The sequence below is a fragment of the Lygodium microphyllum genome, chromosome 19 (genome assembly GCF_053477565.2).
Source record: "Lygodium microphyllum isolate KBCC chromosome 19, Lygodium_microphyllum_v1.1.10, whole genome shotgun sequence".
Classification (NCBI taxonomy): Eukaryota; Viridiplantae; Streptophyta; class Polypodiopsida; order Schizaeales; family Lygodiaceae; genus Lygodium; species Lygodium microphyllum.
In genome coordinates this window covers 78980520-79124698 of record NC_141153.1, presented here as the reverse complement: position 1 = coordinate 79124698, position 144179 = coordinate 78980520, and the positions used below count along the sequence as shown (strand labels likewise).

Sequence of the window (144179 nt, the reverse complement as noted above, 5' to 3'; positions counted from 1 at the left end):
ACCTTTGAACAGATGATTGGATCCTGCGTCTGCCCCCTAGGCCTCTACCTCATCCTCTTCCTAACGCCATTACTGGTACTGGTCGATAGTCCATGAGGATGGCGTTGCCCTCTTCATCGTGAGAGACGTAAGGGTATAAGTAAGTCTCTTCCTCATTTGGCTCTTCCACATAGTGGATTGGAGCGTTACTCAGTGGATGGGTCACATAGGGACCGGGCGGCCTAGGTATACCTGTAGGGTTTATGTCCATCCTGGGGACAGCCAGCTTCTTGTCATTAGGCGTAGGAAGGGCCAATGGGGCTATCCTTCCAAAAAGTGGTTGCGGTCTATTTGCTAGGTAAGGCTGACCATATGGTTGGGAGTACGGAAGTCTCCTGGGCAATCTGCAGTGCATAGTGTCGTAACCAAACCTGCCGCAATTAGCGCAAGGTCTTGATCGAGGGTCTTGACACTCGGCTGGCAAATGATTTCCACCACAGTACACACATTGGATGTGTGGCCGCGTTGGTCGTCTCCACAGGTCTTGCAGCTTGACTATCTCCATCTTGACATCAGCCAAGTCGTGGTTTTGTCTCGGTGGCCTTGCCCTTATCTTGGGATGATGATGCTGGTCGCTCACCAGGGGTTGGTGCTCTGTCCAAACCTCGCGAGATGGTTTCTTTTGAGTTGGAGTTCCTGGAGCTCCTCTCTTTTAGTTGATCGTCAACTCTGATAGCTTCCTCAAAAACCCTGGCTAGCATATCTCGTTGCAAGCTCGAGTTGGCTGCCAAAGCCTTATACAGTTTCTCGTTTCGAATTCCGCTGATGAACACAGTCAAAACTGCTCTTTCAATCGGTCGTTCACCTGTAGGGATTCTCTTGAAGAGGCTCCTTATGTGGGTTACATAATCGCGAATGTCCTCCTTCTCTTTCTGCTTGACATTCATCAATCACACCAGTAGATTGTCGGAGTATCCAGGCTCAGAAAATCTCTTAATGAAGAGATTCTTGAGGCTATTGAAGTTTGCCCACTCTGTAGCGTCTAAGCTTGTATACCAGGTCCTGCCCTTGTCACCTAAGCAGAGTCCGAACACTTGAGAACGCTGATTCAGGTCATTGAGGTCATTGGCTTCGCAGACTTGCTCGAACTGCTCTACAAAACTGTATGGGTCATCATGGGGTTGGTACTTCTCGAGCTGCTTTGCGACTATTGGGATTTTAGACTGGCTCTTAGAGCCTTGGGTTGCTCCTAACCCTGCCAGCAGTGAGGTTGCTAATGCTGCAACACTTTGCTCTGCTATGGTGTTGTCTAACAATCGCTTCATAAGAAGTTTGCTCAGTGTTAAGTCTCCTTCTAGGGCTCTCTCGTGATCCGTACTGGCTAAGTTCAGCACTCGATGTACCTCACGCAACTCCGTGCTTTGCCTTTGACTCTGACCTCTAGTCTCTATTGTATGCGGCTATGCCTTGCAACGCCTTATGGGTTAGCTTTCTCTCTTCTTCTAAGTCTGCGATGATAGCATCTGCTATCCAACCGCGGTGCTTGTATCGGGCGTGCGCATCGTAGCTACTGACCAATTGCTGAATAGCCTCTGGGAAGACGCCCAAGTCGAGTTCCTCGTTAGACCTGAGGTCCGAGCTTTCCTCTACCATAGTCGAGTTCTCGTGCTTTGCCAAGCTATCAATCGGAATGAGTGGGTTTGTCAAATCCCCTTCGCTTGCGCCGCTTGCTTGGTCCTACTTTGCGTGTTGATGGTTTGTCTCCGTCTGTGGGTTCTCTCCTATTTGTGGGTTCCTTGAGTGGCTTATCTGAGTGAGTTCCTTGACTTATTAAATGCAGTTCTCAAGTTATCTTCCCTCCATGCGTGTGTTCTTTCCGGTGCACGTGTGTTCAATCATGCTTTCATTTTTTCTAAAGTGCACTTCAAGTGCGGAAATTCAAGGTGAGTGCGACAAACAGCCTCTAAGCGTCTCATGTACCCTTGGGCCTGATAGGCTTGGTAGATCAATTCTATGGCCATCTAGATGGGATTTAGGGCCTCTCGGCTACGTTGCCTTGCCGTTTCTTTTGGGCTCGATCAGGATTTTATGGCTCGGTGGGTTACCTCTAGGTCTCTAGGTTTCTAGGTATCGCAACAGCCCACTCAAACTGTTAAGCGGCCATGCCTTATGATTTTGTCTACTCGGTGCGCCAGAATCAGGCTTTAAATGTTAGAAAGGCTTACGACAGGTTGCACCACTGAGCTCCAGTTGGGTCAAGTCAAATGTCTGAGACTGAGTCACTCGGCCCAATTGTTTCAAATTGCAGGGGCCGAGAGAGTGACTTGGACGGGCCGAATCTTGCCTTCTGTCCAAATGCAAAAAGTTTTTTTTGTAGGCCGAGGTCCGAGTGGAGTAACTCAGAAGGGGCCGAGCCAGATGGTGGACCAAGGGCCGAGTATTGTGTCCTGGGCCGAGTCGACACTCGGTCCGAGTGGACTTCGAGCCGAGTGTTAGTTTGGTCAAAGGGCTGAGTCGAGTAACTCCGACAGGCCGAATCGAGTATCGGGTCTGAGAGCTGAGTAGGGTTTTCGGGTTGAGGTCCAAATGGGGCGGGTTTGAGGGCCGAGTCTGGGACTCGGCCTAACAAGAGCCGTTCAAACGGGCCGAACGCGGCGGGATAAAGGCCCGCAATGACGATTTCGATCAAATCTCCCTAATCAGGCAATCATCCCCTGCACAAACTTCCAGATCCTGGCTAAGGCACCAAGGGAAGTGATTGGTATACCTGGGGTGAGCGGTAAGCTCTCCGACGACGCGATCGAATCGAATCTTTGCAGGGGCTCTCTCTCTCTCTCTCTCTCTCTCTCTCTCTCTCTCTCTCTCTCTCTCTCTCTCTCTCTCTCTCTCTCTCTCTCTCTCTCTCTCTCTCTCTCTCTCTCTCTCTCTCTCTCTCTCTCTCTCTCTCACTGCAATGGTTGCAAATGAGATCTCCCTTGGCCTTCTAGCCCTTAAACCCCTTCTCGGGTAGGGCTTTGACACTCTCAATCACTCACTTGCCGACATTAAGCATCCCAAGCTATCTTTTTGCCATTTTTTGCATGTTTTATGCCCTGTTTTGCTCTGTTTGCAACAGTAAACTCTACCCTTTCCCGATTCGATTTCCTAATGCTATCCTACACTAAATGCAACGAGAATCGAAAGCAACAAACTGACATGATTTCTCCCTATTTTCCAATCATCAAACTAACTAACTAATCCAAAATACTTACTTGTTTCGATGATCAAAACACCCAACCTTCCTACCTACCTCAAGCTCCATTTCAGGGGAGAATCCCTTACTTTGATGCTTGCTATGGGGCGCGCAAGTGCTCAAGCTTGAATCCGTTGGTCCCGGCAATGGAACCAAAATGTGGGAGCTTTCACTCAACTGCCAAGACCCACGGACTGCTTATTGTTTCAAGCATTCCAAAGCGAGCTCTAATGGCTACCTCTCACATAGCCAACGCGCCCTCGATCCTACGAGTGTAGTGAGCTTACCTTGATGCTGATATGAGTTGCCTCCTCTCTTCCACACTCCAGTAGCTCCACGATCCTAGATGCTAGCTCAAGCATGCTCAAGCCTCCTCCTTCTCCAAGCTCCAACTGCCATAGCTGTGCGCGCAAAAGAAGGAAAGAGAAGAGAAGATGATGAAGAGCTTCATCCCTTTGATCCCTCACTTCCACTCACTCCCTCCCTCACTCTCACAATCACTCCCTCTCTCAAGAGCACACACAAGCAAGGAAAGGAAAAGAAGAGAAGAGCTCTTGTTGGGCACACACCAAAGAATGAGCTTCCATTCACTTTTTGAACTTTATATATACAAACCCTAAAACCCCATGGGCACCCATCCTTTTTTACATGGTCGGCCATTGTGGCAAGGTCCCTTTTTCTAATTCCTTCTTTTTGCTTCATGCCCTAGGCCTATATTCGACTATTATTTTACAGGTGGCACAGGAGGGAGCTTGGTGCTCTTTTACAAGAGTTTTTGGAGTTTTTGAGGTGCCTTTTATTTAAAACTACGCTTTTGGCCCCAGCTTAGCTTTGGAGCCCGCCTGCGTGTCCTTGCTCCTTTTCCATCTTCTTTCTACTTTTTCATTCGTCCTTCTGCCTTCTCGGCTTGGGGTTAACAATAGCAAATGAAGTGGGTGAAAGGTGAGCAGAAGGTGGAGGCACAAGCAGAAGTAAGAAGAGAGCAAGAGCCATGGAGGTTCAAGCAAGAAGAGAGAGAGTGGTGTATACGAACTCCAAAAGTCACAATGTGTGAACTACCTTCCCATATTCTATTTGTCACCAAAAGAATAAATAATAAAGTGACAGCGATGGGCACCTATCACCTACAATGTACATGTGTGTGGATCTATATACAAGTAAATGTAGGCGGCTAGTCACAAGTGGCCTTTAACCCCCAACAAGCCCCCACTTAAAGGAAAATATGCCTCAGTGAGGAGTAAAAGAAAAAAGAGAAAGAGAAAAGTACAATATGTACATAGAGTACAATTGGATGAGGAAAGACATCATCTCATCCTATGCCCATCAACCTATCAAGGAAGGCACATCGTTCCACTAAGCAACTTTTAGTAAGCTGATTTGCAATATTTATATTTGTAGGAATCTTGACAAGCTCAATGGACTTGTTCTCTACCACCTCTCTGATCATGAAGTGATAGCACATCTCAATGTGCTTTGTATTCGCATGGAAGATTGGATTACGGGCTAGGGTTAGAAGCCAATTGAATGGCACTCATCGAATTCAAATGCAATGTAGGAGTCATAGTCATACCAAGTTCTCTAACCAAATGGCCTCCTTGCAAGCCTCAATAGTAGCAATGTACTCAACCTTGGTACTAGATAAGGCTGTGCATTTCTACACCTTGGACATCCAATGGATAGCACCTCTAGTATAGGTAAAGGCATGCTCAAAGGTGGACTTCCTACTACCTACATGTCATGCATAATCTAAATCAATGTAATATACGACTCCTATAACTTGGCTATCATAGTAAATGCACATAATTGCAATGACTTTAAGGTATCTCATGATGCCCTTCATGGCATCCCAATGTCACCTGCTAGGTATAGCCACATAGCGTGCCACAACTCCCAGTGCAAATCGTATGTCAAAAAGATGAGTTGCTATCATGGCATACATCAAATAGCTCACTGCAGATGCATACAAAACCCTGGCCATCTCAACTCTTCACTTGCATTAGCTTAGTTTTGACAAGGTATTCACTACTATAACATTGTGGACAACAAGCTTTTTTCAATGAGAAGGTTTATGCCTATTGTATCTACATGGTATTTTGGTGATGCTAAATGTCTAAACATTGATAATATATGCACCTAGATATGCTCACGACATGCTTTGATACTTGGATTTGAGCTATGTTTGATGTGCTTGGGCTTTGGTTAGTTGCTTTGAGCTTCAACGATTACTCACTTATGGGCATTGAAGATTCATTGGATACTTAAGCTCTCGGATGTATCTTTGATGCACTTGGGCTCCCTGGATGATTTGATGTTTATACTTACTTATCATTCTGGATTTACTTTCAGTGGGAGACACTTGTACTTGCTTGGTAGATCTCGGTTCTTTAAGATAGTGGGACTCTTGATCCATGTGTATGCTCTATTGTATGCCATTGGAAGCAATTACATGCACTTGTAATCTGATTTGACTCCGTGTGTTTTGGACACTAGCACTTACCTTTGTCAACAATTTGTCTATGATGTAATGCTGTGATTATAGTAGCCCATACTCTTGTCATTTGTAGTCCTTGGTAGTTCACAATGGTAGGTACTTCTCATGCATCAACTAATAGTGCTATTTTCAACATTGAAAAGCTTGATGGCAATAACTTTCTATATTGGAAGATGCAATTATGGCAAGTCTTGGTGTAGAAGAAGCAAGTTAAACCACTAAAGTTAGAGGGCATAAAGCCAAATAATTTAGATGTAGATGATCGGGAAGAGTTTGATGAGCTCTGCAAGTCCACTATAATTTTGCCATTATCAAAGTAGGTGTATTTCAATCTCATTGACATTGAGGATAGTGCTTATGGATTATGGAAAAATATTTATGGTCTTATGACAAGCAGAGTCCTACTTCTCTGTTGTATTAGTTGAAGTGGACCTTCACATGAAGGAGGGCATGCCTATCTCTAGTCATTTGAATGAGTTCCACTCTATTTTTAGCCAACTTGTTTCGCAAGACATCAAGTTTGAGGATAATATCAATCAAGTCTTTGTTCTTACTTGTTACACTACCTGAGTCATGGGATACTTTTCGTACTGCTAGGAGTGCTAATCCCTCCAAGGGTTGCGTTAATTGCAATAATGTAGAGAGTGCTCTACTAAAAGAAGAAGCAAACAAGACAAGATTATTGTTGTAGCCGACACTTCTCATTTATTGACTATTAGAGGTAAAAATGGTGGAAATGGCAATATTAACCATGGTAGATTGAAAAGAACCTTAATACATCCTCCAAGCATTCAGGCAACAATACATGAACATATGAGCACTAATAGAAGGATAAGGAGCTCAAAACACTAAAGGGCAACTGTCCCAAACCTGTATATAGTAAGTTTCTTGCATATAACAGCAATGATAGAGGTTAGGGAGCTCCAAAATGATACCCAAAAGCAAGTATCCAATGCCAATGAACTATCCAATGATTGCCAAGCGTTTTTCAAGTACTCGAAAGGAGCATGGAATGAACCAGAGCTATAGGATTGTGAAGGATAGGGGTTGAAACTCCATGTTGATTTGCACCTATTATTTGAGGTAGTGGGCTAGAGCTAATAGATCTCAAATGACTTGTGCTAATGCTTGATGTATCCCCTAAAAGGTCCTCGAGTATATTGGAGCAAGCCAAGAACAAGTGAAGGATCAATGCATACCTCAAGAAGAAAAAGCAATGGTTGTCATGAAACCTTGAGCTGAAGCTTTGAACCTAGGCTAAAGTAAATGATGAAGAAGCTCTTTGAATGCCTACTCAGATACTACTTGAAAGGTGAGTAGAAAGTGAAATCACAAGCGGAGGCAATAAGAGAGTAAGAGCTATGGAGGTTCAAGCAAGAAGAGGAAGACTGATATGTGGAAACTCCAATGGTCACAACGTGTGACCTGCCTTCCTGTATTATATTTTCCATTAAAAGAATAAAGAATAAAGTGATAGTGATGGTCGCTCGCCACTTGTAGTGTAGAGCTGCGTAGGTCTCTATACAAATAAATGTAGGTGGCTAGACACAGGCAGCCTTTAATCCCTAACAATGGTGTAATTGGGCCACATAATGGGTGAAAAGGGGATGATGGTGGATTCAAAGAAGGCCCAATGTGTCAAAGATTGGCCTATTCTAACCAATTCAACTTATTTGAGAGGGTTTCTTGATCTTTCCTCTTTCTATCAATGCTTCATAAAGAATTTTGTGCATATAGTGGCTTCGGTTCTGATTGATTGAAGTTCGAAGCTTTCTTTTGGGATGTTGAAGTTTGAAGCTTTCTTTTGGGATGCTATAGTCACAAAAAGCTTTAATCATCTAAAACCTTTACTTGTTTCAACACCTAGTCTTGTATGTCTTGGTTTTTCTAAGGAGTTTACCATTTGCGCGAATGCTAGTGGACGTGGCATTAAAGATGTTTTGTATTAAGATCATGGTGTGATTGCTTATGAGAGTAGGAAGTTTGACGTTAAGGAAAGAGAACTTCATGTCTATGAACAAGAGATGCTTGCTAATCTTTACGTCATCAAGAAATGGCATTATTATCTTTATGGCAACCATTTCAATGTCAAGAGTGATCAATGTCAATAGTGATCATAGAGTTTTGAAGCACCTTCTTTCATAACCCAACCTATATTCGAAGTAAAGATTATGGCTAGCTATTATTCAAAGTTATGACATTGAGATCTCTTACATGGCCAAAAAAGACAATGTAGTGGCTAATGCACATTCACGCATGTGTGCATTTTCCATATCTACCATATCTACTACTCACAATTATTGGACACATGACATCCAAGAGGAGTACTTGATGGATGAACATGCAACCATGATTATGTAGAAATTACAGCAAGGTAAGGGAGATGAATTTCCCAACTTTGAGTGGCATAATGGTATGCTTTGGTTCAAGCGTAAAGTTTATTTGAAATCATGAACCACTTTCAAATATAAAACTCTTCAAGAAATGCAATTTTCACCTTTGGAGGGATATCTTGGACTATTCAAAACCTTTGACGAGATTCATAAAAGCATTTATTTGAAATGGCTTTAGAAGGATGTTAAATAATATGTTTCCCAATGTCTACCATGTCAATAAAACAAGGATTCCTCTCTTTTGCTTGGTGGTTTATTGTTGTAGCCTTTGCCAATTTCTCATAGTAAAAGGACCGACATTGGGATGGATTTTATTGTGAGGCTTCCTATCACCAAGAATGGATGGAATAGTATCTTTGTTGTTATTGATCAATTGACCAAATCAATGCATTTCATCTCCACCAAAGTCTGATATTTAGCCAAAACCAAGTGGCTAATCAATTCATGGAAGGAGTGTTCAAGCTTCATGGCATATTTATGAAGATTGTGTTTGATACAAATACCAAGTTTATGGATACAAATTGGAAAAGCTTCTTCACTTCCATGGATACTACTTTGACTCCAAGCACCATCTATCATCCTCAAATGGACAAACAAACTGAAAGGGTTAACAAATAGTTGGAAGTCTATTTGAGGCATTTTTGCCATGGTACTCAATCTTCTTGGGACCAATGGCTTCATCTTGCAAGTTTTGTTATAACAATACTCATCATATGGGTATGGTATGTCACCTTTTGAGACACTTTATGGTTGTAATGTTCAAGTACCCTTGGCCCTATTCCAATGAATCCTTGAGCTAAAGAAGAGCTAGAGAAAGGATAGAAGCATTAATGAAGCAACGTAAGGATAACATTCACATTGCATAAGAGATTATGAAGTCATATGTAGATGAGCGAAGAAAGCACACTTTGATGAGGGAGATTGGGTCTTCTTAACGATTCCAAATCTTGTTGAGCTTACCTCAAGGGTGGGCAAAACAAACTAGCTCATACATTTTATGGTCCATACGAAACTAGCAAGAGGGTGCTCTTACCTATATTAACTCAAATTGCGTCCTTCCACACACATTTATGATGTATTCATGCATCACAACTTAGTAAATATGTGGATTGTAATATCTAAGTTCTTGAAAACTTACCTCCTATCGATGAGGTTGGTTTGATTATATATGAGCCTGGTCACTGGTAAGTGTGAAAATGTCTTAAGGAACTATTTAATGATGAAATATCTTATCAAATGGTGGGGTTACCTATGGAGGTTTTTCTATCCATCCTAGAAAATCATGTGTTTAACTTAACTTTAGTGCAAAATTTATGCTTAGCATGCTTAATGTTCTTCATTGTCAATATGAGAAAGTTGATAAATACATAATATTCCATTGAGGAAGAAAACTATGAATGTACTTATTGCTTTTCCTCTTAGATTCCTCGATAGGTTTACATTCCATGATTATATAACCTTTGACAATAATTTCATTATCAAGTTTTAAAAAAGTGTCCTTCACATTGATTGATGATGGCCCAAAAGCTTATTTGAAGATCACATACAATGATGACATTATTTGCATTTACCCATTGGACTTATAAGTTTGTGAGTTTACATAGTTTTGAGCTTCAAATTATATCGTCAAAGCAAAACATTATATCAATGGTGTAAGTAATAATAGGTTATACAGTATAAGTTAAGGAAAAAGCTCAATCTATAAGCATGCAACTAGATCAAAGTTTGAAAATCAAGCCTTAGAAAATGTATTAAACATTTCATTGTAATAATTATTAAGGCCAAGTCTCAATAAGGTAAGCCTTATTCAAAAATCAATTTTTTTTGAATTTTAAAAGAATATAATCTCTATTTCCTCTCTTTCTATTTACATAAATCTCTTTGTTTGTCAGTCTCTCTACCCCCCTCTAGCCACACATTTGTAATTGCATTATAGTTGAAGGGAGTGAGCCCTAAAGTGGAAGTACGGAGCAGAAGCAAGAGCTATGGTGGAAGGAGCAAGAGAGAGAGAGAGAGAGAGAGAGAGAGAGAGAGAGAGAGAGAGAGAGAGAGAGAGAGAGAGAGAGAGAGGCACAAGATGTAGGAACTCCAAACATTTACAATGTGTGATTGGCCTTCCCTTTATTCAAATGCCACTGAAAGAATAAAGAATGAAGTGATAGTGATGGGTATCTACCACCTAAATGTACATGTGTGCAGGTATGCGAGTACTGTCAGTGTAACTAATATACGAGCACCTAGGCACAGGCACCTTTACCTCTTATAACCTCCCACCTAAAGGCGAATGTGTCCCTAGTGAAGAGATAACAAGAAAAAAAAGTGACAAAGTACAAATGTACATAATACAGCAGGATGAGGAAAGGCATCATCTCATCCAACGCCCATCAACTTCCTAAGGAAGGCAAGACGCTCTGCCGAGAGACTTTTAGTGAGTAGATTTGCAGGATTTTCATCGGTTGAGATATTGATAAGCTCAATGGACTTATCCTTAATGACCTCTCAAATAAAGTGGTAATGCACCTCAATGTGCTTTAACTTCGTAGCATGGAAGATCAAATTCTTAGCCAATTGAATAGCACTCATAGAATCTGAATGCAGGGTAGGGACTGCATCAGTAATACTAAGGTCTCCCACCAAAGGGCCTAACTAGAGAGTCTTCTTACAAGCCTCAATAGCTTGAACATACTTTGCCTCTATAGTAGATAGGGCCGTGCATTTCTACACCTTGGACATCCAAGAAACATCACCTCCAACAAAGGTGAAGACATAGCCAGAGAGGTGGACTTCCTACTGTCTGCATGTCTTGCATAATCAGAGTCAATGTATCCCACGACTCCTATATCTTGGCCACCATAACAAATGCACATAGCTGCTATGCCCTTTAGGTACCTCATGATACTCTTGACAATATCCCAATGCCATCGACCAAGTGTAGCCATATAGTGTGCCACAACTCCCGCTGCAAATGCTATGTTAGGATGACTGGCTATCATGGTATGCATCAAATTACCCATTGTGGATGCATAAAGGAATCTTGGCTATCTTGGCCTTCTACTTATTAGACTATAAACAATCAGCCTGACTAACCTTCATGTGAGAAGGTAAAGGACAGCCAATAGGCTTAACATCTTATAGATGAAATTGTTTAAGGACCTTCTAGATATACTCCTTCAATGACAAGTAGAGAAGCCCCTTAGAGTGATCACGTGTAATGCGCATCCCAAGAATATGTGAGGCATGTTACATGTCCTTCATTTCAAAGCTCTTCTTGAGTTGATCTTTCAAGGTATCCAACTCATCATGAGCACTCCTAACAATCAACATATTATCCACATAGAGGATTAAAATCATAAGGCTACCATCACAAGTCTTCTTCGTGTATAAACACATATCTATATCATTGCAGGAATATTATTATGAGTGTGTAAAGACATTAAACTTGTGATACCATTCCCTAGGTGCCTGCTTAAGGCCATAAAAACTCTTTCTCAATCTGCACACTAGGTGTTCCTTTCCATGTTCTGCAAAGCCCTTAGGCTACTCCATGTAAATCTCATCATGTAAGTCTCCATGAAAAAAGGCTAACTTGACATCCATCTAATAAAGATCCAAGTCAAGCTGAGCAATCAAAGGCAATACCAAGTGTAGGGTAGTCATCTTCACAACAGAAGAAAAGACTTCATCAAAATCCACACACCATGTTCCTACTTGAAGCCCTTAGCAACCAATCTGGCCTTGTATCTTGAATTAGGGCGTCCACGAGTACTTCTCAACTTGTTCACCCACTTATATGGCAAAGCACACTTGCAAGTAGGCAAAGTAACCAAATTCCACATATCATTTTTCTGTAATGAGTCATATTATGATTACATGGCCCTCTCCCAAGAGAAGACTATAACCTCTGCGCATGGCCTCATAATAAGTAAGAGACTCACTAGCATTTGTCACCATAACATAATTGATAGAGGGCTCAAAGTATGCAAGCTATTGTCTATCTCTAGTAAATTTCCAAGATAGACTGTGGGGCCTGTATATCCCGTGGAGCATCAGAGACCAGGGCCACTAGGACATCAACTACTACTACTACAAGCTATCTAGTGGGCTACACAATAGCATGAGGCTCCTCCTGAAATATCACCCTGCATACCTCAACAACATGCTCAGATTGCTTATGCATTTTCTCCTCATGGAAAACAATATCATGGCTACATATAACCTTCCAAGCACCTACAAATCCTATAGGCGATAGCCCATCTTACTTGCATCCTAATAACCAAGAAAGATGCATTTTCTAGACTTAGGATCCAGCTTATTGTACTTGTCCTTGGGTACATGGCAAAAAGCTTAACAACTAAAGATACACAAATGAGCATATGAGGGAGGTTTTCCATATCATACCTCCTTTGCAAAGCTAATAGTCAAGAGTAGTACATGGGGATATATTTATCAAGTATACGACAATAGTAATTGCCTTAGCCTAAAAATACTATGGTAAGCATGTTTGGCTAAGCATATTGTGAACTCACTCTTGAATTGTCCTATTCATGTGCTCAACCATTCAATTCCGGGATGGGGTGTACGGGGTTTTTAATTGACACTTAATACTCCCTGATCACAAGCCTACTCAAAGGCTTTAGAGACATACTCACCCTCATTATTTGACCTTAGGCATTTTAACCTATACCTAGACTGAGCAAGCCAATTTTGAAATGTAGCCAAGACTTCCAATTTTTGCATAATAGGATATGCCCAGACCTTATGCGTATAGTCATCAATGAAAATAACAAAGTACTTCACGCCACCTAATGACTTGCAAGGCATGGGATCACATACATCCGAATGAACAAGAGCTAATGGCTCACCCATGCATATCATACTGGACTTTTTATGCATATTGTATGTCTACTTGCCATATAAACAATGATCACAAGACTCAAAGCACTTATAGTCCAGGGGCAAAAGATACTACAAACGAGGAAGCATTTTCATTCCTTTTTAGGACATGTGTCCAAGGTGACGATGCCACAAAGATATATGTGGAACTGCATTCACTGCCAAAACATAGTCAACTAAACCAGATACAAGCAAGGAGTAGAGAGTATTAGACTTTGCATGACGTGTAATGACAAGATTCCCACATGTAATCTTCCATGAGAAATCACCAAAATAAACTACATAACTTGCATCATCCAAAGTGCTAGCAAAGATAAGGCTCTTCGTGAGAGCCAGTACATGACTTGAACCAAACTGCAGCTGGACATCACCATTACCAACTATATACAATACCACGTCATTATCCAAATGGACAGATCCAATCAAACTATGATAGAAGTGAAACCACTCTTTATGATGGATCACATGAAAAGACGTCCCTGAATCTATAAGCCAATATTGAGTATACTCCGACAAACCATTAGTCAGTTGCGAAGTATTAAGAGAAGAAGCTGCAAGTATGAAATCATCATCAGAATCAATCTACATAATGTTAATCCCTTCAATATTAACACTGGACTTGCTAGGGACAATGATGTGATCATCATTTTTGTCCTATGCTTTACCCTTGCCCTTTTCTTTGCGCTTGTCCTCACACATCTTATGGCATTGTGGCCGAATATACTGTGCTTTCCCATAATAATGACAAGTCAATGAGGACTTATGGCCATGGGACTTATTGTGAGACTGCCCACATGACTAAGATGGTTGAGAGTCTCTCGCACGATGGTCATTATCGTCTCTACCATTATTATCTCAAACTAACAAGCATGAGAGGTGCGGGAAGCATTGACATTCTTTTTGTTAACCTCTTTAGTCAAGAGTGAACAGTCTATATCCTACAATTGTAACCCATCGATAGGTATATTGGCACACATAGCAATACAAAAGGTATGCCATGCTTTAGGTAGTGTAACTAAGAGGAACTAGGGAAGAAGAGTGCCTTGAATTCAATCCCTTATGAAGACAAATGATAATGGAATGAATGTCATTTAAGTGAGTTGACATAGAAGTGCCCTCCTTCATGCCACGGTCCATGAGTTGCTTCAACCAATACATTTGAGAAGCGAGACTCTATTTGTCATAGATATTGTGAATCTTTTCCCATAATTTCCATGCAGATTGCCCATCAGTAGAGACAACATTATAGAATACCTTCTTAGAAAAGGATAATATGATAGTGGACTTACATAGCTCATCCAATTCAACCCAATCACCTACATCAATAAGTTTGGACTTGACACCTTTATGTTTCAAGGGCCTAACTTGCATTTTTTGCACTAAAACTTGCCTGATTTATAGCTAGTGATATATCCAACTTGTCAATATTAATGATAGCACTATCAGTCGAGCCATCAACCATAATGAAGGTAAACAAGGGCACAAACTATCAAAACAAGCTATTGTAATTACTTTAAACAACCCTAAAACCATTGCCAGATCAAGTTGAAAATAAGGAGTAGTGACCAAGTGTTACCATGTTTCCCGCAGCACATAGGAGCGAAAAACGAAAAAAGGGAAATAGCGAAAAAGGCACCTTGACTGGTAACCAGACCCTGAAAAATTTAAAGGTTTGGGCATGACCCTCAGAAAGTCTCAGTGTCGCCCCGAGGCGACAAAAGAATAAAAGGCGCACCATTAAATATGGAAGCGCTCCCGAATCCTTGTAAAAGAGTGCCAGGCTCACTCCTGTGCAAATTGTACGCAGTAGTTGGGAATAGGATGAAATTAGAGTGGTGGGAAATGGGAAAAAGAGCCAGGCTACGATCGGCCATGTAAAAAAGGGAAAAAGGGGATGACCGCCCAAAAGGGATTTAAGGTTTTGTATATAAAGTTGAAAAGTGAATGAGAAGCTCATTCTTTTGGTGTGTGGCAAAAAGAGTCTTCTTCTTCCTCTCTTCTTCTCTCCTTCTTGCTTGTGTGTGCTCTTGAGAGAGGGAGTGTGAGAGTGTGAGGGAGTGTGTGTGTGTGGGAGTGAGGGATCAAGAGGGTGAAGCTCTTCACCATCTCCTCTCCTCTTCTTCTCTTCTCTTCTCTTCTCTTCTCTTCTCTTCTCTTCTCTTCTCTTCTCTTGTGCGCGCGGCTATGGAGGATGGAGCTTGGAGATGGAGGAGACTTGAGGATGCTTGAGCTAGCATCAAGAATTGTGGAGCTACCGGAATGCAAGAGAGAGAAGGGTGCTCGATCACGTATCAAGGTAACCTCACTACACTCGTAGGATCGACGGTGCGTCGGCTAGGTGAGAGATAGCCATTAGAGCTCGCTTGGAACGCTTGAATAATAAGCAGTCCGTGGCTCTTGGTGGTTGAGCAAAAGCTCCCACATTTTGGTTCCGTTCCGGGACCAACGAATTCAAGCTTGAGCACTTGCACACCTCATATCGAGCATCGAAGTAGGGTACTCATCCCCGAAACGGAGCTTGAGATAGGTAGGAAGTTTGGGTGTTTTTAATCTTCAAAACAAGTAAGTATTTTGGGATATTTTGGTTGTTTGATGATTGGAAAGCATGGAGAATCTATTTCAGTTTTTTGCCTTCGATCTTTGTTGCATTTAGCATAGATTAGAGTTAGAAAATCGAACCGGAAAAGGGTAGGTTTTACTGTTTCAAAACAGGGCAAAACAGGGAAAAAATCGTGTAAAATCTGTAAAATGTGCAAAATGCTCACTAATGATGACTAAGATCGGCAAGTGAGTGATTGGGGGCGTCAACGCCACATTTGGGAAGGCATATAAGAGCCAGGAGGCCAAAAGAGAGCTCATTTGTGCCATTTCAGTGAGAGAGAGAGAGAGAGAGAGAGAGATAGAGAGCTCCAACCCGTGTCAATTCGATCGCATCACCGACGCACTTACCGGCCCGCTCAGGTATAGGAACCTCTCCCTCTACTTCCCTAGATAGGATCTGGAAGTGCATGACCATGGCGCCAGCCTACATTGGGTGAAACGATCGAAATCGCGTTCGCGCAGGTTACGTGCGTCGTATTCGGCCCGTTCGAGTTGCCCCTCCTCGGCCGAGTCCCAAAATCGACCCTCGGCCCTTGTCACTTGGCCCACTCAGGTCGGCCCTCGGCATATCCGAGGCAACTGTCCGAGTCAACCCACTCAGCCATCCGAGTCAAAGCTTTTTGCCACGTGGCACATCCGTCCGAGTCTCAAATTTGGCCCTTGACCATGCGCCATTCGGCCCGTCCGAATCACCCTGTCCGAATCCGCCATTCGGCCCGTCCGAATCAAAAATCGTCCGAGTCAAATCCGGAAATTCGGCCCTCGACCCCGTGCCTCGGCCCGTCCGAGTGACCTACTCGGACCCTGCAATTCGGACAAGTTGGTCCGAGTGAACTTTTTGTCAAATCTGTCAGAAATTTGACCCGATCCGGCAAATATGCATGAGCACAAACTGTCGAAACCCTTCAGACACTCAGAACTTGATTCTGGCACATGTGACAAGAGAAATTGTAGTGCGCAACTGCTTAGCAGCAAAGAGTGGACAGTTGCGAAACGCAAGGACTTAGACGTGAGCCGCTGAACCGTAAAACCTGATCGACCGAAAGCGAACAAGGCAACATACAAGGAAACCCTAAACCCTGACAAAACAGCCAGAAAATGGACCTATAAGCCTATCAAGCCCAAAACAAGGGAGAGTGTGTAGGACGCTGAGGAATTGGTTGCTGCACTCACATGGAATTTTCACACTTGAAGTACACTTAAGAAAGCTGAAAGCCTGATTGGGCACAAGTGCACGAGGAACGACACACTCATCGAGTGACCCTAAATTGAGGTCTGTATTCAATAACCAAAGGGACTCACTCAGATAAAACACTCAAGGAACCCACCAATAGGAGAGAACCTGAGATATAGACAAACCATCAAGCACAGAGTAGGACCAAGCAAGGAATGCCAACGATGAAGATCTGTCAAGACTATTCAACCTGATCGACACGTAGTGGAGCGCAAGAATTCGACCATGACGGAAGAAAGCTCAGACCATCGGTCTAATGAGGAGCTCGATTTGAGTGTATTCCCAGATGCTATCCAGTAGAAGCTGGTGAGTAGTTACAACGTGCACGCCCGGTACGAGCACCACGGCAGGACAGCGGATACAATCGTTGCAGATCTAGAGGAGGAGAGAAGGCTAGCCCGCAAGGCACTGTAGGGAATGGCTGAGTATAATAGGGATCAGCAGGCTAGGAACCAGAGGCAAAGCATGGAGTTGCATGATGTACAGCGAGTGCTGAACTTAGCTGGCCGAAACCGAATGGACCATGAGAGAGCACTAGAGGGAGACTTGATGTTGAGTGAGCTTCTCATGAAGCGGCTGCTCGATAACACCGCAGTAAAGCAGAGTGTCACTGCGCTAGCGACGTCACTGCTTGCAGGATTAGGGGCGAACCAAGGCTCAAAAAGCCAAGCCAAAATACCGATTGTTGCCAAGCAACTCGATAAGTAATACAGCTTTGTTGAGCAGTTTGAGCAAGTCTGTGAAGCCAACGGCCTCAACAATGAAACTCAATGTTCGCAAGCATTCGGGATTTGCCTAGGTGACAAGGGTAGGACATGGTATACAAGCCCGGACGCTATAGAGCAAGCCAACCTCAATAATCTCAAGGATCTCTTCGTCAAGAGATTCGCCAAGCCCGGATACTCCGATAACCTGCTAGTATGCTTGATGAACATCAAGCAGAAAGAGAAGGAGGACATCCGTGACTACGTGACCCATGTGAGGAGTCTCTTTAAGAGAATCCCTCTACTGATAGAGCAGTTTCGACTGTATTCATCAGCGGAATTCGAGACGAGGAGTTGTATAAGGCTTTGGCAAGCAATTCAAGCTTGTAGCGGGACGTGGTGGCTAAAGTGTTTGAGGAAGCCATCAGAGTCGATGACCAACTAAAAGAGCGGAGCTCTAGAAGCTCAAATCTAGAAGAACCCAACTCGCGAAGCTTAGAGAGAACGTCAGCCTCTAGTGAGCGGTCAATCCCATCATCCCAAGATAAGGGAAAGGCCACCGAGACAGGCCAAGGCTTGGCTGAGGTCAAGATGGAATTGGCCAAGTTACAAGATATATTGAGACGACCAACACTCCCGCACGTCCAATGCGTGTACTATGGCGAAAACCACTTGCCGGCCGAGTATCAAGACCCTAGGTCAAGACCTTGCGCTAACTGCAGTAGGTTCGGCCATGATGTCGCGCATTGTAGACTACCAAGAAGACTTCCATACTCGCAACCCTACAGCCAGCCTTATCTAGCGAATAGGCCGCAGCCATTCTTCGGAAGGGGAGCCCCATTGGCTCTTCCCGCGCCTAACGATATGAAACCAGTTGTCCCTAGAATGGACATAAATCCTATAGGCATTCCTAAACCACCTTGTCCTTACGTGACCCACCCACCGAGTGATGCTCCAATACACTACGTGGAGGAGCCGAATGATGAAGAGACCTACATATACCCTTATGTCTCGCACGACGACGAGGGCAACGCGGTCCTCATGGATTATCAACCCGTGCCAGTGATGGCATTAGGACGAGGATGAGGTAGAGGCCTAGGAGGGCAGCCGTAGGATCCAGTCACTTGTTGGACTTGTGGTCACCCCGGTCATGTCTCATCACGTTGCCTTGAAAAAGAGCAACAAAATAGAGACAAGGCTGACCAAAGGTGCGCAGAGTGCGGAATCACCCACCTTTTCATAGATTGCCCAAATCGAAAGCCATCCTCTAGTTCAACCAACTCTCCATCTGTCCCATTGGGACTGTTTGATGTCGAAAACCCCGATGGGGAGACCACACCTATTCCATTGCGGGTTATGACCCGGGTTATGACCCGAGCCCAAACGAAGCAGGCCGGCATCTCTCTGCCAGGACCTAGCAAACTTGACGCAACCTCGATATAGGAAAGAAGAGCCGCGGGCAGAAAAAAACGAGATCGGAAGCTAAGATCACACTAAAGACCGAGAGTCCTATGACTCTACCTGCAGGAAAGGAGGTTTCAGATGCGGAGGCAGAGACTTCAGTCCCTAAGACAGCCGAAAAGGGAAGTGCTAAGGTAGGGGAATACCCGCATCCGAAGCGACAGTTAGAGGCCATAGAAAAGGTGAAGGAATGGGTGAAGGAGATCCAACAGCACCTCAAAGATGTTGAGCCCATCATAGAGGACGAGATCGATGACCTCTCCAGCGTAAGCAAGCCAATATCACTGCCACAACCTAAGTTGGCAGAAGCAATTGTGCCACAAGCAGTGCCGCTAAGACCAAGCCTAGACGCGACAGAGCCGGAGATCAGCCGCCGCGGCCATTGGCCCGGACAGTCTAGGTTAGGGGAAGGATGAGTATCTAACGATCTCCTAACCACGCTAGTGACCACTCCTGTAACACTTAGCCTGGGAGATCTGCTTAAGCAGCACCCTGCCCTATGGCAAGACCTTAAGCAGTGGGTCGAAGGATCACAAGAGCAGGTCATGGCAGACCCTCGAAACCAGGATGCAAAAACGCAACTGCCAAGTTTGACGCTGCACTCCGTGCCTAAATCCTTGCACATCAACGCCTTTTGGGAAGGCTCTGAGATGCACGCGGTCCTGCGGTCCTAGCCCTGGTGGGTGACACAACAAGAAAGGGAATCATAGACACGGGAGCTGGGGTTAGTGTGCTTAGCCACGCAGTGCTTTAGACTTGGGGAAACCCACCTGTTGAAGCTGCTAGGTTTAATGTCACGCGAGCAAACGGTATGAGAGTGAAGCCATTCAGGATACTGAAGAATTGGCCAGTGAAGATCGTAGGTGTCCAGTTCTCTGTCGACTTTATAGTCATGAAGGGAGTGGACTACGATGTCCTATTAGGCCAACCCTGGATGCGCAATGCTAGAGTCATCGAAGATTGGGGTAACGGCTTGATCTTCCTTGGCAATAGAACGGACGCCGTAAGAATAGAGATGGACACTTGGAAGACCACACCAGTTGACCTAGACACCATCTCTGCTATGCTCAAAGGAAACACTCAGATTAAGAAGCCCTATGGGCCCTTGACCAAGTATATCCCATGCCCAGAGGATGAGCGGGATTGGATGCACGTTCTTGCTACAATCGACCTGCCATTCTTAGACCATGAGGTGTATGAGCAAGCCATCAAAATGATCGGCAAGACCAACGAAGCACTCTCTACACCAGTCTGCATGATGGCAGCAAGCCTCCATGGAAAGCCTAAGCCCATCACCTTCCACATACCTTCCAACAAAAGGGAACTCTAGAGGATACTGGAATACCTAACGAACCGGCTAGCTGGCAACCTAGCTGCAAATTTCAAACCACTCCAGGATCTCTTAGAGGAATCCAAGTGGCAATGGACCAGGGTGCACGATTTGAACCTCATGTATAACTGGGCCCTAGTTCCTAACCAATGACATGAGGCATACCAAGCCCTAGGAGACGACGAGCAGTCGGATGACAAAGATTCCAGCGACGAATACGAAGACTGTCAATCCTTCAGTGAGAGCGAGTGTGAAGTAGATACCATAGAATACGACACTGAAGGACGAGAAATTGAGCAGATACGAGCAGATGCCAAGCCGCAGGGAAGGCAGGCCCTTAGAATAGAACAAGGAGTCATGCGTATGGAATGTGATCGCACTTGGTTGGAATGCATAGGAGCCATAGACCTCGAGCAAGCAGGCCTAGCCCAGCCAGGAACTACATCAATACTTAGGACAGAATCGCCATCTGAACTACGGCCACCAGGGGAGACCACCTCTTCTAGCGAAGATAGAGGGTTTGACTCTGAATCGGAAGTTACTTCGGACAGTGATCTAGAGATCCCTAGGCTGCCCATGACCAGACGCACCAAGGGGGACCTACCCGTTCACCTGAGGTGCAGATGATTAAGGCAGGAAAAGGCAAAGCAACCCAGGGATACACGATCAAAAGAACAGCGGAAGCCACAGGACCTCCCTAAATGCTTCACGAAATTCAAAAAAGGGGAGAGGGTAGTAGTTCTATTAGGTGTCAAACATCAAGGGCAAATGAGCGAACCAATCGAAGGACCAACCAAGGTCAAGGAGGTAGACCTAGCCCAGGAAGGGAAAACACCTCGACCAGTGTTCATTGCCAATGACTTGACTGGTGAAGAAGAAGCGAGTCTTGTTGCTCTCTTACGAGAATATATAGACATGTTTGCCTGGTCCTTAGAAGAGCTACGGAGGGTAGATCCGAGTGTTGTGACTCACAACATACCCATGACGTCGGACGCAACATTGGTCAAGCAGCGACCGTACCCTATGAATCCAAAACACGCTCATGCTGTCAAAGAGAAAATTGACAAGCTGATGAGAGCTGGAGTCATTTACGAAATTGAGCATACAGACTGGGTATCACCCATAGTCATTGTGATGAAGAAGAATGGAAAAATCCGAGTGTGCATCAATTACAAGAAGGTGAATGCTGCTACGAAGAGAGACAACTATCCAGTGCCGTACACCGAGCACATGCTTGAGAGGGTGGCAGGCAAGGAAGCCTACAGTTTTTTGGATGGCTTCTCGGGGTACAACCAGGTGCAAGTGCATCCTGCAGACAGGCACAAGACCGCCTTTGCCACAGAGTGGGGCGTCTTTGCATACATAGTCATGCCCTTCGGGTTGACCAATGCCCCCGCCACTTTTCAACATCTCATGTGCACTATCTTTAAGGACATGCTTCGCAAGGAGTTAGAAGTCTTTGTTGACGACCTGTGTGTCCATTCAACCTGGATCGAACACTTAGACAAACTCCGCGCAGTCTTTGAACGGTGTCGCTTATATCATCTCTCCTTGAACCCCATAAAGTGTCAGTTTTGGGTAAAGCACGGATGCATCTTAGGACACGTGGTGTCGAAGAATGGCATTGCCACTGACTTCTTAAAGGTCAGGGTTATTGTTGGCCTTCCACCCCCAATTAATTACAAGGGAGTTCAATGCTTCTTAGGCCATACAGGATACTATCGGTTGTTTGTACTAAACTACGCACTGATCGCCAGACCATTGTACAAGCTGTTGATTGTCTTCGAGTGGACCGAGGCATGCCAACGGGCATATGAAGAATTGAAAAAGGCTCTAACAACAGCACCAGTTCTACGAGCCCCAGATTGGACCATTACCTTCCACGTGCACATCGATGCTTCTAAGTTTGCCGTGGGGGCAGTGTTGTGCCAACCTGGTGAGCACAACTTAGATTATCCAGTGAGCTTTGCTAGCAGACAACTCACTGAGATGGAGATGAACTACTCGACAACAAAAAGAGAGGGACTAGCCATGGTGTTCGCTGTGAATAAATTCCGGCATTATCTATTGGCCACACCCTTCATCTTCTTTGTGGACCATCAAGCGCTGCTCTATTTAGCAAACAAAACTTGTGCTACAGGGCCCATAGCTCAATGGCTCCTCCTGCTCCTAGAGTTCGATTTCTCTATGGTAGTACGAAAGGGAAAATAGCATTACATGGCTGATCACATGTCACACATCCCCACAAGAGAAGCCGTTGGACAAGGCATCGTTGAGAGTTACCTGACGCCTACTTATTCCACTTGTCCAGCGAGAGAGATTTATTTAAGGCTGATCTAACGCCGTATTGGGCGGACGACATAGTCCAAGTGCTCAAGCACGGACTACCTGAGTGACCAATAGAAAAGGCCCGACTTAGGCGCTTGATCATGAAGATCTAGCCCTACCAGTTGATTGTAGGCCAACTCTATAGGCTGGGGCAAGACGGATTGCTGCGTAGGTGCGTGTGTGAGCATGAGATGCACGATGTGCTCTCGAAGGCGCACAGTGGCATTGCGGGAGGACACTTTAATGGAGACACGACAGCACAGAAGGTGCTGCAGTCTCAACTATGGTGGCCCACACTTTTCCACGATGCCATACGATTCGTCAAGCATTGTGACGAGTGCCAACGGACAAAAGTCCCGATTCGTAAAGATCAAATGGAGTTGACCCCAATTATTGCTCGCCAACCCTTCGAAAAATGGGGAATTGACTTCATAGGACCCATCAGTCCTGCGGCACAGTACTCACAAGCCAAGTACATCGTAGTGGCCACAGATTACCTCGTGAAATGGGCAGAGGCAAGAGCCACACGAAAAAACGACGCTAGGACGACTGCCAAGTTCTTATGGGAGCAAATGATCTCGCGCTTCGGTTGCTCCATCGAACTGGTTAGCGACCAAGGCACACACTTTATCAACGAAGTGATAGCACATCTCCTATCCACCTTTCTCATCATCCATCGCAAATCCTCACTATACTACCCTCAGGCTAATGGCCAGGCAGAATCAACTAACAAGATTCTTATCAGTGTCCTGACTAAAATAGTCTCAACCTCACGAAGCGACTGGGACAACAAGTTGATGGCAGCCTTGTGGGCCTACTGCACAGCTTATAAAACGGCTGTCGCCAAATCCCCTTTAGACTGACCTATGGGACTGAGGCAATTCTACCATTAGAATTCTTCATTCCTAGCCTAAGAATAGCACTTCAAGAATGATGGGAAGGGAAGGAGGCATGGACGCAACTCCTGGTTGAGCTGGAACGCCTATCAGAGACTCGTCTTCTAGCCACCCACGCGCTTATTTGCGAGAAAGCCCGACGCAAGAGCTAGTTTGACAAGCATGTCAAGCAACGCGAGTTTGAACAGGGTGACTTAGTGCTCCTTTACTCAGTGAAAGGGCATAAGAAAAAAATGAAATTCAGAGGTCTCGGACCCTTCAAGGTTCGTGCAATCAGCTGAACTGACAATGTCGAGCTTGAGACCCTAGACGGTGAAGGAATAGGCTTCTTCAATGGCAGTCGTGTCAAGAAGTACTTCCCCCCCACGTATCCTTTGCATGAGCCACCAATGTTAGGACCGTTAGTCAAAGTACGAGTAGCTACAATCACTGAAATCAACGAAGATGATGAGGAAGCTGTAGAACCCGCTTACCTCATTGTCACGGTCACTGCCAAGTAAACATGCGCTTTCAACGCCTTGATCGACGAGGGAGCAGACTTCAATGTCTTAACCCACAATCATTGGATCCAACTTGGCAAAACCATTACTTTAACCCACAACTGCCAAGTTAAACCCATATGGAGCTCAATCATACGCACTTCTTGGCTAGTGCAGAGTCACCGTTTCTATCGATTCTGAGACTGTTTCAATGCTTTTTTACGTGTTGCCAAGTGCTACAGATGCAGTCACGGAGTGACTGCTAGGGTGAACTTTCAAAAAGCAGACTCACTGCAATGTTGATTATGAGTCGCAGTGCATCCACCTAGCAATAGGCAACGTGCGCATTGTCACATCTTTTAGCAAGGGCTACGCGACGCCATCATCATCCGCAAAGCCACCGGTAGAAACATCCATAGGCAAGACTAAGGAGGGGGTAGCGCGGCTGCCACTCCCCGACTTCCATAAACCGCAGCCCACAGCGACCAAAGCAAGGGCCCAACAACGTCGCCTCCAGTGGGTGCCTAAATAGCTGCAACAACCGCCTAGGACTAGACGTGCCTATCCTCATAACACCCAACACTCTAAACCTAGAAGGCTAAGATGCAATCACAGGAAGAGCCGCGTGATTAAGCAAAGATAGGTCCCTAAAGCCCTCTTGCATGCGCAAGGCTACTATGAGGGAAATACCTCACTGTGGATCCCTAAGGCCCCCATGGCCAAAGGCACTAGTCGTACACCACCCTCAAGCTTGATCAGCCCACATCCCTTAACACTGCAAAACCAAAGGCCGCAGCGCTCTCCAGAGCCCCAACCATCTGACTCGTCTACGGCCCAAGCAAGTTGCACAAACCTATCGGCCCAAGCAATAGCCACACTGTCACAGGAGGCATCACCTGACCAAGTCAATCCGACTCCCCAAAGCAAAGCTGAATATAGCAGTCCATCTGTTAAGGCTGACCCTAATCCACCCATGTTCCAAGCAGTCCAACCGCAAGCTCAAGGAAACTTCCAACCGCCCATCTTCATTGTCAAAAACGTTTGTTCTGCCAAACCTCAACCACCTGTCGGCCTTATGCCCTCCTACAAACGAAAATCCTTTCTGGCGCTAGCCGCTGACCTTGTGGAGGACACCGGGGATGACGTAGTGGAATGCATTAAACAACTCGATGCCACCTTTGTATCTCTAGCCCTCAGCTACGACCGCTTGGACTTGGGTCTATTAGAAGAACCCTTTGCAACAGAAGTGCGCAATATACCTTGCTCTTGGGAGACTTTTGAATTCACATTTGCAAAAGCTTCTCGCTCTGCTGCTGAGTTGCTCAGTATAGCGAGATCTCCAAAGAGCAAGCCATTAAACAATGTCTTATCACGTCATACGATCCACGGATCACTTCTGCTATCACTGACCAAGAGATCGCAAGGTTATCCCACCTTGCTGACACTGGATCACCTTTCTTAAGGCAGTGGTATGCTCTTAGGTTGCAATGGGAAGTTGAAGGATGTCGCATAATGACCAACACCGAGCAACGCCAAGCCATCAAAACGGCAAAGTATGATCCCACTTACATCGTGCCTACCTCATATAGAGTGTTAACCACTCTTCGGGGCCGACCCATGGACGAGCGTATCAAGAGGCATCCCTACCTTGACCGCCTTTTAATGGAGGAAGAGCTCCACATCGTGAGTCGGGTCGACTCTGGTGACTTCCTCACAGATGTCCTCACATATGTCACACACGTAGGAATTCGACCCTTTGATCTAGACCGCACAACTCAACTGGAATACAATCCAAATTTCTATACTTGGCTCCTTCACAAGTAACTCCTACCCCAACATGCCGAAAGCCCCTAACCTTTTGACCCCCAATCCTAGGAAGGATTCTTTTCAAGATGGAAGGGGAGGGGGTATAGTGAAGGTGAAATGAATCAGATGGGAAATGAATCAAAAGGGATACCGTAAGTAAAGGTAGTGAAAAGCATAAGCATGTAGTATGGAAAAAACGGACGGGGTAGAAAAATGGGCAGGAAAAACTTTGAAGTAAAGGGCAAAAGTCCAAGTCTAAAAAGGAAAATCTACATGGCTTCCTAAGAAATTCATTCAAGAGTTTTTATTTTCACGCAACCAGCGAATTGATATATGTGGAAAATACTAATGAAAGTTACAATTTATGGCAGGAGCATAAAATGTCGCAGCAAGACCGCACCCATCGACTCCCATTCACAAACGAGAAAAGGGAGCAATATCGCATCCATCTAGAGAACCACGCCTTCAGCCAGCTCAAATTCTGAACCATCCACAACATAGAAGTCGTGGTGGCCAAGGAGGAAGCAGCCAGGAAGGTGGTGGAACAATGCAACCTCACAAAGTATCTTGAAAAATTCTCGCAGGAGCCGGACCACCTAAAGTGCGTGGAGTTCCTCAGAACATACAACCCAGACCAAGAAAGTGGTATTGTAACAGTGGGTATAGGAGAAGGTGCAAAGCAGGTACTGGTCCGGTTGGATCTAGCCTTGGTGGAGAAGGCTTTGGGATTGGTACCAAAGACGGAAAGGAAACAAAAAAAGGATGTTTATGCCATGCTGAAAATGAAGAAGGAAGGGGTGCTCACAAATGACGGCATAAGCATCCAAGACATCCCTGACACAGAGGCCAGGTTGCAGGCCAAGCTGATACATGTGCTCTTCTCCAGCCAGCGTTACAATTCCTTGATGCTTCGAATTAGTGTACCAGTGCTGGAGAATGTAGCAGCCCATACCCTAGACGAAGTAGATTGGAATGGGTACGTGCAAAAAATGATTGATCAAGCAGCCAAAGCACTGGCCCTAGGAAGTGTACCAGCAGGAGGAGAATCTTCGGCTTCTAAAGTTACGGAAAGAAAAAAAGCCTTTTCCAAAGCCTCCTTCATCGGGTATGGAGGAGTCTTGACTGCACTCATCTAGGAGGCAGTGAAGGAAGCACAGGAGGCGAAAGAAGGAGAAGGAGAAACGCCAGAGAGGTCGCCTCCTCACCAGGACAAAGATAGGTCCACCGACAGAACTGAAACAGAAGAAGAAGGGGAGGGACAGACTAGCAAAAAGACAACCAGGAAAACCAAGAAGAAGATGACGCAGAGGAAGAAGAAGGATGATGAAGGCAGAAAGAAGGAGAGAGAAGACTTGGAAAGGGCAAAGAAAGAGTCCCTAAAAGAAGCAAATGAGAGAGAGAGGATGAAGAAACAGGAGGAGGAGAAGGAAAAAGAAGAATTACAAAAAGTAAAGAAGGCGTCGAAACAAGAAGCAAAAGAGAAGAAAAGGAGGGAAAAAGAAGAAAAAGGGAAAAAGAAGGAAGAGCAGAGAAAAGCGGAGGAGGAAAGGAAGAGAAAAGCGGATGAGGAAGAGGAAGAGCTAGAAGTAAGGAGGAAGAGGACCTGGTGGAAGCCACCCACCAGTCCATCGAGCAACAGAGCCGAGCAGATGAACTGAGGAGCCTGAGCCCGCGTAAAGAAAAGAGGGGCCAGGGTCTAGCACGGAAGTGCCAGAGTTTGTGCCACCTCCAGTCCCTGAGGGCAAGGGCAAGGCCCCGATTCATCCGATTCCTACCCTCCTGGTGCCTTCCGCTGAACCCACCACCATCACCCCCAGCATCCCGACCAGTGCAGACGTGTCAAACTTCGTGGCGTGGATGCAGTATTTCATCAACAAAGAGATGGGCCAGGGACAGGAGCACAGAAACCACAGCCACAGGAGAGAAGAGGCCAGCTACGGATGCGGAGTCCAAGCAAGAGCCCAAAAGGTAGAAAGTCGAAGCCTCAACCTCGCCCATCCACACAACGATGACGCCATCAACTAATTACGACGAATACGTCGCCGAGCTACTCTCCCAAATGGAGAAAGCTAAGGAGGAACGCATGATAGCCGTGGCTGAGTTGGCAGCTGAGAAGGAATCAGTGGCCGCCTTCCAACTGGATAAAACAAGAATGATGGCCTTGCAGCAGAGGGAGATAACAGATCTCAGACAAGAAATGAAGGTTAAGGATGAGAGGGAGGAGCACTGGAGGCAGCAGCTCGAAAACGAGACACGGGAGCTAGTAAAAATGCAAAGAGAGCACAAGCTCCTAATAGTGCAATACCAGGAGCTTGCTGCGAAATCTGCTCAGATTGATGCACTTGTGGCTGAGCTGAATGCCAGGGATGAAGAAAGAAAACAAGGCATGAAGGAATAGCAGGAGGAAATCGAGCGCCTGACAGACCAACTAACCTCTGAAAAAGAAGAGCAAGAGAGGCTGGTCAGGGAATTGGAAGACTATGAGCAGAAACTTATGATGCTAACCCTAAAGTAGGGAGAGAGCTTGGAGGTGATGAACAAAAGAGTAGAGGATGGGCTGCGCACAATGAAAAGAGGGTGAAGACACTGGCGCGGCACCTTGCTCTCGCAGAAAAGGAGAAAATCATCGCAGAGAGCAAGGCAGAAGTAGCCCAAGTGGCCTTCAGCACTCAACAGAAGGCCTTCCTCGATACCATCTTGGACGCCACCCACGCAGCGCAAGGAGAGCCATTGGAGGTGATGCAGAGAAAGCTCGGCATGGCACGAAGAGCCCTACATGCTGGATTGCAGATGCCACCCTTACCTGCGGAGGTTAGGCTGAGCTTGGATGAGCAACGAAAATACCTATTGCTGGCCGGCCTAACCTCCCAGGAGATCGACGCCCTCGGATTCGAGGAAGAAGCAGCACATGCAGAATGCCAGGGGGAGGAAGCAAAACTGGAAATCGATATGAATCGATTCAGGGAGGATGTAGTCCCACAACCCCCCTCGCCGCAGTCTCAAGAGCCACCACAAGAGGACCCATCTGCGGAAAGAAAAGCCCCCTCTAGGGAAAGACGCAAAAAGCTGGTGGAGGAAGCCAAGAAAAAGCTGAGAGCCAAGCCAGCCGTGCTACCATCCGCACCTCTCCCACCGTGGCCTAATGATCTTCCCGCAGGATTCCACGTAGGACTGGTGTTGTGGGAGATATAGGAACTAGGAAAGGATCCATTCCCCTTTAGTTTCCTCCTACCCAACAATTTGCGGAGGGTCCTGCCGCTCAAGGTGATGGACGAGATAATCGCGGTCGGTGTGGCCGGTTGGGGCAAAGATGGCTAGAAGAGCAGGAAAAGACCCTGACCTCTTGGGGCACAGAAGCGGCCGACTACTACTGGCAAAATAAAGTTTTTGAATTTCCACACACTGTATAGGGCTACAAAAGCCAACCCCTGTGGAGGAGGCGAGTATGCGACATCAGCATGCTTGCCTGGATGGCATTTTGTAACACCCTGCCATTCGAGCGGAACAACCCTACCTACATGGCGTACCCTTGAAGGGTAGGGGTAGATTTTGATGCCACCCTCCACGAGCGGTACCACTTCCCTATTATTTATAACTCCATTGTAGCATCCTTCGAGCATGCCCTTCTTTTTACCGCCGAAAGCCTAGATGAGTCTATGATACACTTTCTTGCGGATTTCTCCTCATGTCTAGACCCCGCTTTTGTAACAACTTGTAATTATCTTAGGTTACTTAGGCTACTTCTTAAGCAGGACCCGACTCCACAAGAGCGTGGCCTACCTCCTCCTAACGCTATAGACAACTGCGCCATGGCTCGTCTTATGATGAGGGCTAGTCTCCTTCCCTCTTTTTGCCTAGCCCTCCTAGAAGATATGAACGACAGCCAATTCACTAGGTGCAATCACCCTTTCCTCTCCACCAGTTCTCTTCATGTCCGCATGAATCTGAAAGATTACATGCAAAGTCGTCAGTTTTTAAGCAAATCTATCCGACCCCGTTCTCCTCCTCATTCCGATTAAGACAATTAGGCCTATTTATCATTTCACAAAAAAAAAAAAGAGAAAGAAAAGAAAAGAAGAAGAGGAGGAGGAGAAAAAGAAAGAAGAGAAATGCACCACAGTCACTGCACCTAGGGTTTTCCCTAGCCCCCTCCCCACTTTACACTTAGGGCACATCAAGGGCAAGACCTTCAGACCTGTCACCCTAAGACTTGCATTGCACCTCCAACGACGCACGAACTGGGTCCTCAAGTGTGGGACGTTACCAAGGGCTTGCCCAAGGTTAGACCCATCCCCTAGTTCCACTGCCACGGGCACCACACACTACACGGAGAGGCAGACACACCCCTTAGGGAGTGCACAACTTTTCTTGCAGGTTGTGTTCGAGTTTCAAGAACTGGCTACTCCACTGAAGAGGATCACCCACGGCCTCCTTTAATGACCAAAACTTCTTTCCATGTGTGCCGGCATCCAGCCATCTGCCTGCTGATGGCTACCATGATTGAACCAAGTCAAGATAGATCTGCCATTGGCATAGATCTTGGAACCTCATCTTCCAAAGATGCATGCCCAACACCTCAAGATCTACGGATCGCTTATTAATTCCACAAGCCTGAATAATTTCAACTCAAAGATGAAGACCTTCAACTCAAAGATGAAGACCTTCAACTCAAAGACAAAGACCTTCAAATCAACGGCACAGATTTTCAATACAAAGACAAACCATATCTTTGTCAAGACAGAGTTCAGGGGGGGCTTCTCCAGAATAAATCCCTCCAATACCATCCTCCTAAGGGATTGCTTATTGCTTCAAGCGTTTCTGATGCTCAAGGGATGACTGGCTACATAACAGATGCCACAACTGTGTGAAAGATGCCGAGCATCTTCATGGAGCCTAAAGCACGCCGAAACCTCTCCTGGTCATCGTCATTAAAATCCATCAACTCTCATTCACACAACTACCTTGGAAGAGGTGTCATCCACCCACCAGTTCCGCCTCGCAGCAACCCTAACTAGCCACTACTTCCCATCGCAGTGCCATGGGACTGGCACTTGGCTAGGAGGGGGGTAATGTTACCATGTTTCCCGTAGCACAGAGGAGCGGAAAATGAAAAAAAGGGAAATAGTGAAAAAGGCGCCTTGACCGGTAACCAGACCCTGAAAAATTTAAAGATTCGGGCACGACCCTCAGAAAGTCTCAGTGTCGCCCCGAGGCGACAAAAGAGTAAAAGGCACACCATTAAATATGGGAGCGCTCCCGAATCCTTGTAAAAGAGCACCAGGCTCACTCCTATGCAAATTATATGCATTAGTTGGGAATAGGATGAAATTAGAGTGGTGGGAAATGGGAAAAAGGGCCCGGCCATGTAAAAAAGGGAAAAAGGGGATGACCGCCCAAAAGGGATTTAGGGTTTTGTATATAAAGTTGAAAAGTGAATGAGAAGCTCATTCTTTTGGTGTGTGGCAAAAAGAGTTTTCTTCTTCCTCTCTTCTTCTCTCCTTATTGCTTGTGTGTGCTCTTGAGAGAGGGAGTGTGAGGGAGTGAGTGTATGGGAGAGTGAGAGCTCAAGAGGGTGAAGCTCTTCACCATCTCCTCTCCTCTTCTTCTCTTCTCTTCTCTTGTGCGCGCGGCTATGGAGGATGAAGCTTGGATATGGAGGAGGCTTGAGGATGCTTGAGCTAGCATCAAGAATCGTGGAGCTACTGGAATGCAAGAGAGAGAAGGGTGCTCGATCACGTATCAAGGTAAGCTCACTACACTCGTAGGATCGACGGTGCGTCGTCTAGGTGAGAGATAGCCATTAGAGCTCGCTTGGAACGCTTGAATAATAAGCGGTCCGTGGGTCTTGGTTGTTGAGCGAAAGCTCCCACACCAAGGAATGAACTGTCCATAAACTTAGTGCAAAGAGCTGTCAAATGAAGATGACTGCTTGCATAAGCAGTGTAGAGTAAACTGTAATTGCAACATGCTGAAGATGGAATACATCAGTAAAGAAATCAATGTGAAAGAGGGGCAATCACTGATATAAGACAAAACTACAAGTGCCATGGAATAGCTCCAACTAGCAACGAGTGAATATGCGATTGATGTTGAGAACTGTCAAAGGATCAATGTGTTAGACTGAGATACATCCCATAAGCATAACCATCATGCATAGAGTGGATCTCATGGGTAATGGAAGAGACCAAAAAAAGTCACAATGGACTGAGCAATGCAACTAAATCTCAGTACATAACCAACCAAGATACATACATCAATGACAACATCACGAGACAAAGATAGGTGTCAGCCCAAAAGTAATGTCAAATCAACCCATTATGCATCAACTAATATACATGTGTGTGTGTGTGTGTGTGTGTGTGTGTGTGTGTGTGTGTGTGTGTGTGTGTGTGTGTGTGTGTGTGTGTGTGTGTGTGTGTGTGTGTGTGTGTGTGTGTTTGTGTGTGTGTGTGTGTGTGTGTACATGTCACCAAGTCCCACGGTCTCAGATCCTCAAACTCAACTATGTAATTAAATACTCAATGCAATATCCAAATGTTAAGAAGTGGCTCCCATTGGAATGAAAGTCACATGCTAGATGAGGAAAAAATGCTCAAAACATCATGTGGAAGATATACATCCAAGATCCAAGTAGCATATATCTAGGAGCATCCGACCCAAGTAACTTGCAAAGCACTTTTATTGGAGTATCAAATAACCGTATATAACATTGAATGACAGTTAATGTCAAGATTCGAAGCTCCAATCTCAGCTCAAAAGCAATCTGGAAGCATAACCAAGCATGTAATATGAACCGTAAGCATTGATACATCACCCCGAATAGTTGGTAAGCACCTACAAGCAATATGTATATGCTTTCACTGATAAAATAGCATTCATCCCTACTTATTATAGCAATAAAAAACGTCTATTCAACTGAGCAAAAGAGTGCTCAAATCAGTCCCATAGCATTCCAATACATTGATAATAACATCCCCAAATGATCTGGCATCAAATAAACATCCTAGGAACCATAAGTGACCTCTAGACAATGAATGAAGTACACTCCTGAATTGTACAACATCAAACTATCACAAACTATAAATCAACGGTTTCTAATCCTAAGAGCTCCAACTAACGCCCAATGCCGAATACAAGTGCCAGGAGATGTTGCCAATGATCACCAGGGATGCCAAGAGCACCAAGAGCCTGTTAGAGACCAGAGGAGAAGCAAGAAAGACTAGTACAAGAATAGGCACAGATCATGCTAATGTTGTTGTTGGTCTTGCTAGTGGTAATGATTGCCATTGAGCACTTTGTGAGGCTTAGGCAATGGTCTTGAAGCTCCAAAACAAGCCTCAAGTGGAGGGAGCAATTGGGAAAGAAGTGGGAGCAAGATTCATATCTCGGGAAGAAGAGGGCTGAATTGCCATGAAACCTTCAACCTGAAGCTTTTCTCGGACTGTAGTAAACTAAAGGGGAAGAGCTTCTCAATGCTAGTGCAATGGCTCTAATACCAATTGAAGGGATTGGGCCCTAAAGTGGAAGCACAGAGAGCGGAAGCAAGAGCTATGGTGGGAGGAGCAAGAGTGAGAGAGAGAGAGAGAGAGAGAGAGAGAGAGAGAGAGAGAGAGAGAGAAGATGTGGGAGCTCCAATAGTCACAATGTGTGATCAAACTTTGCTTTATTCAAATATCACTAAAAGAATAAAGAATGAAGTGATAGTGATGGGCATTCACTACCTACAATGTACAGGTGTGCGGGTACTATCAATGTAACTAATACATGGACGGCTAGGCACATGTGTCTTTACCCTCAACAATAGTTCAATGTTGTTGCCATTGACTCCGGTGTCTACTCATAGCACTAGTAGTTGCCTATGCAGGCTAGCAAATAAGCTTAGCGGCCATGTCTTTGCTTGTGGCTTGCAATTTGCTTTAGCCCCGAGACTTGATGAATGAGTGGTCATGGCTTGCACTTTACTCTAGCCCATGTGCTTGATGAAGTAATGATTCTTGTCAAAGCTAGCTAAGGGAGTATTCAAAGAGTGATATCCACCATTGGAGATGGATCCCAAGGGATGTAACCACTAGTGGAAGTTAAGTCATGTTGAAAATGGAAGGTAAACAGGCTAGAAACCAAAATAAAGTAGTTTGGAGGGTTGGAACTAGTAAACATAGCAAAGTATTGTTAAAAAGAGCATGTAGCTTGTTAAACGTAACAATATGCAACTGGGTGACAGCTCACAAAGGGTAGCTAGATGCTAATACCTATCATATTGGGTTTAAAGTTGATTTATAATTGTACTAATGTTAGTGGCATGTGCAACCTAATGCCATGTCTTGGCTAGAAAATGTTAAGATTTTTTTTGACAATTTTTAAACTTTAAAATTTATTAAGTATAAAAACTACTTTGATCAAAATTTACATTTGAAAGCTAAATATTAAACCAAACCAAAACAAATATATAAATAATTTGACACTCATGTCCCTTTGGTGATTAATAGCTTACATCATTGTTTATGGGAGATGTCATAAGCCTTGAACGCACAAGTCAATGTTGCCATAGGCTTATTGAAGATTTGAATATATTTTTATGATATTTACGTTCTTACTAAATTATTTCATGTTAAGAGATTGTTCAATAGCTCAAAATGTATTACTTTACTACTACTCAACTCAAGACAAAAACGCTACTAGAATTGACTTGATCCAATAGATGTCTCGATATTTTTAGGTCTCACAAAAGAAGGAAAATAATAATATTAGTCATTAAAGATCACTTGCAACAAGGGAGTTCAATATTGGTTGACAAGCATGATGCTTTTACTCGTGTATCCCCTTGGATATTGAGGTCCATTTTGAGACCAAACATTAACTAAGGTTGGGTTCATTAATGTTTGGAGAATGTAAGCATCTAGGGGCATGTTGCTAACATGCCAAAGATTAACTAGTTCAAAAATATGTCTGCTAGAGGTAAATGTGACTGACATGACCTGCCAGCTGCCCAAGGCATGCCAAACGTATATATTGTCACAAGCAAGATATGAACCAATGACATGCTGAATCCAACTCAATGGTCTTTCCATGTACCCCATTCATTCGGACCAATGTGAATTGCGCTTGTGCCCTTCAAGATCAAGTGTACCATGCCTACTTAGTTATTGAACCTTCAAAATGTTAATTTTAAAATCAAATTAATTTGATTCAAAGAGACCCTTGAAATGCTCATTCTATACACAAGAAGTTTTCAACATTTTCCCATGTGGGGAAAGGGGTTGTTTTTCCTTATTTCTTCCTATGGTGTTCAACATCATGAGCTTCTACTTGGGAGGCACCTAGGTTTAGTTGGGGGCATGGATTGCTAGTCCTAATCGTGGGGGATTGTTGGTCCCCATCCGGAGTTAGTAGCATGTTGCCCCAAATTGAACCTAGCTAGATTGTAGTGGGAGGCAACAAGCCCTTGCCTTAAAGTGAGCCTAGTTAGATATGCAATCCCTCCCTTGTAAAAGCTCATGATGCTATTGTAAATCCTAATATGGAAATTGTAATGGGAATATAAGGCTGGTTACACACTGCCATTTCTCGCCTAATCTGCAGCCAGTTGGTGGGCACAGGAAAAGTTGACTTGGGCAGCTTGTCCGCCACTTGTTTACACAATGGGAAACAGACACTTTTCCTTGTCAATAAGTGTGTGTCCATCTTCCGTCCGCAATCGTTTACACATCGGCCACCACCTATGCACTGGACACTTCTTGAAGCGCATGTGAATGAAGGGACGCTATGGATGTAGATCATCATTCTCATCATTATTATTATTAGAATACTTGATTAAACACTTTAAACCAACTAATAAAATATTTTAAAAATCATTAATAAAAATAAAAGCATTATAAAAATTTTAAAAATTAATTGTAATATTTCCATGCAATTAAAAGCTAGTTAGTTAGTCAATGAATAAGCTAATAAGATTACTAACTAAAGACTAATTAAAGTAAAAACTAACTAACGTTAATAAATAATTATTTTTATTTAATTATAATTATATATATATATATATATATATATATATAAACTGAGAGTCATAATTTGATATTTTTCTCAGATTGACAAGGACCGTAGCCACCTTTCACGGAAGTTACAACATGAACGAGAGTTATGAGCCATATTAATCACTAGTGTTAATGTGTATAGTATGGATGGTCCAAAAATATTAGATTTTTGGGCAAAAATTAGCATATTTTAGATACTCAGCCAGAACCCTTCTTCTCTTGTTTAGCTATAAATATGAGGCATGGGAGGCACAAGGAAGGACAAGGAGACCCCAAGAGACTGCGAAAAAGAGAGAGAGAGAGAGAGAGAGAGAGGAGTTACCCCGAGAGGCTGCAAGGGAGAGAGTTATCTCAATTCTCCATATCTCGGTCTTCGATTAAGCCATATTCTCTTACGCTCTCCCATCTCAAATCCATTCCTCCTTCCTTATCCCTCAAATCTACCTGCGGACTATGGCCCCCAAGCGAAGAATGTCGCATGCGGATGGCAATCCTACAACCAACAATGAAGCTTTGGGCGAAAGCATCACTGTCAATCCAACTGCGATACCGGTCATAAGTAATGTATTTCCAAATTGATAGTCGTGAAATCCTAGTCGGGGTTGGGCTTGATGCAACAACAACTTTAGGGCAAACGAAGAGTTCAAGGATTAGGAAACCCTACTTCGAAGGAAAGACTGATGCTTTTGTACTTGCTGGGAAGAAGGCTGGGTTAATGATCTATGTAAGTGATTAATAGAACTTATGTCTTGTATAGTGTTTGAAACAGTAATATATGCCTTAGCGGAAAGAAGGGTATGTTAAGTAAATTTTACATGGAATCACTTAGATCCCAAGGGGGAGAGCAAATACGTGATGGAAAGGTTATCGTGACTATTCTTGCAATGTTTGGAAAAGGATATCATTATTTTTGTTAATTGATCAAACAATATCCTAAATGCTTTTGCATTAAATTGATTGTTGGGATGTGATTTGGATTATTATTCCAAGTGCTTGTGTTTGATGGTGAATACATGGCAGGGGTATGTGATGACAAGTTGCCATGGGAATAAAGGAATGTTCTCTTGGAAGATGATATTAGGCTGATTGCCTTGATTGTGCTTGATTCTTAATTGGATTAATTAAGGAATGATATTTTGTGCGGGTGGATCATCTCCAAGGTCACACCAAATTTCAACCCGAGAGGGCACCACTTGATTACGGGGCCGAAGGACGAGTGGTAAAAAGGCCAACCACGGAAGTTGTATCTCACTCCTAGGTTTCTTGGGGTTAGTGGAGCTCTGGATACCCCTTGCCTAATCTAGAACAGAGTTGTAGACTGCTGTGAGCCCAACGTCTAGGGTGTTGGATGGTCCTATTCTAGATAATGGATGAAAATTATGGTGCCATGTGATTTGGATCGGGTACTTCTGTGTTGGACAAAAGGGATGCATAATTTCTCATATATGGGTAGGAGACAAAGATTAACTTGAAGATAAGTTAAGGAACTTGTTTAACAAAAAGACTGCTTGCTCTGTTTTCGTGTCAGTGCTGTAAATTACGCGAACGAACCTGTTCCCTAAAAGGCTTAATTAAGGAAGCTAATTTTAAATGTTACACATAATTGTGGTAGGATCTAATTAAAAAACTAAAGCTATCAAGGAAAGCAGGTACATTCGGTATTGAGAATACCCCAATAAATCCTACTCTTATACCTACAATTAATTTTTTTAATATAAGTTGCATTAGTTTTCAAGCCAAGTGCTTATGTGACTAGAGTAGCACAACGAAAGCGTAGTGGGCCCATAACCCACATATTCCAAAATGATACCCCCGATTTCTCTCGAGATGAGGACATCTTGATTTCTCTAAGGGGAGGAGGATGTAATATTTCCACGCAATTAAAAGCTATTTGGTTAGTTCAAAAGTTAGTCAGTCAATTAATAAGTTAGTAAGATTACTAACTAAAGAGTAACTAAAGTAAAAATTAACTAATGTTAATAACTACTTATTTTTATTTATTTATTTATTTAATTAATTTTATATATATATATATATATATATTTATATATATATATATATATATATATATATATATATATATATATATGTATGTATATGTATATGTATATAAAATGAGAGTCATAATTTGATATTTTTCTCGGATTGACAAGGACCATAGCCACCTTTCACAGAAGTTACAACATTAACGAGAGTTATGAGCCATATTAATCACTAGTGTTAATGTGTATAGTATGGATGGTCCAAAAATATTAGATTTTTGGGCAAAAACTAGCATATTTTAGATATTATCCTAAAAATATATGGAGATTTTTAGAACTAGATGTCTTTTTTTTTTAAGGCAAGTGATGTTTTAGCTAGTTTTGGAGATTTCATAAAAAGGAAAAAAAAAAAGAGAGATTGGCGAAATTGCACGCACCACGATCGCAATTTGCAGGCAGTAGACAACACTTCGAACATGAAGAAAAAGGAGTGATTTGAAATATTTCTAAACAATTGTATTGGGATTTTACCCCCTTTTAGGAGCCAATGGAACCATTAGATTTATGATTTGAGTATTAGATCACAGATTTTTCCAAGATCCCCTCCACAAAGAGCTCTTCCTCTCAGCCAGAACCCTTCTTCTCTTATTTAGCTATAAATATAAGGCATCGAAGACACAAGGAAGGACAAGGAGACCCCCAGAGGCTATGAAAGAGAGAGAGAGAGAGAGACTCCATATCTTGGTCTTTGACTAAGCCATCTTCTCTTACGCTCTCCCATCTCAAATCCATTCCTCCTTCCTTATCCCTCAAATCTACTTACGAAGGATGGCCCCCAAGCAAAGAATATCGCATATGGATGGCAATCCTACAACCAACAACGAAGCTTTGAGCGAAGGCATCACTGTCAATCAACTGCGGTACCAGTCATAAATAATGTATTTCTAAATTGATAGATGCTTACTTTGATTCTCATATGAGATATGTTAGGCCCCATACTATGATGCACGAGAATAAGTCATCGAAAATGATAAATTTCATCTCACATATTCGAAAGATGGAGTTTGCAAAGTCCATGTATCAAGAGAAGTTAATTGTACCTAGATACTATGCGACAACCCGCACATAGCATAGTAGCATTCCAAGGTATTGTCGACTCTCCTTTTCATGAAAATAATAGATGGGTAATTCCCCACACTGAAAGTATGTTGTAGCTTGTATGCTTTTGAATCAGAAGCTACAACAAAAGCAGTCAGAGTATGATGCATTAGAATTGGATCTTGGGGTTAAAATTGCAGATATGCAACAGATGTTGGATAGAAACAAAATGTCTACTGCACTTTTTGAAAAATAGACTAGTGAACTTAGGATTCAATGCTTGGAGGAGATGCAGTCTTTTATGGGGAAACATGTTCAACTTCAAGTTGATTATTAAATATTATTGGAGAGATTTCAACCATTGCAGGGAGTGGAAAAGTAAAATTTGAGCAAAGTTGAAGTTCAAGTGGATGCTTCAGTGATATTGAAGTCTGACTTTGAGGATATTAGAAATGCATTGGTGGATGAGGTCAAAGTTGCATGGCAAATGGTTGCAGATAGGTTTGATGGTATGATTTCTCGGCCTTATTATGTGCTTAAAAATGTATTTGTGTTAGCAGATTACGAGGATCTCATGCATGAGAGAAATGCTTTGAGATTGAAAGTGGAAGAATCGGAGACAAAATGCATGGATGTAAATGCAAGGTTGGAGAAGGCTTTGGATGCAAAAAGGGCAAGTGAAGAGCATGTGGCTTTTTTGTTGCAACACAGAGATTTTCGGTCTCATAAGCATGATTCTGTCATTAAGGAGGTGGTTCACAAACTTCATCAAGATTTTTCTGTCATGGATCATGGGATACTTCAGAATCATGATGTTGGTGCTGTGGCATGTAAGATATCTTCATGTGCAAACATTGTTTTATATACTCCTAGATCTGTCTAGTTGCTTTGGATGTAGTTTTGTTTTGTTCATTACATTTTTAATGATCCCACTGACTCTTAGAACCAATTATGCAACTGCATAAGAGGATTATGAGTATCCTAGAGGGGCTTTACTCATGATACCTTAGTGTGGCTTGTCAAGGGGTGCAAGGCCTCTAGCAAGGCATAATTGTGTTCTCTGAGTAGTTCTTTATTATATTTAGTTTTCATATGATCAGTCAGTCATCTACATGCTTGTGGGTTTGAGTCATGACTGGCCTAGTCAATGGGCTATGCCAGGTGTTAGGACTTGAACTTCATCGTATATTTCATACTATTTTACACCTTAGTATTAGTATGCATGTAGTCTTTTGGATCAGCATATGTAAAACAGCCTTTATCTTTCATATGATGTTTCACCTGAAAGTTAGGGCACAAGTTAAAAATGACAGGTAGTTGTATTCGAGCAATTGCTTTTTGATCAAGAATGGACTAGACTGAGTACAGCGCCCAGAACTAGCGGCTGATGTTTGATCATATTATCTTCTATTTATCTCTTGAATGTTATTGTGATTCTCTTTCAAATTGTTCAATCGATGGTGGCTATGGAAATAAGAAATAGGAAATTGTGCCATAACCAAGGGTGGACTACGTGGGTATAGTCTAATTGTAGAATCACTAGTGTATCCTCATATTGGTTGCCTAACCTACCAGTGAGTAATATCTTGCCACATCACCAAGGCACGCAGTGGATGCCAACTCTAAACTTTCAACCATTGCATTTGAGATTGAATTCTTATACAATGCATTGTAAGCTCCTCTAGCATCTCCAAAAAAACTCTAATTTTTTAAAATAAGATATAAAAAAAAGTTTGATTATGAGGGCTATAAACAACAATAATGATAAGATAATTTAGAATAAGGATAATAATTCGGACCAACTCCCTCCTCCTTTTGGCCTGTCGCAATCGTAATCTTTGTAGACCTTGATTATAGTAGCAATCTTCTTATCCCAACCTAGAATTGGATCCTCGATTGCACCCTTGGGTAGACTAAATTTCTACAACTAGATTCTTAGTTGCCATGTTGGAGAGAGAGGAGCAATTTAGCTTAAAGAGGGGTATCCCTTTCAAAGCTTGTGATTACCTTGTCTATCATACCTAGGTCAATCCACCAATCCCTACCAAAAATGTATGCTCTCTCAAGGTGTGTTGCTCTCTAGCAGGTAGCAATGTGCTTGTTCCACTAAGTGAATTGCTATGAGTGATCTTCTTTATAATTATTGGCCAGGTATACTATGTTATGCATTCTTTGAAAGAAGTTCCAAGCTTCTAACTCAACTCCATGCAAACTCTCCCCTTCATGACATTAGTCAGCCTCTTTAAGACCATATCCTAGTCCCTATAAAAGAAAGGTCCCATAAGTAAATGGAAATCCAACCCCTTTATGTTAATAATGATTCCAACATGCTTCCCATACTAGTAATTGCATAAAGTCGACCTTAAAATAGATTCATGGAAAATCACGTACCTCCACTCCCCCTCATAGGGGCATCGATGAAACATTCATTACCCAACAAGGCTAGATTGATTTGAGGGCTGCATTTAACCTTCTAGATGATGAAGGATATTCAACCTATATTGAATGTATAAGGTCTTACCACTTTTTTTATTGTTTGTAGAACAAATTCCAAACTCCAATAGCAAATATTGATTTTATACATGATTCAAGGACTAAGGAGTACCCCCAAACCTTTTGGCAAGGAATACACATTAATGAAGCTTTGTGCACATCTGGCAAGATTTAACTATCTCTATCTTCTCTTTACTTATATTCCTTACCTTCTTCTCCCTAATTATCCATTCTTCTATGGAGGAAGGTTCTCCTTATTGGCAACAAGGACTTCTCTTTTTCCTATAGTATCTTTGGGTGGATGGATCACCTTTCCTAAACTTAGACCAACACTAGTATTAGAATCTTTAGGGCATAGTGAGTGCCTACTCGCATTAGGGGTAGGCACCTCTTTTCCTCCTTATTTTGTTGAGAGGTCTTAGTGTCTAGAGATGCAATAAGGGCCGCCACTTTGTTGTCTTCTCAGTGTTTTGCCTTGTCAAGACATTCCCTTGCAAAATGACCAACTTTGTGGCAAAGGTAACATGCATTCAAAAAAAGGGGGAGAATTTAACCTCACACAAAAGCTCAAAGCATTTATGCTCTATGTTGAACTTCAAGCGGCTCCACCCTATGGTCACAGAGAATACAAACCCTAGATCCTTGTAGAGGGGGAAAATATAACACTTTCCCAAGTGTGTTTGCAATTTCCTTGATGTTGGCATAAAAAATGGCTTGCAAACCCAAAAATGCCCACACTAGGCATCTTGAGCCCAAGCTAGCAAAAGTGGCCATATTGTTCCAACTATTTATGTACTATATCATCGTTATCTTAAAAATGTTTTTCCACTTTCAAGTATTGAAAGTATTTAAGGAAAATAAGGATGAATTGGTACAACTCGTGTACAATGCATTGCCAAATGTGCCTGTAATTGGCCAATAATATATTGAGTATTTATTCTAAAGAAGATTGACATGTGCATTCCTCTATCAAATGAAAAATTAAGTGCTCACAATAAATTCATATGGATTGCATATTGTTCACTAACCTTATTACATGAATGATGCAATGCAACTTTTTTTATGTAATGCACAAATGTGTAGTATAAAATGTTTTGAACATTTATTATAGATACTATGATTAAAATATTACAATATTGATAAACCTTTAAAGTAAAAAGTAGATCCTTCATGATTATCCATGTGGTTTTTATTTAATGTGATGCATTGCAACGATATTTTATTAAGATTCGATGGATAACCCATGTCAAGCGCACATATTGGCACCCCCCCCCCCAAAAAAAAAGAGTCACTCAACTGAGATTAGCCAGATTCAAACTTGTCAATGACACATGCAACCTACCTAGTAATACCACCAACAGAGCTCTCACTAAGAGGTTGATTATCCATGTGTTACAAGTGCATCAATTTATAAAAAGCAATGAAAATTGTACAATAAAATGCAATGGGTATGCTTGCAATACTTTGACAAGTTTGCACTTTGATAGCTTTCAAGTTTCATGTGCTTACACCTAGTAAAATATTCACATATGCTATAATAATGTTAATTAGAGCTAAATTTTGTGTTAAGAACACTTACAAGTCAACCATATCAAAGTAAGAAACCTTTGTATAACATTGCTCTTTGCATTTACAAATACACATGATGATGAAAAGAAGGAATTAAAAACACATGTAACAAAAGGGTTTAGAGATGGGCCATGTATGTGAGATTGTTTTTCCTAATTGCATGAGTGCCTCTCATATGATATCATTGCTAGGGAAAGTTTTTTTAGATTAAAATGCGCATATACTTAAATCACAATGTAAGTGCACTCAATAAAAGAAACATTTGGCTAGTGCATTGAGAGCTAAAACCTTGACCTTGAGCACCCAATTAGACCATTAATCTTTGGATTTGAAGTGTATTCACAAAAACAAATTAAATGATAGAATGACATACTTAGAGAATTGAGACCGCAACTATGTAGATGTTTTGTGTGTGTTTTTAGACTTCGTGTAGTATAGCACATGCACACACACACACACCCTCCCTCATATATATATATATATATATATATATATATATATATATATATATATATATATATATATATATATATATATATATATATATATATATATATATATATATATATATATATATATATATATATATATATATATATAGAGAGAGAGAGAGAGAGAGAGAGAGTGTGTGTGTGTGTGTGTGTGTGTGTGTGTGTTCATTATATGGTTGCAATAGCTCATATTCTCGTTATATGCTTTAGTTTGTATATAAATTATTTAGTGTTTGCAATATTACTGTGTAAGAAAGATGATGCAAGATGCCAAATTTTAGGAATGTATGATAAGACATCAATGTAGACCCAACAACACACGCTAGGGCAGACTACTTATAGTTTATGGGTGAAAAAGAGCAATAAGGAGGCTTGTTATCTCTTGGTAGATGCCCTTTCTCTTGACACAAAATGCCTAAGCCTAGAACAATGGGGCAAGGATGTCTTAAAATTATACAACTAGAGAAATACCTCACAAATGGAATAGCCATTAGTGCCCCTCACCTTGCTAGGATTAGTTCATGTATATGCACTTAAGTAGTACCTATAGCCAACCAAGAGGTGGGATTAGACTTACAAATCAAATAATTACTTATCTTTAATGTGGAAGTCATCCATAGCAAATATAACTAATTGACAAACATACAAAACTTTGGCATCTATTACTACGCTTGTTGTTTTTACATATAAAATATTTATATGAAATTATTTTAATTGTGCTTTCTATGGACCATTAGTGGTGATAAAGCTATGCAAACCAAATAAAACCACCATCTTGAGTTATCATTTGGAATGTTTGTTTCAAATATATTCAATTGAGACTTAACAATGTAGCTTGCCTAATAGATGATAGAGGCTTGATGGTTATCATCCAAATGAACATTACAACCTCCATGCATATTTTAAACATGCATCTTAATTGAGTGTGGCAACTTGCATGCTTAGATTGAATATATCCTTGAATTAAAAATTTATAGCAGTCATAATAAACTTGCTCGTGCAAAGGAATGATGAAACATGCACCCATAAATGCTCCATGATTGAGTATTGTTTGACGTTGTAAGAAAGGGGTAAAAACCTCTGTGTAGTAGTACTTCATTAAAACAGTGTCATTCATACTTTTAGGATGGGGGTGCTAATGAAATTGCCAACATGTTCTTTTATTCTTAACATAATCAATTGATAAAAGAAAGTAGACTCAAACCATAATACATATGGCTCACTGAAAGAAACCTAAAGAAGCAATCCCATCTTAAAACTTTTAAGTACATCATTAAAAGAGCATCATTCACACTTTTAAGCAAGGGGTGCTAATGAAATTGCCAATGTGTTCTTTTACTGTTAGCATGATCAAGTGATAAAAGAAAGTAGATTCAGACCATGACACATATGGCTTGTTGAGAGAAACCTAAAGAAGTAACTCCATCTTCACACTATTGTATATAAACCAAGGAGTAAGGTTTCTACATGCAACCAAGCACATTCACCATGATCTCTCATATAGTTAGTCAAGTGTTCAATTGTTCCATGCCTTTTCCAACCAATCCTTGCCAAGCTTGTTTAGGTGTATCCATGTCATCTCCACTAGTATTCAACATTTTATATTGCATGTATGATGCATCATGCCAATAGTTTGACCAACATCTCTTGCTAGCATGTATATTTCACACAATCTCCATACTAATAGTAACTCTTCCACATCTACTCTATTCGTCATGTTTTACGCTTGACAAATCAATTTTTACACTTGTGTGGTCATTTTAATCCACATAAATTTACATTTTGATCTAACTACTTCCTCAAATTTGTTTTCGTATCATACTTCGCTTACTATCCAATGATTTCTAGTAGTGATGAATGGAAATTACTAGATTTATGAACTACATATCACAGAATTTAATGAGTCACGTGGTCGGGTTCTTAAGTCCAACTACTTATCCTAGATTAACCTTGGCTTTGGTGAGATTTCTTACCATATCTAATCTTCTCATTGATAACGATGGGATAGCATGATAATGCTTCCCTATGTCACCTTAACCTTCTATATAGTCATATCTTGAAGAATCATAGAGCTTTAAGTCCATCAAAAGCTAGTCTATTTAAATAATCTCAATAAAAAAGCAACGCTTTTCCCAAAGAACACATAATATGATAGATAGCATTAGCAATCTGTTATTTAGTATTTCAATATCACTTGAATAGGTCCTTTAGGGAATATTCAGTTTATAAAGGTATACAGCTATAGAGTATACAATCATAAGCTAAGGAGATATTGTAGATAGAACCAATCATAAGTTGATCTTGTTGTTTCCCACATCAAATTTTATGTGTGGGAAGTGGTGACATGCTTTTATTAACCATTTTAGAGCATCCAAAAACTACAATGTCTTTTTTACAAGGAAAATAACATACAAAACCATAAACTGGACATTATGGATATTGTTGCACAATTATGTTAATTTCAAGTAACGTTCATGCAATATATGCGCATTGTAAGGCACAACATGTTTTTGTGTGAGCACAATACTCGAGTTTGTGGTTTTACTATTAATTTAAATTTTGTTTTTTGGATTAATGCCAAACAACTAAGCAGGGAGGTCTATTAGAGCTTTGGATTTCATTAATGGATAAACATTGGATTTCATACATATCCCATCAATGGGATGTTTTCAAATATTGCTAGATTAAATTAGGGCCAACAACATTGAATGGTAATTGCCAGGAAATCCTTGATCCTAATATTGTTGTTGTGTTGGGATCGAAAATATAAGTTATTTTTAGTGAAGGAATTGAGGTTATTACCTATGATTTGGAGGACATAACATGAAGGAGCACTTAGTGGGTTCCAATTGGGTAGAGGGATTAGAGCCACACCCACCAAGGGAGAGCCATGAGGAATCCCTCTAAAGGAAGGTATTGTTTCTATTTAGCAAGAATTGAACACACGACCTTTTGGCCATAGACTCAAGCCTTAGCTATCTAAACTCCCACTTTGGAGACTGGAATAAAGATGCCTCGAGTTTAACAATAGCTCAATGATAGTTCCAAATTAATCAAAAGCCATTCATATTGATTATGTAGGACAATGACCAATAAAGAATTCAAACAAAGGGAAAATAAGGGATATGCATTTAAAGTAGGGTCTTAGAAGTTTAGACCCACCTCTAACTCAACCCATGTATGACTTCAACTATTTTGAAGATTAAACACATTGGCTCAATACTTATTCTAGTGCACATTACTAACTTATTTGCATGAGCATTGTTGCTTTTGTGTAGAGGTTACTTATTGATGTATTTACTTATACTTAATATTTCGTATAAATATATGTTTTCTCCTTGTCATGATACTTAGCCTTTTCTAAGTATTGTAGCATCTTTTTGTGCTAACTCCAACAATTGTTTTCTTATAGTACAATAAATGCAATGCCAAAATCACATGATGCTCAATAGAAAAAACATTAAGCTATTTTGATAACCCATTATCAATATTCAAATAACTTCGTTTTGTTTTATAAAGCATCTCTTTGTGAGTTGTTCTTGTGGTTTTAAAGATGAATGGCCTCACTCTTAGTATGGGTAAGTAAGGACATTTAATTTAAAAACCCCTTTGAATGCATATTTTCATTTTAGATAAAAGCGTGTAGCTATGGATAAGAAGTAGAGTTAATGAAGTGCTCATGATGTATAAGAAGGATAGAGCTCTAGCTATTTTTAAGAAATTTCTTAATAGTAGATCCGAGTGTCTATTTAGGGCAAGCAAGAAACAATGAAATATTATTTATGTTTTTAGGAATATAGATGTTGTGTAAAAGGAGACAATCTTGGGTTTTAAACACAAAACATGTTGAGCAAGTGTAGAGAGATTGAAGATAGGATCCTAAAGTTATCAAGGGAAGGATTTTGTGTATGTATCCTTCTAATTTGCAAGATATATACTTTAAATAGACCAATCTAGAACTATATTTTACACAACAAAAATCAAAAGCCAAAAATTGGCTATGGTCCTATCATACATTAGGAGTTATAAACAAAGAATAGAGAATATAATATGAATAAGACCTATGTTCCTTCCAAAACAAGGAAGTGATAAGTAATTAGACAAGTTAAAATAAAGGGATGAAAATGAGTGAAAAGCATTCCATGACAAAGAAGGTGCCCAAGAAGACAGAACTAGATCTCGACTTATAAGAGCACAATCATAAGATGCTACATGTGGAACTAATGATTATGACCATCTATCTAAATTTTTAAGAAAAAGGAAAAATAATGTGAAAGTCACAAAATGACTCCAAAGAATTAAAAGCTGTCGATATTGCCATTGAATATTACTATGTAAGCAATTCAAGGCTAATATCTATTGACCATAATGACTTTAGCTTAATAACAAGCATATTGTACCCATGTCTTGCTTTATTGGCAAAATCAAACTTAAAGTGCACACTTAATGTGAGAGAGAGAGAGAGAGAGAGAGAGAGAGAGAGAGAGAGAGAGAGAGAGAGAGAGAGAGAGAGAGAGAGAGAGAGAGAGAGAGAGAGAGAGAGAGAGAGAGAGAGAGAGAGAGAGAGAGAGAGTGTGTGTGTGTGTGTGTGTGTGTGTGTGTGTGCACATGCCCGTGCATGTGTGTATGTTTGTTTTCTTGTTAAAAACATGATACATGAGAATTGTGTGATGCTTTATGGGATTTTCCATCTTTAGTTCTCAACGTGCTAATAAAGATAATGATAATTGCATGCTTTCAAAAGAATGTCATAAAATCTTATAAACCATGAAAATAATATAGAGTTTAACTTTTCTCAATTACCAAGTGTTCCTAATGTGTATTAGCTCACACTAATGTTCACACACACACACACACACACACACACACACACACACTCTCTCTCTCTCTCTCTCTCTCTCTCTCTCTCTCTCTCTCTCTCTCTCTCTCTCTCTCTCTCAGAAGAAGAAGAAGAAGAAGAAGCTTGGTACCAAGTTTGAAGTTTTAACTAGGATTGCCTTGAGACATTATGAATTGGATCAATATCATTATTCTTTTGAGAGGGGTTTGGAATGAGTTATCTTGTGAGGAAAGGAAAAATTAGTTAAGAAATTAGGAAATACGCATGGTTAGTGGCAATGTAGGATGAGGGCATCATGCACCTTATTCCCAATAATTATCCTAAAATGCTTAAAATTGGGTTTGGTCAAATGATAAGATGTTTAAGAGGAGTTTGAACTTGTAACAAGACTTAATTATTAGGGTTCATGATTTGCAAGATCCTCCTAGCCTCATTGCTCTCCATAGTGTACCACTTTGTCTACTATGCCGAGGGAAGGTGACAAATTCCATGTGACCTATCCACATCCCCCAAGGTCATATTATAGTCTCCCAAAAGCATTGCATTTCCTTAACTTAATTTAGATTAGAGCCACCCTCATTGCCTAGCCCTCTCAATTGAGATATTGGAGGCTTAGATTGACTCAAAGTCTTTTCCACAAATAGCCACCTCAACCATTTCCATGTTGCCATCTCTCCTTGACCACACTTGCATAGGCAAAAGTGTGTCCTTGATAAAGAGCAAGCATCCCCAATAGTCTCATAGCCAATAACTTAAAAGATTTCTATGTTGGAGCTTAACTTTGTTTGTTGCAAAAATGTGATGATGTCTCAACTTTCACCAACTCACAAGGGATACAAAAACTTGCTTCCTCCTCTCTAGACCTAATCGCATCACATTCCCATGAAACCATTGTCGACTTTTGTGAAACTTCCTCCATGCTAGTGGATTTGATCCACATCCACAAACCTTCCATCACGCTCTAAGACTCCATAAAGATTCTAATCAATCAAATGGGCTCATGCCAAATTTTGAGAGAGACCTTGTGCTTCCCCTAATTAAGGTGTGGCTTGCGCTCTCATTGCCTTTGGTCACCTACCATTCATCATTCTAGACTTTGGGCTTATTGGCATCAGTCTCTTGCAACAACTTCATTTTGCCATTATTCTTAGGCTTCTCCTTGTGTTCATTGTTCCTATAATAAGTTAAAGCTTTAGAAGTTATAGGACCTTAAACTTTAAGATCCTCCTTTTGCTTGCCTCCTTGGTTTGTAGGGTTTTCCTCTTGCCTTGTTGGAGCTTGGTTCCTCTTGCACAAATAGTGGGAGTAAAGGAAGAGTGTGAACTAGACATTGATCATAAGCTCCATGTTGTTGGCATCAAGTACATATATAATTGAATTGTTTCCATAAAATGCATGCTCAAAATTTTGCTTGAGAACACCCCAAGAGGATTGCAACAAGTTAGGCATATGGTAGCTCCCTTGTAGGAGTTGATGATGCTCTTGAAGCTTGAGAATGGAGATTCAATGCAAGGCATGTATGATGTGCTAGGTAATGGGGGTGTGGACTCAAATTTGAAGGGTTGCTCAACTTTTCATTTGGAAGGGCTTTGAGGAGGTATGCTTTTCATCTTAAAGAGATTGGAAGGGGTATAACTATTTTTCTAAATTCACTACTTACTCATATGAAATGTAATACATTTGAAGCCCCCTATCCAACTAGAAGGGTGAAAACCCCTTTGAGAGCTCATGCACATAAGCTTCAAACTTTTACCAAGAGATTGGAAGGGGTATAACTATTTTTCTAAATTCACTACTTACTCGTATGAAATGTAATACATTTGAAGCCCCCTATCTAACTAGAAGGGTGAAAACCCCTTTGAGAGCTCATGCACATGAGCTTCAAAACTTTTACCATTGTTGATTAGATTGATGTGGTAGTGGAATATTCAAGTACTTACAATAAACCAAGCCTTTCCCTACAAGCACAGAGAAGTTTTGCGGTAAGCAAAGCTACCACAATTCATGCATGCATTGAGCAAACGTGTAGCTTACTTATTTGTTCATGTTGTTTTTGTTGTTAGCTTTTTGTGAGATCAGGATGGTTGCATTGATTTGCAGGTGCATGCACTTGCTTTTTGATTACTATGTACCTTTGAGAGTCTACGATAATGAATGCTTTGAGCAATGGAGGGTGTGTGGCAACCTTCAAAGGGAGTAGCTTCCTTGGAGAAGCTAAAGGGTGATGTTGTGAGACAAGTGGGGAAAGTCTACACTAATTACTTGTGGTTATTGTCGCGTTAGGTGTTGAGTGTGGTAGGCTACAGGTGATGAGTTCCTTCGAAGTGGCCTGTTTGGCGCTAGGAGCTGAGCTGGCAGAAGCTTAGGGTGAGGATTCGGGAAAAGAGAGAGAGGGGGGGGGGGGGGGGGCAGGGACGGGGGAGAGCGCCGGGAAAGGGCAATGCCACAGAAAGGCGACGACGTTCTTCTCTTCTTCACGAAAACAAAAGAAACCCAAACACCAAAACAACAACAAACGAGAGAGGCCAAAAAATTCGATGTGACAGAAGAGAAAAGAGAGGGTCGATGCACCGAGACCTCCTGCTCTCATCAATCTCATCTTCTTCACTTGCTTCCTGCAAATTCTTTCGCGTCATCACTCTCTTCTTCATCATCATTATCATCATACTACCACCACCATCACCATCTTCTCCTCCGTAAATCCCATCTCCCACCCTCCCCCTCCCCCTCCCCCTCCAATCCGACGGTTTCATCTCTAGGGTTGCGCGAGCTTTCTCTCCGTCGAAGCGCAGACCGATCCGCGCTGGGAGCAATTCTGCCGCTGTCAAAAAAAACCCCGGTTCATTCCCACTTTCTTTTCAGAGCATTCTTCATTTTATTCAGGATCTACTTTTGGAGCTTGCCGGCCAGCGTGTGTATCGGAGATACCATTCATAAGTGCTCTGTTTTGCACTGAAGGACGTGTCTCTGTTATGCATTTGGCTGAAATAAAGCACTAACATATGCTTGCGGAACGGTTGCACAACGAGTGCCATTATATGCCTCAGCAATTTGGCTTTGCTGGTTTAATCTCCGTGCCTGAAGTCCACTGCTTTAATCTCACAATCATGTTTTTCATTTTTTTGGTTTTCAGGGCTGTCTGCTCTTTCTAGGTTTTTGATTCCTTCCTCTGGATGTTGCAATTGCCGAATGGGCAAACTACATACAGGAGAATACTGTCTCGAATATTAATTGTTTCTCATCAAGATGGAGGAAGAGGACGGGACAGCAAATGGAACTGGTGAGCCTGAACAGCAAGCACCGCAGCAACAACCACAACAACAGCACCAGGAGGCTCCTGTTCCTCTTCCTTTACCCCCTTCACCCCCTCCACCCGGGCCTTCCCTACCTCCTTCACACCCTCGGCCCGTTGAGAATGCTACTGGAAGTCGCCAACAGATTGAGCATAATTCATATCAGCAGTATCATGTAACACCACCACCGAGATCTCTGATGGCTCCTAAACCTGTTCCCAACTACACGGCCATATCTGCACTTGCAGACACAGAGGCAGATTACCCCGGGCCTCGCTGTGGTCATACATTGACTGCAGTGCTAGCTGTTGGAGATGAAAATTCACCAGGTTATGTGGGTCCTCGTCTCATACTCTTTGGGGGTGCCACTTCTATAGAGGACGGGTCTCAAGCAGCTGGTTCACAGTCTATCGGTGGAGGTGCTGGCATTAGTATGCTCTCTTTCTGTCTCACTGTGCATGGTCTGACTCCTTATAAGTTACAGAACACGTTAATGCCAAATATTTCTTTACAGACTCTACAGAACATCTAGCGTAAGTTGGCATTCCCTGACCATCTTTTTTGCATTCACAGGGTTGGCAGGAGTAAAAAATGATGTGCATTGCTATGATATTGTTTCAAATAAGTGGACAAGGTACAAACAGTTTTTGATTTTTTTTTTCAGGCGTGCGTGCGTGTGCGTGTGCGTGTGTGCATGCATGTGTATGTGTGTGCATGTGTGTGCAGACACATTTGTTTGATTGTGAATGTGACAAAGAAGCAGAAAGGAGAAAGTCATACCCAAAAGATGAGTTCAACTGATCCATGATTTGTCTTGTCATCACGAGTAGCAAAGGAAAAATATGTATCTAATATAAAAACAAAGATGATGATGCCATGAAAGCACACAAGAGCTCTTGACTCTCCTCTTGTTAACAAGATCCATAAGGGGTTATTCTAGAGGGATATTGATTGGAGTTTGATGAAGTGAATCCCCTTGAGAATGTCAAAATGTGGTGAGGACGATAGCCTGCATCTTATGATAAAACTTGTGGTCATTGCTTGAGTCGAGGATGAGGCCTTCTAGCTTTGCATAACTTTGTGGCTCTACTTTAATTAAACCATAGAGTCTTCTATTGGGTGGAGCCAATATTGGTGGTTAAGTGTGTGACCTTGAAGAAGTTTGCAAGTAGTATTTGTCTCATATTTGTTGAGATTGCAAAGTTGTTAAGTGTATCGATTTATATTAATTCCTATTTTGGTCTCCATTCAGACCTCCAAGAAGGCATTCTGGTCTTGATTTGGAGGACAACACCCCACATACTAACCTTTCTTCTAGGGATCATTCATTGAGGCCTAACTCTTCTTTGTCTCATATCCCTTCACAAGGTGCACCTCAGTTGGAGCACTTTGTTGGTGAGACTGATTCCCTCTTAGTTGAGGAAAGACTATTGACTTTGGACACAACCGAAAGTCCAAGTTCTTCATAGTCAAGCTCAGTGGTAGGCTCGTGCAATCCATTTTTTGCGAGTTAGATTATGCCTATAATACCCTTTAGTTATGTAGGAATTGATTGTTAATCATTGTGGAGATCCAAATTGGCACCGATATGGATTAGAAGAAAACTCTATGCTTGGAGATGTTTCACAAGGTAATCATTTCTCTTTTGTTTCATTTGAGAACGAATTTGGTATTAGTAGTCCCTTTCTAGCTCCAATTTTGGGCCAAGGGGGGATATTAAGTGACAAAACGAGCATTTCTTAATAAACCTTATTTGGTTTATTAAAATAATCCCAGAACTCAAAAATTCCCAAAGTTTTTGTGTCCCATAAGGAAACCTCGAAACTTTGGGAGAATCCACATCTATAAATAGGAGGTTGCTTAGCCACTTGCTCCATTCCCTGTTTTGTAGATTACCCTAATTCTTCCATCAGGCATCCGCCATATCAAGCACCTCATCTAATTGTTACCATGGTGATACTTAGTTGGTGCCCATTAGCTTGATAATTAATCCAACCTGCATTTTACTTAATCTTTAGCCTTTGTAGTGGCCATCCCAACTGTTGCCTACAATTTGGAGATCTCCATAGTTGTGTTTAGCCCTAATTGTTGATCATCTTTTTCGAATGGGATGTTGAGGTGATCTACAAGTTGTCGCCTTCATCGTGGAGGTGCCCTACAATCTCAATTGTTGTCCAACTTGATGACATCATCAAACACCGATTCAGCCCCTCGTTTGCAACTGATCAGGCCGCTTGCATTACATCCTCTAGTTTCAATTGTCGCCTAGTATGAGATTGTTGTAGGTGATCAATTGGCATTATTCTCGAATAGTACAGTGCTGTGTTTTCCACTTCTAGCCCCAAAGATTATTGCATTTTGGTCTCGAGCATGCTACCTTGTCATCTACAACCTCATCTTAGCTTTGGCTGGTGGTTAAGCACTCGTGATCCTTCTCTCGTGGATGAAATAACTCACCTCTTCCATCAACCCGCTTTTATGAGTGCCATTGGCCTTTGGATAGCTCTATCATTGAGCCCTCTTTATACTTTTATTCATTATTCATTTAGTTATTTTCTTTCTGTTTTATATCAATGTTTGAGTTCTCAGTATTTTAGTAGTGGTTGTATATGTGTTTTCTTTTGCAAACCCTAGCATATCTCCACAAAGAGAGATTAATAGCAATGCAAAGAATAGAAGGAAAAATCTATGTTGAATTGAAATGGAACGCTGATACAAAGAGGATTGATCAATCCCTACACGTAGCTTCCTTGTACGCAGCCCAAATTTGGTCGATCAGCTGCATGAATGTGCCAAAAAAATGGGGGCTACATAAAATTGTAAAAATGATGCTTGCTACTTGTATAAATGTGATTGCTAGGATGGATAGTGTGAAACTAGCTTGGGGCAATATAAAAATAAAATGTAACAGAGTTGGTTCACCTTAGCAGCAAGTGTGGTCAGACTTTGATAGAGCTTGAAACCAACCTTCTTCCACGGATAGGGTGGTAAATAACCTGATTAAGCACTAATCATAGCAAGTGTAAAATTCACGTAAACTGAAAATGCACACTTTACTACTTTAATCTTGGATATTAGACATCGTGTTGGCTCCAAAATTAGCGCTCCTTGCGGTATTTCTTTATCTTTTATTACAAGCGCATGGAGTACAACTGAGATTCTCTGATCTCCTTTAGTAATCTAAGTGCCTCTTATTGTCAAAGTTGACCAGCAAGCCTCCAAACCAGTTTGCCCCTCGGTTTGCTTGGGGAGTGGTAGCTGGCCTTCATCCTGCTCTTTGAAAGACAAATTCAGTCCCAAATTTGATATTGGCTAGTTGGCCTATTGAATTTTCTTGAAATTTCTAAATTTAGTTGCTGGAATTTAAGTTCTAGGTTCTCAATTTTAAGCACGTATCTCGAGGTGGTTGTCAAATCGTAATTTCTGTTGTAAATTAGGGTTTACAGCAAAGATTGATTGAAATCTCTTCCTCTAATGACTTAAATTGTTGGAAAATGTTGAGATAACTTGAGAGATGGCCGAGGGACAAGAGAGAATGTTGTAGAGAGAGAAATTTCAGAGCTTAATTGTAAGAAATGCGTAAAAAAGTGTCGTTGCCTTGCTTAAACATCCATGGAAGTTATCACCTGAAACCAACCTTCCTTCTCGGATAAGGTGGTAAATAACCTGGTTAAGTATTGTTTACAACAATTAAGAAATTCACAAAATTGAAATGCACACTTTACCATATAATCTTGGACATTGGATACCTTGTTGGCTCCAAAACTGACACCCCTTTCGGTATTTATTCAACTTAATTGAAGAAGAAGTTGATGTACAATGGGATTCTCCAATCCCTTTCAGTATTCCAACTCCCCTTGCTGTCCAAAATGACAAGCAAGTCTTCAATCTAATTTGCCTCTTGATTCGGGCAATCAATTGGCCTTTACCCGCTTTGATCGAGATGAAAAATGCCCCAAATTCATCGATTTGCTAGTCCCTCCACTTGAATTTAACTAAAAACAGCTTCAGCCCTGTTGAATCCAAGTCTTGGTGCTTTCAATTTCTGGCATGCTTCCTGAGGTTACTGCTAAACCCTAATTTCTGCTGTAGATTAGGGTTTACAGCAAAGAAATCTGAAATTTCTTGGTCTCTGGTGATCATAACTTACAACAACTTTTGCCTTTGACATCTTGTGATTTCTTGGAGTCTCGGGCTTGTAAATCTACTCTAATCCCTGTTACACCTCACATGTGTAACATTTACTTAACCATGTGGTTAAATATTAATCCATATGTTAAGTGAGGTTTTAAAAATACATGTTCTCATGACATCACCTACAGCTTAGGACCACCAGAAAGACTGATGTCCCCTCATCTATGCTATCACTTGCACCAAAAGGACCTTGGACTGCTGTCACCTGCTCTTGGAGGTCTCCAAATTGTTGTCACTTGCTGTAGGATTAGTCCATGGTGGCTGCAAATCGCATCAGCAACATCTCCTTGCTCTCTGATAGCCTCCTTCTCTCTCACAATGGTTGGAATAAGCTTTCACCAGTCCCTAGAAACGTTTTATCACTTGCATGGGCAAGTTTTCCTAAGCGGCAGCCTTCTAATCCCATTTTCCAACATTATTAAGCTTATTAGATTAATTTTTAGAATATTGTTTTGAAAACTAATTTAATAATTATTCTAGTGCTCAAAAATTAATTTCGCCAGTCAATAATTAAATTGGCTAGACCAATTTGTCTTTCAAGTATCCCTAAGCAGCTATCAATCCTTAGACTAGCATTAATTAATCAATTAATGCCTAGTCTCTAATGTTACCGATGTCATTAGTGGCCAATAAATTAGTCTAGGCCAAAATTCGATATTGGTATAACCTAGTATCTGTCAGGGATAACTTATTACAACTGTTGCTTTTCACACCCATTGTATCCTCAGGGTCCTTGGCCTATTACCATGAAATAACTGCAATGTGCTTCACATGTGCTTAACAACCTTGCACATTGTTATCGGCAAGATTAGAGCATCTCAAAATTTCATGTCCCTGTGATAGACCTCCCCTTTGAAATCCTTGAAATTGTCCTTGATTGCACTGCATTGTGCCAAAGAAAAAGCATATTGCACTTGAATTTCCAGAAGGCATTATAGTCATAACATTGGCCACTATTGTCTAATCGTGCCACATGCCCCAAACCTTGCTAAAAATTGCAGCCAGCATGTACATAGCTTAGAACCAAAAATTAATCCAGAATTGTTGCTAGAAGCCCATTGGATACATTTGTAACTCATGTTTCTCAACTATTCTGACTTTAGGACCACGGTAAAGCATATTCTCAGTATAAACCATGGATGAAACTGTCAATGGCATTTGCTAACCTGCTATCCTTCATGGAATTAAATGTAAACCATTGAAAATTGAGCATAAATTGATCACTTGCTTATTTGAGAATTGATCACAAGTTGCTGCAAACGTGATCCCAAATTACTCATAAATTGATTGCAAAAACTTATCTGTAGCTAATGCAAAAACTATTGCAAAACTGATCTTAAAAGTGACTAGAAATTGTTCTCAAATTGATAAAAAACTAAGCTAAAACTAATTAGAAATCGATCTCAAAACTGAGACAAAAACTCATGCCAAACTGATATAAAAGTTAATTGTTCACAGGTTATGTATTTTGGAACATTTTATTTTTGTAATTTTCCATCTTTTAATTAATAAAGAAATGCTGAGAGGGGCGCCAGTCTTCGGGGCCAATCTGGTGTTGAGCGAGGGAGTGAGGTCTCTGTTTGTGTGTCTGTGTGAAAAGACCAGGTATTAAATGAAGGAACTACCGCTTTATGTGAGTCATAGATCGGTTTCATCATGGCAGACATACTGTCAGCACAATACCTTGGATGCATGCTAAATACATCCAAGATCCACTACACATGACAGTTGTCCACAACTGGCTGAGTGAAAGTGCTACCTCCTCCTTGAGCATTAGGCAATCCTTCGGACCCTTGCTATGCTAAACTAGGGTCAGCTGTAACTGAAAAGCATAAAGGTAAAGTTGCAACAAGTGAGGATGGTCTGGCAAATCCTCCTCTTCCATTCACTTTGCATTTGTTAGTGAAACACTTCTGAAGCTTCACCAAGAAGCATATGGAAACTTTACCTCTAACTTTACTTGCCTCGAAACCTCCTCTAGGTTGTAGACCTTTTTTCCCCTTAAGCATTGTGATGCTTTATGCTTTCACATTGTTGCAATTTTAACTTAACTAATATGCAACATTGCATCTAGTTAACTGGCTCCTCATGTGTACCTGATATGCTAAGGGCATGAGATGCATTAGGAAACATTCTTGTTTGCATACTTTGGACCATTGCAATGTGACTATGCATGGGAATTCGCATACTACTAGTCATACCAAGATACATTTTCCCCATACATTGCATGTATTACTAGCTGCATTTTTCCTCATGACCAGCTCTATATGGAGCATTTGCATGATCAACACTAATATCGAGTCTCAAACACAGTGGGCTGCATATATGCAGTGCCAAACTTGCCAATTTGTGCCCTAGCATCATGCTAAGAGTGTTATACACGGGGTTATACATATTACCAACCATATCCGAATACATTGGGCCTTGCACATTACGCATTGGTTGCTCCATACCATAAGGAGTTGTGTCATACATCCTTATGTGGTTCTTGATCCACCGTAGCACGAAAACTAGTGGCATCACCAAAGTACCTTGGCTGCCCCATAATCGCATGCATACCATGCTATCCAAAAAGCATTGGATTGGCACTTTCAAGTTGGCCTTGCATATGCATCAATTGCCCCAGTGGCATCATTTGCTTATGCTCACTATTTAGATTTGAAACATCATGGTTTTGTATTGGCTCTTCCTTTGGTGTATCTTCTTGTCCAAAAGCTCTTGAACACGATTTCCTCTTCTTGCCTTTGCTGCTCTCCTCTAAGGGGTTCAAAAAGCGTATAAACTTAGGATCATTTGCCAATTGCAATAACATTTCAGCTATTGTCCTTAGCTGATCTTTACATTGGTCATCAAATTCCTCTTCCTCTTGTTGATTATTAGCTTCTAAAGACCTAGAAGGACCCATCTCTTGTCCAATTCCCTCATTTTGAGTTTGCTGCCCATGATTTGCGCCTTGTCCAAGATCAGACATTGCATTTTTCCCAACACTTTCTGAATTTTCAGATCGAGAGGCATCATCCTTGCTTGATTCCATCTCACTATTTGAAGACGTTCTTGTTGTAATGCTCAGTTGAATACAATTTCAGCACTAGAGCAAAGCTTTTAACCTTCAATCAGGTGCCTCAGGCTCCCCAATTCGAGGGAATTGATGGTATCCGGGTGATGGAACCATGAAACTAGCCTTTCTCCTTAGACAAGGTGGTAAATAGCTTGATTAAGCACTAATTACAACAAGCATAAAATTCACTTAAATTGAAAATGCATACTATACGTCTTTAATCTTGGACATTGGATACCTTGTTGGCCCCAAAATTGGCACCCCTTGTGGTATCTATCTATCTTTTATTGCAAATGGATGGAGTACAACTGAGATCCTCTGATCTTCTTTGCTAATCCAAGTGCCTCTTGCTGTCAAAACTGACCAACAAGCCTTCAAACCAATTTGCCCCTTAGTTTGCCTGGGGGTTGGCCTTTACCTTACTCCTTGAAAGACAAATTTGGCCCCAAATTTGATATTGGTTGGCTGGCCTCTTGAATCTCCATGAAACTCCTCAATTTTAGTTGTTGAAATTTAAATGCTAGGCCCTCATTTTTGAGCACGTATCTCTGTTGGGATAAAGGCCCCTTTGACCTCCGTGTAAAGTACATGTACATTATTTAGCTATACATGTGAATGTACCCTTACGTGCCCTAAGTATAAATACATTTTATTCTTTGTGTACAAACACATTGTTGGTACACTCAAATCTAATCATACTTCTCTCTCCCTCTTTGACTCTTTCCAGCCGTCACTCTCACTCCTCAAACTGTTGCATTTAGCTGAGCTTCAACAGCTGGTATCAGAGCTTAAGGCTTCGTGCACTTCAAGAGACCACCAATAGGAGACGAGTACTGGGCAGCAGTTAGGTGACAGTTAATCGTAGTCGACAGGCACTATGGGGGTCACAGGCAGGTGACACTGCAGCGTGTGCAGGCGACTTGTTGCATGGTGATGGACAGGAGTTCGGGCGCATAGCAAGCGACTAGCATGTCGGGTAGCGGCAGTTGGGGGACCAGGTGGTAGGTCCAGCATGATGGCAGGGACGATAAGGGACCACATGGCACATCGCGCAGCTAATGGGCGCGGCAACTGACGGGCACCACACGCCAGAATAGGCGCCGCCAGTTTTGTCATGCGATCGGCTTGATGGGTCAATGGACCCGCCATTTTTAAAAAAAAAATCAAACACCATTATTTTCTTCAAAATCCTTGAAAATTTAGGGCTTTCTCGGTTTTGATCTCGTCCATGCCTGGCAGTGATATTTCGGTCAGAAATTGCAGACATTGCTTATGGTGACCTCAATTAAATTGGGGATTTTGCCAAATTTGTCAGAAATTTGCTATTTTGAGTACAATTTCTTGACATTGAATCCCAAAAATTTGGAGCTTTTCATGTATTGGTACAATTTTGCTTAGCTAGGTTAGATTGGTTGACATTTATGCACTTTTGGATTTGAAATTTTGGGGGTTTGTGCAGAATTTGGTAAATTTCTGCATTTTTGCTCGTGTGGTGGCTGGTTAATGTACAAACAGCAGAGATTTATTACTGTTTGAGGAAGAATAGCAATGTGTTTGCTGGTTTAGCTTGTGTTTCTGCAATTGAGGGGCATTTACTCTTGTGTTCGTGATAAAATGGCTGCAACTTCTTCCAGTTCAAACATCAAGAGTTTGATGGAAATCAAACGGTTTGATGGTCATGGCTTTGACCTTTGGAAAGACCGTATGCAGGGCATATTGTTCCTAAAGGATTGTGAGGATGCTTTGTTGGAAGATAAACCTGCACAAATGTTTGATGCAGATTGGGCCAGAGTAAATAAAAAGGTTGTGGCTTACATTAAGATGGGTGTCACTGATGACATCTTGATAGACATGAAGGGTTTAGATACAGGTTATGCAATATGGGAAAAGCTGAAAACTACCCATGAGATCGCCACACCTGTTAATCAGGTGCATTTAATTCGCAAGTTGGTGAATATGTGATTGGATGAGTCAAAGCCTGCAGCTGAGCACTTGAGTGCATTGACAGGCATTTTAAATCAGCTCAAGGATGCAAATTTGGACTTTGATGATAAGTTGAGGGCGATCTTTTTTATGCAGCTGAGCACTTGAGTGCATTGACAGGCATTTTAAATCAGCTCAAGGATGCAAATTTGGACTTTGATGATAAGTTGAGGGCGATCTTTTTGATCATGACACTGCCTGATTTTTAGGAGACCTTGGTGGTTTCTCTTAGCAATAACCCCAATCTCTTATATGATGGGGTGAGGGGTTCAATCTTGAATGAAGAAACTAGACGTATGTCTAGTGGAGAAGGCAACAACTTAGCTTATAATGTAAGAGGCAGGCTGAAAAGAAAAACGCAAATACAGGACATAGAAATAGGAGCAAGAGCAAAGGAAAGAAAAAGAGTGACATTACTTGCTATCACTGTGGTCGGAAGGGCCACAAGAAACTTGATTGCAGGTATTACAAGAAGGAACAAGAGAGAAATAAGAATGCCGGAGATAAAAAGGAGGAGGATAAGATTGATGCATTTGAGGCAGCCAAAGGTGTGGCCTCTAGTGTGGTCATAGTGGAGCTTTCGGATACAAAGGCTAATGTATTATGTGAAGCTGATTATGATGCCCTTATTTGTTACATGCAGGATATGCAGATTACCAAGGCTGATGTGATTGATGCACTTTTGTCAGTTGATGATGGTGTCACTCAGACTTGGATTGTAGACTCTAGTGTCTCCTTCCGTGTAACTCCTTGCTGTTTGCTATGTTCAATGCAGGCAGTTATGGAAAAGTGTATCTTGGAAATAAGCGTGCTTGCAGCATTGATGGGATTGACATTGTACACTTGTCTTTAGACTCTTTAGAAAATGGGCAAGAGCTTGAGTTGAAAGATGTCAAATATGTGCCTGGCATTAGAAAGAGTTTACTATTTGATTTACATGGTTACACTACACTGTTTGGTGGTGGATTGTGGAAAGTGAAAAAGGGTTCCATGCTGATTGCAAAAGGAACCAAGAACGGCACTTTGTATTGTTTGCAATGTGAAGCCTTGAATGGCAAGTTTCTTGCAGTTGCTGAAATTGGCAGTCACTTGGAATTATGGTATAAGAGATTAGGCCATATGAGCTAGAAAGGACTTGATGTCCTTACCTTTCTGAAGAGGGTTGATGGAAAAGGCTCTAAACTTGACTTTTGTAATGAGTGTCAGTTTGGAAAGCAAATAAAAAATTCCTTTTACTCTGGTGTCTCTCGTAAGTCCAATGTCTTGGACTTATTGCATTCTGATGTATGTAGTATGCTCGTGAAATTGTTGGGTGGTGCTGCATACTTTGTCTCCTTTATTGATGATTGTTCCAAAAAGATTTGGGTATATTTGTAGAAAAAGAAAAGTGCAGTGTTTGCTGTTTTTAAAACTTTTCACGCATTTGTGACCACTCAGACAGGTAGAAAGCTGAAATGCTTGAGAATTGATAATGGGGGTGAGTTCACATCTACTCAATTAAAGTCCTTTTGTGACTTGCCTGGAATTAACAGGGAGCTTACAGCTCTTTACAACCCTTCTTCAAATGGGGTGGCTGAAAGATACAATAGGACTTTATGTGAAAGAGTGCGGTGCATGCTGTCCACTGCTAATCTCCCTCATGAATTTTGGGGGCAGACACTCAAATCCGCGGTTAACATTTACAACCGCTCTCCAAACAGGTCCTTAAATAATGACATCCTTGAGGAGGTTTGGTCTTGCAAATCGGCCTCATATAACCATTTACGCATATTTGGCTGTGATGCTTTTATGCATGTTAGAGATGAGCGGAGGAACAAACTTGATCCGAAATTACCTAAGGCATTTTCATGGGCTATGGTGATGAGGGTGAATTTGGCTACAGAGTGTGGTTACCTCAGCCCAAGAAAATGATTCGCAGCTGTAATGTTGTGTTTAATGAGGCAAAATTGCTGAAAGGTACTTTAGCCTCTAATGAAGATATGAAAAAGGTCAAATTTCAGAATTTGCAACCAACTATTACTTTAGAAAATGAGCCTCATGGTGCTGTACCACAGGTTGAAACTGATGATCAGTTGGTTATTTTTTGAGCGAGATGACAATGGACAGCAAATAGGAGCACAAGGAGGTCATGGACAGCGAAATAGACTTGTTGATTATAAAATTGCAGGTGCTGGTAATGAAAATGAAGGTGTTGTATAGCATGAACAGCATGCTGAAAATGGCTTATAGCAGCCAATAAATGCTGAAAATAGCATACCTCCAGATGTAGACTCAATTCCTGAAAATGTTGATCATGTGAGAGTGCGTAACAGAAGAAGAACACGAACACAGAGGAGAGGAGAGAGAAAGCAGAGAATGAAGGAAGAAAGTCTGCACTGACTGAGATGAATGCTGAATACACTGAAATGGACAGAGCAGTCCCTGCACGCAGCCCGGAGCGTCAGTGAGGGGACCAGGACAGACTGGAAGCAGTGGCAGCACCAATGCTGGAGACGGAGATGACGGAGGCTGTGCTGAACCTGCAGAGCATAATGCTGGAATGATTGGGGGGGCTGCTATATATAGCCCCCAGGCCAGAAAACTGGCCGACCTGCCAAATCTGGCCGACCTGGCCAGATTTGGCCGACCAGCCAGATCTGGCCGACTGCCCAGAAAATGGGCAGACTGCACAAAAAACAGCCCAGTTTGGGCTGTATGACACCCACAGCCTGCTGGCTAACCAGGACAGCCACAAAATGAACTGACAGAGCTCCTCTGTCTCCTGTCAGACTTTGACAGGAGCTCACAACCAGGAGATGACAGACTGACTGAGGCAAAGGCTTCGTAAAAAGATCAGCTGCATTGTCCGCCGTAGGACAATAGACCACCACCAGCTCCTAATCCACGATCCGCTCTCGAACATAGTGATACTGAACCTCAATGTGCTTCGTGCGAGCATGAAACACCGGGTTCTTGGCCAGAGCAAGAGCACTCTGGTTATCCACGCGCAGCTCCGTAGGTCCGGTCTGGGAAAAGCCAATCTCCGCGAGTAAGCGACGGAGCCAAACTGCCTCCATAGCGGTCGAACATAGGGCCCGATACTCAGCCTCTGTAGAAGAAAGTGCCACAGTAGGCTGCTTCTTGCTGCTCCAAGAGACAGCACCAGATCCAAGGGTGAAAGCATAACCTGTAGTGGATCGTCTCGAATCCACATCACCTGCCCAATCAGAATCACTCCATCCAGAAAGGGTAATCCCATCTCCATACATGATCCCGAAGGATCGAGTCCCCTGTAAATAGCGAAGAACCCGCAAGGCCGCCTGCCAGTGATCCTGGGTAGGAGTCTGCATAAAAGAAGACAATAAAGCCACCACAAAAGAGATATCCGGCTGAGTGTGAAGCAGCCAGATAAGAGAGCCGACAAGGCACCTGTAACGGGTGGGATCGGTAAGAGGAACTCCAGCTGTCAAAAGCTTGGACTCGGGGTCCATGGGGCATGAGATAGGCCGACACTCAGCCATATCAAACTCCGAAAGAAGCTCGGAGATGTACCTGTGCTGCGAGATAAAAATGCCCTGTGCCATCTGATAGATCTCCAGGCCTAGAAAGAAGTGAAGGATCCCTAGATCCGTCATGTCAAACTCCTGCTGAAGAATGGACTGTGAATGCTCCACCTGCTGAGTGTCGCTCCCTGTAATGATAAGATCATCCACATACAAGATAAGGAACACCGAAAGAGAATCCACAACCCGTAAGTAGAGGTTGGGATCATAAGCGGAGCGCGCAAAGCCACTCTGTAGAAAGAAGCGGTCAATCCGCTGGTACCAAGCACGAGGAGCCTGCTTTAGGCCATAAAGAGCCTTCCGCAGCCTGTAGACATGATCCTCCTTCCCCTGCACAAGAAAACCAGGAGGCTGTGAAACATAAATCTCCTCCTCAAGAACGCCATTCAAAAAAGCAGACTTGACGTCCATCTGATAGACAGGCCAACGGTGGTGAGCAGCAAGAGCCAAAAGAACTCGGATGGTGGACATCCTGGCTGTAGGAGCAAAAGTCTCGAAGTAGTCCAACCCTGCACGCTGTGCAAAACCCTTGGCAACAAGCCTAGCCTTATGCTTGTCCAAGGAGCCATCTGCAAGATACTTGGTCTTAAAGACCCATTTCACACCAATCACCTTCCGTTTCGCGGGACGCAGAACAAGCTCCCACGTATGGTTTCGCTCGATGGAATCGAGCTCGGCCTGCATAGCCTGTCTCCAAATATCCTGTGCAAGAGCCTCCACCACAGTGGAAGGCTCGGAATCCTGAAGAATCTGTGACATAAGAGCATAGTTCACACATAGTGAACTGTCCCGCTGGGCCTGTAAACGTGCTGATCGACGTGGACCTGTAGAAGAAGCAGGAAAGTGAGTAACACCTGAATCCTGCATGAGCCGGCGATACCATAAAGGAATCCTGAGAGACCCCTGCTGCGGTGAGGGAGACCGGGGGGTCTCCGGAACCTGCAAAGCACCCAAATCGGAGAGGGACTCCCCCTCACCGAGTGAAGGTAGATCCTCCGCATCTGAAGAAGGCTGTCCCCCTCACCAAGTGAAGGTAGATCCTCCGCATCTGAAGAAGGCTGTATATCCCGTGAAGATCCCGAAGTGGCGGTAGAAGAGCTCGTAGTAGACGGAGGCACATCCACCAAAGGGGAAAGGGAAGCCGAAGGAGGAGGAATAGGGGGGGGTGCTAAGGGGCATCCTGGAAGGAAGTGAAGGGAGAGAAGGTGGGGGGGGGGGGGTCCGTCGATGATGAAGAAACATCTGTAATGGAACCATCAATCGGATCCTCAGAGGCCGAAGCCTCATCAAAGATCACATCCCTGCTCACCTCAACCTTCCGCGTCGTCGGGTCGTAGAGCCGATAACCCTTCGTGGTCGTACTATAACCAACGAAGATAAGCTTTCTCGACTTAGAGTCGAACTTCGTCTTCCTCTTCTTCTTGTCCACATGGACAAAAGCATCGCACCCAAAGATGCGAAAATGGGACACGGAAGGCTTCTTCCCAAAGAAAGCCTCATACGGAGTCATGTCCTGTAACGCCGAAGTCGGAGAGCGGTTGCGAATATGCACCGCTGTAGCCACCGCCTCACCCCAAAGGAAATGAGGAAGACTCCTATGCTCCAGCATAGATCGGGCCATCTCAATCATGGTCCGATTCGCACGCTCCACCACACCATTCTCTGATGGTGTGTTCGGATGGGAATACTCCACCCGAATACCATGATCCCTGCAAAACTGAGAGAAAAGGTAAGAAGTGAACTCGCCACCGTGATCAGCTCGAACGCCACGAACCTTGGAAGTTGTTTGGGTCTCCACAAACACCTGCCACTCACAGAAACGGGAGTACGCCTCGCTCTTGTACTCCAAGAAATAAGGCCACACATAACGACTAAAGTCGTCCACAATCAGCATCAAATACTTGGCCTTCCCAAGGGAGGCCGTGCCCATAGGTCCGCAAAGGTCGGTGTGAACCAACTCAAGCGGAGAAGTAGCCCTCCTAGAAGCAACCTGCAGGTGAGGCTGCCGGTGCTGCTTGCCCCTCAAGCAGCTAGGGCACAAAGTGTGTAGAGGAGGGAAATCAGGAAGTCCCTCCACCATCTTCCTCCTAGAAGCCCGGCGAAGAGAATCGAGGTTCAAATGACCATACCGAGCATGCCAAAGCAGCCCAAGCTCATGGGAAATCTGCGCAGCCAAGGTTGTGAGCGTATAAAGCCCACCCTCCTGTGTACCTGTCCAAAGAGCATCACCTGTAGAAGCATCCTCCACTGTGACTGCATCCTGAGTAAAAATGACTCGGGTACCTAACTGAGTAAGGCCATGCACAGATAATAGGTTAAAACCCAAATCAGGGACATAGAGAACTTTGGCGGAGGAAGACCGCCTGCGAGAAAACATAGGTAAAGTCCCCACGCCTCGAACAGGAACTGTAGAATTGTCACCAATGGTGACTGTACCCCCTCGAGAACGAAGATCCTGAAGCCAATCCTGATGGAAGGTCATATGTGAAGATGCTCCACTGTCGACGAGCCAAGGCTTCTCCTGTGTGATAGAAGCTAGGGCAGTGTCCTCCTCAACAAAGACATGCACAAATGCAGATTCTGTTGTGGCTGGGGCTGCCTTCGAGTCCTTCTCCTTAGGCTTCAAATGGGGATACTTCTGCCAACACTTCTCCTCGGGATGAGTGCCCTTTCCACAATGGGGACACTTGGGCTTCTTCTCCTTCGCATCCTTCTTGTCCTCCTCCTCCTTGTCCTTGGCCTTCTCCTTCTTTTGTTTCTTCTTCTTGCCGCCACCTGTGCCGGCCGTAAATGCCTTGGTGGAGCCACTGGCTCCCACCTCTTTGAGTCGCTCGTCATGCTCCAAGACAAGCGGGGAAAGCTCCTCCCATAGGAGTGTCTCATGGGTCCTCGAAGTGATGAGGCTGGTGTAGAAGACATCATAACGGGGTGATGGCAGCTGAGTCAACAGAATCATCGCCATATCCTCAGACGATATCAGACGACCAAGAGAGGCTAGCTCGCCTCGCATATCCTCCATCTTCGTGATGTGCTCCTTCATGGAAGGAGAACCATCAAGACTGAGCATCGGCAACTTCTTCTCCAGGGAAATCTTGTGGGCAAATGTCTTGTGCTGATACAAAGACGCAAGCTTCGTCCACACTTCCGCCGCGGTCTGTAACCTGTGAACATGGACAAGAACAGAATCATGGAGACTCATAAAAAGAAAGGAACGGGCTCGAGAGTTGAGCCTATCCCATAAGGCTGCACGGTCCATAGAGGTGCCATCGGACGAATCCACGGGGGGACGGTCGATGGGCGAAGAAACAAGCTCCCAAAGGTCAAAGGTATCGAGGATGCAGGCCACCTTGCATGACCATAGGGAGTAGTTGGAACCATCCAACTTATCTTCCTTCGGAAAGGAAGGGAGAATCGGCACCTGAATAGAGGGAATCAAGGAAGGCATCCGCACATCTGAAGCAGTCTTCACTGAAGAAACCTTTGCGGTAGATGGAACCCTCTGAGATGCATGGACTGAAGAAGGACGAGTGCGAGGAGGTTCTTCCTGATGTCGAACATCATGATAATCCCGCCTCCGCTCAGAGGAATGATGAGAAAGAAGTTCATCCTCTGAGTCTTCAAAGCCTGAAAACTGGTAAGACATCTTCCAATCTGCAAAATACCAAAGAAAGTTGTGCCGCTGTCGAAATGGGACCAACAATGTGTTAGCAGATATTAGTCAGCTCATGGTGTGAGTCTGTGTTAGAGGCTGGGCATTTTATGCAGTATTTTATGGCACATTTTAGTGGCCATTTATGATGTATTATTTAGCATTTGTTGCTGGCCGACTAGCATTAAATGTTGGCCGACCTGCATTTTATGCTCCCCACTTTTGTGGCTATTTATTGGGCTCCTCCTCCACAGTCTTCGGTGCTTCAGCCATCAGTGGAGATCCTTCTGGGAGAGAGGAGCCGGTGCTGAGGAGCCCACGCAGCCAGTGACTCACCGTTGTATGCTGCTGTCTCGTGTTCGATATGGATTCCATTTCCCGAGCATACATCTGAGTTCTCATCTGTCTACTGTGTTCATTCTTTCTTTCTTTCTGCTGTCTTGTGTTTCAGCATATTCTTTACGCTTCCATTGCTGCACCACTTCTGACATGGTATCAGATTTCAGGCTGCAACCTATTTGTGCTGTGTTTTCTTGCTGATTTCAGGATTTACACCCTTCTTGCTGATCAGCCAGCTGTCCTTCCTGCTGGCGACTGCTGATTTGCTGCTGGCAACAGTGTTTCAGCATTTGCGTTTTGCGTTTTTCTGGACAGATTTGCGTTTACTGCTGTTCCACTCTTTGCTGCCCGTGTTTCCTTCATCAAACTGCTGGGAACAGTCTTTAGCCCCTGTTTATTCAGTTTGCAGCCTGCGTTTTGCTGTTTACAGCATTATTTTTGCTTGTTTTTCTGATTATTCAGGCCGTTTTTGCTGTTTTTGGCAGTTTTTGACTGATTTTTTTCACTTTGTGCAGCAGCTTTTGGCTTATTTTGGTCAGCCTTTGGGTTATATTGCATGTGAACTCACTATTTTTGGTGTTTTTGTTTGCGTTTTGGCTGTGCTCACTCTCCAAACGACCTTCTTTTCTTCTACTTCTCTTTTCTACCTCCTCCAGATGGCCCCTCCGTGCACCTCAAGTGAAGATAAGTTACATGGACCTGATTATCTCACATGGAGTGCCGTCATGAAAGCTTGGTTTGTGCAGAAGCGGCTATGGTACATCGTCTGTGGAGCTCTTGCTCGACCTCTCCGTCCTTTTCCTCTTCCTGAAGACTTTGATGAGGACAACCATGAGGAAGCGGTGCTCACGTGGGACTCGGACGATGCCCGTGCTTACTCGGCGTTGCTTCGGTGTATTTCTAAAGCGGTCTTACCGGCGGTTACCTCCTGTAGGACATCTCCTGAAGTATGGCAGAAGTTGCAGCAGATGTACGAGGCACCTTCCACCATGCGGGCCGTCACACTTTATGGCCAGCTCCGGCAGATGAAGTTTGAGCCGAAAGATACTATTCAGTCTTTTCTTCTTCGTGTTACGCAGGTACAGGACCAGCTTCGGCACATGCAAACTGCTCTTCCCGAGGTGCATCTTGTCGGGACGGTCCTCTACAAGCTCCCCCCGGAGTTTGATGGAGTGGCCAATGCTTTGCGGGCACAGACGTCATCGACTCCTGTCAGTTTTACATATATGACCTCGATGCTTCTTGAGCATGAGGCATCCTTGAGATTACAGGAGCGGCTTCCGGCACATTATGGAGGTGAGGCTTATGTAGCTTCAGAGAGGGGTGACGGGAAGAAGAAGTCGAAGGCCCAGTGTTACCACTGTTGCAAGAAGGGACATTTGTGGAAGGACTGCAAGAAGTTAGCGGCTTCCAGGAAGAAGGAGCAGAAGACGAAGCGAGATGCTGACTCTACCGATGAGTCCTCTCCTTCATCAGACTCCGACTCCGATCCTCCGACCAAGGAGAAGTCCAAGGCGCGGAAGGGATCCTCTTCTTCGGATCGCGGGAAGGGCTTGGTGGCCCCTTCCTCGGCTGCTTTCTAGTGGTGGTGATGCGGTCATCCCTCACGACTCCTCGGTGCCAGAGAGGGAGTGTGAGCGGGTGTTGGTGGGGCTGCAGTGCCTCATCTATATTTTGATACAGGTGCACAGGTTTCAGAGAGGGACGTCCCTGACGCATCGACGGTATCTGGCAGTGAAATCCTAGAGATTGGAGTTGATTTCTGGGTTCATGATGAGCTGTTCTTCTTGACAGAGAGCGAGAGGCTTTCGTCTGGCGCTCCCATGAGGGGACACTTTGGTGGTTTGGCCAAAGGCGGGGAATCCATGGTCACATGTTCAGAGACATGTTTGGCAGATTGGCTTTGTATGTCCTGAGTGACATAGGTGACATTACACAGAGAGCTGCTATGAGTCTTCTCTATTTTCAGGTGTTGTTGGTATGATCGACATCGACATCAGATACTCTCCGAGGCATCTTGGTGGTGGGCTGGCCACTCACCGCTTGGACATCCATGGTCCTTCTGGTGTTTCTTTGTTGTGTAGTTTATGATTCTCCATCATTGTACTATTTTATTGTATCAGATCACACATGATCTGAGAGAGGGTGTTAGCAGATATTAGTCAGCTCATGGTGTGAGTCTGTGTTAGAGGCTGGGCATTTTATGCAGTATTTTATGGCACATTTTAGTGGCCATTTATGATGTATTATTTAGCATTTGTTGCTGGCCGACCAGCATTAAATGTTGGCCGACCTGCATTTTATGCTCCCCACTTTTGTGGCTATTTATTGGGCTCCTCCTCCACAGTCTTCGGTGCTTCAGCCATCAGTGGAGATCCTTCTGGGAGAGAGGAGCCGGTGCTGAGGAGCCCACGCAGCCAGTGACTCACCGTTGTATGCTGCTGTCTCGTGTTCGATATGGATTCCATTTCCCGAGCATACATCTGAGTTCTCATCTGTCTACTGTGTTCATTCTTTCTTTCTTTCTGCTGTCTTGTGTTTCAGCATATTCTTTACGCTTCCATTGCTGCACCACTTCTGACACAATGTGGTCACCAACCACCAAGACGCAGGCAGAGAGTGCCTACAAACACCTGGGTCTGCAAAACGCAAAGATAACTGATGTCGATCACCAGGAAAGAGACCACCAGCACCAGGAAAGAAGTCGCCAGCAGGAATGTGCCGCCTGGAGTGAAAGCGACCAGCAGGACAGCAAAACGCAGCCTGTAGGGAGGTCGCCCAGCAGCAGGAGGGACAGCCTGATGGAAACGCAGGATTTCTGCGTTGCTGGATGACGTGGCAGCCTCTGCAGACAGCGTGGGCAGCAAAACGCAGGCTGAAAGGCCTCCTGTAGAAGTCGCCTGGCAGTTGTTGATCAGTTTGCAGCAGCAGTAGGGTATCTCACTCCTGAGGGTATGTCCTCCGTGCTCTCAATCAGGCGATGATACCATGTGAAAGTGCGCAACGGAAGAAGAACACGAACACAGAGGAGAGGAGAGAGAAAGCAGAGAATGAAGGAAGAAAGTCTGCACTGACTGAGATGAATGCTGAATACACTGAAATGGACAGAGCAGTCCCTGCACGCAGCCCGGAGCGTCAGTGAGGGGACCAGGATAGACTGGAAGCAGTGGCAGCACCAATGCTGGAGACGGAGTTGACGGAGGCAGTGCTGAACCTGCAGAGCATAATGCTGGAATGACTGGGGGGGCTGCTATATATAGCCCCCAGGCCAGAAAACTAGCCGACCTGCCAAATCTGGCCGACCTGGCCAGATTTGTCCGACCAGCCAGATCTGGCCGACTTTGGCCAGATCTGGCCGATTTTGGCCAGATCTGGCCGACTGCCCAGAAAATGGGCAGACTGCACAAAAAACAGCCCAGTTTGGGCTGTATGACACCCACAGGCTGCTGGCTAACCAGGACAGCCACAAAATGAACTGACAGAGCTCCTCTGTCTCCTGTCAGACTCTGACAGGAGCTCACAACCAGGAGATGACAGACTGAGAATGATAAAGAGCAGGCTAACAGATCATTGGGTATGCAAGTCTACACGTGTAAGAAGGCAACCACATAGGTTTGACCCCTCCTTGCATTATGTGATGCTTATAGATGAGGGTGAGCCTCTTACATACAAAGAGGCCAAGTCATGCGAATTCAGCAATAAGTGGAAGCTAGCTATGCATGAAGAGATTAAATCTCTACATGGAAATGATACTTGGGATCTTGTGTCGTTGCCCAAAGGAAGGAAGCCTCTTTCAAACAAATGGTTTACAAAGTAAAGACAGTTGACGGAAAACCCAAGTACGAGGCAAGACTGGTTGCTAAAGGGTATGCCTAGAAGGAAGGGATTGACTTTCAAGAGGTCTTCTCACGTGTTGTGAAGATGACCACTCCACGTGTGCTTTTTGCTCTCATTGTTGTATTGGACTTAGAGCTATACCAAATGGATGTAAAAACAACTTTCTTGCATGGTGACATTGATGAGGAAATCTACATGAAACAGCCCGAGGGCTTTGTAGTTTCTGGAAAAGAGCAGATGGTGTGTAAACTAAAACGTAGCTTGTATGGGCTGAAGCAAGCACTACGGCAGTGGTACAAAAAGTTTGACACTTTCATGCTATCTCATGAGTTTACAGGCAGCCATGTAGATCATTGTTTGTATATGAAAAAGGATACAGATGGCAGCCATATCATACTTGTTTTGTATGTGGATGATATGTTGCTAGCTGGGAAAGAAAAGACTAGCTTGGATGCCCTCAAAAATCAGCTGAAATCAGCTTTCTCCATGAAAGATTTAGGGAATGAGAGCACATTTTGGGCATGAGGATTCTCAGAGATAGAATGCAGAAATTGTTGTTTTTATCTCAAGAAAACTACATCGGAAAGGTACTAGACAGATTTAACATGGCTGAAGCTAAGTCTTTTGGGGTACGCTTACCCCCTTACCTTAAGCTTAGTAAAGCCAACAACCCAAAAGATGATGTGGAAGCAAATGCTATGAAGGGAGTCCCTTATGCTTCAGCTTGTGGCTCTCTTATGTATGCTATGGTTGCTACTCGTCCAGACATTGCTCATGCAATGGGAGTCGTTAGCAGGTTTATGTCAAATCTTGGCAAAACACATTGGGAGGCTGTCAAGTGTATTCTTCGATACCTAGAGGGTACGCAAAGAAAGTGTATTTGCTATGGGCAAGGTGCACTTAGTTTGCAGGGTTATTATGATGCAGACATGGCAGGTGCCTTGGACACTCGTAGGTCTACCAGTGGGTATGTCTTTTCAGTTGCTAGTGGGGTTGTTTCTTGGTGTTCCAGGTTGTAGAACATCATCGCACTGTGAGTACTACTGAAACTGAATACATATCGGCTACTGAAGCTTTTAAGGAAGCTATATGGTTGAGCAGACTTGCAGAGGATCTCGGCATGCCTATGGGTATTGCAGTTTTGGGATGTGATAGCCAGAGTGCTGTGTATCTGGCTAAGAATGCCATGTATCATTTATGCACAAAGCATATAGATGTGCGATATCACTTCATCAGACAGATTCTGGAAGATGGTCTAATCACATTGACCAAGATCAAAACACAGGACAACTATGCAGATGTTTTCATTGAAAGTCGAAGCAAAACTCAACATGAGCATTGCATACGATTAGTGGGAGTTGGTTAGAGGTTCATTTCGGATCTTTAAGTGGGAGGTTGTTGGGATAAAGGCTCGTTTGACCTCCGTGTAAAGTACACGCATATTATTTAGCGGTATATGTGAATGCAGCCTTACGTGCCCTAAGTATAAATACATTTTATTCTTTGTGTACCAACACATTATTGGTACACTCAAATCTAATTGTACTTTTCTCTCTGTCTTTGACTCTTTCCAGTTGTCACTCTTACTCTCTCACTCCTCGAATCGCTGCATTTAGCTAAGCTTCAATATATCTCGAGGTGGTCGTCAAACCCTAATTTCTGCTGTAAATTAGGGTTTACTGCAGAGATTGACTAAAATCTCTTCCACTAATGGTTAAAACTATTGGAAAATACTGAGATAACTTCAGAGATGGCTAGGAATGAGAGGAAATACTGTAGAGAGAGAAATTTCAGAGTTTCATCACAAGAAATGTTGAAAATTTGCTATTGCCCTTCTCAAATAGCCATGGAAGCTGCTACTTGTTGCAGCTTAGGACCATTAGAAAGATTGCTACCCCCTTCTGTATGTTGTCACTTACACTAGAAGGACCTCTCGCTGTCACCTGCTCTTGGAGGGCTCCAAATTGTTGTCACTTGCTGTAGGACCAGCCATGGTGACTGCAAATCACATCAGTAGCATCTCCTTGCTCTCTAACAGCCTTTTTCCCTTCTTACAATGGCTGGAATTGTTACATTAATAAATGTAACTTATGGGAGACAAGCGTGAGGGATGACCGTCTGAGGGCCTTGGGTACCCGAACGGGGTCAAGGGGAGCCTAGAGAGCAAGTGAGTCTAAGAATAGTAGGACTCACCTGAAGCTGACGGCTAGCAGTCGGATTAGGTAGAGGAGCCAACAATTTTCTAGGCGAGGTTGGGAGGTGAATCAGGAATCTCTCTCGTGCTGTACGAACGGAAGTCCTGAGAGGGAGCACCTAATAGAATCGGAGACATTATGACAGATGATCTTACACTGTGATCTTACACTAGTTCAGGGCGCGATCTTACACTGGTATCAGAGCCGTCGGTTCCCGTCTTTTTGGAAGAGTCGTTGGGTTCCGTCTTGACCTGGAGCGAATGCTTTCGTGTTGGCGATGGCTGTAGGGTGTAGTCGGTTATCATGTTGGTCTCACACACTACAGGTCTTCAATTCGAGTCCGGATTCGAATCAGTGTGGGCGTCGTCGCCAGAGCTTGTGTACTTGGATAGATTACGTCCGTGTTGGCCACCGTCGCCTGACAGATTACGTCTGTGTGGGCGCCGTCGCTAGAGCTTGTGTACCTGGCATGGACGGCAGGATGGTGCAAGTCGGGCGAAGTCCCGTTTAAAATTATAGTTGTGGTCACAGTTGGCTTACACGTGACCTGGGGGGTGTGTGTTTAGTCCCCTTCTTATTTTGTGTTCCTGCTCGACAGGCCTTATTTCAATGCAACCGGCACAGTCTGGAGGAAAGTCGAACTGTTTCTCACTTTTTTTGTTATCACTAAACTGTTAAAGCCATCAACAACTGCCCTATCACTATAATTAGGGAAGTACTTCATTTTGTATGCAAACTTCTTATATTTTCTTTCTAATTCCAGTGTATTAATGGAGGGTAAAGAGAAAAAGGGGGTAACTGAAGATCCTAGTTCTGGGGACCATCCTATGGTGGATCCCCATGAAATAGAAATTCAAGAAGAACAAGCGAGATCCTAGGGAACCCCACTAAAAGTTGAGGGATAACCCAGTATTAAAAGATATGAAACCCCCTCAGTTTCACGGGGTGGAAAAAGACAAAAATAAAGACACTATCTTTAATTTTCTCCGAAAATGGGAGGATTTGCACCAACTTGAGAATACTCCACTACATCTCCAAGCGCTGGAGGCCAGTCTAACCTTGGGGCCAAAGGCATATAAATGGTGGAGAACTTTAAAGGAGGCAAATAAAATACTTGAAACTTGGGCTCAATTTGAATCGGTCTTTTTGAAAGAATTCCTTCCTGAAAATGAAATGGAAAGAAATTGGGAAGATTGGGATTATGTCAGACAAAAGGGAAGACCTTTGCTGACATATCTTGAGGAATATCGTGAGATAATCCTCAAATTAGAAGGAATAGACGAATTTCAAAAGACAAGAGGATTCATAAGGAGACTGGATAAGGCATGTAAAAAGGAAGTAAAAAGGAGTTCACCCAAGACGCTTGAAGAGGCAATTAAATTTGCATTAATTAATGAAGATAATACGCGTCCAGGTGCACTCACTAGTCTCACTAATACAGAGCCCAAGACTTAAGAATTTGAAGCCTCAAAATTTGTAGGCAAATTTAAAAGGAAAATGGGTATCTAATAACCCTTTGTTGTGTTCCACTGAAGTTCAGAAGCTGATAAAGAAGGAAGCTTGGAGGTATATATGTTATGGTCCTCTCCTGTACAAAACACTTTTACTTTCTGTAATATAAAGCAACAAATTTCTTATGTCTGTGAGTTGAATGTAAGTAATGAATTAAGTAGTTTGTTAGATGAATGTAAAGATGTGTTTCCTTTTGATTTACCAAGTGGCCTTCCACTAGATAGGGTTGATGTAAATCACCCAATTGACATAGGTACCAAGAAGTTGAAAGACAAATTAAGAATTACCTTAATAAAGGGTTTATACAACCCAACAATTCACCTTGGGTTTCGCCAATTTTATTGGTGAAGAAAAAAGATGGTTCTATGCGACATTATGTTGATTATAGAGCACTTAATAAGATAACGGTGAAGAATAAATTTCCTATGTCCAGAATGGAAGATCTTTTTGATCAATTATAAGAGGCAAAATTCTTCACAAAGATAGACGTAAGATCAGGCTATCACCAAGTAGGAATTAAGGCACAGGATGTTCCTAAGACGGCATTTCGTACTAGATATGGGCATTATGATTTCTTGGTGATGCCTTTTGGCCTCACTAATGCACCAGCTACTTTTATGAAGCTGATGAATAGTGTGTTATGACCCTATCTGGGACACTTTGTAGTAGTCTTTTTGGATGATATCTTGATCTTTAGTAAATCAAGAGAAGAACATTTGGAACACTTACGATTAGTATTCCAATTGTTAAGAACACTTTCCCTTTATGCGAAGAAAACTGAATGTGAATTCTCCGCACAAGAGGTCAAATATTTGGGGCATATTATCTCAAAAGACGGAATCAAGATGGATCCAGAAAAAGTAAGGGCAATTATTGAATGGCCATCTCCAAGGAACTTGGAAGAGTTGGAGATCTTCCTAGGTTAATCTGGATTTTATCGTAGATTCATTCGAGATTATACCAAGATAGTTGTTTCAATGACGGACCAACTTAAAGGGAAAGAGAAGAGCTTTAATTGGGGAACAGACCAAAATGAAAGTTTTCAAAAACTTAAGGTAGCTATTACTACAGCTCCAGTACTATTAATTGTGGATCCCAATAAACCATTCGTGGTTGAAGCCGATGCCAGTGATAAGGCAGTAGGCGCGGTCTTATTACAAGAAAATCGACCTGTTGCTTTTGAAAGCAAGAAATTAGACCGTGCAAAATGGAATTATTCTGTTTATGAGAGGGAGCTGTATGCAATAGTACATGCAATGAAGAAATGGAGGCACTATCTGTACGGTGCCAAACTTTTGATCTTGTCGGATCATGAAAGCATTAAGTGGCTTAATGACCAACCGGATCTACAAGGCCGTAAAGTTAGATGGGCCGAACTCCTCCAAGAGTTCGACTACGAAATAAGGTATAGAAAGGGTAAGTACAATATAGTGGCTGATGCACTCAGCAGAATGCCCATCATAAATGAATTGAGTTTTACTCAGTTCACTTCCGATTTATTTGAATCTTTAAAAGGGAAATGCTAAGTTGATCTGGCATATTCCAACGTATGGGAAGCAATAAATAATGGGGATCCAAATGGAAGAGCCTCCACTAAGGATGTATGGCCTTCCGGCAAATATAGTTTCTGATCAGGATAGAAAATTTGATAGTCAATTTTGGCGGGCTGTATTTAGGGAGTTGGATACTAAACTTAGCATGAGTACGGCAGACCACCCGCAAACTGATGGGCAAACTGAAAGGGTTAATCAAATCCTTGAAGATATGCTCAGGGCATATGTAAATAAAAGGCAAACTAATTGGGAAGAGTATCTATCGATAGCAGAGTTTGCATATAATAGTGCCAACCACTCTTCCATTAAATATAGTCCATTTATGCTAATGTATGGGTTTCAGCCCAGAGCTCCTCATGCAGTGGGACTGCATAAGGAAAAGGTTCAAGCAGCCAAGGATTTTTTGGAGGATATGAATAATATGTTAAAATTTGCTCAAGGAAATATTAAGAAAGCTCAAAATCGAGCTAGAGCTTATGCAGATCCTCACCGAAGAGACATCTCCTTTGAAGAAGGGGAATTGGTCTATCTTAAAGTGCTTGAACAAACTAAAACCATGAAAACGGGACGATGTCCAAAGCTTTCACCCAGGTATTGTGGTCCTTTCACAATACTTAAAAGGGTGGGAGAACAGGCTTACAAGCTCCAACTACCTGCTGGTAGTAAAACATATCTAGTTTTTCATGTAAGTAAGCTAAGGAAGAAGCTGGGTGATATGGATAATCTAAATCTTAAATGATAACATTGAGGAGCTATTAGACGACCAATCTAATCCACATGAACCAGAAAGAATATTAAATGTTCGTAATAGACGAACAAGGAATACTATTTATCAAGAATATTTGGTCAAATGGAAAGATTGTTCAGAAGAAAGCTCAACATGGGAGCGAGTAAGTACTTTAAGGAAAAGGTTTTCCAATTTACAGTTGGACCTTCCAAGTATCGTTTTCGAGGACGAAACCGATTCTTAAGGGGAAGAAAATGTTACATTAATAAATGCAACTTATGGGAGACAGGCGCGAGGGATGACCGTCCAGGGGCCTTGGGCACCTGAATGGGGTCAAGGGGAGCCTAGAGAGTAAGTGAGTCTAAGAATAGTAGGACTCACCTGAAGCTGACGGCTAGTAGTCAGATTAGGTAGAGGAGCCAGCAATCTTCTAGGCGAGGTTGGGAGGTGAATCGGGAATCTCTCTCGTGCTGTTCGAACGGAAGTCCTGAGAGGGGGCACCTAATAGAATCGGAGACATTATGACAGGCGATCTTACACTGTGATCTTACACTAGTTCAGGGCGCGATCTTACAGGAATAGACTTCCACCAGTCCCTAAAAGCTTTTTTTCCACTTGCATGGGCAATTTTGGCCAAGTGCCAGCCTGCTAATCCCATTTTTCAGCATTATCCAGCTTATTAAATCAAATTTTGGAATATTAATTCTGAAAATTAATTTAATATTTAGTCTAGTTGTCAAAAAGTTAATTTCACCAGCCAATCGAATGTCACCACCAACACTAGTGGCTAATAAATTGGTCTAAGTCAAAATTTGACATCGGGTATGACCTAGCACTTGTCAAGCATAACTTATTACAGCTTTTGCCTTTGACATCCACTCCATCCTTGGGGTCCTTGACTTGTTACCATGATATAATTGCCATGTGCATCACATGTGCTAAACAACCTTGCACATTTGATTAATATCTTAATCAAATGTTATCGGCAAGAAAATGCCTTCTGACATTTGATGGATCTCATGACCGAGAAAGAAGTGATGCCCAAATTGGTCACGTTGAACTCTCGGTGAAGGATTTACCGTGTCCAATCCATCTCTTGTGAGTAACTTGTTGTAGGGGATGGGTGAAGCGGGATTTTTTGGGGAGGGGGATGCCACAGTTTAGGCGGAGGGAGGCTTTTTGGGCGGGAGGTGCGCCATGTTGTGGGGGTGGGTGGTGTAATAATCAGTTTATCCACATAAAGGATGATCAAGGCAGATTATTGACTCTCAATCTGATAGTAAAGGTTGGGATCATTGTTTGAATGTCAGAAGCTACTTCTTTTGTAAGACCATTCAAGAAGGTAGACTTCGAGTCCATTTGGTAAGCATGCCAATGATGATGGGCCCCAAGAGCCAAGGTAGCTCGAATAGTAGACAAAGAGGCTGTTGGTGCAAATGTCTCAGATTAATCCAATCCTACCCTCTATGTAAATCCCTTGGCAACAATAATAGCTTTGTACTTGTCTAAGGTGCCAATGGCTAGGTATTTGGTCTTATAGACCCACTCAACACCTATTACCTTTCGCTTGCTTGTATGGAGAACTAACTTTCAAGTTTGCTTATGCTTGATGGAATGGAGCTCCTTTTGCATAGCATGGTGTCAAACATCTCGTGCAAGTCATCAATGGTAGTAGGCTCTTGATCCTCCAAAATCTGTGACATAAGAGTATAGTTCAGACAAAGTGAACTCCCCTACTTGGCATGTAGCTTGTTTGATTGTTGTGGGCCTATTGATGTCTCGAAAAAATGAGAAAATCCTAAATCTTACCTAAGTTGTTGTGGGCCTATTGATGTCAAAGATGAAGTAGTGATGCCAAGAGGTATTTTGGAAGTGAGCGGGGCAGCCAATGGCGGAGGAGGGGGTGGAGTCAAAGAAAGTCCACGGGAGGTAGTAAGCACCATCAATGGGAGGATCGGAGGCTGTAACCTCGTCAAAGATCATATCTAGACCTAGCATGATTTTTCATGTCTTTGGGTTGTCCTTTGGTCGCCTGATTGTAACCAACAAAGATGAGTTTCATCAACTTAGCATTGAGCTTGCCATTGTGTTTCTTGTTCACATGGACATAGGCATTGCATCCAAGGGTGCAAAAGTGTGAGACCCAAGGCTTCTTACCAAAGAAAGCCTAGTAGGGAGTCATGTCCTGCAAAGTTGTTATTGGAGACTTATTGCAGATACAAACCGTAGTAGAGATTGCCTCTCCCCAAAGAGTGTGAAGAAGTCCTTGATGCTCCAATGGGCCATTCTAGTATGGTTTGATTCATGTCTCCACCATACAATTCCTAGATGCTATGTTGAAGTTGCTATCAGAGACCTATTGTAGATTTGAACTGTAGTAGAGATTGCCTCTCCCTAAAGAGTGTGAAGAAGTCCTTGATGCTCCAATGGGCCATTCCACTATGGTCCTATTCATGTGCACCACGATACCATTCTTAGATGGTGTGTTTGGATGGGTGTACTCCATTTGAACCTTGTGCTCCTTGCAAAAGCGGTCAAACACTTAGGAACAAAATTCACCATCATGGTCGGCTTGTACAGCTCTATGAAAGAAGTTTGTTTTTCATCAAACAACTTCTAGTAGCATAAGTTGGAATATGCCTTACATTTGTACTCCAAGAAATAGGTGCATATACTAGGAAAAATCAACAACCAATGAGCATCAGCTAATTGGCCTTCTGGAGGGAGGTTGTGTGCATAGGATTGTATAAGCTGGTGTGAACCAACTCTAGTGGTGCGGAAGCCCTCTTGGTAGTGGCCCTTAGATGAGGATGTTGACGTTGCGTGACCCTCAAATAGCTAGGCATAAGGTAGTCATGGGGCATAAATCTAGAAGTCCCTCCATCATTTTCTTTCACAATGCCTATCTAATGGAATGAAAATTCAAGTGTCGTGCCCATAACGGGCATGCAAAAGTAGCCCAAGCTCCGATGAAGACTGTTAGCAAGGGTTTGTGAGCATATAGAGCCTGCCCCCTTGAGTACTTGTCCAAAGTGCAACACCCACATCTTCAATGGTAATTGCATCTTGGGTGAACCATGTGGGTGCCTAGGTAAGCTAATGTTAGTGGATTTGTCAGTTTACGTGTGTGTTTGTGCGGATTTCAATGTGCTTGGTACTATTTAGCTAGTCGTGATTTGGTTTATTTATTTTTGGTGCTTGATTTATGTGGCCAACTATCATTATTTTTCGGCTGACCAGCAATTTTTGGGCCCATCAAATCTGGCAACATAGTTCATGTTCTTGGCCTATTAATAGGGTGTGGCTTCCTCCTCCAGTCTTCCATTCAGTATATACCATATGCAAGTCATGTTGGAGAGAGGGAGCCGATGCCAGTGTCCACACAGTTGGTGACTCACAATTGATTCTATATTGCCTCGTCTTGGTATATGGATTTCATTTCTCGAGCATCTATCTATTGAGTTCTTTTGTAGTGTTCTCTTTTCTTTTCACTGTTTTTGTTTTCTCTCATGTTTGTGCAGTCTATTGCATCTCACTCTTCTATTGCAGCACCCACTTCTGATATGGTATTGGATGTCCATCTTAGGTCCTATGGTGTTGTCTTTTGCTGCTAAAGGTCTGCCCTCACATTTTTCTACTGCTGATCAGTCTTCTTCTGTTTGTTGCAGCCTAACCACTTTCTGAGAAAATCAATCTGTTCTCAGTCTTTTGCTACCTGCATTTTGAAAATGTCGGGCATAAAGAAAACATCTAGAAGCATGAAATTGGAGCCATTTGCAGGAGCAGTAATCTTGATTGAACCAACGCCACATACATCATAATTGCTGTTGTTCGCTCATGTAACACGCTTCCAAGTAGGGGCTGAATGCAAAGAGGTAAAGAGACATTTTTTGGAAGTGATATACTTTGACGCCCCACTGTCAAAATACCATGCGCGTTGCATTTCAGCAGCATTAAAGGTTGAATCAGCCATCAAAGAATCAAAACTGCATGTAAGAAATGCATAGTTCTCCTCCATAGAGTTGGCTGAAGTTTTACCATTAGTAGATTTGTTGGTTGATATCTCCTAGACAACCAAACCGGAGTTCTTCTTTTTCTCTTTGGCCAATTGCTTCTTGCATCCATCGGTATAATGATCGGACTTCTTGCAATAATGACGTTTCCCATTTTTCTTGGACTTTTTTGTGTCTTGGGCAGCCTTATTTAATGGCTGTTCAGCATTAGCCTTTTGCTTATTTTTCACATTTTGTTTGACTTTCCCTTTGCCATTGTACTTCGAGAGCATAGCCACATCACATGAACGTAATGTAACATTCTTTTGAGTTAGTTCCTTGCTTTCCAGCTCCACAAAAAAAAAAAAAAAGAAGACAACCTCAAAGAGGTGTGGAAACTAAGATATGACTCAAGAAGAGAGTTTAGAGTGATATTTACAAATTTTGCATCCTGAATGACCTCATCAACATTAAGTAGTTGCTCACATAAATCCAGTATGTGTGTAAGGTGATTTTTCATACTATCACCCTCATCCATGTTCACATTAGCCAGTTCTTTGTGGAGATAAGATATCTTGGCCTCATTACGTAATGTAACATGTGCTCAAATATATCTTAAGCAACTTTTGAGGTCCTACAAGACCAAATGTGTGGAATAATAGCCCTTTTCACTGAAAAGGTAATTAGAGATAGTGTGTATGCATCCTTCAAGTCCCACCTTTATTGATTCTCGGTAGAAGGAGAAGAGATAGCAACAACACAAGCAACCTATCCTCTAACATTATGCTGAGGTGTTTGAGGTGCAAGACCTCTTGGTTGTTATAGATCACTACTGACATAGTCCCAAAAATCCTTTGCCACAAGAAGGTTGCGCACCACGAAACTTTGCAACGGATGGTTAGTGCCATCAAGCTTGTCCTCTTGAGTGAGGACATCAAGGATGTTGCTTTGATCATCATGCCCTTGACGTGCCATGTTGCCAATGATGCACAAAGATCGGCAACTAAATACTTCAATGCTGAAGTATAGAATGTACTCTGCTGAGTATCAAAAATCCCCACACGTGATTAAAATGCAAGTACCAAATTGTCACAAATCTTGCCAAATGTGCCCAATGTTGCACAAATCAGCACTCAACCTGCAGATTACAGCAATGCACTGCTGCACCACACTCGCCTCAAAATGCGTGTCCAAAAGAAAATATTTTACAGCAATTTAATGCTGAGTCTCACCAAATTTTATTGAAATCCCCAAAATTTGCTGCTAAATCAGACTATCATTGCAAATCAATGTTGTTGTACCACCTATTATTTGATTTGGAGTGTGTGTCAAGCAAGAGCCCCAAATTTCTTCGGAAATTTCAAAGAAATTTATACTTTACAGTTCGAGTTTTGCAAAAATGTCGCCTTAAGACGTATGCCAATAGTAACCAACAAGTGGAGTCTGCCTCTTGATGCGTGTCAGAGCCAAAATTTTGAAAAGCCCTAAATTTCTTGTACCAATGTCGAAGAAATTGTGCAATGTTGGCAATTTCGGTGGAGATTCACGCATGGGAACTTGAATCAGGAAAAAGCCCCAAATATCTTTGAAGAAATTTAGAGAATTTCAAAAACTGGTAAATTTGGTAAAAAATTTTCAAAATTCTTGACATAGATTGTGAAAAATTGAAAATTTCTTTGAAATAGGGTGTGAGACGAATAAGATGGATGAGAAATTGTAGAAATTTTCGTAAACCCCCAAAGTAAAAAATTTAGGGCTTTGTGTTTTCTCTTAGATTTGCAGAAAATAACAGGTAGGGCTAAGAAAATGGTTAGCAAGGCTGAGAAAATAGCGGGTAGGATTGAGAATATCACGAGCAAGGCTGAGAGGGGTTGTGTGTTGGGCTGCGTGCAAGATTGCATATGGGATTGCGTGCAAGTTGAAACAATAGTAGCACCTTCTCCAAAATAGCAGCTTTTTTTTCAAAACAGTAGCTCCTCCTGTTCCTTTGTTGGATGAGTGGACTTCGTGTGGGTGGCATCGTCTCCTCTTCCTTTGTTGGTTGAGTGGCCTTAGCGTGGGTGGCACTAGCTGAGCGGTGGAGAGAAAGAATCCAGGTGTCTACCTTTGATATCGAATGTTGGAAATTGAGGGGGAGGGAGGAAGTGTGTAAACACAAGAGAATGAGCAAGAGTGTGCAATAGTTCCTCTCTCAAAAGATGCAAGTGTTAGAATGATAGAATGAAAGTACTATAGGTCTTAAGTAAGTAAGACCTATCCCTAACTCAACTAGAGGTAATTTACTCTAGAACTAAATCTAGAAGTGGTGACGCAATTATGTAGCTGTGTTCACACTACAAACCAACTAACTAAAGCATTGGACATTGCCCATAGAATTGGCAAACTATAACACTTCACACTGCACTCTTTGCATTGCTTGCCTTCCCCACACACCTTGGGTTATAGGGGAGTACCTCTTGCTCCCTTACCAAACGGTGTTGAGGCGAGTTGGTAGCGCGTTGATAGCACCATCTTTGAGTTTGCCCGTTCCTTTGTAGAAAGCATTGTAACATAATACAACTTCTCTCTTTCATTCTCAAAACTCTCTTTGCTCTCTTTCCTTGGAAAAGTGTCGTTTCGTGTAAAAATGGTCATTTCTTGTAAAACGATCTTTTCTTGCAAAAACGGTCGTTTCTTGTAAAATGCTCGATTCTTCTAAAAACGGTGGGATGCCAAAAACGGTCGTTTCCTGAGCAGACCGTGAGTATCGAAAAGAAGCTTGGGGATATTACTATATGCACTCCTCGTGTGTTACACTTGGTATCAGAGCTCTCCTCACACGAAGGCTAGACCTTCAACGGGCGTGGGAGTGATCAGAAAGGAAAGCTAGTTGTGGTTCATCAAAATGAGTGGACGCAACAGAAACAAAAGTGCAGTTTGAGAGGAATGCGATGAAATCTCGATGGCCCTTGGAATTGGGGCAAGTAGACCTCAACTGGAGATTGGGGAAGGGTATCCGACTGAACATGAAGATGTTTTGGATGTAGCAGTGCATGATAGAATGACGTCTCGTTGCGAGCCTAACCCCATGGAGGCCATGCGGGAGATGATGAAGGATTTGCTTGCTACCATGCTACCCAGAGCTATGGAAAAGGCTCAAGCGGAGACTGACAATGACGGGTAGCATCACAAAAGAGCAGAAAGAAAGAAAAGAAAGATCGGGATGAGTCTTCATTAGATGAAATGGGAAAATTTAAACTGCAAGCACCTAAAAGTATGAAGGAGAAAGAGACTCCATGAGCTTGAATAGATGGATCCGTGAAGTGGAGGGCTAAATGAAACTACTCAAAGTCTCAAGCAAACGGAGAGGATTGGTAGCGGCCCACCAGTTGTTAGAGGGTGACACTTCGAAGTGGCTCATGTATGAAGAATAACAACATGGCGGAAAACTCTCATGGGAAGAGTTACAAAAAGCAATGATAGATTATTTTGTGCCAAAGAATGAGCCATTCAAAGTCATAGATGAATGGAGATATCTAAAGTAGTATATTGGCAGAATAAGGGAATATGTTCAAAAGTATAAATCTTTGATACTGTAGCTCCACGACATGGACGTGATTACCAAACTACATGGCTTCTTATATGGTTTGCAACGTTGAGCTTGAAGGGAAATAGAGAAATAGGAGCCAACAAACGTGGTGGAGGCTATGACCATGATTGAAAGGCTAACAGACTTTGAAGGCAGACAAGGAGAGGCTGTTCGTAGTATAGTTCAAGGGAGCAATAATGCTCCTTCAAACTCAATATGGGGAAATAGGTAAGAGTCTAGGATCTAATCAAGGTAATGCACTTGCAGACAGTGGATGGAGTAACAGACAACCCCTCAGACTAGAGTACAACAAGGAACTCCGTCCGAGTCAACCCCAACAAGCAGTTCTACTAGCTTCAGAACTACAAACTCGGGGGTGGGCCGAGGGAACTTTACATATAGAGGTGGCTACGGAGGAGGAAACAGATTTGGTCAGGGAAGGGGAGGCCCATTGTCGTGCCATACATGTGGGGGGCCTCACTTTGCAAGAGATTGTCCAAGAGGGGCAACAACTTCAACAATTGGGTCAAGAGTTGCTTATGCCCAAGTTGGCACAGAGGGGCCTCAGACATCAGTACAGATTATAGAGATAGAAGATGAAGGCAAGGATTGGGAAGCAAAGGCCAAGATAGGTGCTCTAGAGGTAAATCCCTCACTTACCGTGCCAGCTTTCATTCCTACCATCTGCAACATGTTTCTTCAAGCGACGGTGGAAAATCATCCACAGGTAATGATGGTGGACACAGGTGCCACACATAATTTTATATCACCTCAAGTAGCCGCTCGCTTGGGTGTGAGGCCTACAAGGGCAGTTGTAGTGGAGGTGTCATTTATCCAGGGAAAATACAAGTATTGTGAATTGGCAAAAGATGATGGAAGATCTTTTTTGAGTCAAGTAGTCCAAATCCTGCTCAATGAGGACATTGAGCTTCCTCCTGGGGGGGGGGGGGGGGGGTGTATAAGGGAGTACCTCTTGCTCCCTTACCAAACGGTGTTGAGTCAAGTTGGTAGCGCGTTGCTAGCACCATCTTCGAGTTTGGTAAGGGAGTACCTCTTGCTCCCTTACCAACTTGACTCAACACCGTTTGGTAGCGCGTTGCTAGCACCATCTTCGAGTTTGCCCGTTCCTTTGTAAAAAGCATTCTCTATAGCTCCTCTTCGCTCTTTCATTTTCAAAACTCTCTTCGCTCTCTTTCCTCGCAAAAGCGTCATTTCGTGTAAAAACGATCGTTTCTTGTAAAAACAGTGGGGTGCCAAACACGGTCGTTTCTTGAGCAGACCGTGAGTGCCGAAAAGAAGCTTGGGGATATTACTCTACGCACTCCTTGTGCGTTACATGGGTAGCTCCTCTATTGCTTTGCTCAAGCTGTGCTCTAGCAGTCAAGAAGAGAGCAGATTGCACAATGTGAACTTGACACACCTAGAGCCGCTACATGGTCTAGCTTTGGTTAACCCTTTGGATCACTCCCTCATAAATGAAGTTAATCAAAACACTCAGCTCAATCAAAAGATTTGTTTCACCTAAATGTGTATGTGTGTGAGGTGAGCCAAAAAAGTAGTTTGAAGTTGATTTTGTGTACTTGTGAAGGGCAGTGTGTGTGAGGTGAGCTAAAAAACCAGTTTGAAGTTGATTTTGTGTACTTGTGAAGGACAGAGATAAAGAGAAGTTGAAAATTGTTAACTTTGAATTTTTTGATATTTTGGAAGGAGTAAATAAGTAAATCTGCCCTCACAAGGGATGAGGCTAAGGCTGGGGAAACAATTGTGGGTGATTGGGTAAGGGGATGTCCCTTGCACCCATATTGAGGGCCTAGAATGGGTGTGCTTGTGATACTATGGGGGTAAGCCCTGGATTGGATTTCTAAACCAATTTGTTACAATCCTTGGTTCTAGCTTGGTTAACACTTAGATGTACAGCTCATTTAATCTGATTAGACAGACCCCAGGGTGCTTGGCTGTTATATGATTCTAGTGTCTAGCTATCACTGACAAGCATCAGAATGATCAAGGTGATGGTCTTCCAGTCATGAACAGGAAAAACAGGTAGTGCTAATGCTCTCAAAGGCAACCCAAATGAGGGGTGCCTTTTTGTCTTATTAACTCTACACTACTTTGTTTTGATGTATCTTAATCATGGGATATACTACCTTCTTTTAGCTACTTTCACTTACACCTATGAGCAAAATTGTGTTGCTTATGTTCAACTTTTACATTGGATGTGGTGTCAGGCTGCATCCAGTTGGAGAGGCACCCTCACCACGTGCTGCACATGCTGCAACTGCAGTTGGTACCATGGTAGTCATACAGGTACGTTCAGAGCCCAAAGTTTTTGTGGTAAAATATTGACACTGCTTCACTAAAGACTGACTTTGTTAAGATGTGCTGCATGCTTATGGATGAGATTTTGTTTCCCTCAGGGAGGAATTGGACCTGCTGGACATTCAACAGAAGATCTTCATGTACTAGACTTGACACACACAAGACCAAAGTGGCACAGGTATTTTCATTTGATATCCACCCTCCTGTGAGTGCATGCATGCATTAATGAAGTGCTCATATTACTTTTATGTTTCAGAGTGGTAGTGCATGGTCAGGGCCCAGGACCGAGATATGGTCATGTAATGGCACTGGTTCAACAGAGATATCTTGTTGCCATTGGTGGAAGTGATGGTCAGTTGAGAAACTGATTTTACAAGTTTTCGTCAGGTTTATTTTTGTTGGACGAATCTAATGATTACAGTTTTTCCTCAAGGTAAAAAACCTCTTGCTGATGCATGGTCGTTAGACACAGCAACCAAGCCTTATGAATGGAAAAAGCTTGAACCTGAAGGCGACTCTTTACCTTCTTGCATGTAATGCAACTCTTCTGTCAGATGTTTTGGATGTAGTAACATTATACTGCTTAGATACTTTTAGCTTTGAGATAGTTAGAATGTATGAGGAATCACACATGTTTTTAAGTGTAATTCATATTAAAGTTGACATCTGAGTTGTATTGTTTGCAGATATGGAACAGCCAGTGCAAGGGCAGATGGTTTGCTTCTTGTATGTGGTGGTAGAGATGCCAGTGGTATGGTACGTAAACCTAACTAGGGTCTTCTGGGTTTTGGATGCATTTCACATATACTATAACACTATTCAAAAATTTGCATTCTTTCTGCATGTTTCACTGAGGTGTTTTACATGCATTGATATATTCTTTCTAAATTCAAGAATCCACTTTACAGCCTCTGGACAGTGCATTTGCCTTGATCAAGCACAGAGATGGGCGCTGGGAATGGGCTCGAGCCCCTGGTGTGGCTCCATCACCACGATACCAACATGCAGCTGTATGTCTCAGATTTTATGTTGGTGATTTAGTTTGTGTCCTTGTTGTTACCCCAGCTTGAGATCTGCGATGAGTTTTTTCCTCTTTTTGATTGCTCTAGTGTCAGAACATGTGTCTCAGATGACAGTTTGATATAAGCTCAAGACGTTTTTATCTGGTATGTAGGTTTTTGTAGACTTAAGGCTTCATGTCACTGGTGGTACACTTCGTGGTGGTAGGATGATTGAGGGAGCCGCAAGTGCTGCAGGTAGCTTTGAGTTTGTTTTTCAGCCTCCTTTGTGATATGATTGTGAGAGAACTGATGCTACAAAGGAACATAGTTTGCGTTTTTCTCTGTTCGATCAGAATTCGAATGAGTTCAGCACCTAGATGCTTTTCATCAATTAACAACTGACCTTGAAAGTACCAAATCTGGATGTAGAAACCTATCATGGAGTTCTGCAAGCCCTACATTTGATGATGCACATTTTTTCTTTTTAGTACTTGCTTCAGCCGTCAATCATTGAGTATCCTGGTATTTGTTAGAACATGAGCGAATGATGCCTTGTATTACAATTTCTCCCAGTTACTGTTATCTAGTTAAGGGAAAAGCAAAGCAAGCCAGAATTTTCACAAATTAGACAAATCATAATAGTTCTCTACTGGATTTTTATATTTTTTTCTCTGTTTTCTTGAATTTTGCATGGTTCTCCTGTAAGCACATATGGGGAAGAAATAGAGAGCTCAATATAGTCTGGTCAATGGACCGGTGAGATGAAGATGGTGAAAATATGTGAAAATACCTATAAGAAAACTAAGAGGTACTAACAGCAGTCAGGGTATAATATGAGTCATGAGTCTTGAAGTCCAACAATGTCCTATTTGCTGCAATCCAGCCACATTTATCTGCCCCTGAAGAGTATGTTGCTTTCCACAAAAGTACAGCAGCCCTATGCCATTTCAATGTCTATCTTTAGACAACAGAGAAGAACCTAGAGCTACCTACCAACCACAGGCACTTTTTACCTTCTAGCCAGAGAAGTGCCGCGCCCCCCCCCCCCCCCCACTTTGGGTGTGGTATTATGGTACCTCTATCCTTCTCACATTAGTGGATGTGACTTTCCAGTAATCTCTCCTTCTCTCTTGTTGTTCACTGTTCATTGCGAGTGTGTGTGTGTGTTTATGTGTGCAGCTGAGCATTGACCCAACAGTGGTATCAGAGCATCCTCTCAGCTCACAGCTGCTGCCTCCAGCGACGCCATTGAGCTTCAAGCTTGGCCTTATCTACTTGCTGCTGCTCTGATATCTACACTTGTTCATCAACCAGTAGGAGTTCAGCCTCCACCCAGCAGCTATGTGCAACTCAGCCTGTCTGTCCACTCCAGCCAGCCTATTGGAAGTGCTGCTCTACTCATCTCTGTCCCTCCACTCAACTCTGCTGTTCCAGGTTCATCAGGCTGCATGTCTGCTGGATCAGTCTACCTGTGTGGCATGTGCTGCCTGCGAAATCATCAGTTCTGTCCTTCACACTTCCCATCTCTGTGTAGCACAATCTGCCCAGCCTGCACAGTGGGACCTGTTCGGCAGCACAATGGCCTGTTCTGCCATGGAACAATGATCTGTTCAGCCATGAGTCATGATGCTTGCTGATTTCGGCACCTGTTCCAGCAGACGTGACCTGCTCCAATCATCGCCTGACTGCAGTGTTTGTCCTGATAATATGTTCCTACTGTCTTCCACATCTGCGATGACCGTTTCGCTTGACACTACATCTGCATTGACCCAAATCCCAGAAGTCAACTCAATCTTTGAGGTTCTGTTCGCGTGCAACCTCCTCCTAAGCACAGAGTTCAGTTGTTTTATTTCAAACATCAAATTTCACCCCGATTTCTTCCAAAAATTTTGGGCTTCTTCTCAAAACCCCTAAATTTCTTTGAAAATTTTGGGGATTTCCTATTCTGTGTCAAACTTCTTGATTTTTCTCCATAGAAATTTGGGGGCTTTCACTTGCAAATGACAAATTCATCAAATTTCACGACAAAAATTTGGGGCTTCTATGAAACTTGCATAATTTCATCGACATTGAGACCTAACTCATCATCCTTCGTGGCATTTAGGGGCATTGGAATGATCTTCGCTTTAAAATTCTTAGCAGCTTCTTCAACGTCTTCTCTTGAGCCAAAAAATTGTAAGTTTTTGAGATCCTCATTATTTTTCTTTTGTGCCGCACCTACAATCATACCATGGACAGCAGCTGGTTAAAATCACCAGCATAATACAGCAAGCAGTGGCAACTTAGAGTGACTTGTAAAACATGTTTGGGGACTTTGATAGATTAGATGGGACCAACTACTCGATGTGGGCATATATAATGAAGCATGTACTGGTTGCAAAGTAGTTGTGGGGTTATATCTCAGGCATAGAGGTTAGGCCAACAAACTGAGCGGTTCAAGGTACTATATTTGAGTGGCCAATAAATTGGTCTAGGCCCAAATTTGGCATCAGGTACCACCTCATACTTGTTAGATATAAACTTATTAAAACTTTTGCCTTTGGCACTAACTAATATTTTGGGGTCATGGGTCCCACGTTGTGAAATAATTGAATTGCACCTCATATGTGCAAGTCACATTTGCACATTTGATAATCAAATGCTAAGCAAAGCAATAAAATTTCATGTCCTTGTGATAGATGTAAAGCTTGCCTTTTTGAACAGTGATCTACATGAGGAGGTGTAAGTCACACAACCTCTTGTCCCTTTTCAAAAACGTTCAAAGGCTCCTTATTGTGCCTGACAAAGAGACATTTATTGCTTTAATGGTGCCATTGTGTAGGAACATATATAAGCTAGGTGTCCAAAGGTCCGCATGTGAGAAACAACGGGCTTGCATAGTGATACATTCCATACCTCATAAGGAGTAATGTTTGTAAAGGCTTGCATAAGTGACCAAGTTTGCATGTAACAAGCAATCAAGTTAGCATCCATAAAAAATTGTCAGAGAAAGACTTCCCTTTCAGCATTCATCTAGCCATTTTCATGAGCAATGTATACTTGTATCCAGCAAGCCCGTTTTATTCTGTTTTATAAGGTGTGGAACAATGATTTATGAATGTGTGAGATCTAACCGATTCATTAGATTGATGTAGCACATACACAAATCACCACCACCACTACCACCCCCACCACCACCCCCACACCCATCTCCCCCTTCCCCTGCCTCCCCCCCCCTTTTGCCCCCTCCCCATGATGCACCTGCACTCGTTACAACACGGCACAGAAAGGTAACACGATATGTGAGCTCAAGGTATACTCTTATATTATTCAATCCAAAAAGCGGGACAACATAGACAAATCCCAGGACTACACCCTCGTGACGCTGCACATAAGAGGGTTTACCACTGGGTATAGGGAATCACATGTAGTGTGGAAACAAGGCAGGGCTTTGAGTCACTACTACTCCCTATATAGGTGCTTCCGGTGATAATGGCATGGTATAGCTACAAAGCCCTTACACTCACCCCCGCTTATTGGATTGCTGTCCTCAACAATCTAAGGGTAGTGCTTTATTTGACTCATCCGGGATCTTAACACATCTTTTCCTATCAAGCTGGTCAGTGTCTACCGGTCTATGTGACCGCGGGGTCTTAACACAATCTATACTATTAGACTGGTCAGTGTCTGCCGCACTAGGACTTGGGGGTCTTAACACAGCCTTTTCTAGCAAGTTGATCAGTGTTTGCCCATCTAGACTTGTTTTTGAGGGCTTTGTTGGATTTATTGATGTTGGTATCACCATGCGGGTCCACCCTCGACTCAATTACATTTGAGGAGTGGAGGCATATTTGGGTCTATGATTGAGAACCGCTTTGTTTGTTTGGAGAGGTTCAAGGGTCATTGGAAGGAGTAGTGGGGTTCTCCTCGAGCCAAAGGGCGAAGGCGTCTTTGCCGTGTTCACAAGCCTCCGCTTTTGAGATCCAAGTGGCCTCCTTGAGTGGACGCCTGCACCACTTGGTGAGATATTCGGGGAATCCTCTTTATTCCCAGTGTCGGAGGAATGCTTCTACTTCGAAGGGACCAGTGGAATGGAGCATTGGTACGCGCTGTCTCCATTGGTTGTCGGGATAGAACTTGTGCAGAAGACGAGCATGAAAAGCATTATAAACACATACACTGTCTGGCAGGTCGAGTTTATAGGTGACTTTGTTCAGCACTCGAGTGATTCGGTAGGGTCCATAGTAGTGGTGATTGAACTTGGGAGTCATGTTCTTGGGAAGTGACATATTCTTAGAGCTGACTAGGACCATGTCTCATTTGGTGAATAGTACACTCTTCCTCTTTTTGTTGTCTTGCTCAGTCATAGTGATTTTGCTTTGTTCTATGCTCTGCTTGGCCGCTGCATTTCGATCTCTCCATTTCTTCAAGAACTCCTCTGCATCTTGATCTTCCGCTTTGGTCGCTCCCAATGCTAAGGCTAGCGGGGTAATGACTTCTTTGCCTGTGGCTAATTCAAAGGGGGTGTACCCCGTTGCCGAGTGGATGGAGCTGTTGTAGTGGAATTTAAGACATCAAGATACAAGGCCCAATCTTTCTGGTCCACTTGGGCATAGCTTCGGAGATAGTCTTCAATGCCTTGGTTGACTCGTTCTATCTGTCCATTTGTCTCAGGGTGGAAGGATGAGGAGAATCTCAATTGTGTTTCCAGGGTCTTGAAGAGTTCCTTCCACATATCGCTCATGAATCTTCCATCTCGATCTAATACTATTGCCAATGGTAAGCCATGGAGTTTGAATACATGTGTGAAGAAGAGGCGTGCTACCTCCTTAGCATTCAGTGGTGGCTTGACTGGGATGAAGTGGGCTTGTTTTGAGAAATAGTCCACCACTACAAAGATGATTGTGTACCCATGGGACTCGAGTAGTTCCACAATGAAATCCATGTTGATGACATCCCATGGGCGGTTGGGTATGGGTAATGGTTGTAGTAATTCTGCTAGCTTTGAGCGTGGTGCTTTGACCAGTTGGTCAGTGGGGCAGGTTTTGATGTAGTCGATGACTTCTTCTTTCATATTAGGCCAAAAGAACTGCTTCCTAAGGGCTTCCAAGGATTTGCTTTGCCCTTTGTGCCCTCCAAGTTTACCATCATGTATCTCATGAAGGAGGAGTTTCTTCAACTCCAAATTGTTGGGGATATACAATCTCTTGCCTAAAAATAGGATACCCTCCTCAAGGGTGTACATTCCATGTGAGGTCTTCTCTGTTTTCACATCTCGGATTATTTTGTGCATCTCTTGGTCCTGTTCTAAGGCCTCCTTGACTAATTCCATGAAATTGCTGTTGACCACACGGACAGCTGTTAGGTCAGCTTTCCGACTCAAGGCATCTGCTATTTTGTTAGTGGAGCCGAATCTCTAGGTTGAATTCTGCTAGGAAGTCTAGCCAGCGGGCTTGCTTTGCCGATAATTTGGGTTGTGATTGGAAGTATTTGAGGGAGATATTGTCGGTGAAGACTATTGTGTGCTTGTCTTGAACATAGTGCTTCCATTTCTTGAGGCAGTGGATGACTGCCAACATTTCTTTGTCATGTATCCTCCACCTTGTTTCAACATCTGTAAATTTCTTGGACTCATAAGCTATGGGGTGGCCTTCTTGCACCAGTACACCTCCTATGCCATAATCGGATGCGTCTGTAGATATTTCAAAGGGCTTGGTAAAGTTCGGCACCTTCAAGACGGGAGTTTGACTCATGCATTTCTTCATCTGCTTAAAAGCTTCCTGTTGCACGTTCCCCCATGTAAAAGAGTGATCTTCTTTGGTGAGGTGGGAGAGGGGGGCTGTGATGAGGCTGTAATCTTTGATGAACCTTCGGCAAAATACTGTGAAGTTGAGGAACTCCGCACTTCTCTTACAGTTTTCAATATATGTCATCTTTGGACAGCTTCCACTTTCTTAGGATCCACTTTGATACCAGCTGCTCCTACAATAAAGCCTAAGAATTCCAACTCTTTCACTGCAAACTCATATTTTTCAGGCTTGACATATAATTGATGTTGCCGTAGTTTCTCAAAAACCCGGCGTAAATGTTGCTTGTGCTCCTCTAAGGTTTTGTTATAGACTAGGAGATCATCAATGTAGATAATGACAAAGACATCTATCTTGGGCTTGAAGACTCCATCCATGAGGCCGCAAAATGTGCCTGGCCCATTGCTTAGGCCAAATCCTAATACAAACCACTCAAAACTACCATAGCGGGTGCGAAAGGCTGTTTTAGGGATGTCCTCTTCTGCTATACGGATGTGATGGGAACCTGATCTAAGGTCTATGCGGCTAAAGTACTTGGCCCCGTGTAATCTGTCTAAGAGGTCTTCCACTAGGGGCATTGGGTATTTGTTTTTAATGGTGATTTTGTTAAGAGCCCTATAGTCTACACAGAGTTTAAGTCCCCCATCCTTCTTCTTGACACATAACACTGGGGCACCAAAGGGGGATTTACTAGGGCGGATGAAACCTTGTTCTTCTAGTTCATGCAGCTGCTTTTTCAATTCCATGAGTTCAGTGTGGTTCATGCGGTAGGGTGCTCGGGCCAGTGGGGCGGATCCTATGTTAGATTACGGGAACAGATTTCTTGAGACTGATGGAAGCACGAGTGTCCTTCACCTCCCAGCCACGCTTAGATAAGTGCTGGCCTTAAATCTTATCTCTTTGCCAGCCGTCAACTAGCTGGAGTCCTACTATTTCTGGACTCCCTTACTCTCTAGGCTCCCCTTGACCCCGTTCGGGCGCCCAAGAGCCCGGACGGTCATTCTCGTGCATGTTCCCCTAAATTTACCTTAATGTAACATTAAATATCCCTTTTAATGTCACATTCTCCACTTATGACCTTAATGTGACATTAAATATCCCTTTTAATGTCACATTAATGTCACATTTCCTTCCCCTTAAGAATCGGTTTCGTCCTCGAAAACGATATTTGGAAGGTCTAACTGTAAATCGGGAAACCTTTTCTTTAAAGTACTTACTCGCTCCCATGTTGAGCTTTCCTCTGAACAATCTTTCCACTTAACCAAACATTCTTGATAAATAGTATTCCTCGTTCGTCTATTACGAACATTTAATATTTTTTCTGGTTCATGTGGATTAGATTGGTCATAGAATAACTCCTCAATATCATCATTTAAGATTAGATTATCCAAATCACCCAGCTTCTTCCTTAATTTGCTTACATGAAAAACTGGATGTATTTTACTACCAATAGGTAGTTGGAGCTTGTAAGCCAATTCTCCCACTCTTTTAAGTATTATGAAAGGACCACAATACCTTGGTGAAAGCTTTGGACAATGTCCCTTTTTCATAGTTTTAGTTTGTTCAGGCACCTTAAGATAGACCAATTCTCCTTCTTCAAAGGAGATGTCTCTTGGGTGAGGATCTGCATATGCTCTAGCTCGACTTTGAGCCTTTTTAATATTTTCTTGAGCAAATTTTAACATATTATTCATATCCTCCAAAAAGTCTTTAGCTGCCTGAACCTTTTCCTTATGCAGTCCTACTGCAAAAGGAGCTCTGGGCTGAAACCCATACATCAACATAAATGGACTATATCCAGTGGAAGAGTGTTTGGCACTGTTATATGCAAACTCTGCTATCGGTAAATACTCTTCCCAATTAGTTTGCCTTTTACTCACATATGCCCTAAGCATATCTTCAAGAATTTGGTTAACCCTTTCAGTTTGCCCATCTGTTTGCGGATGATCCGCCGTACTCATGGTAAGTTTAGTATCCAATTTCCTAAATACCGCACGCCAAAAATGGCTATTAAATTTTCTATCCCGATCAGAAACTATATTTGTCGGAAGGCCATACAATCGGTATATGTTCTCTACGAACAATCTAGCCAATTCTGGTGTTTTAACATCAGTTGAAGTTGGAATAAACCTAGCCATTTTGGTTAACCTATCCACAATTACCCACACAGAGTCGTGCCCCCTCTGTGTTCTAGGTAAAGCAACAATAAAATCCATGGAGATACTCTCCCATTTTCCCGAAGGAATTTCTAATGGATGGAGAAGTCCTCCCATTTTTAATTTTTCAGCTTTATTAACCTAGCATTTATTACATTTGACCACATAGTCAAGGACGTCCTTATTCATTCCAGGCCAATAGAAGTGCCTTTTAATAAGACTATAAGTCTTATTAACTCCTGGATGTCCCGCACTAGGGGTATCATGACACTCAAATAGTATCTGGCGCCTTATTTCTATATCTTTCGGGACACATACCCTACCCTTGTAGAGTAAATAACCATTATCAATGGTAAAATTCTTCCACTTGAATCCAGTTTGAGCAACCCATGATGCTCCATTTCCTAGTTGAACATCCTCAGATATTCCTTCCTCAGTAGAAGCACTTTCATTTGGATCCCCATTTTTTATTGCTTCCCATATGTTGGAATATGCCGGATCAACCTGACATTTCCCTTTTAAAGATTCAAGCAAGTTGGAAGTGAACTGAGTAAAACTCAATTCATTAATGATGGGCATTCTGCTGAGTGCATCAGCTACTATATTATACTTTCCTTTTCTATATCTTATTTCATAGTCAAACTCTTGGAGGAGTTCGGCCCATCTGGCTTTACGCCCATGTAAATCTGGTTGATCATTAAGCCACTTAATGCTTTCATGATCCGATAAGATCAAAAGTTTGGCACCATACAAATAATGCCTCCATTTCTTCATTGCATGTACTATTGCATACAACTCCCTCTCATAAACAGAATAATTCTGTTTTGCACGATCTAATTTCTTGCTTTCAAAAGCAACTGGTCGACCTTCTTGTAATAAGACCGCGCCTATTGCCTTGTCACTGGCATCAGCTTCAACCACAAATGGTTTATTGGGATCCACTATTAATAATATTGGAGCTGTAGCAATAGCTACCTTAAGTTTTTGAAAACTTTCATTTTGGTCTGTTCCCCAATTAAAACTTTTCCCTTTCCCTTTAGATAGGGCCGTAAAACACTATTCATCAGCTTCATAAAGGTAGCTGGTGCATTAGTGAGGCCAAAAGGCATCACCAAAAAATCATAATGCCCGTATCTAGTACGAAATGCCGTTTTGGAAATATCTTGTGCCTTAATTCTTATTTGGTGATAACCTGATCTTAAGTCTATCTTTGTGAAGAATTTTGCCCCTTGCAATTGATCAAAAAGATCTTCCATTCTGGGCATAGGAAATTTATTCTTCACCGTTATTTTATTAAGTGCTCTATAGTCAACACAAAGTCGCATAGAACCATCTTTTTTCTTTACCAATAAAATTGGTGAAGCCCAAGGTGAATTACTGGGTTGAATAAACCCTTTATCCAGGTAATCCTTAATTTGTCTCTCAACTTCTTGATGCTGTGTTTCACTTAACCTATATGGTGGTTTTGAAATTGGGTGTGTATCCTTATTTATATCAATTGGGTGATTTATTTCACCCCTATCTGGTGGAAGGCCACTAGGTAAATCAGAAGGAAACACATCTTTAAAATCATCTAACAAACTGTTCAATTCATTATTTACATTCAATTCGCAAACATAAGAAAATTGTTGCTTTATATTACAGGAAGTAAAAGTATTCTGTACAGGAAGAGACCATAGCATATATACCTCACAAACTTCCTTCTTTATCAGCTTCTGAACTTCAGTAGAACACAGCAAAGGATTATCAGATACTTCATGTTCACCTTGAATGACAAAAGTCTTACCATCCCTTTCAAATTCCAGTGTATTATGGTGATAGCTACGTTTTAAGGATGGTTCCAATCCCCATAGCCACTCCCTCCCTAGAGCAATATCAGCTCTTTCCATGTTCATTATTTGGAAATCAAGCTTATCTTTATATCCTTGAATCTCGATTTCCAAATTGGATACCATTGTATCCCATATTTTATTGTCTTGGCCTTGCATCATACGCACAACGTATTGATGCTCACTGTTTTGTTGGGGAAGTTTCAATTTTTTGACAAGTGCATAATTTATAAAATTATGTGTGGCAGAGTCATCAATCATGACTTTAACCCGTTTTCCAGCTATCAATCCATGTACTCTAAGTAAATCATGTGGCCCAAAAGTAGGCTGCCACAAAGAAGTTGACATACAACACTTATGTTGTACATCCATGTGCAAGACCTTTAAAGATTTATACTTTTCATGACCCTTTAATTCTAAGGTCTGCACTACATGGATTTGTTTTTCTTTTCCCTTGCCCTTGTCCTTTTCTTTGTCTTCCCCCTTTTTCTTTTGAGGGCAATTCCAAGCAGCATGGTTAGGGGATAGGCAATTAAAACACAATTTTTGTTTTTTGGCCTTATCAAAGTCATCAGGACTTAGCTTTGGCCTCATATATGGTTTCTTTTCAAAAGGTTGTTTTTTACCTTTGAAAAATGGCATTTTTCTTTTAAATTTGCCCACAAATTTTGAGGTTTCTAATTCCTTAGACTTGGGCTCCATATCAGTGAGACTGGTGAGTGTACCTGGACGCGTACTATCTTCATAAATTAATGCAAATTTAATTGCCTCTTCAAGCGTCTTAGGTAAACTCCGTTTTACTTCCTTTTTACAGGCTTTATCCAGTCCCCTAATGAATCCTCTTGTTTTTTGGAATTCATGAATTCCTTCCAGTTTGAGGATTATCTCACGATATTCCTCCAGATATGTCAGTAGGGGTCGTCCCTTTTGTCTGACATAATCCCAATCTTCCCAATTTCTTTCCATTTCATTTTCAGGAAGAAATTCTTTTAAAAATACGGATTCAAATTGAGCCCAAGTTTCAGGTATTTTATTCGCCTCCTTTAAGGTTCGCCACCACTTATATGCTTTGGGCCCCAAAGTTAAACTGGCCTCCAGTGCTTGGAGATGTGGTGGTGTATTTTTTAATTTATGTAAATCTTCCCATTTTTGGAGGAAATTAAAGATTGTATCTTTATTCCTGTCTTTTTCCTCCCCGTAAAATTGAGGTGGTTTCATATCTTTTAAAACCAGATTATCCCTCAATTTATGATAGGTTTGGGGTTCTTTAGAATCTCGAATGGTCGCATCTAAATCTTTCGATGAAGATGGGACATCTGAGATTTCTATCTTATTTTTATCTTTTTCCAATAATAAAGTTAGCTGAGATTTTATTTCAGTAAGTGTTTGAGTTAAAAACTCCATTTGAACCCCCTGAGTTTGCACACGAGCAGAAAGATCATCAAATTGCTCTCTCGTGGCAAAAAATTCTTCCCATTGTTCTTCTTGTATGTCTGGTTCATGGGGATCTACCATAGGTTGATCCCCAGAACTAGAACTTTCCATTACCCTTTCTTTCCCTTTTTCTGCCATTAATACACTGGAATTGGAAAGCAAAAATAAGAAATTTGCATACAAGATAAAATACTTCCTTGATTTTTTATGGCAGGCTGTGGCTTCAGTTATGTATGAAGGCTGTAGCTTCAGTTGTATATGAAGTTTTCTGCCTGTCTCACAGCAGTCGCAGTCTTATCCGCCTCAGGAGCAGTCCTATCCGTCAACAGCAATTTGATACTGGCAGCTCCACTTCTGATCTGTTTCTCGCGGCTGCTGGCAGCTTCACATCTGAGCTGGTTGGTCCTCGCGAATGCTGGCGACTCCACTCCTGGTCCTCGCGGATGCTGGCGGCTGCACGCCTGGTCTGGTTGGTCTTCGCGCTGGTCTGGTTGGTCTTCGCGACCCTGGTCCTTACGTTTTTTTTTATTTTTCTCTGCCCGTTTCTGCCCGTAACGTTTTCTGCCACGGGTCCCGTAACGTTAGACCAATGATAAATGTCACTTACGTGACGTGGCGCTGCCCTTCTAATGTGACGAGTCTTCTCCGTTTTCTTCACGGCTTCGTCAATTCTCACGCGACGAGACAGGGCAGAAGTGACGGCACGCGACGGGACAGGGCAGACGACACGCTTTCACTTGCGACGGAACAGGACACTTCTGACTGATGGCCCGCTTCTTGACTGACGGCCTGACAGATTCTTGTTTGATCAAAAACATAGGCTCTGATACCAATGTTAGATTACGGGAACAGATTTCTTGAGACTGATGGAAGCACGAGTGTCCTTCACCTCCCAGCCACGCCTAGATAAGTGCTGGCCTTCAAGCTTATCTCTTTGCCAGCCGTCAACTAGCTGGAGTCCTACTATTTCTGGACTCCCTTACTCTCTAGGCTCCCCTTGACCCCGTTCGGGCGCCCAAGAGCCCGGACGGTCATTCTCGTGCATGTTCCCCTAAATTTACCTTAATGTAACATTAAATATCCCTTTTAATGTCACATTCTCCACTTATGACCTTAATGTGACATTAAATATCCCTTTTAATGTCACATTAATGTCACATCCTAGAATCAATTCAATCTTATGATCCACATCCCGTCTGGGTGGTAGACCCTTGGGTAGCTGTACTGGCATTACATCTTTGAATTCTTCGAGTATCTTTGCCACTTCTGTGTTATTGCTTTGGTGCTTGGGCTTTTTGCCATCTTCTTCTCTAATTGGTCGAATCATACATAAGTAGACCATATCTCCTTGTTTGACAGATTTCTCCACCTGCGTGGCACTACACGTCATGATGCATGGCTTGATAACGGTCCCTTGGACTGGTGCTGCTTGGGTTGGGCCTCTTGGTTGGGTTGCATTTGGCTTCACTGTTTGGCATGAAACTCCTGGCTTATTCTCCTTCATTTGCACTTTGATTGGGGTCCTGCCAGGCAATTGCATTCTTTCACAGGGTACTTTGACGCCTTCTCCTTGCATATCTAGCATCATCTCATTTACTCCTTTCCCGAACATCGCAATGACATATTTATCATAGAATTCTAAGCCTAGGATCACTTCAAAATCATCCATGGGGATTACTAAGAAGTTGAGTTTTGATTTCCACTTTCCAGCTTCTACTTGTACTGTAAAGACTTGTTTCACTTCCTTGGCTTCTCCTTGTGCGAATGTTACTGTTAATCCTTCTGGGACCTTCGATAGTTTCAATCCATGTTTTGCTGCGCACTCTAGGGTAACGAAGTTGTGCGTGGTCCCTGTGTCCACCATGATGGGTTGATTTCCTTCGCTCACTCTACCTTTGATGTATAGGTGGTGGATTGGTGCTACTCTGGCCGCCATGCATTCGGATCGGGCGCTGACTGTCCCTACCCTTGGGTGGTCCATGCTTTTATCACTTCCGCTTGGGATTCTTGGACATGTGGGGGTTGCGGTTTTTCTCCTCCATATGCGCTAGTGGCATTCACCCTCGACCCGCTTGATGAGGCTATATCTTCTACGGGGCATCTGTTTTTGGTAGTGTGGACCCCGCATCTGAAGCATTTGATCTCGATGGAAGGGCCTTTGGGTCTCCACCATGTTGTATTTGATCCTGCGGGTCCATATGATGCACTGGGGGTTGGCATGTTATGGTTGTTTCCCGATCTTCCTGCTGCTCCTCTTGGTACCAATGTGGTTTGCGACTGACTTATTCTTTCATCTTCCCTTGTGTTTGTTTGATGTTCCTTCATTCGTCTCTCACTTTGAATTTCTCCATCTTTGGAATGAAGTAGTCTTTCAGTTCTTTTGGAGTTCTTCCCATGAAAAGATGTTGTGGCCCTGCTCTTGCTCCGGCAGGTACCAACTGGCAGAGTTCTCCAAGTAAATGGCTGCCACTTCCATCTTCCTGTCTTCGGTTATTCGGGAATACTTCAAATACCTGTCCACCTTTGCGATCCACTTCTTCAAAACCAGCCCGTCTTTCTCTCCTTTGTATTTGGTTGGTTGGGGCATTTTGAATTTTCCATAGTCATCTTCCGAGCTATCACTATCTTCCTCTTCCCTTCGATTGTGCTTCTTTTTCTTCTTCTTCTTCTTGTCTTTCTTCTTGTTTCCTGTTTTTACTGCCTTCTCCTTCTCTTTCCTTATGTCTTGCGCCCTCCTAGATGTCTCTTCTCTATCCATTCTATTCATCTCCTCTTGCATTTTGTGTCTTTTCTCCTCTTCTTGTTGTTGTAATACCCATTCTCTATAGCCCTGCTCTACTTCTAGTTCTAGTTTTCTCTTCCTTTCCTCTTCCTCTTCCTTCATCTGCATGTTCCTCCATAATGACTCCAGCATGCTTGACATGCCCTCCAATTGCCTTTCTAGTATGGCTACCTTCTTCTCTTAGGCCACTCTCCATTCTTGCCCTCTACTCTTCTTCCTCTCCTCCATTTTTGGGAGGGTGATATTCTTCCTTTTGTCCTCCATGTGGTTGGTGGTGTTGTCGACGTGGGGAAGCCGCGATGTGGTCGGTGGTATTGTCAGCGCGGGGAAGCCACGTCTCGCCTATGGTGGTAGTGGTCATGCCGCGGGGAAGCCGCGTCACGTCTTCAGACAGTGGGTGGTGTCGGGGTCGGGACGTCATGCCGTGGCCGACGCAATGGGGGCGTCGCGATGGGGGTCGACGCGACGCGGGGCGTCGTGACACGGGATGTCACGATGTGGGTCGTTACGACTTCGTTCTCTTTGGGGCACTGGACCTTCTCTCCTGCTTACGTGAGCACTCCTTCACTCCGAGCAAGAGTTGCTCTGATACCAAGTGTGATGCACTTGCACTCGTTATGCACTCAACACGGCACAGAAAGGTAACACAATATGTGAGCTCAAGGTATACTCTTGTATTATTCAATCCAAAAAGCGGGACAACATAGACACATCCCAGGACTACACCCTCGTGACGCCGCACATAAGAGGGTTCACCAAGGGAATCACACGTAGTGTGGAAACAAGGCAGGGCTTTGAGTCACTACTACTCCCTATATAGGTGCTTCCAGTGATAAGGGCATGGTATAGTTATAAAGCGCGCGCGCACACCACCCCCCCCCCCCCCCCCCCCCCCCCCCCAAACCCCCAACCAAAAAAAAAGTAAAAAGTAAAAAGTAAAAGACAAACAAAAGAGAAAGAGAGAGGGAAAAAAGTTTAGAAGGGTGGGTGATAAAATTGCCACCACTAGTATTCTCTTTCATAACAATAAATGCATGTAACTGTTTTAAGACTAAACCCATGTGCGATGTGTGAAGTCACTGGTTGAATGTGACAAAATAGAGAGTCTATGTGTGGATCCCAATATAGTGCTATGTACAAGTTGCATTTGTGGTAGCAATGACTCCTTCATCTATAGGAAAGTTGAATCTATGCATATTCCCAAGCCCCTGCCCCTCGTTTTTATGAGAATCTGAGATCTTCATTGGTTAATAGCTATTTTGAAACCTGATACTCAAAATGCAGCTGGATCACAAATGTGGATCCTCATCTGGTAGGTATACAAAATTCTTCAGTTGTGCTTATTTGTGTGATACTCAATGTAATGGTTTGAAGTGCCTAGTTTATTTCACTTTATGATCTCATTGACCCAACTATGCTATGGATCAAGAGTGTGAACAAATCACAATGATCATGGTGAGCATTGCATATCTTCATTGGATTTGTTGGTTTCTTCGAATAATAAACATGAGCATGTAATGAGCTAACAAGTAATGGTCATTGGTTACAGCTACTAATGTTTCCTGTTTATGCATGTGCAGTTCTGGACACTATTGCTGCCATCTGGCTTGATCGGAATGGAGTAGTGACAAGTCCTCGGCTTAGTAGACCTAGCTTAGATGCTTCCAAGGGGGACACATATGTGGAACCAACAAGGCGTTGCCGCCATGCAGCAGCAGCAGTAGGAAGCAATATTTACCTTTATGGCGGCCTTAGAGGAGGTATTTGAGACAAAATTTGCCCTTTTCAAAGCAATACCAAGTTGTAGTGTGAGAAGCAAGGATGTTTGGACATGCAAAACGTGGCAATGTTCTTGAAAGTTTGATTTGCCATTACCAAGCATTTTGTTTGGAACTTATGGTCTTGGAGAGGAATTGTGGGATCGAATCTCATCTTAGGGGCATGAAAAGAGCCTTAAGGGAGCATTCTTCAACAGTTGTGAAGATACTAGTCTTAGTTGCTTAGCTATTCAATATTTTGCATAGGAGAATGATCTCTCTCCACGATAATGTATACGAGTAGTTATTGCGTGCCCTGTAAGGCTGGCTCTTTCCTTGATGTTCAGGTCTGGGAAAGTCTTACCTTTCAATCAAAAAGCATGCAAACATGCCATTGCATAATTCATAGAAGTCTTAGTCTATTTGTGAGTGCAACTACAATGTCAGATGGTGAAGACCTGGATTATGGATGTGGGAGCATGAAAGGAGATAACAGAAAGGGGATGCTAGAGGATTCTTGGGCATACATATTTTACGATAACCCATAGTCATTTTATGCTAACATAAAGCATCAAGGATTGTTTTGCTCTTACAGTTGTAACTTTCAACATTACAGAAAACTTGCTGGATGATCTTTTAGTGGCAGAAGACCCACCAGCTCTTGACAATTCATTGGCGCCACCAGTCAGAAGTGTTTCACAGCAAGAAAACCATTCAGTACCAGATGGCGACAAAGAGATTACCATGGCTGCTCCTGTAGTCAATGGGGTTATGCCTATGGAGCAAAGTGCTGGCAGAGCTCAATGGTTTGCAGCTTTCTTAAACTGGCTTAGTTATGAGTTTGATTGGCAAGGTTTCTTCTCTTTTTTACTTGAAAATGATTTTTAAGCATTCCTACTTACAGGTCAGCAAGAGGAGAAGAGGAACTATTGAAAGCTTCTATTGCTGAAGCTGAGGCAATGAGTAAAACTTATTTAGCTGTAACTGCAAAGGTAGCAGCATCAAATAATACAGAACTTGATGCAGATCAATCAATGACGGAAGCTGAAAACCGTTCTGAGGTAGACTGTAATGGAACAGAATCTTCACTTGTGCCTTTTAATGAAGCAGCATCACCGAATTCAGATGTTCGCCTGCACCACAGAGCGGTAACTCTCTCTCTGCCAAGGTTTTGAATTGGCTCAAGGAATCAAACCTTTTTCCCATTTTGATTGTAGCAACTGTTGGATCTTACTGCTGGATTAAGCTTTGTGTACTTAATTATAATGTGACAGCGACAGAGCCTCTGCTTAATAATGGAAATTTAAGCTGAATTGTTGAGTTTTTCAGTTTCAGACATTTACATTGTTTTTCGTTTTTTAGGCTTTGCCAATAGACTTGTCATTTCTGTAAGGTAACAAGCTTCATACAGGTGGTGGTTGCTCAAGAGCCTGGAGGTGCCCTAGGTGGTTTGGTTAGACAGCTTTCACTAGATCAGTTTGAAAATGAAGGACGTCGAGTAAGCTATGGTACTTTAGATAGCAGTACTGCGGCAAGAAGACTGCTAGACAGGCAGATGTCCACCAGAGGCCTGCATAAAAGGGTACCTTATTTTTCTATGTTATTCAGGTTTTGGTAGCATAATCAAGGGCAAAACAAAGCTCCCACCAGGTGACAGATGCATGGATTTAACATGTGTGCAGATAATTTCCCAATTGTTGCTACCTCGTGGTTGGAAACCACCTGCTAGACGTGAATTTTTTTTGGACTCCAACGAGGTTGCTGAGTTGTGTGACACGGTCCAACAAATTTTTGAACGGGAGCCTACTGTCTTGAAGTTAAGAGCACCTGTAAAGATTTTTGGGGATCTACATGGCCAGTTTGGAGACTTGATGAGGCTATTCGACGAATATGGATACCCCTCTACTGCTGGAGATATAACGTGAGTTGATCTGTGAGAAGGACATTGTAATATAGCAAATTAAGACATCAAGCTTTTTAAAACTGTAAAGATACAGCATACAAGATGTAAGTGGACATAATGGACCTACAGCACTTGGTAAAACTTTAGAGTTGCCTTATCTAACACTCATCGCTTGATTTTTAGCCTTGGCTTTTGCAAGGATATGCTGGTTTTTAATCCTGCTGGTTAACTAGGATTGAGGGAATTAATATACCAAAGGTGCCAAAGGGGTTTTCATGAATGTACTGAAGGCACGCCCCACACCCCCCCCCCCCCCCAATCCAAAAAAAAAAAGAAAAAGAAACCCATCCCGTGTGGTTCCAGGTGTCGAGTCGTTACCTTTGAGTGCAATAATATGATGTGCTTTTTGGTCGAACAGTTTATACAGAGCATTGGGAGTAGTAAGCTTGCTTTTTGCTGGGTTGCCCTCTATGATTTCATGGTTTGTAATGGACATTCTTTCTTAGTGGAATGCATCTTGGGTTGTTAGGTACATCGATTATCTCTTTCTAGGTGACTATGTGGACAGAGGACAGCATAGCTTGGAAACAATCACCTTGCTTCTTGCTTTAAAGGTAATTAAGTATCTCAATGGAGAGTTGAAATTCAGGGTTTTGTTTTTGTACCTTATTTTATTGTGCATTGTGGCAGATTGAGTACCCTGATCATGTACATCTTATTCGTGGAAATCATGAAGCTGCAGACATCAATGCCCTCTTTGGATTTCGCATTGAGTGTATTGAGCGAATGGTAATGCAGCTGCAAACATAGTGCTGATGATGAATCAGATTCAACTCATACGTAGTACATAGTTATGGCTTGTTCTGAATAACTTGCATGAATGAACAGGGTGAGAGGGAAGGAATGTATGCTTGGCAGACATTCAACCACCTTTTCAATTGGCTTCCTCTAGCAGCATTGATAGAGCAACGCATTATCTGTATGCATGGTGGAATTGGAAGGTCCATAAATTTTGTCTCACAAATCGAAAACCTGAAACGGCCAATAACGATGGATGCTGGATCTGTTGTGCTCATGGATCTTCTATGGTAATTTTTTGCATTTGTAATGACCATATTTGGAACTTTTTTCATGCAGTTTATATCATTCAGATTCTTATCTGTTTTGACAGGTCTGATCCAACAGAAAATGATAGTGTTGAAGGTCTGCGGCCAAATGCACGTGGTCCTGGTTTGGTAACATTTGGGGTGCGTTTTTTTAAATTATCAACTTTCCCTTTTGAAGGGTAACATGTACCATCTATTAAAGCAGGGTCTTTCTGTCTGAGGAATGTTGGGAAAAAGGGCTTCAAGTTGAGGGAAGGAAGTTTGTTCTTTGTTGTCATGGCCTCCTTGTTTTAGTCTTTTGCATCCTTCGTGGGACTTTGGATCAGAATTATTGTAAGTTTCAAGGAAAATAAAGTCCTTGTGGTTTAGTGTCCTAAACTGATTCATTTGAATACCCAGCCATTTTTTAAGAGTGTGTTGGGCCAATGTTAGGTTGGATCCTCTCAGGATTCAGACTGCAGTAGCCTTTGCAAGCTACATTAACTTCTTTGTGAACTTGCATCAGTTTAGGTCAAGTTTTACTCGAAGATGCGCAATTTTACTAACACTTGGTGATGTGTCTACAGCCAGACCGGGTGCTTGCATTTTGCAAGAACAACAATTTACAGCTCATTGTGAGAGCTCATGAGTGTGTTATGGATGGATTTGAACGTTTTGCTCAAGGCCATTTGATCACCCTTTTTTCGGCTACTAATTATTGTGGTAAGCATGCTTGCTGAAAAGATCCACATGTGAGGCTGGTTAGTTGGTATTAATTTGACATTTTTTGTTTTAGGGACTGCAAATAATGCAGGAGCAATTCTGGTTCTAGGCAGAGATTTAGTTGTCGTACCAAAGCTTATCCACCCGATCCCTCCTATAATGGCATCTCCAGAATTGCGTGCTGATGGATACCTTGAAGAAACCTGGATGCAGGTGCTGTTTACAACGGTGGCCATCATATCCAACAGTGTGACTGCTATTCGTTATTTTTATTCATTGTGTTGAAAGTTGCTGTTTCTTTTTGTAGGAGCTAAATGTGCAAAGACCACCAACACCAACTCGAGGGCGACCTCATACAGCAAACGATCGTAGCTCTTTGGCTTGGATTTGATGCCATGTGTAGACAAAACTGTATATTATTCTTCTTCATTTCCTTGGCTGTATACAGGTTGCCTTTACCATGGCAACATCTATTGATAGTACACTGGGTTGGGATGTAAAGGTATCAAATATGGAGTGTAAAACACCACAGGGGCATTAAGCTAGGTCACTAGGGTTGTATTGGTTCTAATTCTCATCTCATTATTCTTTCTCTCTCCTTGTCCTCCTCTCTGAGCTGTCACAGTAGAAGCTGGGTCCTCTCCCTCTTGTATAGAAAGTGCGGTTTCTGAAGTGGTTACAATCATCCTGAATGGGAAGATATATAGCCCAACACCTCCCTCTGATATCCTGTGTAACTGTGTGGTTCCGCAAGGATGGAAATTGTATCAATATAGAATGAATCGGGATATTTTTACTTGGATTTACGATGACACAATAATATCAGGCTGTAAGCCTGTCTGAGAGTCTGTTCCAGGCATGAAATTCTCCGGAAGGAGAGTAATGTAACTGGAACCTTTTTGTTAGTGTTTTCTCATACTTGGTAACCTTGAGAGACTGCTGGTTCTTTTCATTCGATCCCTACTCCTTTTTGCTTTCATGTACACATATTCATTTTAATAATACTAGTGAGATTTTCTCAAGATGACAGAGTGTTTCAACCTGAAATCAAAACTTGATAGTGTTTTGGCAGCCTGCATTACGTGCTCTAAGCTGGCTTAATGTGCATCCTTGGGTACGAGTTCCGCCAAAAATCCTAGTTGCTAACTTTTTCTTAAATCTCATTTTGCTCTTCAGAGAACAGTGTAAAATTTTTTAAATCATGATATTTTGAAAAAAATGTCGTCGTAATTTTCAAAGCTACTGAGTGAGCTTTACACCTTCCCATTCAACCTTCATTGAAAGGTGTAAGTTGAAGTCCTGTAAATAAATAAAGTTGTAAGTTCATTGGGCTGGTCTTTCTTTGAGGCTTGCAATAGTGTTTACTAGTCTTTCAGCTAAATTTTTAATTTTAAAGATGGTATTTTCTTGCCTCGGCTTATGTTTTGCACACTAAAGTTGCTTTCTGTTGATTGTTAGGGATTCATGCTACCATAATTGTATGTACCACTATTTTGATGGATTAAACTATCAAAATTTATATGACGGTTGGTATTATGATACTGTCTGGAAGTGTGTTAATCTTATGTGAAGTGCTAAAATGGCTTTTTTGGTGTTGCACAAGCCGGCTTGCTTTTTGCGCATTTAAGTTTACTTTGAAACGTTGATTGTGAGCCATCCATTTACCATCATCGTCTACACCCACTATTTTAATGCACGTCGGATTGACCTTACATTGCATTTGTGAGTACGATCTATTTCGAAGTGTGTTAATTTCCTTGCAGAAAATGGCTTTTCTAGTGTTGTATAAACCAACATATTGGCTTGCAATGGAGCCAAGCATCTGCTTCAAAAGCTTTGGTATTTTGTCTTACTTTGGTACTATTAGGGAGCTGAAGGGAGTTATTCACATGAAGGATTGTATCAAACTACAGCTTGGCTTTTTCAATGGCAGTTTCAAAAGGGGTCATGCATTGATTGTTGTTTTTAGGTTGCTGGACGCGGAAGCCCAATAGACGACCATGCTTAGGTGCCAATAGATGTTGGTTGGGTTTACCATGTGATTTCTGATTGGTATTCACAGTTTGGTCGTTGATTTTGCCTTATTGTGGCTGTTTGTTAATCACATTTTAAGGAGTGTTCACAGAATGCTAACACATTCAAATGGATTTAGGAGGCAATTCTAGTTCTATGAAGTGAAAATGGGATGAGCTTTTTGAATCCTTTACTTTTAGGTCTAACTACTGAAGTGAGGCTCACTAATTAAGGATTTGACAAGAGGTTATGATTGTGTTGTATTCTTTGAAATGTAGAAGTGTGTAGCTTTGACAAAAGTCAAAAAATGGAGTAAGCATAATAGAGTTGCCTTAAATACGTAGCTTTTAAAGAGAAGAAAGAAATGCCTTCTTGAATGCATATCTATCCATGCTTGTAAGATTATATTTTGAAACTTTGCATACTTGTAAAGAATTTGCAAGGTTTCCTCTGTGCTAGGTTCATATCAAAGACTCTCGAGCATGAGAGGTTTTAATTACTTTACTTTTATGACCTCTTATTGACATGGGTGCTACATCATTTATTGTTTTTAGATCAATTGCTCATTGTACTAATTGATTTAATTAGGCATGTCATAATTGAAGATATTAATCAAGCATATTGATTTATAGAAGTAATGAATGGTCTAAAAACTCATTTCATAAGAAAAAGTTTTTTTTTCTATATAATAAATCGATATGCAATATGTAAAGAAAATAATTCTTTTTACGTACCATGCAATAAAGTATTTTAAAAGAGAGCAATTTTATTTTTTTTACATGACAAAATGATTAGCAATATCAATATATAAGGAAACAATTTTTCTCCATCCATATGGAAACATAATTAGCATAAGTAGTGGTTTTAGGTGAATCATCTAATGTCTCAATTCTTCATAAATGTTGAAACAATCAATGTTGAATGAGTACTTGATAAGAAATGCAATCAAAAGCATCAATTACTTCCTTAAATAAGACTATGTAACGTAGGTCTATGTTTGCTTTTTTCAAAGCATATACTTGTTTTATAACTTATATTTATTCTATTTTATTTAAGATTATTTTCAAAAATATAACTTTTAATTTTAAATACAAAGTTTTAGATGAGCTTTTGAATGGTAAGGATCTATAGCTCGTCCTTGGGATGCGTGAAGCGCATATCTTTTTTTTTGCTCATATGATTTATATAGGTATTTATTATATATTATGTTACTATCATTCTTTGTATCTTGCCATAATTTTATCGTCGCTTTCATTATGTATCATTCTTATGGCACCATCATAAAAAGCAATTTTACTTTTTCAAGGTGTTTTATGATTTTTTTTCATGTTAATAAAGTATCATATATTATCACTTACAAATATCATATCCGAGTCTCGTGATGATACATGAGATGTTTTACGAAAGCTTGGCATGGACTATAATAACATCCATACATGTATCAACGATTGCATACTATTTCGAGGAGAATACAAGACTATGGAGACATGTCCAAAGTGTGGTGCTCACATGTATCGACAGGACTTACAAGGGCAAACTATCTCTTAAAAAGTTTTTAAATACTTTTCGCTTATTCCTGTATACATCATATGTTTCGTACATGCGGCATGGCGAGCTTGACAACGACATGCGTAGAATAGATCCATAGATGGAGTCCAACGAATATATGTGGATTCACGCATATAGAGTCACATTGACTCTACCTTTTCAAGCTTTGCCTAAGAGCCAAGGAATCTTCAGCTCGATCTTGCTATGGATAGCGTGAACCCATTCGGTTTGCGCTCAACTTCTTACAATGTGTGGCATGTAGTCCTTGTTAACTACATCCCTCCACGACTTTCTACGAAGAAATGACACCTTATCCTTAGCTTGCTTGTTCCTGGCCGCTACAAAGTCAAGAATATGGACGTGTATCTTCATCCATTAGTCGATGAGCTTAAGATTTTGTGGGAGGAGGGAGTCGCCGTGAAAGATATGAGCAAGCATGATGGTCGACGGTCCGCCAATATATGAGCCATTCTCATGTGGATCATGCATGACTTTTCGGGATTCGTGGTATGCTCAGGTAAGTAGGCTTACATTCTCGTTGGTAATATCTATCATAGCTCGTTCAAGTTTGTATTCACTGAATAGAGATGTTGGGATACGTCTGGTTACCTCATGTTATTATGCATGTCCATTGTGTGGGCCACAGTTAGACTCTCGAAGGTCACGAACCATGAAGAAGATGGTATATCAAGAACACGCCGCTTTCTTATTGGAGGGTCATGAACTGAGGAAATGTTTCCTTAGACGACCTCCAACACAAATGAATGCCCAAAGTTGGTACGAGCTGAAAATGGTCCACATGAAGTCACATCCAAACAGAATGCAACGGTTCTCAGTTTTCTACGAGTTGCAGTATTGGACCCCCACTTACTGATCAACTACTTGTTGGATCCCATGCATATTTTCAAGAATGTGGATAACTTACTATGAGACCATATCATAGAAAAGAGAGACACTGCAGGGGCACGAATGGATTTGAAGGAGGTAGGCAAGATGGAGATGCTTTCGCCGCAGTCGAGTGCTCATGGTCGCTTGCAGCTACCTCGCGCTCCTTGGATTTTGTCCACTAAAGAAGAGTGCATTGTGAAGTAAATTATCAAGTCTATCCACACTCCAACGGGTATTATGCGTTCTCTCAGGTCCGCGTTTTCTAAAGACAATCAATTATCAGGGCTAAAATCCCATGATTGATATAAGATATGTCACGTTTGTACTACGAATAGATTGTAAGTGGCCTACGTATTTTACTATTTAGATTCTAGTCATTGTTCGTAATATTTCTTCATTTTTGGCAATTTGTACTATCGATTATGATCGCAGGATACCTTACTCTAGAAATACGCAGGGCGATTTACAGGTTGTTAAATTTAGTGCAATGAATCTCACAGAAGGAAATAAAGACATCCTCTATTGAATCTGCAAGGCCGGGAACAGTGGAGATAATCTCTCTTTGAGAAGTACTTGCCCACCAGCATGCTCACGATACAAATCCACCTCTTGGTACATCTTGTAGAGGAAGTGTAGATTGCGGGACTTGTCCATATGCGATGGATGTTCTTCTTGGAACTCTTTATGAAAACCTTGAAAGACTTGGTGTGACAAGGAGCTCAGTCAGAAGGTAGTATGGTTGAAGGTTGGTTGGTGTTCGAGGCATTAGTGCATATTTCACAGTGGCTACCAATAGTGGATTCAAACAATAGTATGTTGTGGTCATTGAAGGACGATGATAGATTGATCGAAAATGTGGTGGATGGAAATGGGGTAGAAAAAAGAATGGATAATGCAATGGAGGAGAAAGTGAATCGTTTTTGTATGTTGTATCATTCTCCCATGGAGATGTGGCTCGCTAGGTACGAGCAAGCCAGGAAAGATGGGGAAAAAGCGCGATCTGAATTTCGACATAGTACGTACCCTCGACCGATTCGATATCCCGAAGGCATAGAGTAGACGACGCGGTTTATTTCAACACAATGGTTACATGGAGCTTTGACCACAGCATCTCGCAAAGAGGCAAAGGTCTCAACTAAGGAGTGGGAATTCTCGAGGGGATGTAGTCCAAAGGTGATGACGTGTTTAAGGTTTGTCGTATCTAGATTTTATATCCGACAACTAATTAATTGTTTCAGCGTACATTACAAAATATATAGTGCAGCGTGGTCGCGCAGACGGCATTTCTGCGTGGAGCGTATAGACAAAATGCATTCCACACCAGATTGTGGTATCATGGCAAAGTTTAAGCAAGAGAGCCGACAACGAGCAACGGATCCAAACACCGTTATATATGAGATGGAGTATTTTGGGAACTTGCAAAGAATTATCATGGTGGATTACCTAGCTTCTCCATGATCCTATTCAATGTGCAGTGGTTCAATGTGGCACTTGAAGGAGCTGGGGCAACAATTCAACGAGGTCCATCTAGATTTCTTGAAATAGATTCTGAATAAAGATGGACAGATTTGCGCGACACGTTTGTATTGCCGATCCCATTGTGAACAGGTGCATAAACTCATATTTTTTTAAAATTTATTACGACATGGTACATGTCACAAAAGTTAAATCTCTCTTCTACGTGATTTTGAATATATAATTTTTTATTATCCAAACCCCCGACAACCTCGATGGTGGTATATTGTACATTCAACTCCCCGAAGTGCGAGAGTATATGATGAAAGCAATGTTCCCAGCATAGATGAGAACAATATGCAAATAGAGGGATCCATAATGCTAGGAGTGGAGACCACTGAAATCTTGGAGCATGCAGAGGAGCCAGAATTTGTTAAGAATGATGGAAATATAGGAGTCCAAGAATTCTTTGAGAACGAGGTGGACTTATCCTTTTGTGGTGACATGTCTATCGACATTCGAGTGTATGCAAAGTTGTGTCAAGAGATTGACATGGGACCATAGGGTACTTCATACTTGGAGCATTCACCTACTCAATTCATTGATGATCGCTTATAAGGGTATGTAAGATATGCATTTTAAGTAAAATCATTTTTTTAAGATTTATATTACCATGCTTTGCTTGATTTATATTGATTATGCTAACATCAATTTTTGTCTATGCAGGTGATATGTGTGGATATTTGGATCCGCATGATGAGTCGAGGGATGAGCGACAAGCAGCTACAGGAGATCTTCACAAGTATGTCTCCAGATCAGATGGATCGATTCAGAGATATGGCGGACCAGGAGCTGTCTCGGACACCATCAGGTTGTTCTATTAGATCTACTTTTGTGCTCTCTGATACTTCGGTTTCCAGTAAACGAGATCGATGCTCCAGACTTAGGCCGGACGAAGGAAGTGGTTCTAGGGGATACTGCAGAGACGTGGATACAGTGAGCCCGCGGTCGACTTTGGATATATGTGCTACTCCTCGCTCTCGTGTAGGTTTAAGAGAGCGCGGCTCAGGTGGTTGTTGTGGAGGTAGAGACACAGTGTCTCGTCATTTTGTTGGAGTTGCGTCACCTACGTGATTTGTCACACCTATGGGGACGTCTACTCCAGTTACTCTAGCTTTTTCCCAATCATCCGTAGGCGGCACTTCTATGGGTGTTACTTCGAGAGATACTACTCTCGTAGGTACACCAGATGTATGAGGGTCTCCTGGATATGTCTAGGAACGTGGTCACAAATGTGGGAGAGGACACATCTTAGGCATATCCCAGAGGGGTATGGATACCTTTTAGATGATAAGACATGAGCCATCATCATAAATGATGAGGGGAGGAGGGTGATGGCTCATATGAGAGAGTTGTGCCAATAAGTTTTTCGGCACAACATCTTGGATCATTGGAAGAACATACTGGAGGGGAGCAAGGACTGCATAGTAGAATCCTTGCATGAGGAGTTTCCGGTACCCGCCGCAACAACAGATAGATTTTCCACTGACTGGATGATGGAGTGCATGCGTACATACATGTCACACAGACGATCGAACGAATGCAAGACACTTAAGAGTGGGGTCTCAAAGTCCAAGTGACTAGACGTAGATGACTAGCAACGACTCAGGAAGGAGGCTACAAATTCTCCAGGACATTGAAGACAGCAGCGTGAGGCAGTAAGGGCACAATTGGGGGCATGAGTGGTCCATCATCTTGGGAGTGGCGGCCACAAGACTTATCTGGAGGAATTTGTAAGTTTTTCTTTTGTTCTGCTTGCTAATTTTTTTGCAATATCCCTTGTACTGACAATCATATTTCTAACTATTGTATTTTGTTTTCTTTGCAGCACTCCATTACAAACCACGATTCCACCAGTCTAGAGACTCGATCTGTAGAGAGACATAGTCTCACTGCATTGATCGACCGATTGTATGGACGCGGCGGCCCAGTAAGTCACTCATCTTTCTTGTCCGTAGTTACTAATTTTAATTAAAATACATTATTATATGGTGGACTGATGTGTTTTTTTTTTTGCAAAGTCCGTTCAATACTCCTTTGCGGTACGACGAGCTTTTGGATGGCAAGTATCTATAGCTCTCCCTTGGGATGCGTGAAGCGCACATCCTCTTCTTTTTTGGTCATGTGATTTATGTAGGCATTTTCTATACAATATGTTATTATCATCCTTTGTATCTTACCATGATTCTGTCGTCGCTTTCATTACACATTCAAATTGATTTAGGAGGCAATTCTAGTTCTATGAAGTGAAAATGGGATGAGCTTTTTGAATCCTTTACTTTTAGGTCTAACTACTGAAGTGAGGCTCACTAATTAAGGATTTGACAAGGGGTTATGATCATGTTGTATTCTTTGAAATGTAGAAGTGTGTAAGTTTGACAAAAGTTAAAAATGGAGTAAGAATAATAGAGTTGCCTTAAATAAAAGTAGCTTTCAAAGAGAAGAAAGAAATGCCTTCTTGGATGCATATCTTATCCATGCTTGTAAGATTATATGTTTTTGAAACTTTGCATACTTGTAAAGAATTTGCAAGGTTTCCTCTATGCTAGGTTCATATCAAAGACTCTAGAGCATCAGAGGTTTTAATTACTTTAATTTTGTGACCTCTTGTTGACATGGGTGCTACATCATTTATTGTTTTTAGATCAATTGCTCATTGTACTAATTGATTTAATTAGGCATGTCATGATTGAAGATACTAATCAAGCATATTGATCTATAGAAGTAATGAATGGTCTAAGAAATAATTTCATAAGAAAAAGTTCTTTTGCTTCTATATAATAAATCAATTTGCAATATGTAAAGAAAACAATTCTTTTTACGTACCATGCAATAAAGTATTTTAAAAAGAGAGCAATTCCATTTCTCTTACATGACAAAATGATTAGCAATATCAATATGTAAGGAAACAATTCTTCTCCATCCATATGGTAACATAATTAGCATAAGTAATGGTTTTAGGTGAATCACCCAATGCCTCAATCCTTCATAAATATTGAAACAATCAATGTTGAATGAGTACTTGATAAGAAATGCAATCAAAAGCATCAATTACTTCCTTAAATAGGACGGTGTAACGTGGGTCTATGTTTGCTTTTTTCAAAGCATATAGTTGTTTTATAACTTATATTTATTCTATTTCATCCAAGATTACTTCCAAAAATATAACTTTTAATTCCAAATACAAAGTTCTAGACATGATCTTTGCTATATATATGTGTACTCTCCCTAATCTCTTGATAGGGCTACCATATACATGGAGAGATGGCATGGCCCACTTTATTTATTAAATAAGCCAATTATGCTCCAAAAGTTTATTTTTTTAAGGTTGTAGAGGGCCAAACATGAGATCTTTGACATTGACAAATTTCTTTGAAGGACCTTACTTTTCAATAGGACGTTTGCTTCCATTGTTCTTATTTACATACATTTTATTGAAAATCTAATATGCAACTTTGAATTCATCTTGTTCATTTTCTAAAATGTGGAAAACAAGAATGATTTGCAATGAAATAGTCTTACAAGAACTTGATAGCTTTCAATTTGATCGTAAGCATACATACTTGCAAACTCTAAAGGGATTTGTTTGACTATCTTTTTAATAATCCATTTCTTATAAGAAAATAATGCATATGTAAAATTGACAAAGAACGTACTAACTTGTCAAGAGCTCAATTTGGTACTGGTAATGTCTTTGAGAATGACACGTTTTGGATAGATTATTCATATTACAAATCCTGAGAGAATAAAGGCGAATGCTCATTATTTAAAGTGAGAATATCATCTAAAACTTTGAAGGAGTGACAAGGATTGTGTACTAATTATTGTTCCCCTTCTTACATAAGATGAAAAAAAAACATAGATTACGCCATATGGAAGAGCACAAAGACTCCATAAATATCTAAGTACTTACTTTCCATATTCCATTACTAAGTATGCCCTTGGAATATGGCATAAGTAGAAGACTATTGGGTGGATGTTCTTATTAAACCTTTGAGCATCTCTTGCTTGGGCATCTTTGACAATGGAACACTCTTACCTATTTCTTAGCATGTCCTTGGAATATGGCATAGATAGAAGACTATTGGATGATGTTCTTATTAAACCTCTCAGCAGCTCTTGCTTGGACTATCTTTAACAATGGTGAATACTACTTGTCTTAAGTTATTTCTTTTTACATTCCTCATCCTTTAGGAATCTTCTTAATGCTTTTTTTATGCACTTTCATGATGTGTGCATATCATTGCTTGTCTTCATACTAAGAATGAGTATCAACATAAGGTGCTAGAAATGTGAATGCTACTCTATGAAGTGGTTTAGGGATCTCTCTAAGAAGTGTTCATAATGAATCCTTTTGGCTATCATGCATGCAAACTCTCATTCATTTTGTACGCTATATGTTTGGCACTCCCACACATTGAAAGTTACTCCAGATTTTGCTAGGCTCACCTTGGACATAATAAGAATACCCTAGCTTATTGAGCTTGCTTGACTAAAGAAAAGGTAAGCTACCATGCCCAAAATAGCTACTACTATGGTAAGTCGTTATTGAGTAAGAAAAATGCTAGCAAAGCCTCCTCATAACCCTTGCCAAGTTTCCTCTTGCATCTCATAAGCTTATTTGCTCAAGAAGCAAGCTAGCTTGCACAAGAAGCAAGCTTACGGAATAGGTAACATATGACCCATTAGCCCTGCTCCCAATATTATTAAGCACAATAGATTGTTGTTACAACATACTACATGACAAAACGGGCAAAGTCTAGGACCACTTGCAAGAAAGACACGTAGATCACAATGTAAATGACCAAGGGATGCATTTTGTGAAATCATTGAGCACTTTCCTTCCACATTCTTATTCATACACCGAAACTTTCCTCCATATTATCCCCAAGCTACTGTTCAATTGGAGTCAACTAACATAACATTGATAAATGATTTTAACAAACCCACATCTATAGCTAGGATGATTTGTGTTCGCCTTTAAGACAGAAGATAGCAAAAGAGCAAAGCCAATTTGGAAAGACATGCAAAAGTGAAAATTGTAAAGAGAGATGCAAATCAAGTGAAGGGCACAAAGGCATGCAATAATTTTTTGTCAAATCCCATAGTCACACAAATAATTGCAATATTATTTTCAAAGTCGAGCATAGCACTTGTGCAACATGTAATATTTTTCCCTCGATAGAAAGACCCATAGCTAAATAAGGGCACACGTACTAGCTTTCATTCACTTTCATGAGGGTCTATGTAATCTAAATATGTTTGCATAAACTAGGAAAGACCCGCCAAGAGTCAAATAGGAGGGATGGACACTCAACCTCAAAACCCTATGTACAAAATTGGAGAGTGAATGGATAAGCTCATTCTTGTGGTGTGCAAACTTTAGAGCATGATTCTTCTTCTTGCTTCTATGCTATCTACTTGTGCTACATGTTGAGAATGAGGGAGCAAGAGTGAGGGACTTGAGAGGTGAAGCCTCTTCCTTGCACGCACTCTTCTCTTCTTTCTCTTCTTGGGTGATAGGTAGATTGGAGGAGAGATCATGTGGTCTTTCTCCTTTTTTGCATTTTTCTCTTGTGCATTGAGTGCTTGTCCATCAAATTGAGAGCTATGGAGTAGGGGATATAGATTGGGTACCATCGCACAGATTGTGGAGCCACCATCAAGACTTCAGTTAAATGGCATTGGGGAGAAGGTAAGGCGGTGAGCTCATTATACCCTTGTCAACTCGTTTCTTTTTACTTTCGTGTGGTTTGGGAGAAGAATTGATAGATCAATAAGTATAGGGGATAAAACAACTATATGAGAGGTAGCCATTGCCAAATCAAAGGAAGTGCTTAATACAATAAGCATTCTATCAAGTCCAATAGTTGAGCTTGCAAAAGCCTCAACATTTTGGTTCTATTGCCAAGACACGATGAAATCATCCATGATAGCATACATTCTCTTTATCATACATTAGAATAGATGCTCGACTATGAAGTATAATAAGAACATGTTCTCCGAAACGAATCAAGAATGGCTTTAAAATGAGTGTAAGATAGGGTAGGACAAATGGACTAGGAGAGATTAGATGAGACTTGGTTGAATTTTTAAAATTTAGATCAACATAGGATGGTAAGTCAACCTTGAATAACAAGCATAATCTTTTTTTCTTTTTTAAAAAAAGCAAAAAAAAGTGTAACCTTTTGGCTCTCTATTGTGACATCTTGTGGAAAATAGAAGGGAACTGCTTGCAAGCAAGGGGCTTGCAAAATAACTCATCGATCTTCAAAGTATTGATTCATTATTCTTTTGGATTGCTCTCTTATTGATTTGGGGAGATAGGACATAGGTGGAGCACGTGGAGGAGAAGAAGAAAGGTTTGCTTTTGCTATCTAAAATAGGAGGAAGAGTAGAAAAAAGGAAGCACTAAGTGTAACACTATTAGGAGCAACATTGTCGTCTATAATGGGATTTTTCACCTTCTTAGATTTGACTCACAGTGCTCAACCAAGTTGCCTTGGCCATTAGCAACCTTCTCAAGAGCATAATTAGGTAGCTTCCTTGGCCATGTGCATCAACACTTAGTCCAAGGCCTCTTCATGATCAACCAATAAGGATGTGTTGGCTCACAGGCCTTAGTAAACTAGCCATGTGCATCAACACTTAGTCCAAGGCCTCTTCATGATCAACCAATAAGGATGTGTTGGCTCACAGGCCTTAGTAAACTAGCCATGTGCATCAACACTCAATCCAAGGCCTCTTCATGATCGGCCAATAAGGATGTGTTGGTTCATAGGCCTCAGTAAATTGGCCATAGACCTCTCGTCATGCAACCAACAAAGTTGGGCCATAGGCTTTGTAAATTTGGCCAAAGGCCTTGCAATTTGAACCTTGGCAAAGTGCCTCAGCCTTGGCCCACTTGCTCAAAGATCTCCATGTCACATTTGAATGTCACTACTCTCTAAGTTAAGAGTGAACTTAAAGTGAGCCACAAGGCTTGAACTCGAAGCACAACCTACCTACATAAGGCTTGGTCTACCTTTTGGCCTACCTAATGCCTTAGCCTCCTACTCACCAACTCGGATGATGTTGGAGTCACCTCGGACAGCTACCCTTATAGTTAGGCCTACATGGCCCACACTCACTACCCCATTGACCGGCCAACCAAGCATGCGCGCCCCCCCACCCTCCTCAGGACTATCTCCCACGGGGTCTTTATGACCCCAAAGAGATGGAATCAATAGTGGATGATGCACCCGAAAAAAGGACAGAATCTTAGCCGCTCATTTTTCAACAAGTAAATCCATAAAGTACAGTAATCTCAACCCAATAAGTAAACCTAGCACGTCGAAAAAAAGTGAATTTCGAGAGTTACGCCATGATTTCGGGGATAGTAAACCTAGTCAAGCTAGTAAACCCGACTAGCCGATGACCTCGAGCTTTGTGGAATGGCTGCATTTAAAATTTTGTGGGCCCACATTACCATTGAATGGTGTTGGCAGCGGCTGGGGTTTCCCTCTCAAAATCCTAGATTCACACCTTGACCAAAAGTAAACCCAGCTTTTGTAATAAACCCAAAAAATAAAATAAACCCTACTTGTGAAGTGTGCAAATTTGATTGAGGATTGTGGGCGCCCTTTTTGCTCTCGGTATAACCGGTAAAAATACCCTGCGGGCAAGGCGTGCTAAGGGAATGACTCGTGTTAAGATACAAGACCCATACTACAACAACACATTTTCCCAAGTAGTGAAAATATTCACATTTCTCCAACAATGACCTCTACATCAAGGTGCATTTCACTCTATCTCTTTCGCTCATGCTCATAATATATGTATTGTGATATCGTGATAACAGATTGGTGATGTGTGCTTGTTTAGTCAATGGCAATGGATTCTAGAGAGCGATGTTGAGATTGGTGATGATGACAATGATGAGTGACAAAACATCGAGCAAGGAGGATGAGATGCATGATATTTATGTTGAAGAGAATGATACAACACCACAAGAAAGTGGTAGCTTTGGGCTAAATTCATTGAATTTTACCTCGCCAAAGTACATTTTGTTCAACCGAAAGAGCTACATGTTGATGGTATGCATACTCAATTTGTGTACTTACAAGGTTTGGCAAATATGCGAGCTTTGAGTGAGGAAATAAAAGTTCCCATCAAGGTATAAGCCTTTGTGACTAGCATCTCAGTGTAATGTCTTGTGTTTTCCACAACCTTTTAAAGTTGTTGAATTCATATATTTCTTGTTGACTTGATTTCAGGTGTATGGTCATGAGGCCAGCATGACAGGAATTTGCAGGCAGGCCATTAATTACATCAAGGTTTCAAGATGAAATTCCACTGCCCTTGACATTAGATGATGCACATGTTCCCTATTGCTAGTTTGTCCTTGGAAGTCCCATCTTGTTGTAAAATGGAGTTGATTCTTTGTAATAAAGAGTTTTGTCAATGGAATCGTGAAGCTAAAATGTTTGAGCTAAATTTGCTCTAGCTTCCATGGGAAACAATTTGATTAGCAAATTTTCCCTAAATGAGAGCTATTGTTACTTTTAATCTAAGTAAGCTATTGTTTGTAGAACTAGAAATCATATGTTTAAAGTAACTTGTTTTTGAGAATGCAATTGATTGAACCATTTTACAGACTTTTGCTCATTGTTTGGAGGTCTATGCCTTTGCATATAATCTTATTCCAAGACTCCATGATGACACTTAACAAGATTTTACAACCTAGGTCAATATTTGAAAAAGCTACATTAGATAGTAGGTTGCTTATTAAGGGCTACTTTTCAAGGCCCGCACTAGCTTGAATAGCAATGTGCTATGCAACCTCAATTCTCTCAAAATTTCAAATTGTTTGCTCAAGTGAAGAACTAAAATGGTGCAAATGACCTATGTAAGGCTATGGGACTCCAATTTAGGTGCAAGTCTCAAAATTGTGGGTAAACCATTGCTAGGGATAATTGTGAACTTGCCTACTATGATTGCTGAGTTGCGTTGATGGATTAGAAGGTTCCATATGCACATCTAGGAGGGGAAGGCTTTCTAGTGCCTTGGGAAGAGATCGACTATGAAGTGGGTGTGCTTGTGCAAAGAGTATGAATTTGGTCAATATTGTGTAATTGAAGGGAAAATGGAAGTTATAGGTGATTTGATGGCATGTGGTTTGTCAATAGCTGGTCTCACTAGGGATCATGAAAAAAGTTCATTTCTTTGCTTACATGCAACATGGAGGTGGTCATGCAGGTGGTTTGGGCAGCCACAAATAATGATTTCCTGCATAGTACCCTTGAGGGAGTAGGAGGGATGGTGGTACCAATTGCTACGTATTAGCTCTATGCTAAAACCTTTGCTAGCAAGGTTTGGACCTTTTACATTGTTTACTATGAGTTTTATAAGTCCATCTTGTATCCTTGGTATCACTCTCAAAATATGTTGTTTGAAGAATGATCATGATGAGATCATGATGATAGGTTCTCTCTCTTCATTGTGTGCTTGAAGCAACTCCTCAAGTGTTGCCTTGCTTCTCTCACTAGCTGGTATCTCTTTCGAGTTAGAGGTTTGCTTGTTCCTCTTCCCTTGAGAACCATAAGATTGGCCTTGCTAAAAGTTGCAATTATCTTCACATTCGAGAGCATCAAATGTATTCGTTGTGCTACATAATCGACCTCACATTTTTTTACTTGCTTGAAAGCTCTACTAAGAAGCATTTCCTTTTGCACATTCTCATGGTTTGGAAGTACATGGAATAAGATAGAAAAACTTTCGCTCTTAATAATTGCGAGGATTCTACATTTTCCTACAAGAGAATATGGTTCCCCCCTCCCCCGGGATTCATGATTGTGTTGGTCGATCCAAGCTTTGGTTGGCCTATTTCAGTCCATGCTTCATATGCTAGAATATTGAAGTTTGCTTCTTCATCAATGATAATGTCAACAATGTGCTCTCTTCATGTAGTAAGTTTGGCCTTGAGATACACAGGAGGTATTATCTCATCATCGTGTGGATCTAGGTCTATAATCTTGACCTTCCAAATGTAGATTCTTGGACTTATTCAAACTTTAGACTTCTCGATCACTAGTGTGTTTATGGTATGTAATTTTCTTTCTAACACCATTGTGACGTGTTTCTCAACTTTTTTTTCTTTAATCACCATTCCAACCCTACTTAGTGGGCTTTTTCTTGAGAATAACAATGTAGGTTCTCTTTCTCTTCAATTTTGTCTCTTGGAGTTATGTTGAATCAATTTGCCTAGCCTTGTAATGCTTAATAAGTTTGTCAATGCGATACTCTGCAACTAAGATACTTGCTCAAATTGTGTGGAGTTCCAAGAGTGTGCCATCCTAGTTATGGATGTGACATTCAATGAGGCTACAAACGGTGCCTCAAGCAATGGTAGAGATGAATGCACAATAAATTATCCTTAGAATGCTATACATAGTGAGAGAGGAAGTCCCATACCTTTATTCAATTTTTACCTTGGTGATCAATAAGAGTTTCCAAGCATTCATTTCTCAAAAGTTGTGGCAACTTAGTCTTCTTGTGTCTTTGGGTCTCCCTAAAGCTCTTGTATAACGTTAGTACTAGGAATCCTTTAGTGTTCTATATGCCACATTCCAACTCTCAATGTGCCTTTTTTTTAGGGCCATTGGTGTGGAGTCCTAGTGTAAACGCCCCGAACAACGTAGTATGCTTAACAATTATGATATTCGCTTGTTTTCGAGACTTAATATAAAAGAAAATGAACACTTAAAGCTGAAAGTGAAAATTACTCACAAAATTACAGCCATGAAAATGTAAAAGTAATGGAGACAAGATTGAGGGTTGAAGATGGGCAACCCCCCTCCCCCTCCCCCCCGAAGGAATGTATTTCTGCTCAACCCAAGTCCCTTAGGGAAGAGCTCAGTTACAATCAACCTGAGAGTGAGAAGAAGTAATTCTCACTCTCACAAGATCATGCAAAGATGTACAAACACACATGCATTATCTATTATGCAATGACAAGAACTGATTTCATTACAGTATGAGAGAAGAAAAAGGGAAATTCAGCCTTTCTCCATCGTTGATCAGCAATACATGGATAGGGCTTGCTTCTTGTAGCTAAAATGGAAGAAAAAGCTCGAGAAGGAGGTGCTGTAATGAATTTACAGGCTTGCTGTCTTGTAAAACAACAGTGATAGAAGAGGGAATATGGAGGAATTTGATAATGGAGAAGTGGGGGATGATGATGCGGATGGATGGGGCCAGTTTCTGGCTATCTGTGGGTGTTGTACATGAGTTTACAACAAAGAAAAATGATGATGAATGAAGAAAAACGAGCTCTTATTTATAGGAGAGGGGAGAGCTAATACAAAAGGGGAAAGTGGAGTAGCACAAGACAAGTGTCCAGCCACATGTCATGAGATGTGACAAGTGGTGGGACACTTGGAAACTTGTGTGACAAGTGTCTTGACACTTGTCTCTTCTCTATGGCCTTCCTTTTTGGGTTGAATATTGTCAAGAATAGAAACAACCAAATTTAGTAAGCACAGTCAGAGTACAGAACTTACTATTTTTAGAATGACGTCCCTATTTTTTAGGACTAGCATTTTTAGGCTAATTCGAGGCTCCTAAATTTTAGGGACCTCCTAAAATTTAGGAATCTCCTAAAATTTAGGGACCCCCCCAATATGGGTGTCATATGAAAGCTTTTTCCGTGTACATCGCAAAAATGGTATCCGAATCTTCATGTGACTTTCCTATGCAAAGAAATGTGCATTTCAAGCTTTCAGCCCACACATGCACATTATACAAGCATTTCATGATCATGCCATCTTGTTGATTGTAACTGTTTGTTCTGGTGGATCTAGCCCACACTTCAAGGCATCAATCCTTTCTGTGTGCGAGTCTAACCCTGATATGCGTGAGTTCTAGTCACAGGCGCCCAATCGGGTCATATAGGTGGAAGTGTGAACTATCTTTTCTCTAACCCACCGCGTGGGTCCACCATAACCTGTGACCACTCATCAGTGGCCAGCTCCAATGCACTTTTCTTTATATCTAATTAGTGCAAAGGAAATAAATTTAATAAATCATTATATAGATAAATTAATGAAAAAGGATACAAATTCTGTTTCTATAGAGTTGTGACAGCCCTCTGGCTTTTATTCAACTGTCCTCAGCTGAAAAGCTTCTTGATATTGCTGTAGAATATTTGGGTAATCCTTTATGAATTTTTCATCTACCCACTGTGCATCTGTTGTGGGTAGATTCTTGAATTTTAGTAAGAATTTTCGTGTCACAAGGCCACTTCTCGTGGTTCGATCCTTGAGAAACAAAATCTTTTCAGGTTCCAAGAGTTGCTCTGTTTCTTCAACTTCTGGGGGATCTTCAGTAATGGGTTCCTTTGGTTCTGGTCCTATGTAAGGTTTTAGCAAACTTACATGAAAAGCATTGTGTATTTTCCAATGAGTAGGAAGCTCAAGTTGATAAGAAACTTCATTTATTTTCTCAATCACTTTGAAGGGTCCAAAGTATCTACTGGAGAGCTTTGGAAAAGATGAATTTTAACCAGAACCTTGTTTGAGCCTGCTTTTATCAAACTTTAGCAAGACATATTGACCTTTTTCAAAAGCCAAAGGTCTTCTTTGTTTATCTGCTTGCTTCTTTTGTCGCTCTTGGGCAACTTTGATAGTGGCTCGAACTTGATCCATTGCGGTTTTTAAATCTGAAGCAAACTCATCAGCAGCAAAAATCTTATCTTTAGTGCGAATAATTGGAGGAGGAATCACTTTACCCTGTACTATTTCATTTGGAGCTTTCCCTGTGGATGAGTGCACTGTATTGTTGTAAGCAAACTCCAATAATGGAAGATATTTCTCCCATTGTGACTTATGTTCACTAACATAAGCTTTCAACATATCCAAAAGAGTGAGATTCATCACCTCTGTTTGGCCGTCAGTTTGAGGATGAAAAGCTGAGGAGAACTTTAAAGTGGTTCCCAAATTCTCAAATAAAGCACGCCAAAAGTTACTTGTGAATTTGGAGTCTCTATCTGAAATGATCTCAGAAGGCATACCATGTAATCTGAAGATATGTTGAATGAAAAGTCTTGCAGCTTGTGCGGATTTCAAGGTTTTATGACATGGAATAAAATGTGATTGTTTGCTGAATCTATCAATTATGACCCAAATCATATCATGACCTTGAGGTGTTCTTGGAATACCTGAGATGAAATCCATTGTGATAGATTCCCATGGATCTTTGGGCACTGGAAGAGATTGCAACAATCCTGGAATCTTCTGCCTATCATATTTGGATTTTTGGCATACCAGACAAGCCTCAATGAAGTTATGTGTATCTTTTCGTAATGTCGGCCAATAAAAGTAGCGCTCAATTGCACTTAGAGTGGCTGCCCTCCCTCAATGCCCTGCATAAGGGGGTTCATGACTTTCTTTAAGCACCTTTTGTCGAACAGGAAGAGTGACACAAAGGCGATTGTTCATGAGAAGGTAACCGTCTTTGATGGAATAATCTGGATGAGAACCTCCTTGCTGTAAATTTGACCAAATTGCTACAAAATCAGTATCTTCATCATAAGTATTCTTCATCGTTTGAAAATCTTCATGATGAGCCACTGTAATAGTTGCAATGCGAGGCACTCTAGAAAGTGCATCAGCAACTACATTTTGTTTCCCTGGAGTGTACATAATTTGAAAATGAAACATAGACAAGAAATTTTCCCATCTTGCATGTTTCTCCTGCAAATGCTTTTGAGTCTTGAAATACTTCAAGCTTTGATGATCGGTTTTAATAAGGAATTCATTGCCTAAAAGATAATGTTTCCATATCTTTAAAGCATGAACCACTGCTAAGAGCTCCTTTTCATAAATGTCATACCTTTTCTCTACATCATTTAGACGGCGGCTTTCAAAGGCTATGGCATGGCCTTCTTGATTTAGCACTACACCAATACAATCACCGCAAGCATCTGCTTCCACCACAAATGGTTTTACCAGATCTGGAATGATAAGAACAGGTCCAGAAGTAAGAGCTGTTTTCAGCCTTGTGAAGGCTGCCTTCTCTTTTTCCTTCCATTGGAAAGAGATCTTCTTCTTTGTAAGGTCATGAAGTGGAGAAGCCATATGTGCAAAATGCTTGATGAAGCGGCGGTAATAAGAACATAAGCCAAGAAACGATCGCACCTCATGTACATCACGAAGATGAGGCCATTCTTGGATTATCCTGATCTTTTCAGGATCCATCTGAATCCCTTCAGAAGAGATGACATGCCCAAGGTAATTTATTTTATGCATGAAAAATTCACTCTTTTTACCATTTACCAAGAGTTGATTTTGTTGTAGTAATTGTAGAACAATTTCCAAGTGTTGATGATGCTCCTCTTCATTCTTGCTAAAGACAAGAATATCATCAAAGAAAGTACCGACATATTGTCGATGCTCTCTAAAGATGCGCTCCATCATTCGATTAAAGGTGGCTGGTGCATTGGTTAATCCAAAAGGAACCACCAAGAATTCATAAAGACCGTATGAAGTGCGGAAAGCAGTTTTGTGTACATCTTGTGGTATTACCCTAATTTGATGGTAACCACTCTTTAGATCAATGCGGCTGAAAACCTTTGAGCCTCCTAGACGATCCAAAATGTCGTCAATTCTGGGAATAGGAAACCGATTCTTCACGGTGATTTTGTTGAGGGCTCGATAATCAATGCACATCCTGAATGTGCCATCTTTCTTTTGAACAAGAAGAACCGGTGAACAAAATGGTGAGCTACTTGGCCTAATTAGCCCACGGTTGAGTAGGTCTTCGACTTGCTTTCTGATTTCTTCTTGTTGAGGACGGCTCACACGGTATGGTGCTATATTAGGAGGAGAACTGCCCGGGATAATATCAATATGATGGTCTTCTGGCCTTTCTGGGGGAAGCTGATAAGGAAGATATTCCGAAAAACAATCTTTATACTTTTCCAAGAGCTGAAGTTGCTCTTGGTTTTCAGCATTCATATTATCTTTTACATCAGTGACATAAAGCAGACAACATTGAACACAATCCTTAATTGCTCTAGAGACTTGCATATGGCTTACCATAGGTATGGTGTCTCCAGAAACTCCAGCTTGGATCTCGTACTTCTTGCCTTTGTTGGTGAGTTCTACCTTCTTTTTCTGAGAGAAGATCGTTGAATCTACTCTATGATTCCAGGGCATGCCAAGAATCACATCGCAACCATCAAGGTCTCCGATACAGAAGGTATCTTCGTCACTGTAGCCTTGAATTTGAAACTTGAGCTTGCCAATGTAGGGTATCACAGTCTTCACTGTGTCACCTTCATCCGCATTTAAAGCTTGGCGAACTTCTGCCAGAGTGTCCATCTCTTCATTCTTTAATCCAAGCTCTTTAGCTAATTGCAAGGAAATGATATTTTCATTCGCCCCAAGATCTATCAAGAATAGTGCTTGCTTACCTTGCAACTGTCCCCAAGCTTTTAATAATTTGCGCGTTTCTGGAGTGTGAGTTGTGTTTGCAACTACATCACTGATAGCATTGATTTTTACTGGCAACTTAGGCTTGTTGTCAGAAACCTTGCTTTGTCCCTTGTTTGGACATTGCTTCGCTATGTGGCCTGTTTGTCCACATTTAAAGCACTTCCCTTCTTTCATGAAGCGTTGCTTTTCTTCTTCGAAAAATTGCTTTGCTTGTGGGTATAGATTGGAGCGAAATTGAGGAGCATTAGGAGGTGCATAGGGCTTCATCTTCTTTTGATTTGATGGCTGCTTTTGCCACTATTTTTGTCCTTCATTTGGGGCTGAATACTCCTCATCATCAGCTACTCTCTTCTTATCATTCTTTTGGAATGATTTGTTGCCATTGTGCTCCATTTCCCATGTCTCAGCATGGTCAATGAGTTCCCTGAGACTAGAACAATGATAATGATTAAGAGCAGTACGAAGTTTAAAATGCAAACCTCCTTGAAACTTCCTAAGCTTTTCCGAACTACTGATCTTCTTGAAATGTTGGACCTTCAAAAGTAGCTCCCAAAATCTCTTGGTATAGTCACCAAGTGACTCATTTTTTCTTTGCCAAAGCCGATCCCATTCCATTTTTACATCTCTTTTGAAATGAACAAGAAGAAATTGGCTTTGTATCAGGCGAACAAAGGACCGCCATGATTTTGGGGCAGCATGATCATATTCCAACCCCGTCCACCAAGTATGGGCTAAGTCGGTTAAATGTAAAGCTGCAAACTTAATCTTTTCTTTTTCTTTATACTTGTCACGACCATACAAAATTTGAAATTGACGAATAAACTTTAGAAGAAGATCAGGATTTCGGGAACCATCATACATACTGAACTTGATCTTCTTTTCAAGTTGAGATAGTGACTTAGTCTTCTTCTTCTTCTTATGCCTTCGTCCATGCTCGGATATTGAGGTTGAAGATGATGAAGTGCTTGATGGGGATGAAGATGGAGACGAGGGTGAAGAATGTCGACGCCTTTGACGATGATGAGGTCTTCCACGAGAAGGGTGTGACTCTTCATTACTAGAAGAGGATCCATCAGAATAGGCGCCAGATGACTTTGAAGAAGAGGATGAGCTTCGACGCGATCTCTTTCTTTGTCTTGAAGTAGAATGGGACTGCCTCTTAGAAGTAGTTGGACTTCTTGATCGGCTCCTTTCATTGGTATGGCTTTGTCTCCTTGAAGTAGATGGGCTTCTTTCCTTGAATTCTTTGGGATTCTCAACTTTTTCTAGTTTGAGAAGTTGCTCACGAATTTGCTGATTCTCCTCTCTAAGACTTTGAATGGCTTGAAGGATAGCACTCGATTGATCCATTGAGACTAAAGAAAAAAAATATGCTCAAGCACTCAATGCAAGGGCTGAAAACAAAAAAACTTATAGTTGTAAGCACTACCAGTGTTGGGGGTGAGGACCGAGCCAAAGCTCTGATACCACTGTAAACGCCCCGAACAACGTAGTATGCTTAACAATTATGATATTCGCTTGTTTTCGAGACTTAATATAAAAGAAAATGAACACTTAAAGCTGAAAGTGAAAATTACTCACAAAATTACAGCCATGAAAATGTAAAAGTAATGGAGACAAGATTGAGGGTTGAAGATGGGCAACCCCCCCCCCCCCCCGAAGGAATGTATTTCTGCTCAACCCAAGTCCCTTAGGGAAGAGCTCAGTTACAATCAACCTGAGAGTGAGAAGAAGTAATTCTCACTCTCACAAGATCATGCAAAGATGTACAAACACACATGCATTATCTATTATGCAATGACAAGAACTGATTTCATTACAGTATGAGAGAAGAAAAAGGGAAATTCAGCCTTTCTCCATCGTTGATGAGTAGTACATGGATAGGGCTTGCTTCTTGTAGCTAAAATGGAAGAAAAAGCTCGAGAAGGAGGTGCTGTAATGAATTTACAGGCTTGCTGTCTTGTAAAACAACAGTGATAGAAGAGGGAATATGGAGGAATTTGATAATGGAGAAGTGGCGGATGATGATGGGGATGGATGGGGCCAGTTTCTGGCTATCTGTGGGTGTTGTACATGAGTTTACAGCAAAGAAAAATGATGATGAATGAAGAAAAACGAGCTCTTATTTATAGGAGAGGGGAGAGCTAGTACAAAAGGGGAAAGTGGAGTAGCACAAGACAAGTGTCCAGCCACATGTCATGAGATGTGACAAGTGGTGGGACACTTGGAAACTTGTGTGACAAGTGTCTTGACACTTGTCTCTTCTCTATGGCCTTCCTTTTTGGGTTGAATACTGTCAAGAATAGAAACAACCAAATTTAGTAAGCACAGTCAGAGTACAGAACTTACTATTTTTAGAATGACGTCCCTATTTTTTAGGACTAGCATTTTTAGGCTAATTCGAGGCTCCTAAATTTTAGGGACCTCCTAAAATTTAGGAATCTCCTAAAATTTAGGGACCCCCCCAATATGGGTGTCATATGAAAGCTTTTTCCGTGTACATCGCAAAAATGGTATCCGAATCTTCATGTGACTTTCCTATGCAAAGAAATGTGCATTTCAAGCTTTCAGCCCACACATGCACATTATACAAGCATTTCATGATCATGCCATCTTGTTGATTGTAACTGTTTGTTCTGGTGGATCTAGCCCACACTTCAAGGCATCAATCCTTTCTGTGTGCGAGTCTAACCCTGATATGCGTGAGTTCTAGTCACAGGCGCCCAATCGGGTCATATAGGTGGAAGTGTGAACTATCTTTTCTCTAACCCACCGCGTGGGTCCACCATAACCTGTGACCACTCATCAGTGGCCAGCTCCAATGCACTTTTCTTTATATCTAATTAGTGCAAAGGAAATAAATTTAATAAATCATTATATAGACAAATTAATGAAAAAGGATACAAATTCTGTTTCTATAGAGTTGTGACACCTAGGACTGTTGCAAATGATGGAGGTTTTGTCATTCTCATGAGGTATGTGCAAGTATAGTTCTTGTAGTAGCAACTCTCGAGCATGAGACTTGGTTGGGAATCTTGTGGGTCACTAGCTATGGCCTTAGTAGTAAGTTTAAACCTTGTTGGAAGTGGACTCAAGATGAGATGTTTGATTAGACTGTGTGCAAGTAGGTCTAGGTAGAATTGAGTCAAGTCACATGGTTGTTCTAGTTTGCAGCCCTTTTCTAGCTCTTGGAATTGTTAGTCAACCTCTTTTGCACCATCATGTAGAGCTCTTGACACCCTAACTATGTTCTTAATAGTGAGGTTTTTCTAGTTTTCCACTCGTGAATCCTTAGTTGTTGCTTCCCAATTGCAATGGCTCTTGTGTCCATTGATATGCCTAAATGTGTGAGCTTCCCTTTTCAAATATTTGAATCAAGCCATGTCTAATGTGCTTGTTATTTGATCTTCCTTAGGAGCTAAATTGTAACTCTAATGGATGGAAAATTGTGCAAGGTGGAGTTCTCTAGTGACTTTTGAGGTGAGATCTAGGGGTGGTTCAAGTGCCTCAATCTTCATAGGAATGTTGGCAAGTCCCCCTCTTCCCAAAGATTGAAATGGTGTAGGTTTTCCTTTTTTGATACAACTTGCAAAATTGTCATGCACACTTGAGGACAAGATAATGGTTTAGTCTAGGGAGATTGTGTTATCGAAGGTTTGAGTGGCTCATGGTGCAAAATGGTGTACTCAAAGGAAGTTGAGCCCTTGTGAGTTTGCCAATGTTGCTTGTCGCTATCAAGGGCCTTTGATGTAGTGTTTGGGTGGTGCTCTATCAAATGTAGCAAGGCTCTCTTGGTTCTTTGCCTAGGATATGTCTAAAATTGGAGCGGTTCTTGGATGACCCACTTCGAGGGTAGGTTCACACCCATGTTTAGGTGGTACTTGGCCTTGATCAAATAAGAGGTGGAGTCATGGGTGGGATAAGAAATCTTTAATAAGCCCTTCTTTGTGAATATTCTGAGACTACAATTCCACATCAATTTGATTTGAAATTTGCAACTTTGATCTCAAGCCAAGAAGTGTCCAACATAGTACTCATGGAAGCAAGGTTTAAGATCTTTTGATCATTCTCCTTATACACCCAATTCCCATCATGTTCTCAAGGTGCTGCTCCTTGTGGGTGAGGACTGACTAGTAAGGCCATCAAGTTCCACGCAATTCCTGACAATATTTCACCCCTTCTTATGTTTCAATGCAAGTGGTGCCATAATTCAGTGTGTTCTAATTAAACTCCTATTGCAGCTAGCCAAATCTTGAGGTAGCTTCAACATTCCCCATAGTCGATCACCTAGCTAGGCACTTCAATTCATATTTCCCATTGAGGAATGACAAACTAGGATCTTTGACTACATCATGCGAGGTGAGGCTTTGCCTCTCCCAAACCACTACACACTATGGATAACTCCTTCAACCTTCGATGCTAAAGCAGATGGCCACTTAGCTCAAGGAAGCCTTCTACTGCATTGGATTTTTGCCATTATGATTCCACATCAAACTCTTTGTATGGCTGAATTCGGCTTCGTGGTTAGATACACTCCCATGATGCTATTGTTACTTAAATAGATGTTGGCTAGTCAAAGAAATTATATTGGTATCTATGGGTACATTGACCAGAACCCTATCAAGCCTAGTTAACTCAAGCAAGCTTCTTACTCTCGATTAGGTTGATCTTTGGGAAAGTGAAATTTATCGTGCCATATTACATGTGTGACATCACTGTAAGCTTGCCATTGTGCCTTTTCATTTATTAGGATGGTTTCTTTCTCTTGACTCTCATGTTCATGGCCATACTCATCATCAAGTAAGGTGGCAAAATTTAATGAAGTTGCAATTTCATAAGTTGGCATAAAAAACTGATGGATTCTCCCACTTGTGTGTGTATTCGATGAGTCTAAAGTCTCTCTTAAATAGTCAATTTAGCCTTTCTATGTGGCTACTAATGTGCACATGTGACTAGCCTTGCTACAAACCAACAACAATATCAAATAACGTATTGAGGATCCACAAATCAGAGTCAGCTCACTACATTTGCATATTCTTACTGATGTGGGCTGTAGCTGTGTGAGTACCAATCGTCATTCTAATGACATGTTGCATGCATAGCAACAACAACTAATGTCTGAATTAGTAGCACAATTCCTTGCTGTCATAGACTCAGCTGATCGACATGATGACAATACTGCAGTGCCAAATGTTGAAGATTGATAAAGATGATCAGTGCACAATGCAATATGAGTGCACGAATATGCCGTCATAGACTCAGCTGATGGACATGATGACAATACTGCAGTGTCAATGTTGAAGATTGATCAAGATGATTAGTGCACGATGCAATATGAGTGCATGAATATGAGTTGCGATGATCATGCAAGCCCAATACTGTCCTTGACGTTCGTTAATTATCAAACTTTGGATCAGATTCTCCACAACTTCAAGAAGTACGATTAACAGCCAACTAACCAACGTGCGACTAACATTAATTTTGCAATAATGAAGAAAAATCATTGCCTTGGTGGCCGAATAGCTTGGGGGAGTCCACCACGACTGATAGTACTCCAAGGCGGACTATTGCAAGCTGCCGTTTGCAAAAACAACCAAAGTCAAGGCACATCGTTGTCCAATTGTGCTTCAAGGTGGCCAAGTCGATGGCGGCCCGATTCGGTCGCGTGTGGGACAGGAAGCACCAATGTGAGTATGGGGAGGCTTGAGTGGTGGCCTGCAGCTGGGCGGCGGTGTGAGAAGGTGGTGGACCCGGTTGCCTGCGAGTTGGATGCCTAGCATGGTCGAGGAGGCCAAAATGGGTAGCAACTGAGTTGGAGTGTGTCAAGTGTCGGTGGTCAGGATAGAGGCCGTGCCCGAGGTCCACAGCCTGAAGAGAAGCGTTCGAATCAGAAGAAGGTGGCGGCCAATTGCCATGGCACCCCCCTTTAAATAATGATAATAATAATGAAGTAGCTTGCAAATTGGGCTGATGAGGGGGGAGGAGGGGGAGTTGAGGCCAATTTGGCCGTGAAGTGAGGTGGTCAATCTAGCCAATGGAGGTTAAGGCCCCTTCGACAGAATGTGAGAGGTGCTTGTTTTTGGGGATGTGTTGTGTGTGTGTGGGGGGGGGGGCGGCCTCACGGGGTTTTTATGAACCCAGAGAGATGGGATCAAAGGTGGACGATGCACCCAAAAAAAGGACGGAATCTCGATCATTCCTTTTTCAACAAGTAAACCCATAAAGTACAGTAATCTCAACCCAATAAGTAAACCCAGCATGTCGGAAAAGAGTGGATTTCCAGGAGTTATGCCGTGATTTCGAGGATAGTAAACCCAGTCAAGCTAGTAAATCCGACTAGTCGGTGACCTCGGGCTTTGTGGAACAGCCGCATTTAAAATTTTGTGGGCCCACATTGCCATTGAATGGTGTTGACGGCTGGCGTGTCCCTCTTAAAATTGTAGATTCAGATCTTGACCAAAAGTAAACCTAGCTTTTGTAGTACACCCAAAATATAAAATAAACCCAGCTTGCGAAGTGTGACATTCGATCAAGGACTGTGGGCGCCCTTTTTGCTCTTGGTATAACTAGTAAAAATACCTTGTAGGCAAGACGTGCTGAGGGAACGACTCGTGTTAAGATACAAGACCCATACTACAACAACACATTTGCTCGAGAAGTGGACGATCCCCCAAGGTGATGGAGGTTGCAACATGGTTTAATACAATACTTAAGAATGAAAGATCGGTGGATGAAATCCATTACGGGGACAATGGTTTCATCAAAGCCATATTCGTTGAGAAGGAAGCTGCATTGCCTAGGGTCTTGGGAAGCAACTATACATTTGCCCCCCTTGCTAGTCCATTCAGGAATCATTTCTCCCTATTATGGGATACCAGTCTCAAGCAACCAGAATACATTGATATTGAGGTCCCATATGTGGGGGATGTCAGTTTCAAACCTTCGTGGAGCAAGTTCGCACTCTCCTACCGTAGCTGTGGACTTTGGGGTCACTACTTCAAGGAATTCGTAAGCGCCAAGATGAAGAACAAACTCCCAACGTTGTAAAGCCCTCGTGGGTAGAGGCAGCAAGACCAGGAAGACAATCCAATGGGAAACTTCTCCAAATTAGCAAAGGCAATGATACTCAAGAAGTCTGGAAAGTGGTCAAGATATCTAGAGGAAAAGGCAACAAGGCCACCACAAATTTGCAATTTCTGGAATGGAGCAATGATTCCTAAAGCAAGCTACAACAAAGCAAATGCATTTGCTACATCAATAAAATTCCATTGGACCAACTTGAGAAGGAATACCTAGGTATGGATGCTAAATTCTGAATGCTTTCTAGGTATGAGGATTCTAATATCCATCAAATCATGTAGGAGCATTGGTTCTCACCACAGACTATCTCCGACAAAATAGAAAACCAGAGAGTGTCCCCGACTCATGGTTTAAGGATTAGGGCAATATGGAAGCCAGCATGACAAGGGATTCGAATGTACTACAGATCACATGAATCAGCCTCCAAATTGTAATGGCATGATTCAGGTGGTATGGTCATTGCAAGAAGAGACAAGTCCCTTGTGCTCAAGTTCAACTGACAGGATGGCAGGCTATTGCAAATCTCCATTAAATGGGAGGACAGTACTACATGCATTGTGAATATCCATGGCTACAATGAATCAAGTCTGAGGAAGAGACAATGGAGACAATTTTCCTATAAAGTGTTCATGGCCATGGGTTAATGCCCATCCTCCAAAGAACTATTCATTAGCGACAATATGAGCTCATTAAGGGAAGATCCCTATCAGACAATGTGTTGAATATCATCGTGCCCACAAAAGGGGCTGCCACCTCCAAACAACAAGTTGTCTTCTAATAGTTAGATCTAGAAAAGGCCTTTGATAGAGTCTCAAGGAGGTATATAGAAGAGGTCATGATCGGGATGGGTTTTGATAGGAGAATTGCACACTTGCCATTCCTCTTAGGAGACTAAGGTGAAGCCCATATCTCTCTAAATGGTTCTTTGCTTGACCCTTCTCACTATCATGAGGGGGGTTTGCCAAGGATGCCCTCTTAGCCCCTTATTTTTTGCACTAGCCACACATCCTCTATTTTGTCTTATTGACTTGTGTGGAAAAAGCTCAACTTCAAGGGCTCAAGTATCATGATAAATATCTTATTGGGCAAGGTTTTGTTGACAATTTGCTAATGATATTGAAAGTAGACGAAAGAAATCTAAACAAGTGTGATAGAAGACTGTCTGAGAGGACTAGGATGGAAAGTAAAGATAGTTACCAAGGGAAATACTTTTATATATTTTGGCTTTCCAGTGGAATTGGGTTTTATGGAATCAGAACGTGCAAGCTCAACACTTGAGAAGGTAAGGAAAAAACTCAATTGTTGGTCTTCCAAGGCATGGCCTCTTCATGGTAGGCTTAAGATACTCAAGCTTTTTGTCTATCCTGCACTAAATTTCTATTTGCCTCTAATTGCGTGGAGCTCCACTATACATAAAGCTTGGGATTCCTTGATCAGTAAATTCCTATGTAACAAATCTCACAAGAGCACATACTTGGTGCCCATGGATGTGGAAAGCCTAAAAAAAGAGCTTGAGCTAGGTGTTAAATCCATTATGGAGGCAAGATGCAATCAACAGTCTATTTCAACCATCGGCATCATGCAATACAAGCTGAGCAAAAAGCTCATCAAATTTGTGTTAACTCCTTCCTCTCTTAAGGTTGACAAAGTCAATAAAGCATGGCAAGTCAAAATTTCAGAAAGGCAATTCAATGAAATCATGAGAGGAATATGGTCTTTGAAGCTGCCATTGAAGGATAAAGTGCTAGCATGGAAAGTGGTGATGGCATCTCTCATCACTAGGAGTAAACTCAAGAGTAGAGGCGTGGGTCCTACTTTTGTGGTGAAGAGGACACTCTTAGGCATGCCTTACAGGATGGCTCTATTGCCAAAACCACCTGGCGAGACATGTTGCAAAGGCTTGGGATCCAAGGTAACAACCAAGATAGTTTGATGTTTTTGGGCTTGGTAACTTGGTGGCAAACCCACCATCTTTCGGCCACCAAATTGCGAGCTTTTTCACCCTCCAACTCATCTACGAGGCCAAGGTTAAGAGAGGGCTTGAAGGCAGTAATGCCAAAGTTGGATTAGAATTTGTCTTTTCCAAAGTAAAATGGTATCTTAGCATCTCATGTTCATTAGGAAAAGTGGATAGTAGAGACATGGCCAGAATCATGAATTCTATTGGCTAGTTCTCTTGTTTTGTGGGGAAGATATTTTTTACATGTACTATTAATCTTATAATATATCATTCAGTGTCTAATATCTTCTATATCTCCAAACTTGGTTATTCCCTTGTTTGGTGATGTGCCACGATGTCACTCACTTGAAACCTTGATTCTCTAATATTGGCTTTTGTTTGGTTTTTAACTTGTATGTGCCACGATGTTACTCACTTGAAATCTTAATTCTCTAATATTGGCTTTTGTTTGTTTTTTAACTTGTATGACTTCAAACATTCATAGAAGAGTTTAAAGAGCATGTATAGTAACTCTTGTAATCTTAGTAGTTCATGTGTGTTTGTGCCATTGGCATTCCAAAGTGGACCAAGGGAGGTAACACAGACTACAATCCCTGAGGATAAGCCATCCACAATTAAACAAGATAAAGCCCTAGAGCAACTAACCAAGAACAATCACTGATATCCATAGTTAATATGTCTAATGAAGAAGAGAACACTTGAAATGCATGACTCTTTAAAACAAGAGGCAGTTGAATCATCGGATCCTAGCAATATCATTCAACATCCCCTAAGAAAGTCCCACAAGGAGATGAAGAAAAATGAGACCTTTAATGAGCAGTTCAATAATACAATTGCCAAACCAATTGAAGGCATAGAATCTCCTAAGACCACATTTTCATTATCCAAGAGAAAGAAAAGGAAGCACAAGAAATAACAGCAATAATAGACAACTACAAAGGCTGTAAAAAAGGAGTCCATAAAGTAATGCAAGAAGTCAATAGCCTTCACAAAAAACCAATCCGTAGATATCTCCATGGCCGCTTCTCCCAAAAGCACTAAGTCTATGAATGATTCCAACAATTCAAAGAATTCTAAGAGAGAGGAGCTTCCAACTATTGTAAATAAAACTTAATCCATCAATAGTAAACCACATGATGTCCAGTCAAGAGTGGAAACAGAATAGTCACAACCATTAGTTGTGACTACACTTGTCATATCTGATAAGGAATAAGACATGGTGGCCATAGAGCCTTAGGATAAACATAAGAACCCTGAAAACACAAGCAAACTCATGCTCCTTCAATCTTGCCCACACCTTGAATCTCCTACCATGCTAAGGCTCAAAGCAACCATTAGAACCTTGGAAGAAAAGGCAATTGAGCAAGCACGCTTAAAAAATAGAAATGCCACTAACTACTACACAAAATTGGATGCTAGGCTAAAGTTTCTAGCACACATCTAAGTCCATGCCGACATGGGGCACACTACCTAAAGAACATGAGGAATACTGAGGAGATCAACTAATTTGGGAGAGACAAGAACATGTTGGCGAGCATTACAATGGGCTGCTAGACTATCTTCTCAACAAGTCTCAAACAAGCAAGCCAAAGAGTGATGCTTAACAGTTATGTTCAATGAAGTGCTTTGCCAACATGATGTATTCAAGATCGAGGGGTTCAAACAACAAGCTCATGGACCTCATGCTCATGACAAACAAGCACACCCTCACGGCCTCGCGGACCAGGAGCGTCTATCTGCTACTAAAGAACAAACTGCCCTAAAGCCTAATCTATGCGTTTATAGTTTTGTAGTTTTGTAGTCCAACGTTTCCCTTTCTATAAACTCCTCAGAGGGAGAACCCATACAAATTGGCAATGCCACGATAATCACATACATAGAGGCAACCTCTCGGTAGAAACACCGTGGCTACTGCAGCTCTCCTACATCGCAAGGATTGGCCCCTTGATGCGTTGCTCCATATATTAAATAAACGAACAAACTCCACTGTTCATTTTCAAAAGTTATCCAGGAGATATACCATGTGTCCTTACTTAACAGTCCCTTAGGAAACCGACCCTCTATCCTATGGCAAGGGATAACCTTACACTCTCAATCATGGGTCAAATTCCTAAGAAAACAAGTGCTATGCAATCCAGGAGCTTTTTCGTTGATACCATGAACTATGCATAGTGCATAATGTGAACAATTTAGTGCACAAACAGAAGAAAATCAGCATTGTGCATCGTGCGAAACCATTCTTTTCATGATTTCCATGCTAGCGTTTATGTTCTGAGAAAAGACACCGAGCCTTACGTTCATGCTGCCTTTCTCTTTATTTTAAAACAACGTCCTATAGGCATGATGAAGCACATAAACCAGATTTTAGTTTATGTTTTGACGCTCAACCTCCCCTCTCACCCTGTCGTTTAATGTTTTGCATTCGTTGATAGGTAAAAGGGTCGTTTTATGTGTGTTTCCTTACAAAGAAAGCGATAAACATGAACAGAAACATAGAAACGAGGGTAAACTGAGGCCAACCTTGTGCTTCACCCCTTCATTATATGCTGCACAAACACACATGTAATTTTTTGGAATTTTCCTTTTACCGTTTCCTAATTTTCTCCCATTAAAACCCATTTTTCACCATTTTTGGTATTTTTCCTCTATTTTCTTCAATAAAAACTGACTAAAAATTAAGATTGATTGTGGGCTGTGGCCCTTAGATTCCTTGAAAGCAAAATTTCAGGTTTTGTAGTCATTATGTCTCATATTTCCCATTTATTTTGCAAAAATCCCATTTTTATCCCTTAAACGCGTGTTTTTCGGGTTTTATAACACTAATTTCAGCCATATCGCTTATGGTTTTTGATTTTCAGATTATAAACTATTGAAACTCATAGAAATCAACATCATAATGAATATTCAGCCCATGGGAACAATGTTTCATCAATCAAATGGCATAAAAACTAATTTTTCTTCATTAAAAATTGAATTACCGCTTAGGTTTCGTGTTTCGGGATTTCGGTTTTACTGGGGACTGCGGGTCAGCCCACATTCAATGTCCAGCATCTTCACAATCAGCAATCTTCATGTCTACATCAACCCGGAAGCAATCCGGTCCCAACCGGACAATCTTTCCTTCACCGTTCTTCATATCCTCTTGCATGCAGGAACAGCCCTTTAGAGGAGAAAGAGAGGGAGGAGAGAGAAATACTAGAATCAGATTTCTTCATTCCCATAGCCATTGCTCGTGCGAAGGGCGGCGAAATGATCAGCCCACAGGGAGGAATCAAGGCCCAATGTCGGTCAGATGGGTTGTATTCAACCTGGAATCTCCATCCCCATCCATGGAGCAAAAAAATCGGCATTGCTGTCCACGCTTCTCCTCCATGCCTTCATCACGATTTTCTTCATCTTTTGATCCTAACCACCTCTTTTGGCCAAACTTTGATCCACCTTTTCATATCTTGACCATTTTTTGGCTCCTTCTTCGTCCGGCATCCAATTCGAGCTCTGAAAAATCCTGGGCACCCGGCTTGACATCCCGCATTGACTAGAAACTCCTGACAACCTGCACGGCAGTCGAAAAAATTATCAAAAATCCACAAGTGTCGCTCGGGCGCCTTTTAAAAATCGTCTTTTACTTGGTGCTTAAAATCGTCCTAGCTGGAGCCGCCGCCTTTGATCTTAAATATTTTTCCCCTAAATTTCAGATTTTTTGGCAGATTTTAGGCACATCCCAGGCTCAAAACTCCGCTCTCAACAAGGCATAATACAATGAGAAGACAAGTTTCAATAAATAGTGGTAGTTCTATTATGAACCAAGCCTAAATCTATGCGATGCCCTATCTTGAGTCTCATGGACCACTCCATCATTACTTCTTCAACATTGGTCATGTTATCCTTCCTTATCTTGATCTTGTTATATTCTTATCACCAAGGCTAGAAAGTCCATCTATATCACATTGTATTTTCCACCAAAAAAAAGAATCAAAGTATACACACAATCATGGCACCTCACCTAGTGGTCCTTAAGTTAGGTATGTCTGGTGGCCTCAGTCGGCTGCCTGTTCCATCCTTAATCCCCTACTCCTACTTTCTATTTCCCCAAATAAACTCAAGGCACATCAAGGGCATGACACAACTAGGGAACCTCGACTCGACCTGTCTCACCAAGTCACTCATACAACTTCTTCCAATCTTTTCCAATCCCTCATGCCATGACAACAATATAAAAAGTATGATTTTAGCAAGTCAATTAGGTATCACTCAATGATGTCATCCTACTTAGCATTGTACTTTCTATTCATTAAAAAAGGAACCTTTGTCATCACACTTATGTTTGTGAATCCCATTTATCTCACAATACTTCAAGATTCTTCTCTTGATACACTATTGACTACTTTATTCCTCAACAATGACAATACTTCCCATCACCTACCCATCAATTGGTGCCTATTTCACTGATGATCAACAAATAGAAGCCATCATGTTGTCTTCTAGCTACGTAATAGCCTATGGAATCACATGCACTCACATAATAATTGCACCATATCCTGTACACGAATTGGGTCCTTAAGTGTGGGGTAACACTCTAGATTTTGCCTAGAGTTCAACCCATCTCCCAATCCATACATATGTCCTATGCATGTAATCAAGCTTGGGTTAAGCTCGCACTCCCCTAGGGAGACAATACGAGAGGTTTGCTCTTGTAGGTACAAGAAAATGTAGCGGCTTGCAACTTCTACCTGAAGCAAATATCCCCTAGGGTGCCCAGCTTCAACCAATCCAATTAATTTTGAATTGCCTCCCACCAAGCATCTTCATTCCATGAGTTGCATTTAATCCACATTACCACTTTCTGCTTGATATCCAAAGCATAAAACAAGTCCAATTCCCACAATGATTTTCCAGCAACTTCAACATTCAAATCAAGCTTCAATAAAAACCATCACTCTCCTCCCAATGATCCTACAATTGTCCTTGATATTATTCATCTTTGGTGCAAGATAAAACATGATATCTCTGACAATGCAATGGTACTAGCACTCATCTAGGAGGGGGGTAATATTAAGCATAAGATGGAAGGCAGGAGAGCAGCAAAGCAAATTGGCAAAGACGCATAAATGTCAAAAAAGTAAAGAGAAGTGAAAATCAAGTAAAGGGTGCAAG

At 41.9% G+C, this 144179-nt stretch overlaps 1 protein-coding gene across 3 annotated transcripts; it reads left to right on the top strand.

Moving 5' to 3' along the window:
* The first annotated feature begins 50767 nt into the window (after positions 1–50767).
* Positions 50768–109572, top strand: LOC148020072 (serine/threonine-protein phosphatase BSL3-like). Of its 3 annotated transcripts, none has more exons than XM_087700352.1 (22): positions 50768–51170; positions 51465–52055; positions 52198–52258; positions 88002–88080; positions 88191–88270; positions 88349–88443; positions 88526–88625; positions 88779–88848; positions 89001–89102; positions 89267–89348; positions 104661–104840; positions 105454–105643; positions 105742–105985; positions 106249–106419; positions 106520–106758; positions 107270–107354; positions 107431–107529; positions 107629–107828; positions 107912–107987; positions 108413–108548; positions 108622–108761; positions 108856–109572. In XM_087700352.1, exons 2-22 carry the CDS (start codon positions 51578–51580, stop codon positions 108937–108939), a joined length of 2991 nt encoding a protein of 996 aa, XP_087556478.1. In that variant the 5' UTR covers positions 50768–51170; positions 51465–51577; the 3' UTR covers positions 108940–109572. The 3 variants fall into 3 exon arrangements, 2 of the variants coding, with proteins under 2 accessions (XP_087556478.1, XP_087556479.1); XM_087700353.1 differs by having other exon boundaries at positions 50771–51170; positions 51465–52043; XR_015694925.1 differs by lacking the exon at positions 108856–109572 and having other exon boundaries at positions 108417–108548; positions 108622–108760.
* The last annotated feature ends 34607 nt before the right edge of the window (positions 109573–144179 follow it).

Bases quoted from the DNA above. Each gene is read 5' to 3' on its own strand.
- LOC148020072 (XM_087700352.1), top strand. From the start codon at position 51,578: ATGGAGGAAGAGGACGGGACAGCAAATGGAACTGGTGAGCCTGAACAG. The intron at 88,271-88,348 runs GTATTTTCATTT...TTTATGTTTCAG, and splicing joins ACAAGACCAAAGTGGCACAG to AGTGGTAGTGCATGGTCAGG. The intron at 89,103-89,266 runs GTATGTCTCAGA...TCTGGTATGTAG, and splicing joins CACGATACCAACATGCAGCT to GTTTTTGTAGACTTAAGGCT.